General features: G+C 52.2%; 5 protein-coding genes across 9 annotated transcripts; all 5 read left to right on the top strand.

Annotated features, from left to right (window-relative positions):
* The first annotated feature begins 21446 nt into the window (after positions 1–21446).
* Positions 21447–55271, top strand: ATOSB (atos homolog B). Of its 3 annotated transcripts, XM_035100775.2 has the most exons (11): positions 21447–21567; positions 22080–22120; positions 37408–37530; positions 38705–38953; positions 41904–42994; positions 44994–45052; positions 45342–45450; positions 46784–46942; positions 49607–49675; positions 49913–50109; positions 52097–55271. In XM_035100775.2, the coding sequence occupies exons 5-11, from the start codon at positions 41999–42001 to the stop codon at positions 52248–52250; spliced, it is 1743 nt and encodes a 580-aa protein (XP_034956666.1). In that variant the 5' UTR covers positions 21447–21567; positions 22080–22120; positions 37408–37530; positions 38705–38953; positions 41904–41998; the 3' UTR covers positions 52251–55271. The 3 variants fall into 3 exon arrangements, with proteins under 3 accessions (XP_034956666.1, XP_034956667.1, XP_060136396.1); XM_035100776.2 differs by lacking the exons at positions 21447–21567; positions 22080–22120 and adding an exon at positions 29914–30106; XM_060280413.1 differs by lacking the exons at positions 21447–21567; positions 22080–22120 and adding an exon at positions 29915–29964.
* A 1529-nt stretch (positions 55272–56800) lies between these two features.
* STOML2 (stomatin like 2) lies at positions 56801–63994 on the top strand. 2 transcript variants are annotated; one of them, XM_060280412.1, is made up of 10 exons: positions 56801–56897; positions 58110–58257; positions 59476–59575; positions 60097–60155; positions 60476–60577; positions 61195–61329; positions 61727–61871; positions 62539–62618; positions 62906–63034; positions 63705–63994. In XM_060280412.1, exons 2-10 carry the CDS (start codon positions 58174–58176, stop codon positions 63852–63854), a joined length of 984 nt encoding a protein of 327 aa, XP_060136395.1. In that variant the 5' UTR covers positions 56801–56897; positions 58110–58173; the 3' UTR covers positions 63855–63994. The 2 variants fall into 2 exon arrangements, with proteins under 2 accessions (XP_060136395.1, XP_034956759.1); XM_035100868.2 differs by having other exon boundaries at positions 58105–58257; positions 63705–63993.
* A 2115-nt stretch (positions 63995–66109) lies between these two features.
* On the top strand, positions 66110–85340 carry PIGO (phosphatidylinositol glycan anchor biosynthesis class O). Its single transcript, XM_035100737.2, has 11 exons — positions 66110–66303; positions 67487–67977; positions 69292–69435; positions 70889–71012; positions 71779–71938; positions 72597–72770; positions 72885–74409; positions 75145–75348; positions 77112–77305; positions 77469–77539; positions 78735–85340. The coding sequence occupies exons 2-11, from the start codon at positions 67488–67490 to the stop codon at positions 78862–78864; spliced, it is 3216 nt and encodes a 1071-aa protein (XP_034956628.1). The 5' UTR covers positions 66110–66303; position 67487; the 3' UTR covers positions 78865–85340.
* A 97-nt stretch (positions 85341–85437) lies between these two features.
* FANCG (FA complementation group G) lies at positions 85438–97538 on the top strand. 2 transcript variants are annotated; one of them, XM_035100908.2, is made up of 14 exons: positions 85438–85529; positions 87543–87633; positions 88559–88690; positions 89226–89419; positions 90089–90242; positions 90976–91106; positions 91960–92106; positions 92360–92523; positions 93100–93166; positions 94078–94430; positions 95003–95043; positions 95438–95611; positions 95904–96027; positions 96320–97538. In XM_035100908.2, exons 1-14 carry the CDS (start codon positions 85458–85460, stop codon positions 96429–96431), a joined length of 1956 nt encoding a protein of 651 aa, XP_034956799.2. In that variant the 5' UTR covers positions 85438–85457; the 3' UTR covers positions 96432–97538. The 2 variants fall into 2 exon arrangements, with proteins under 2 accessions (XP_034956799.2, XP_060136394.1); XM_060280411.1 differs by lacking the exon at positions 95438–95611.
* A 1754-nt stretch (positions 97539–99292) lies between these two features.
* Positions 99293–120892, top strand: VCP (valosin containing protein). The gene is made up of 17 exons (XM_035100597.2): positions 99293–99445; positions 104543–104654; positions 105205–105377; positions 105783–105925; positions 107822–107952; positions 108905–109036; positions 110322–110424; positions 112542–112675; positions 113364–113499; positions 116269–116381; positions 116539–116703; positions 116805–116927; positions 117960–118172; positions 118305–118613; positions 119349–119504; positions 119615–119769; positions 120760–120892. Exons 1-17 carry the CDS (start codon positions 99429–99431, stop codon positions 120863–120865), a joined length of 2421 nt encoding a protein of 806 aa, XP_034956488.2. The 5' UTR covers positions 99293–99428; the 3' UTR covers positions 120866–120892.
* Positions 120893–121768: the final 876 nt, after the last annotated feature.

Below are 121768 nucleotides of genomic sequence, written 5' to 3'. Positions count from 1 at the left end.
AGGTGCTACTGAAGGAATTTTTTTATTTTCTTTTTTTATAAATGCTTTATTCATTTTCCAAGAAAAAACCATCTACACCAACAATCCATGATCGAAACAAGTAAAAATAATGAAAAATAGAAATAAAGACACACACACACAAAGAGGAAAAATAAAAAACACAAATATTTTTCCAATACACAAACTCATTTCAGGACTACAAACCATATTTTAAGTAATCTGTACACCAAGTTCCCGGAAAGAAGGAGCAGAAATAATGTGAAAAGTAGAAGTAAGAAGGTAAATTCTTTTCACTTTTCTCTTTCGCCTTGTTGCTGCTCATGCAGCCTTCCCTGGAAGGGAAGCAGGATGGAGTCGTCCCGTCCCCCCCCCATCTGTATCCGCTGGCAGGACAGCAGACTTTGGGGTGGGTCAGGAAAGTGAAAGGGAGACGGGAATAGTCGCTGGTATTTCTCTTCTAATTAGTGGGTGGGAGTGATCTCTGTTTATTATTTACCGTAGTTGAGGTTATGTGCTATTTATACAGTGGGTGTGTTATTTGTGACTTTGGGTTTCCATAAGTTTTAGGTATTATATGACAGTAGAAACGATCGCCCCTTTCCCCCTTATGGTGTTATGTGTGTGTGTTTGTGTGTGTGTATTTTTATATATATTCAAGTTGCTTGAGACTTTTGAGTGACAAGCAACTAAGAAGTTTTTAAAAAATCATTATTTTTATCATCATTATCTAATTTAATGTATTTTTAATCTCTTGCTGGAAGCCGCCCAGAGTGGCTGGGGAAACCCAGCCAGATGGGTGGGGTATAAGTAATAATAATTATAATTATAATTATAATTATCTATGGCCTTCTTAGTGCGTGTGTGGCCATCCTCCTTGGAGTGAAGCAGCCTGGGCCAGGACATTCAGTCGTGGGCTTCCCTCTTCTTTGGAGACCTTCTTTGGAGGTCTTTAAGCAGAGGCTTGACAGGCATATGTCAAGAATGCTTTGATGGTGTTTCCTGCTCGGCAGGAGGTTGGACAGGATGGCCCTTGCGGTCTCTTCCAACTCTACGATTCTATGATTCTTCACCTGGCCAGTCTCCGCCCGCTTCTAGGCTGCATCGCCTTTGCTTGAACAGGAGGGAGCTGCACACCTGTTCCTGTTTGCCCTGTCCCTGCCGTTTGCTTTGCGCCGCCTGTGCCTGGAAAGGCAAATAAGAGGCAGCCCAGTTAAACAACACCAGACGCAGAACAGATGACTCAGCCTTCAGCCGCTGCGTGTGTACCGTGTTTCTCATATTTTAAGGCATCCCTAAAAAATAAGGCATGGCAGGATTTTCAAGACCTTGCGAAATATAAGGCATACCCCAAAAATAAGACATGAGCAGGACCCGGCAAAGGCAGCAGTGCGCGCTTTGCCGAGCTCCAAGCCGGCGGCGGGCTGCTGCTGTCCCGCTCAATTTCCCTGCCCCCTCTCGCGAGACTCGCCGCCGGGTCCGCTCTCGCGCACATGGCCCGGTGAGAGGGAGCCTCCCCTGCGCGCGCGTCTGCGCTCACCCTCCCCCCTCCCTCCCCCTTTTCGGCCCAGCGCGCCGCCTTGCCTGTTCGTGTGCCGCGCGTGTGAGGCGAGCGGGAAGGCAGGAGACCCAGGAGAGCCTGGCGGCCGCCGAGAGCCCCGCCACCGCTCTTCCCGCCCAGGACGAGGGGCCCGGAGGAGGAGAGCCCGGCGGCGGCGGAGAAGGAGAAAGAGGCGGCAGCAGCAGCGGCGACTCAGAGGCCGAGCTGCTGGACGGGCCTTCCGCGGAGGAGCCTGTGGGGAAGAAGGAGCTGGAGCCCGAAAAAGGCGGCAGTGAGGAGAAGGAGGAGGAGGAGAAGCCGCGAAGCAGCAGCCCGCCGCCGGCTTGGAGCTCGAGCCGGCAAAGGTACCGTAGCAGCGGCGCTTTGCCGAGCTCCAACAGAGCGGGAGCTGGCAAAGGCAGCAGCGCGCACGTTGCCGAGCTCCAAGCCGGCGGCGGGCTGCTGCCTTTGCTGGTTCCCGCTCAGTCGTGGCTCGGCAAAAAATTAGACACCCCCGAAAATAAGCCATAGGCTTATTTTCTTCGAAAAAAAAAAAAATAAGACATGTCTTAAAATATGAGAAACACGGTACCTGGTGGGCAAGGGCGGCTGCCAAGGCACACACCACCTGGGGCTCACTCTGCCTCGCAGCCACCTTCCCAATGCCAAACAGAGCTCCAGAGGGTAAGAAGAAGCCACGTGAGACAAGCACCCCGACCTCTAACGGGGGGGGGGGGTGACACATGCCTGGGGGGAGCTGGGAAGTCAGAGACTCCTTTGCTGCTGCTCTTCAGCAACATCTTTCCCCTGGTCCTTAGGATGTCGCCTTCCTTCGGTTATCCTCCAAGCCCTGTCAACTTTGGATTTGGGTTACTGCGTTGTATTTGCAGGAGGGGGCTGCCTTGGAAAGCGGCCTGGAAACTTCTCTAAGGTTCAGAATAGTGAGCTCAGGGACTGGACAATGTGAGGACATCAAGACAGGGTTTCATTATCTCCATTGTCTTCTTCTCCTTTCCAGGCCCACTTCAAAGTCCTGGCCTGGACCTTGAAGGCCCTTCAGAGCTTGAGTCAGGCCACCTGAAGAATACCCGCCTCCCCATGGTTTCCTACCCTGACCTAGAGACCCTCCCCCAAGGCCCTTCTGCAGGTGTTTCCACAGGAGAAAAGGTCTCCTCCATGGTGGCCCCCTGGCTACGGAAGGTCCTTCCCAGAGAAGCTCACGGTGCCAAGCAAAGGCTCTTCCTGGAATTTTCTCAGCCTTTTCAATCTCATACCTGTAGTTGTTTTCTCACCGCCGCGTGGAGATTTCCTTCAGCCTCAAACGTTGATTTTTGCAACAATAGTGTCTAGCTCTGTTTTAGCCTTACGGTTTACTTTCCGGTATTGGTTTGGGGCTGTTGTATTTTTCACTGTTGTTTTTAAAAGTCTCTCAAAAGTGAAACTCGCCTTGGTTTATGTTGCAAGCAACCCAGTTGCCTTTTTGTTATGAAGTGGTTCATCAAGGCTGCAAGTAAATCGGCTCCTTCTGCTTCCCCCCCTACTCAGTTCCCCGTAAATACTTATTGGGGCATTTCTGATTCTTGGCTCCTGTGAACTCTGCCTGCCATCCTCTGCACATGGTGGCTGCTCTCTGGCTGGGCAGCCATTCCTCCTACACCTCTGAGATGGAGAGAGCCTTCTTTGCCCTGCCAGGGCCAGAACAAACTCAGCCTTAGTGAGAAGGACACGAGGCTGCTCTGGTGAAGATGCAGTAAGTGGCAGGTTTGGGGTGGTCTGCTGCTGGATGTGACACACTGTGCAGCATTTGCACTTGGCTAAGTAAAATAAAAAGAATTGCAATCCAGCTATCATTTCCTGAAGCACTTGATGGATTAGCCAGCTCACTGTGGCAAAATCTCACACCTATAAGGGCCCCAAAGACTTGTCGCCCGGTTAAGGGGATCCTTTGTCCCTGCAAAGGATCATAGAGTTGGAAGGGACCGCGAGAGTCATCTGGTCCAACCCCCTGCAATGCAAGAACCTTTTTTCCTCAATGTGGGACTCAAACCCACAACCCTGAGATTAAGAATCTCCTACTGTACTGACTAAAGAAGGCTGATCGCCGAAGAATTGATGCTTTTGAACTATGGTGCTGGAGGAGACTCTTGAGAGTCCCATGGACTGCTAGAAGATCAAACCTATCCATTCTTAAGGAAATCAGCCCTGAGTGCTCACTGGAAGGACAGATCCTGAAGCTGAGGCTCCAATACTTTGGCCACCTCATGAGAAGAGAAGAACCCTTGGAAAAGACCCTGATGTTGGGAAAGATTGAGGGCACTAGGAGAAGGGGACGACAGAGGACAAGATGGTTGGACAGTGTTCTCGAAGCTACGAACATGAGTTTGACCAAACTGCGGGAGGCAGTGCAAGACAGGAGTGCCTGGCGTGCTATGGTCCATGGGGTCACGAAGAGTCAGACATGACTAAACGACTAAACAACAACAACTGTACTGACTGAGCTATCCAGCCACATGTCTTTGAAAGCCCCTTTGAATGGGTGCAATAGCAAAACAGCTGAGTGGGCTTCTGCTCTCTGCGGGAGCCAGCAGATTATTGAATGGCGCCTTGCTTTGCGCTAGTGCTTCGGAGCCTGTGCAGCCTGGCAGGGGCTGCGACTTCCGGCAGATGCCCTGCTGGGAGAAGAGCCTGGCATTGTTTGGCCATTGCCTGGCAACAGGGTGCAGGCTGAGCTGCTCAGGTGCCATTGATGGCAGGCTGATGTCACCCCAGTCCGCAGCGACACACAATGTTTTCATAACGGGGCAATTCTGCAGACATGGCTCCTGTTCAGAGACTTGTTCTTAATTTTATTTAATTTAACACTTCGCCCTTCCAGTGTAAAACCAAAGCCCAGGGTGCTTTGTACAAAAAATTCAGAATTGCAAAAAACAAAACAAAAACAAAACACCAGGGAAATTTATAAAATATAAGTAGAAATGGAGGATCAACAAGAGCAATTAAAAGGTGTGGGAAAAGGAGACAACAGGGCAGATAAATAGTCTAAGCTGGGGAAAATATGGGAGAAACACACTTTGAAAATGTTGTCTATAAGAATAAAAGAAAAGTATTATAAATTAGTTTGGAGATGGTATTTAACACCAGTAAGATTAAATCAAATAAACAACGGATATTCGGTGTTATGTTGGAGGGGATGCCAGGAAACGGACTTTATTCACACATATGAACTTTTTTTTTTGCAAAAGGTATGTAAGGAGATAACAGAAATCACTAGGTTAAAGCTGACTGAAAATCCAGAGGTAGCATTATTATCAATTTACAATGGGGTGGAAGGTTCGCAGGACTTGCTCGCAAATGGATTGACAGCCGCATGAATTACGATAACTAGGAAGTGGAAGGGGCAAGCAGAATATAAAATGGAAGAATGGTATAAAGAGTGTGGGATATAGCTATTAATGCTAAATTAACATGTGTCATTAAGGTAAGACAGGGAATATGCAGGAGAAATGATTTTGAGGAGATACGGAAGGTGTTTGCAGAATTTGTACTGTTAAAACGGAAAGGGCTCAAACCATCGCAAGAGGTGTTGACATTTTGGGAGGCTGGATAGTTACAATGGAATGGTCTTGGGGGTGGAGTTTATTTATTTATTATTACTTTGTCAAAATAAAAATAAATGAATAAATAAAAATTCAAGTATACAGTACATCGTAAAAAATATATGCAAAAAAATCATTCTGAAATAGAACATCATCTCATGAAGCAATAAAAACTGAAAATGGATGTGGAAAATAGGAGCAACTAAGACAACCTAGCAGTTCGAAAGCATGTCAAAATGCAAGTAGATAAATAGGAACCGCTACAGCGGGAAGGTAAACGGCGTTTCCATGTGCTACTCTGGTTCGCCAGAAGCGGCTTTGTCATGCTGGCCACATGACCTGGAAGCTATACGCCGGCTCCCTCGGCCAATAATGCGAGATGAGCGTGCAACCCCAGAGTCGGTCACGACTGGACCTAATGGTCAGGGGTCCCTTTACCTTTTTAGGACAAGGGGTAGGGACACAGGTGGTGCTGTGGTCTAAACCACTGAGCCTAGGGCTTGCCAATCGGAAGGTTGGCAGTTCGAATCCCCGCGACGGGGGATTTGAGCTCCCGTTGCTCGGTCCCTGCTCCTGCCCACCTAGTCAAAGTGCAAGTAGATAAATAGGTACCGCTCTGGTGGGAAGGTAAACGGCGTTTCCGTGCGCTGCTCTGGTTTGCCAGAAGCGGCTTAGTCATGCTGGCCACATGACCTGGAAGCTGTACGCCGGCTCCCTCGGCCAATAACGCGAGATGAGCACGCAACCCCAGAGTTGTCCGTGACTGGACCTAACGGTCAGGGTTCCCTTTACCGAAGACCCACTGAAAGCCCACTGAAAAGTGCCAGCCAGCCAAATGCCCATGCAAGGAAGGGCCAAGGGCCAGATTTCTGGCATAAGCTGGCACTGGGAGTTTGGTTCAACCTGGCAGGTCTGAAAGTGGCAGTGATGCCCCAGCCCCACCAGGCAGGAAAGCCGACTCTGCCCAGACCTGGTGAGCTTCTGGAACTTCTGTCCTGCCAGAAGAAAAATCACGCAGGAGCAGGAGGCAATAGCCTGGGGTCATTCCTGTCCTCTGGCTACCTATGGACCCTGGAGTGAGTCTCACCAGACCAGTGGTGCTAGAGGAAGGGGCGGCTCTCTCCAGAGTCTCGGGGTGCAGACCCACAAGGCACATTTGCGTGTTTCTGCCTCTTGGCAGATGGATAGGATGGGCAGCTGAGAGTCTCCCTGGCACTGCCCTTCATTGTGCCCCTTCTGCTGTAAGGACCATTATTTAAAAGGGGGAAGGGCAGGAGTTCTGAGTCATGGCTCCCTCCCCGCAACAATGCCCAGCAAAGGAAATTTGGGGGCTGGGAATCCTTTAAGAATCCTTTGCCCTGTATGTAAGTGGCCCCCTTGATTTATCTATCAGCCCATATGAGACCAGCACGGGTGGAAGAGGAGTGCGGGGGGAGCGCACCGCCCCTGGCAGCGTGATTCCAGTGGGGTGCCATTGCGGCTGCTACCCCCCCCGCGCGCGCTGAGCGCCAGGCCCCCAGGACGCGCAAGACACCCCTGTGGGTGGTGCGCCATGCCCCCGGGACACACGCAAGCCCCCCCCGCTCTCCGCCCACCTGCTCTCCGCCCCCCCCCCCCACCAGTGCCGGAGCATGAAGCTCTGCCACTGGCTGGGCCTGGTGAACATTTAATATTCCTTACCCCTACGGTTGTGATTCATGGGTTCCCACTTAATTTTATTTTGATTTTAAATGTGATTTTGAACTGTATTTTAACAATTGTTTTTGTGTGTGTGTGTGTGTGTGTGTGTGTTTAATGTATTATATATTTGGTGTTAGCTGCCCTGAGCCGAGTCTTGGCCGGGGAGGGCAGGGTATAAATAATTTTTTTGATGATGATGATGATGATGATGACGGTAAGGGCCTCTGCTGTGCTCTGCTAGGGGAAGCTGGTTCCTGGAGAAATGAAGCTGTTGGGTTCGGCACGGGAGGCGGCGGTCTGTTTCCTGCTCTGTGTTTCTCATCATTCCGCTTGCATTGAAGATTTCCCAGCATAGCCAAGCATTCCTCCTGCTGAGCGGAAAGGAAGCCCGGATCCTGCAGCCACAGCAGCTGGGAAGGAGCCTTTGACCTGCTGGCCGATCGGCCAACCAAGATAGTCACCAGGGGAGCAGCAAAGAGGCCAGGCGAGCCCATCCAAGCCGGAAAGGCTGCTGCTGGTCCATCGTAAAGTCCAGGCACTTTGCTCTGACCCCTTTCCCTGCAGCAGTGAGAGGCCTGTTGCTGCCACCACCGGAGGGGCTTCTTTCCATTCTCTACCTAGACCCTCAAGGTCTCCTGCTCGTTTTCGTAAGCATGTCAGCCTTGAGAGCAAGGCTGCGGGGCTGCGTTCTCTCAAGCCACGCTGGATAAGTCTCCTTTTTTAAATAACACTGTCCACTTGGACACAGCTCTGTCAAGAAAGTCAAGCGAGCCCAGTAGGCCAGCTGGCGATTCTAGGGACAGAACACACTTTGGAAAGAAAAAAAGGGGGGGGGGAGATGAGGACACAAATAAGAACCTGTCAAGGAATAAATTGGATCCCTCTGCCATCTGCAGTTAAAGATTGGCATTGCAGCCTAGATTTAGGTCTGCATCCCATAGAAACAGAGCCTGTGATCATTCCAAGTTTTAGCATTCTTGTCTTGAAATATATTGGGGTTTTTTTTTATGTTAACCAAACTCCCAAGTTTTTTCAATTGTCAGCCTGCTGATTAACTGCAATTCTTCTTTTTTTGTCTGCATCCATTTTTTAAACAATAACCTTAAGTTTTATTTCGATTTATTTTAAACCCATATTTTCTTATTTCTTCCAACACCTCGGGTACACTTGACAGCAGTTCCTCTACTGACAACACTAAATCATCAGCAAAGGCCTTTAATTTATAGCTCTGTTGGCCCACCTGTATCCCTTTTAAATGACTAAACAACAACAACAACAACTCTGTGTATGCTATAGAAGCTGTGATATATTGCTGAGAGGGGCAGGAGAAGAGAAGAGGAAAGCAAGTTTTCAACCCCAATTATGCCTATGTCTCATCGAGAAAATATAGCCAGAGACATAATGGCAAATTTGAAAAATGCACCTGGACAGAAATTTTACCCCTGAAAAAGAGGACATGTCCCGGAACAAGAGGACACATGGCAACCCAATGATGGCTCTAACACAACCCTCAGATCCTTATTTTCTTTTTATTTTGTTTGGTGCCTAGAGAATTTACTTAATGAGGTCTCTTGTGAATATAAAACATAACTATGTCAGTAAATAAATAAATTCTGGGTCCTTCAGTGCTGCTATGGTTCGGCGCTTGGCAAATGGTTGCCTCTCCGCCCTCGTTTGCTCTGCACGTGGCTCCGAGACCTTCCTTGCCGCTTGCTTGAATTTGCCCTGCCCTCAGATTTCTGTTTTCTGCCGCAGAATATCCAGGCCGCAAGTTTTGATCTCTTTTTTCTGCTGCTTGATTTCTGGTCACTTGTGCTCAGCTTACATTCCTTGCTGCTACACTTCTGCTCTTTGCTCCTCCATCTCTGCTCCTTGCTGCTTGATTTCTGCTCCTTGCTGCTCGATCTCTGCTCCTTGCTGCTCGATCTCTGCTCCCTGCTGCTCGATCTCTGCTCCTTGCTGCTCGATCTCTGCTCCCTGCTGCTCGATCTCTGCTCCCTGCTGCTCGATCTCTGCTCCCTGCTGCTCGATCTCTGCTCCTTGCTGCTCGATCTCTGCTCCCTGCTGCTCGATCTCTGCTCCCTGCTGCTCGATCTCTGCTCCTTGCTGCTCGATCTCTGCTCCTTGCTGCTCGATCTCTGCTCCCTGTTGTTTGATATCTGCTCTTTGCTTCTCCATCTCTGCTTCCTGCTGCTCGATCTCTGTCCTCCACTTCCAACCAGCCCATCTTGACTGAGTGTGCCTCTCCCTTCCCCCTTTGTTGTGGGCCTTGTGCCTCTCGCTCCACTCTTCCCTCTGCCCACTTCCGAGGGCATCCATGAAGCTGCACTTACAGAGGATTCTTCAAGGTTGACATGGGACTCCATCCTGCCTGCCTGAAGCAGCTGCACTTTGGGGGTGCGGGCAGAGTCTGCTACTTGACTAACGCAACACTGGGTTTTTTCCCATTTCACAGTGACGGCTTCTCCTGCAAAGCTCATGGCACGCCAGCGATGTTGAGCTCTGATTTCCTCCGCATGCCGCTGGTCCTCATCAAGGCCAGGCCCCTGGTGGCCCTGTGGCAGGCTCTCCCCCATCTGCCTTACCTGGTCATGCAGCCAGATGTGAACCCCATGCTGTAGGCCCAGCTTCTTCTCCACGATGGAGCCAAGGAGGGACAGGTTCTTGTCAGTGTCCTTGTGGCGGCCCAAGGGGATGGTTTCTCCAGTGGGCAGGAACTGAGGTGAGCCGGCTTGCTCTCCTTTGCCTTCACTTCCGGGCTGGGTCTTCCGCAGAGTCCGGTCCCCATCAAGGACTTTTTGCTCTAGCGCCTGGCATGTCCTGCTTCCCTTGCCAACCTGGTGGGTGCAGGAGGCTGGGCATGATGCAGTATATTTGGCACATTCCTCGTGGGATGTTGGAGCCTCTTCTGTGTCGTACCAGCTCTCTGGGCTGCTGCTGCCGCTGCTGCTGCTGCTGCTGCATTCATCTGCTCCCTCTTTTCCACTCAAGGACCCTTCCCTGCTCTCCTGCTCCTCTTGTTGGATGTTCTCCTCCTCCTCGGCCTTTACCTGTTCGTCAAACTGTCCACGGCACCCCTGGGGGAAGGCCACGGCTCCTACGGACACCACCTGTTTCAGAGGGGGTTGTGGGGGCCTCTGTGTCCGAGGCCTGCCCCTCCCCACCTCGCCCAGAAGACCCGAAGGGGCAAAGATCTTCAAGGATTGCAGGACTCTCCTGGGAAGCCCCCACTGCCGCTGCAGCTTCATCTTCTGTAGGTGGAGCTCCAGGTGGTTACAGGTCGTCCCCGGGAGGAAGAGAAGCTCCTGCGGCAGGACAACCACTTGGACCATGGCCTTACGGCCAGCCGGCAGGAGGGGCAGGAGGGGAGAGCCTTGCATCAAGGCCCTCAGTGACCTCTGGATGAGAGCGGGCAACCCCCACTGGTGCTGCAGCCGCCTGCTCCTGATGCACAGCTCCAGGACGTCTCTGTCCGACTGGGCCAGGAATGGTGTCTGGGCCTCCAAAAACACCTGGCCCATCTGCTGGGGGGCGAGAGGCCGAGTGGGTGGCCCACAGAACACCCCCCGCAGCGCCTCCGTGTAGCGCACCCCCAGCCCCCAGAGGGAGGCCAGGTGGCTCCGGCTAATGGCTAGCTCAATCTGACCCACGTCCTCTGGGCGGGCGAAAGGAAGGAAGCTGCTGCTCCGAGGTCGAAGGGCACCTTGGCCGGGATGTATCAGCTGGGGGAGCAGAGGCCTTGTGGAGAGCGAGGCGAGGCGCCACGAGAGCTGGGCCACGGGAGGGAAGACCCCCAAGTGCACCTCCACGGACCTCTTTGCCACATGCTGCTCCATCTTCTCGTGGTACAAGACCACCAGGTGAACCTTCCAGGGAGTCGCCGTGACGCTAGCCAAAGCCCCCAGGTAGCCTCCTCTGTGGCGGTCCCCGGGGCTGCGTCCCTCAGGCAGAGCCAGGGGAGATCTAGGTGCTTCCCTCCTGGGGGGCTGGAGCCGCACCTCTGGAAACAGGAAGCGCAGGGATTCCAGTACCATCCTGGGCAGCCCCCACCGCTGGAGAACAACCCTTTTCCGCACATTCAGCTCCAGTTTATGCCGGGTTTCCTTGCGGAGGAACGAGGGCTTCTCCTGGAGGATGGTCACAGTCCCCTGCCCAAGCCTCTGGTGGCGCAGCTGGGGGGTGGCGAGAAGAAGGTTGCGGAGGGAGTGCTGGACCAGGCCAGGCAGCCCCCAGGTGTGCTGCACCTGCTTCCTCCTGACGTGCCACTCCAGCTCTCCCCGGACTTGGGTGCCAACAAAGAGGGTCTCGGTGGCAGCGAACCTGGCTGTGCTTGTGCCGGCCCTGGGCGAGAGGCGAGGGCTGGGGACCAGGATGGCCATGGACCTCCTGTAGCGGGTGGGCAGCCCCCAACGGTAGGTCAGCTGTTTCTGGATGAGGTTCAGCTCAATCAGCTGCAGTGCAGACTCGTCCAGGAAGGGGAAGGGCTGCGATCTCGGCCGGAGGGGTCTCAGCCCCCGCGGGAGGACCCTGGGGAGGGCCTCTCTGCCCGCTTGGCGGCTGAGCTCTTGGGACAGACGGACCACGGGCGAAAAGAGGCCCAGTTGCATCTCCAGGGCTTTCTTGGCCACTTGCCGCTGCAAGGCCTGATGCTTAGAGTCCCAGCGGTTCTCTGGGGCGGAGTCGGCACCCCTCTTTGACAGGGTGGGTAGCTTTTGGGGGGGAAGCTGCTTCGCTCCATGGGGCCAAGAGACCTTCTCCCTGTCCTTGTGCTTTCTTGTCGGCAGGGGAGAGGGGGGCTGGAAGTGCTGGAGGGATTCCAACACCCGCCTGGGGAGGCCCCAGCGCCTCTCTATCACCACTCTCTTGAGGTGGCTTTCCAGAAGCTTCTTGGTCTCTGGCGGGATGCAGGGCAGCTGCCCGATGGCAGGACGAACTTGCTGGAAGTCCCGTGGGACGAGGAGGCGGGTTGGCTTCCGGGGCGGAGGGACCGGGAGGAAGCGCTGCAGGGACCTCTGGAGGAGGCTGGGGAGGCCCCACTGGTGCTGGAGCCTCTTCCTGAGGGCGTGGGTCTCCAGGCCATCCAAGGCAGTGGAGGCCACAAACTCCAGAGCAGGGAGAGGTGGGGGGGCGGGAGGCTGCAGCCTGGGGGCTCCGGGTGCCACGTCAGCCAAGAACTGGCGAGGAGGGAGAGCCACCGGGAGGCGGGCCGGCTCAGGAGCAAACGCCACCCTCTCTGCTTCCGCCGGCGGGTGGAGATGGCTTGTTGGCTGCAGGTACCTCCAGCCCAGGGGGGGTGGCTTCAGCAGGGAGGCAGGCATCTTCTGGGCAGGCGGAGAGAGCTTTGCTGGAGAGGCGGCACCAGTGGGTCTGAAGCTCATGGCCCTGGCTTGCTGCTGTGCTCCTCCAGCCCCTGAACTCGCAAGCCCCCGGCCCTCACGCCGGAGCGCTTTTCGTGGTGCGGCTGGGTCCATGTGCCGCAGGGCCTCCCGCACCCTCTGTGGCAGCCCCCAGCGCTTGAGGCGCACCATCTTCTGCAGGTGCTTCTCGAGTCCTGCCCTGGAGTCCTCGCTCAGAAAGGAGGGAGCCTGAGGCTGGGTCACAGCCACAACACCCCCCGGGGCCTTTCGAGGGGCAGAACCTGGAGCAGGGGGCATGAAGGCCCGGAGAGACCGCAGGAGGGACTGGGGCAGCCCCAGGACATGCTGGGCTCGCTTCCATAGCACATGCCGCTCCAAGATTGCCCGGGTAGCCTCCTTCAGGAAGGGAGTGTCTGTAGGAGCAAACTCTGCACTCAGAAACCTCCTTTTCTTACCAAAAAACGGAGACCCTTTCTTCCTGGTGCGCCCTCGTCTCTTGGGACGCCCTCTGGAGGGGCTGGTCCTTGGGGATTTCCTCTTCCTGCCAATGGCTTCCTCCTCCACAGGCTCTGCCCATGCCCTAGAAGATGTGCTGCTCTCAATCCTCAGCGAACATTCAGAGACTTGCCGGAGGGTGACTTCGCAGGATGTCCTGGACTGAGCAGAAGAGGAGCTGTAGTCTGTCCTGGTCGTGAAGGAGATCTCCGAGAAGGAAAAGGTGGCGGTGCTGAGGACAGACTTTTCTTCCACCCAGTCGTCAGAGTGGCCCATGCATTCCTCCAGGCCCATGAGACCCTCCTGCTTAGCCTTCTTCGCTGCCCTCTGCTTCTTTGTGGGCCTGAGCTGATGAGGGCTTTTGCAGGACGCAGGAGGTGCTCCCGGAGTGAAAAGGGAGAGGTCAACCGCAGGACCAGGCTCGCTGTCGCTCTTGAGCAAAGTGACAGAAGCGGGTGGTTTGGACATGTCTAGGCAACTGGAGTACTCCAGGCGCAAGGTGTTGGGGTCCAACGGCGCTGGCGAAGGTGGAACGCCCCGTCCTCTGGGGTATGCCAGCCTTCTGGCCTGCACAGCCACTCTGTCGCAGAGGGTGCAGGCGGGGTTGGCACACAGCAGGTGGCGGATGGGATCCTGGCAAGGGGTCCTTGGCGAGGGGCCATCCCGCGCCTGCCCAGGCCGCTGTCCTTGGAGGTCTGCAGAGGAGAAGAAGGCGAGCTGTTGGGGTGAGAATGATAGCACAGGCTTCGATAGGGAACCGACATGCAAAGGCTGTAAAAGGGAGCGTGAAAGGATATTGTTGGGAGATGGAATTAAGAATGTGTCAAGGATGTTTGTGTGGGAAAAGCTCAGCCTTGAGCTATCCTGAGAGGCAGCAGGCACGCTCTTCTCTCACTGAATCAGACATCCAGCTCTGACAATGCCAGCATGCTTTTCCTTCTGAGAATGTGACTTGATTTTTCATACAGAGGCGAGGGAATGCCTCTGTATAAGCCTGTGTGATTTAGAGGCCTGGAGACTCTTGAGGGATTCCCAGCGGCCACTGCTGCTCTGACCAAATAAAGTCATCCCAACAAACATCACAGCTGTGTGCTTATTGAAGAAATCCACCGCACTGCTGCATTCTCTAATTAAAAGCAGGAGGCAGAACTCTGACCAGCAAGTTGCCTATCTCCCTTCCAGGGCATGCTATGGAACGTGTGAGTGAGATGGAGACCCACCTGGCTGAGAGCCTCTCTTCCTCCTCCTCCAAACCCTCACAAGCGCCCACTCCAGGGAACAGAGAGGAGAAAGGGCATTGGGGGAGGATAATTTTGGGGCATGCAGGAGTTGGGCCTTGGGGGCACCATTAGTAGCAGGATCTGGCCCGACTGCTGGTTGGGAAGGTTACAGGAAAGCCACAGCAGTTGTAGGAAGAGGAGCAGGAGAAGAGCTTGGCTGAGTTAAGGGGAGTTTGGATTTAGAAGCCCTGCTTCCAAAAGGGGTCCCTAACAGGGCCACCTGGTGGTGCTGATACCAATTTGGGGGAGCTGGAATCTCGGGGCGCCCCCAAGGCCACCCACCCTGCCTTACCTTTCGTCTTTTTTACAGTTGCCTGGGGCCGGTCTCTGCTTGTGGGATGAGCCTGTCAGGAGGAGATGAGGGAGAAGAGTTACTCAAAGGAAGGAAAAGAGCCTTTGTTAATTTTTAAATTTGATTTTCAAACATAAAGAAAGAAAATATAGAAAAGGAAAAGAAAGAGAAAGAATAAACTTACATCAAAAGATCATACATATTCCACATATTGAGATTACTCTGAATCTCCTGACTCCCCCTCCCATCCCATCCATGCGTCCTCTTAATTCTATTTTCAACTACATATCAATCCTTCTCCAATCTTTCGTCTTCCTAAGTTATCTATACATCCTATTGCATTACAAGTGTATATAGAATCCTGCTAATGTTTTAATGTGTTTACAATGGTTTTGTATATGCATTATAAACACGATGGCTCTGCTCTGCATCCACAGTTGGAGACAATACTCTTGAATCCCAGTTGCTGTGTTCAAATCCTGACCTTGGCCTGATCCAGCAGGCTCTTATGTTCTTATCAATCCCAGCCAGTGTGGCCATATGATGCTGAGGTTGACGGGAATTGTAGTCCAAAACAGCTGGAGGGCACCAGGTTGGGGAAAAGGAGGGATTCTCCGGAGAGCTAAACGTGGAAGCAGCTGCTCTCCATCTTCTCCCAAACCATCCTTCATTGAGCACCGCACCCAGACTGAGCAAATGGCACTTGAAGGAGCTTTTGCACCTACTACCAGGCTCATTAAGGAGCCACCAAAGCCTTGACCCTCCTTCTGCCCTTTCTGCGCATGCTCAGGTGCAGAACCAGAGTTCCTAAACCGGGTCAGTTCTTGCAAATGTGGCAATGGACCAGTGCCGTGTGCCTGTGTTGCATGAAAGTCCTGGCTGCATTTCGCCTCAGAGGCCAGATACCCACCCGTAGCGTCTTGGGCCAGGCATCTGCAGACAGGGGACAGGCTCTCCTCTCCGGAAGAAGGCTGCCCCGCAGGATCTTCCGGGAGAAGCAGACGAGGAGGGACAAGATGATGCTGCCGCCAAGGAGAAACCAGGGGACCAAGCAGCCGGAGAAGTGGCAGCTGAAGGAGTCGTGGGACACCTCCATCTTGGCTGCCCAGGCCTGTGGGCCCACAGCAACTAAGCCTCCCCCTGCTGCCTTTCTGGGCCACCTGAGGCCCATGGCAGGGTTCCAGGCCACCTCATAAAGGCACCGGGCATGTCATAGAGGGGCACCCTGCCCTGAGCCAAGACCATACCCTGGTCACCCTCAGGCACCCAATACAGTGAACCCCCAGAACATCCACCCCTTCTGTCCTACTGTGGACTCCCCTTCCTCATCATTCCAGCTGTACATTCTCTCTCTCTCTCTCTCTCTCTCTCTCTCTCTCTCTCCATGGGAAAGCAAAGCAAAGAGGCAACACGTGGGTCTCTCTCTCCTAAGTCCCACAAATCAATCTGCCAAGGAAACAGTTTGGTGGGCAGCTCCGCTTGCTGTAATCTCCTCTCCCCACTGATTTGGCTCTTGGCATTTGGTCAGGGATGTAGATTATGAATGTAGCCAGCGGAGGAGGTCCTCTCCCTGCTCTGATTCAGAAATATATGTGAAGAAATATATTCTCAGCACACACAAAAAGTATGTTTTAATTTAAAGCTTTACTGGCAGAAAGTTGGTTTAAATGTTACAAAAACAATAAACGATACATCGTCTCAGTTATACATTTCTGTTCTTACATACTGCTGTATATTGATCCCATGTTGTTCGGATGCCTGATGATCATCTTCCAAAGCAACTACTCCATTCCCAACATAAGAATGGAAAGCGAAATACTGGCGGACAACAAAAGAGTTTTAAAGACGCTCTCAAAGCAAATATTTAAAAAATGCATTATAAAAATCAATAACTGGGAAACACTGGCCTGCGAGGGCTCCAGTTGGAGAACAGCCTTTACCAAAGGTATCAGTCCTGGACTTTGAAGACACTCGGGATGAAAGGGACAAACGAGCTAAGAGGAAGGCATGCTTGGCAAACCCTCACCAGGATCCACTCCTGCCCGGAAACCTATGTCCCCACTCCCCACTGTGGAAGGGCGTGTGGATCCAGAACTGGCCTCCACAGTCATTTATGGGCTCACTGTTCATGGAAGACAATCTTACTCAGCTATGAGTGATCACCGAGAGAGAGAGAGAGAGAGAGAGAGAGAGAGAGAGAGAGAGAGTGTTTCCAGTACAAGACTCAAGAACACACCAACTCTGCCTCCATCTTTTCCAACTTGCTGCATTTTGGTCCATGCCAAGGGAGCTCTTTGTGTGCAAAAGCAACTCCTGGCTCTGAGCGATGGGGGCTGCTTCATTAACATTAGTGAGCCCTCGGAAAGGCTATCCTAAAACCTGTGACTCGGTCATAAAACTCAGCTCACCCCACCTGTGCAATGGAAAAATACAATTCTTCACAGTAACTTGAGCACAATTTTATGGACCCTTAAACCATTTCAATAATGGAGTAATGGAGGTGCAGAAGGAGAGGCAGATAGATCAACAGAGGGCCCCTGGTGCATCTGAAGAGTTCTCTTGCTTTGTTCTTTGAGACAATTCTGCCTGTCGGTCACTAGAGAGCATCAGCGTCCTTCCTTCCTTTGAAGTCTGGTTTAAAAACATGGAATTCTGCACAAGCCTTTCAAACGAACTGCAGCCAGTGCCTTCCTTGCCAAGCCTCCTTCCCCAAGCTTCTTCATTGCAGAGATCCTGTATTATGTCCAGTCAGCAGGAACAATTACTGTCCCCAGTCTGGTGAGTGACAACCTTCCTTGTTGTTAGGTACACTTCCAAGAAGGGACTCCAAATTTAAGTGGCACTTCCTTCGCTGTCAGCCTCAGACTGAGCTGGTCAGGGATAATACAAAGAATTTTCTGGGGCCAGAGCCACACCTTTCTTGTCTCAAACACTGCCTACCTAATATCTCTCTTTCTGCTTCTTCTTCTTCTTCTTCCTTGGCGATCCCTTGTAGCCGAGTAAGATTGTCTTCCATAAACACGGTTTTAACAATGAGTCTGTAAGTGACTGTGGAGGCCAATTCTGGATCCACACGTCCTTCCACAGTGGGGACATTGGTTTCCAGGTGGGAGTTTTTCCGGTACCTTGGGCTCAGTGCCTCTGAGCATGTGCAGATTTTCCTTCCCTCTCCCAAATGAAGCTATATAGATGTGTGTGTGATATATCACACAACTACCCTTAGGACAAAGTGTTCCTGAGCTTTTGTCAACAGCTTTTTTGTTTATGAGGGAAATGCTTTCTTGTCTGCGAAAGAACTACAGTGGTGGTGATAATAATAATAATAATAATAATAATAATAATAATAATAATAATAATTTCTTATTTATACCCCTCCCATCTGGCTGGGTTTCCCTAGCCACTCTGGACGGCTTCCAACAAAAGATTAAAAATATATTAAAGCACCAGTCATAAAAAACTTCCCTATACAGGGTTGCCTTCAGATGTCTTCTAAACATCAGATAGTTGTTTATTTATTTGACATCTGATGGGAGGGTGTTCCACAGGGTGGGCACCACTACTGAGAAGGCCCTCTGCCTGGTACCTTGGTTTTCGAACGTCTCCATTGATGAACATTTCGATTTTTGAACGCTGTAAACCCAGAAGTAAATGCTTCGGTTTTCGAACAAGTCTCAGAAGTTGAACACACCACGCGGCTTCCGTGTTGAGTTTTCCGTATAATAATAATAATAATAATAATAATAATAATAATAATAATAATATAATTTATTATTTATACCCCACCCATCTGGCCGGGTTCCCCCAGCCACTCTGGGCGGCTTCCAACAAAACACCAAAATACAGAAATCCATCAAATATTAAAAGCTTCCCTAAACAGGGCTGCCTTAAGATGCCTTCTAAAGGTCTGGTAATTGTTGTTCTCTTTGACCTCTGGTGGGAGGCTTCCATATTGAGTTTTCAGTTTTTGAACGTTTCAGAACTCGAATGGTCTTCTGGAATGAATGACGTTTGAAAACCGAAGTACCACTGTATTTGTGTGTGTGTGTGTCCTGGACTTTTGCTCTTGGTCTTGTCCGCCTTTCTGCCCGCAACAGCCAGGGCTGATTCTTAAGATGGTTGCTGCCCGGCCGGTCACTGCTTCAGCCTGGCTGGTTGGGAAGTCAAAACCCTCTGCCAAAGGAGCGCCCCTGCCCCTGCCTCTGCCCTTGCTGCCCGCGTGGGGCGCTGTGCTCCCTGCCTCCCTGAGGACCCTGAATGGGATAGGGCAGCTCCTGCAGCCACAGGTGCAGCAAGAAGGGCCTGGGAGGAGGAGGCATCTTCCTCTCCTTCTGTGGCTTTTGCATCGTCCAATTCCAGCAACCGTCCGAGAGGCCTGTCGTGTGTTGGTGAAGCGGTACGATTTCCTTTTTAATAAATAAATAAATAAATAAATAAATAATCTTTATTAGTTTTTTTGTACGTAAATGACATCAAACAAATTGAATACATTTTACTTTCCAGTTGTTTACTTATAACTCATTTGTTTACAAATTATGTCAAAACAAGTAAAGCACTGATGTTACATCTATACTTGTATTGTCTAATTTATACACCCTGAAAATAAGATATAACTCTTCCCCTTCCCCTCTTATTCCCCCCCCCCAATTAACTTCCCTTCTTCTTTCTTCTGTTTTCTTTAGTCTTCCTTATGGTTGCGTTATTCATTTCTGAAGCGGTACGATTTCCATGCAGCAGTTTCTGCTCTGCGACTTCCCTCCCCTCCTCTGGCTTTAGTGCAGGACGGGACCCAAGTGTCTGGGGTTCCAGCAGCTCGCTTGCTGCCATTGATTTACAACCATAGAATGGTAGAGTTGGAAGGGATCCCCAAGGGTCATCTAGTCCAACCCCCTGCAAGGCAGGAATCACAGCTGACAGGTGAATCTCTGACAGGTGGCCCTCCAACCAACGACGGAGAGTCTTCTGAGCGAGTCCGTTCCATGGTCAAACTGCTCTTAATGTCAGAAAGTTCTTCTTGATTTCTTAAAACTTTTACACTGCTTGACTGTAAAAACACACACGCCAAACAACTCAAAGCCGTTTACGGAAAAGGTAAAACAATTATCGACAAAAATATTAACAACTTTGTGTCCTTACATGCCGTCTTCCCCCGCTCTCAGGCAACCACCTGCTCAGAACATAAAAACAGCCTGCAGAATCAGGCCAACGGCATCCCATCCTCACAGCTGCCTGTGAGAATCCAGTAAGCAGGATCCGAGCCCCAGAGCCCTCTGCCCTCCTGAGGTTTCCAGCAACTGGCATTCAGAGGCAGAGTGTAGCAGACATGGCTAGCGGCCCTCAAGCCCTCCCCTCGGTTGCCCAATCTTCTCTGAAAGCCCCCTGGGTGGGTGGTCACCCCTGCCTCCTGCGGGAGGGAGTTCTGCGGTTTAACTGCAGGAAGGGCCTTCTTTTCTCTGTCCTGAATCTTCTAGCATTCAGCTTCATGGATGTCTCCCTGCTTCAAGGCAGTGGAGGGCTTAGCAGCAACTGCACATGCTCACTCACAGAAGAGAAAAGCAACAAAGCCAGGGCAACTCAGGACAGGAAGAGGTGACTCATTTCTTAATTTTACTTTTGCCCCTGGCTCTCTTTCCTCCTCTTGCCCTCCTTTTGCTGCCCTTTCTGTACCGCACAGCTGCAACCTCCTCTCAGTTGTCTGAGTCACCTCTTCTCTTGGGATGACACCTGGGTTTTCTAAAGGAATTTCAAAACACCCAAACATCTGCTGCGGTTTTGCTCTCGCCAAGTGAAACGTGCAGAGCAAATGGAAGCGGGCAGTCTTCCCCAACCTGGTGCCCTCTGGGTGTTCTGGATGACCATGCCTATCGACCCCAGCCAGCGCAGCTAAATAACGCTAAGGCTGATGGGAATTGTAGTGCACAACACCAGGTTGGGGGAAGCTGCTACAGAGGTCCATGGCGAATGCTTTTTCAGGCCCAAATATAATGAATAAAAGAGTTTTGGAGGTTAGCCAGCTGAGCTTGCTGCTCCTGAGACCCTTCCAGCCTCCCTGGATATCTCTGAATCAAGAAGTCCATTCTGAACGAAGCAAAGAACAAATAGGTAACTTTCCCTTAATAGCAACTTCTGCCCCTGAGAACATTGGCCAGTGTGATTTTTTAAATTTTTAAAGAAGAATATTGGAAAATACAGGTCAGGAGCTGAACATCTTTTCTGGGAAAGTGCTGGGAAACATTTCTGTATCTACATAACATTACAAAGCATTGGGTTTTGCTGAAGAAGGAAACAGCCGGATTCTGCAAAGGGAAGCCCTTCCAAACTAGCCTTTCAGAGCTCCTGGAGAATGTCAGTAATCCAGGGCTAGATTGAGGTTTGAAGGTAATGGGGCCCTTTATAGGCCTATGTCCAGCTGTCCTTTGTCAACAACAAATTGTGGCTGTTCTTTTTGTGTTGAATATATGCTATACGGTAATTTATGGACCTAATAGGTATCTCAAGCCATTTGCACATAACAAAATATCATGTATTTTATCAAAGTAATTGTGATATTTTAAGGAGCTGGCTAGCAGGCGGGGCCCATTACTTACATCATAGGAGCCTATACAACACAAAACACTGTTGCTGTATGCAGGTTTTATTTTATTTGTTTTTTATCTTATATTTTGGAAATGTACATCCAGGGTTTTTTCCTTTATTTTTTGGGGGGGGGGCAAGAGAGTGGGGCCCTAAGCTAGAGCTTGTTTAGCTTATACGTAAATATCCAGCACTGCGAGTAACCCCCTGGATTTGAGCGATCCACGGAGACTTTTCGCTCCAGAGCCGGCCTGAGTGGAACCTCCAGGCACAGGAGCAGTCCACCTCCCGAGTCCGGCTCCGGGGCGGGCAGGGGCCGAGTGGGCTGGGCAGCCGCCCACCTGCCGAGGATGCTGCGCTCCCGGCCGGGTCTCGCCGGGTCCCTCGCCGGGCGGCGGGGCTGGACTAAATGGCCTCGGATGGTCCCTCCCGCCGCCCCGCCGCCCAATCAGGCGCGCCCTCCTTCCTCCGCGTCCCCGCCCACCGCGCTGTCATCACAGACCTGCACGTGGAGGGGGCGGGACCGCCGCACGAACCGGGCCCTGCCATTGGCCTCTGGGCGCCGAGGTCTCCGGGGCTGGTCGCGGGCGGCCAATGAGCGCGGGCGGTGGGCGGGGCTCGGCGGCAGGGCCCGGAAGCTGCTGCTCCTGCGGGGCTGGCGAGGAGGAGGCGAGAGGAGGAAGGCAGGGAAGGGAGAGGCGATCGGGGGGCGTCCGCGGGACCCGGATCTCCGCCCCCCCTGCAGCCCGGACGAAGACAGGTGGGCCATGCAGACCCCGGGAAGGAGCGGGGTCCATTGCCCCGGAGCAAGCAGGGAGGAGGAGGAGCCTGATTTATGGGGCGGGGTTTTCTTTGGGGGGGGATCAGAGGCACCCCTTGCAGCCTTTGGGGGGATTCCGTTGCGGGGTGCGGAGGAGAGCTTCCCGAGGCTTTAAGGGCGTGGTGTGTGTGTGTGTGGCAATCTTAGCATTTGTCCCCCTAAGATTGCCTTGTGTCGCGACCCTTTTTCTAATCTTCTGCCCCCCACAAAAATAAATAAATGGGAAGATGGGGGGTTTGCAAGGAACCCGCAAAAGTGGAACTGGGTTGGGGTGTCAGCCCCTAGAGAAAGAAAAGGCTCTTTCTCTTTTGGGGGGGTCTTCAGCCTGTGCCCCCACCAAAAAGCCAAGGGGCTGCTTTGCATCCAAGCCCTGTGCGTGAATTTGGTGTTTTATTCTTTTCTCTCTCTTCCCTCCCCCCCCCCCTTCTTTGCTTTGTTCCTCCTCCTTAAAGGTTTGCTGCCGGCCTAGTTGCCAGACACTGGAGGCCTGCAGGTAAGAACCGGATCTGACTTGACTGGTGCTGAGCTCTTTTCTGCCTCTGCTCATGGGGCAACGATGCTCTTTCTTGCAAAGGCTGCTGCAGAAGGATCCCTTCCACCCAGCTCTGCTCAAGAGGCGCTGGAGCCTTTCGGGGGCTGCTTTGCACATTATTTTTCAGGGTGGGGGTGAGGGTTTTTACTTCCTTGTTTATTTTACTGCATTTCTATCCCACCTTTCCTCAAGGAGCTCAGGGTGGTGTACATGATTTTCTTGTTGATGTGGGATCGTAGAATTGTAGAGGCTCATCCAGTCCCACCCTGGCAATGCAGTGCCTTGTGCCCCAAAGTGGGACTTGAACCCATGTCCCTGAGATTAAGAGTCTCATGTTGTAGCAAAAGTCCCAGCCACATTCTTGCCTGGGTTCATGCACCTTCTTCTTTTTCTGTTGTTGTTTAGTCGTGTCCGACTCTTCGTGACCCCTTCTTTTTCTAGGCAACCCCAAACCTTCCATTTTCTGGCTGTGATTCTTGCTTTCTCATTAAGGAAAAATGTTTGGGCATTGTTTCTGAGCATAGTTGGAAACCTCCCCCCCCCCCCTGAAATATTGCTGCACAGGCTCTGCTCAGATGCTTCCAGCATTACCGGGCGAACTGGAAGCTTGGTTGCTCTGTTCTGTGTGCACTTTTAAAAAGCTGAATTAAAGCAATGGCCTAGCTTTACGGATTTTGCACCCGTAGCTCTGCTCCCTGTCTCAATATGCCTGAATTTTGGGTCTTTCTTTGACACTCTGTGCTGCAATCCCATGTGTACCGACCTGCAAGTAAGTCCAGCTGAACTTAGTGGACTTACTTCTGAGTAAGTGTTCATAGGCATCTTCTGCTCAGCAGATTGGAGCTTCTAATCTTTTCCCCAGGCTGTTCCTTTTGGAGGAGGGGAAGGCAGAGAGGTTGGGCCGCTTCTCTCACAGGGGGGTCAATATGTGGGCCCATCCGGAGGAGAAGGAAAGTCTGGGAAGAAGAAGAAGAGGAGCTGCTGCATGTTTGAGATGGCTCCATTTCAGTGTTTTGTTTGGATGAATATGTCTCCTCAAAAGGTGCCTAAAGTGTTATAAAGACACTTGGACAAGCATTAGAGCCAGTAAAATACAATAAATTTGAAAGAAAAATAGAGCCAACTTAGCTCCTGTGGCTACCAAGAGCTTTCGGGGAGCGTTGAGAAGAACATTTGAAAATACAATTAAAGAGGTCTCCCTGTTTATAGACTTCCTCCTTTTCCCCTTTCCCAATCTTGCTGAATTCTGGGCAGGTTACTCCCCACCTCCAGTTACCGGAATGTCTGTGGTGGGGCGGGTGGGGTGTCCGCGCTCTGGGTTTCCTTTCATAACCACAACTTCTGCCCTGTTCCCCGGCTGGCCCTTGCCTGGCACCCTCTGGCTTGCCCATCGCTGTCTGGCTTCAGTGCTGTGATGACTTCCTGTCATTTGTGTAGGGCTACCAGTCTGCCAGCCAGGGGCTATGCTGGGCAACAGGATGGCAAGCCCATGCCAGGACAGAGCTACCTTATTTAGACAGACAAAATGAGCAGCTGGTGGGAAGGTTGCAGAGGGGGTGGGGAAAGACGTCCCAGAAGAGGGAGGCATCCTGACCCGGTTCTTTTGAGCGCATGGCGGTTGGCACCCAGTGAGAGAACACCAGTGTTGTAGGGAGGAGTGGAACGCTTTTGGAGGGTGGCAGAGAGGGACATCTGAGCTTCAGGATTTTGAACCCTTCTTGTCACAGGAAGAATGCCCTGCCCCCAAACTGGGGCTTCCTTCTCATGCCATATTGCACCTTGAGCTTTCCCAGATGATTGTGTTGGCCTGCTTTGCACAGGACCCATCATTTGGCCCAGGACTGGACCTTGGTAATCTTTGGTGAGTGAGGCCAGCATATGGCGTCCCCGAATGGATCTTCTCAATTATGGATCTTCTCAATTTAGCAGCCCCTCGGCTCGGTGTCCTGTGCTGGGAAGCTGCCTGCCCTGTCCTAAATCTGGGGCTACTTGGTCCCTCCCTGAAGTCTCTTGGTGGCAGCTGCTGCTTCCTGTCAGTTTTTCTCTTTGCAGGCATGTCAGGCTCTGACCTGCCTGGGCTTGTGCCTCTTGTTAATCCAGAATAACTCCGTGGCATCCAGAGCGCGGTGTGGAGACACGCTGGAGGTGACCCCTCTCACGTCTCCTGCCTTGCTCATTTAGCCACGCTCTCCATTTGTTGCTGCAGCCAATCCTCTGACCTGTGCCTAGGATCATGGGGCTCTCGAGGTGGAAGGGACCCCAAGGGTCATCTAGTCTAACCCCCTGCAGTGCAGGAATCTCCTCTGCGCACATTGCAGCACCTGTGTACCTCCCGATTCCACCGTTGGCTGTGGGGCAGGGGGAGGGCCACCCCCCCCGAAGGACTTAGAAGCAGGTTATGTTGCATAAGCTCCATGGGGCAGAATTATGTGAATTTATGACGAAATAAAATAAAATTGACACGTTTGCTTGGGATGCTGAAGCCCCCGGTTCAGTCTCTGGTATCGCCAGGCAGGGCTGGGAATATCTCCTGCATGAAACCTTGAAGAGTCGCAGCTGCCACTCAGTGTAGACAATCCTGAGCTCAGTGGAACAATGGTCTGATTTGGTAGGAGGTCATTTCCATGTCCTGAAACCCTGTCTCCGTATTTTTGCCTGGGGCTTCTGAAATGGGCTGAGGCTGGAGCCCTGGGGAGCTGCTCTTGAGGGGGGGGGGTGTTCATATATGTCAAGCGGCCACCAAGACGGCCTTTGTACTGTCTTGGATGCCTCCTCCTTGGTGCAGTGTCTTTTCAACCCGGCATGTGGCCATCAGCTTATGTTTGTTTGTGGTGTGTCCGTGGGGTGGATTTATAAGTGTCTTTTATTCTCCTTACCATGTTGCAGTAGTCAATATATTCCAGAATCATTGTACTTACAGTAGTTGATTTGGACAGATTTTGGGGATTTGCCCCCACCACTTGGGGGAGGGGAATGCAATGAGAGTACTGTAGTTGACTTCTGAATACAAATCAATTAATTTTATTTCATAAAATGTATATGCTGCTTAACTGTAAGGAAAAATAACCCCTCAAAGCAATTTGCAAAAAGAACAAAACCATAAAAATGATCAGTTAAAAGCGGCCATTTAAAACATCCAAAGAGTAGTGAAAAGGAAAGATAAACTACAAACAGATTGTAGATATTCGGCTAGGCTTGCCTAAACAAAAACGTCTTTAGCGGGTGCCAAAAAGAGTTCGGTGAAGGTGCTTGAATGATGCCAATAGGCAGGGAGTTCCCAAGGACGGGTGCTGCCGTGCTAAAAGATGGGTTTCTTACAGACGTGAAATGGGTGTCGTGTGGCACATAGAACGGTGCCAGTTCTGTGGATCAGAGCAGTTGCGTGGGCATCTAGGCTGCAAACCGCAGGAGCGGAGGGTGCTCTTGGCTTGGGTCCTGCTCGTGGGTGTCTTGGAAGAGCATCTGATTGGGCACTGTAAAAATAAAAGGAGGCTGAACTAGATGGGCCACTGGCCTCATCCAGGAGGCTTATATTACATTCTTAGCTGGGGGAGCAGCAGGACACGTAGTTTTTGCTGAATCATGCAGACATACCAGCAAGGACCCATCCAACGTTTAAAGATATTTGCCTCTTTCTCCACACCCCTCTCCCAATGACCACAAAATTAAAGTAAATATTTGGAGCGTTTCCCCCAGGGCTTTGGGTGCCTGGGGTGGTTCTGCAGAAATGGCTGAATCCTAGACTACTGGCTGCAACCTGTGCCTTGTCAGTCCCTGTGAATGCTGGACAGCTGGTGTCTAACTTGGGTGGGAGCTCCCCTCCCCAATCTCCCAGTTTGATCCCAAGGGGAGCTGGTCCCCTCCTGAAGAGCTGGAGGCACGAGTGGCAAGAGACACTCTATGGCCCGGATTGCAAGTGCTGGATGAAGGCCCAGTCCTTTTTGCGGGAGAGCCAGCTTTGGGATCTGGGCCAGATTCCAGCTGGGGCAATTTAATCCTCCTCCTCCTCCTCTGACCTTGCTTCCATGAGGGATTCCACACCCCCTTGCTTCCTGCCCTCAGGGGTTGAGTAGGTGAAGCCACAACACCTCCCCCCCCCCCCGTGGCGGGTGGTGGCCCAGCTTGGAGGGCAGCGAAGCTCGTCCTGCTCTAGATCCAGCTGGTGGAAGGTGCTGCTCTGGCATTCCAGAATTGGCCCAGCCTGATGCCCAGTCTGGCTTGGTGTGCCCCAGTTGCACAACAGATGCCCGGGGATGGTGTCGGTGGTGGTGTCCAGGGCTGGGCAGCGTGAGGCCTGGGGAGGCAAGCAGGCAGGAGAGGGATGTGCCACCCACCGGAATGCCCTCCGGACCGCAGCTCCTCTGCATGGGATTCCCGGCCCCAAAGGGATTGTCTAAAAATAGCCATTGCTGTCTCCTTCGGTCTCCCAGCGCGTGAGTGTGTGATGGGGCTGTCCTGGAGGGGGGGGCAGCAGGCAGTAACGTGAGCCTTTATCTGCCATATTATGCCTCAGCTCTGGGCACCCAGAGTGGATCCTCTGCTGGGGAGGGTTGTGTGGTCCTGAGGGCCAGGAAGGAGACTGGAGAGGGAGAGGGCTGCTCTTGTGCTCGGATCCTGCTTGCTGGTTTCCCAGAAGAGGCATCTGATTGGCCCCTGTGAGAACAAGAGGCTGGACTAGATGGGCCTGATCCCTTTGGCCCGATCCACAGGTTCCTCTTGTGTTCTTACGCGGCACTGATGAGGAGCAGGCCTTTTGGAGCCAGTATGGTGCCCAGGGGAACAAGCTGCGTCTCTCCAGGGTGGTCTCAAGCAGGGTGTGAAGGTGGTGGTCTTGTGCCAAGGACCCAGCCTGCATTGGCTGGCAACTCTTTGGGCTTTGGGGCTTCTCCCTGCTCTCCCTCCCAGCAGAGAAAAGCCCTGGGGGGCTGGGCACAAGGGTTGCGTCCTTAGAGTCAGGTAACCCTATGCCTTGGTGCCTCCTTTGTGGCACAGTGGGGTCAGAAGAGGGCCGTGTACAACCTCCAGGATCGGGATGCGGGGGTAGCACATGCCTCTGAATAATGCTGATCTGCTTGGCCCCTGTGCTGCACTCGATGGCCCCCCTTTGGCCTGATGCAGCAGCCAGTCTGTTTTACTTCTTAATTAAATGATTGATTGACCGATTGATTGATAAATTGGCCTTTCCTCCCAAAGGAGGCCAGGGCTTAAGAGGGTTCCACCCACCTCCCGTTGGGGCAGAGACAAAGAGAGTGTCCTGGGCATGATTTGGTGCCCCTCGCCCAGGCCTGCCCACCCGCCCTAAGTGGCAGCAGAGCCTCTCCAGGTGCTGCAGCCAAAAGGGGCCTTCCCATCACCTGCTGCCTCTTCCTTTGCACAGTCAGGAGATGCCGTAAAGAAACCTTGCGCAAGCAAGCAGGGAGTTTGGTGCAGTTGACTAAATGGGCAGCAGAGCCCTAAAAAGTGGGGAGGCGACCCCAAAGAAAGTTAGCTCTGGAATGCCTTCTGAGCCCCAGGCCTTGGCCCCTGAGCATGTGGAGAGTTCCTTTCCTTGGCCACTGCCCCACTGCCCAGCCTCCCCTGGCAATTCTTTCAGGCAGCCCATTCCCCCTTGTTAGATCTATCCCTGGTCTTATCCCCTCTGCACTGGGGGACAAAGCAGAGAGAGGGAGAGCGGAGCCACGTGATGGATGGGAGAGTCACCATGGCAACGCTTGCAGGGACTGCTGCCTCTCCTGGAGGAGAACTGGGCTGTGGAAGGAGCTGCGGGGTCAGAAGTGGGGTCTTTGTGGCAGGGAAGCTGTGTCCCTCCATGCAAGGTCTCACCCCCTCCCAGCAGGACCCTCGGATGTTCCTGGATGGGGCAAGGGCTCTTCATCCCCCCCCTCCCTGCCCAGGCCTCCTTCAAGGGGATCAGTCTCTCCAGACCTAGCAAGCACACCTGGACTGAGCTCCCCGGGACCCACAGCCATCTCCTCCAAACGGCCCTGATCCGGATGCCCCTCTGCTAGCCTTTCTCCTCTGTGGCCGGGTCCTGGCACCTTGGCTAGTGAGGGAGGCAGGCAGCCCTGCTCAGCACAGAAATGGGGTCCTGGCTCAGGGTTAAGAATAACAAGAAGCTGCCTTGCGTTGAGTCAGGCCACTGGTTCACCTAGTTTAGTGCTGCTCACTCTGACGGGCAGCCTCTTTCTAGGGGCTCCCGCAGGGGGGTCTGTCCCCTCCCTACCTGGAAATGTCATGGGGGTGGGGAGGGGAGAGTTGAAGCTGGGACCTTCTGTTCACTTTTTTTTATTTATTTGTTCCATTTATCTCCCACCATCTCATTCAGCTCTCCCCCTCCTCATTTAACCCCCAACAACAACCCTGCGAGGTAGGTTAGGCAGAGAGAGCCAGTGACTAGCCCAAGTGAGTCTCATGGCACAGTGGGGATTTGAACCCGGGTTTCCCACATCCTAGTCCACCGCCCTAATCACTACACTCCTCATGGGAGTTGTAGTCCTGAACACCCAGAGGGTGCCAGGTTGGCAAAAGACCGCCAAATGGTCATGGAACCTCCTTTGTGGGGGGCGGGGAGCCTGCGCTGGCTTTGCACTGCTCTCTGCTGAGTGGTAGTTCTGCCTGTGTTCTGCTAATGATTAAATTGAACTGGAAATAAAAATTGTATCAGTAACAAGAAGAGAGCAAGGCAGCCTATAAAGGACAATCACTACAGGCAATGGCCAGCCAGGCTTATCTGGTATTAAAACATGTTGCCCCTTGCGGAATGACGCCTCTTCCACGGAAGTCACCCTGGAGGTTCATCTAGGTGGGTGTTGCCTGCACGGACTGGCAGCAGCTCTCCAGGTAGGAGGACGAGCCTCCCGTGGGTGGGCCTGGCGATGCCACTGGGAACTGAACTTGGGGCCTTCTGCAGCTCTCACCTCGGATCCAGATCTCTCCTGCCAAGTTAAAAGTATTCCAATGAAGCTTTACTCAGAGTAGAACCAATTGAAATTAATCTTAGAATTGGAGAGTTGGAAGGGACCCTAAGGGTCATCTAGCCCAACCCCCTGCGGTGCAGGAGTCTTTTGCCCAACTGGGGCTCGAGCCCTTGACGTTAAGAGTCTACCAACTGAGCTATCCATTGATTTCAATGGGTCTCCTCTGCGTAAAACTCCATCGACTGCCACCCACGTTTCTGAGGTTGCCCCAGAAGCACGAGAAGAGCCGGCCTTTCAGAGGGCGTTGAAGGGCTCGTAAAAAACCATCCCAAAAACGCACTTCCCACCCCCCGCCCTGTGTTTCTGGAAAGCGGCCAACCTGGCAGGGCCGCCCTTTGGAAACCTTTGGTAACATGGGGTGTCCCCGCCCCTACGCAATGGATCCTCTCCCTCGTGGATCTTCTCCGCGCTGCGCCCCGAGGGAGCGTCTCCTGCAGCGGAGCAGCTGCCGCCGAGGGATCCCTAGTCCGCCTCCTCCGCGCGGGGATCCCTCGGCCGCCGCCACGTCTCATTCCTCCGCCGGGGGCCCGCGGCGAGGATTCCCCCCGTCGGGCGGCGCCCCTGCGCAAAGAAGCTGCGCCCGGCGGAGGGCGAGCGAGGGCGGCCAAGAGTCGCTCGTGCGCCCCGGCTGCAGTTGTGCATCTGCGGGCGGCGCATCGGCAGGGACTGCGCCCGTCGGGGCTGCGCGGACTGGGGTTGGGGATGGCAGAGGGGGCGGGGCTTTGGGGCCGGGGAGGGCGGGGCCGGGGCTGAGGGGCAGGCGGGCCGTCCAATGGCGCGCCGGGGGAGGAGCGCGCCGGAGCAGCTGGTAGGAAATGGAGCCCGGCGGTGAGTCAGGCGGGAGGCCGGCGGCCAGGGGTTCCCGGGTCGTCGCCCCTTGCAGGGGGGCTGCTGTCCCAGGCCGGGAGGAGGAACAAGCTGCTGCCGCTGTCGCCGCCGCCCGAGGGGCTCGCCGGGAGGGGGCTGCCAGGTGAGCGCAGGCCGCCCGCCCGCCCCGAGGGGCTTCTCCCCCCGCCCCGTCCAAGACGCCCCCCAGCAAGGGCGCAGCCTTTGTACCCGTGGCGGGGAGGGGGCTTCCCCGGCCGGGCTTTGTGGCCCAGGGCTGCCTTCGTAGGGGAGGGCCCCTTCTCTCTTCCCCCGACGAACGTCGACATGGCATCTGGGGTGGGGGCTGTCCTTTGTATGGTTCCGTGTCCCTGCATCCCCCCTCCCCACTTGCAAGGCTCTGTGTCTGGGGGGGGGCTACCGGAGCCGCCCCCCCTAGATGGGGGCGGGGGAAGGCCCCGGGGCTGCCACAGATCTGGCAGGGTGTTTGGGGAGGGGGCGCAGGCGAGATGGGGGAGGGCTTTTAGCTGGACTTTCAGAGTGTTGCTTCTCCACCACCTATGGGAAGGACTGCAATCGCGCCTCCGTCGTTTTAGGGGGAAGGTTGAGGGGTGCTGTAAAGGGACAGTGCCCCCCATAAGGGTTGGTGCAGAGGGGCCTCTGGAAGGAGGCTGTGCCACAGCTCAGTCACTCAAGCTGGGTTGTTATTATTTATTAAATTTGTATACAGTACTGCCCTATACCCATAGATCTCAGGGCGATGCTCCCCTCCTCTTGTGGCTGCCCCCTTGAGGGCCCTGATTTAAGGGGCGGCACCCCTTTTGTCTCCAAACCCTTGCTCTATGACCCCTCTCCTGCCTGCCAAGGTTGCAGAACCGGGTCTGGCAGGGGGCGGCTCTGCTGCTCAGATCCTGTGCAGGTTTTGGGTTGGCACAGCCTCTGCCCAGGTGTGACCCAGTCCTACCCATTCCCTCCTGGATGGGATGAGACAAGTGTTTGCTCACAAGCCAGATGCCAGCTCCAGCTTCCCAAGAGCAGCCACCCAGATGTGACTCATTGTTCCCGGTTCCTAAGCTTTCTCAGCCCCCTTTGTTGCCAGGGTGGGCGGGGTTGGGGGGGGCAGCTGTGCTTGTGGCCTGGTGTTGGATTTTTTGGTCCCAGGGTCTGTCTGGGCAGGTGATTGGCAGTTGCAGCATATGTTGGTGCAGGGCCTTCACCCAGTGGCAGAAACAGGAAGGTCTCCGCCTCCAAAGAACTTACATTCTGAAATATCAAGAAATGGGGAGGGGTGAATGGGAGCAAGGGAGGGCTGTGAGGCAAGGCAGTTTCGGGGGCTTGGGCTTCAGAGGGGACTGTGAGAATCATGGAACCCTAGAGTTGGAATGGACCCAAAGGGTCATCAAATCCAAGCCCTGCAATTCAGGAAGCCATAGGCTTTCTGTGTTTTGAGGATTGCTCAGCATCATCCTGTGTTAACTGAGCTGCTTCCTTCCTTTTCTTTCCCCTCCGCTTTATGATCTCATTTTGCAGGCTCTCTGGGGCTGGGACCTTTTCCGTGTTGTTTTTCGGTAGTGCTGTGCTGCAAGAGGTCCAGAGGGCAGGAACATGAGGAGGGGTCTTTTCTGTGGTGGCTCCCCATTTGTGGCATGCTCTGCCCAGGGAAGCTTGCCTGGCACCTTCATTACAAATCTTTAGGTGCCAGGCGGATGTTTAGCATTCTATGGCAGCAGCATGAATTTAGGATGTTGGAGTGTTTGTTAAGGAAGCTCATGATGGGTAGCATTGTGGTGAGGCAGGGAGATTCTTTCCTCTGCCAAGCCCTAGAGTGGCTTCCTGGCCTCTTGGGCCTCCATGCAACCCTGGCAAAGGTCTGGGCTGGAGATCTCAGCTGGGCATGCCTCTCGCTTGCCTGGCACTGCCTCTCCTCTTGCCCCCTTTCAACCCCCAGGCTCAGCTAGCAGGGGCCTCGTTGTCCTCCTCCTCCTCCTCTCTCCTCCCCCTCCTCTCTCCTCCCCAGCTAGGCAGCCCAGGGGAAGGCGTGGGGCCTGCGTGGCAGGTGAGGCTGCCAGGGGGCATCTGAAGCAGCTGAGCTGGTAGGGCAAGCAGGCAGGCTTCCTTTGTGCCAGCTGGAAGGTGTCCTTATCTCCCAGTCTTGCTCTTACGTCTGGCGGGGCTCCAGGCCTCGGGGCCAGCTGCTTCAGTGGCACCAGCGCCCTTCCACCCCTGCAGCTTGTTCTGGAAGCTCTGGCGGGGCCCTTCCTGGCTGGATGCCACAGAGAAACTGTGGCATTTCTGGTGGCAGCCCAGCAGTAGGTGAGTCAGCCGGGAGAGAGGCGTCCTCCGGGGCTGACGCGAGCAGCCCTTGAGTCAGCAAGGAGGCCCAGCTGAGAAGTGGAGACAGGAAGCTGCTTCACCACTGTGGTTCCCTTCGCCCCGACTTCTGAGGCAGTGGGATCTCATGACCGCACTGCTCTCTGGCAGCGATCATGGGGGTGTGTGTGCTACACAAAGGCGTAATTTTATTTGTACGCCGCATTTCCACATTTCAAGGCATGTTCAAGGCGGCTTCCAGCATGAGAAAAAGGCAGAACTACAAAAGTAGTCATGAACAATGAAAAAACATTTAAATAAATGCACAACCAAAGTGAGTAGTTTCCACATAAATCACAAGAAGAGCTAAAATAAATATACCCCCAAAACCCAACAACACCCGGCAACAGCAGCAACAATCTGCCCCCGACAACAAACCCCAAATAACACCCCAGCCTAAGAGTCTGCTCAGCAGCTTTCGTAGTTGGAGTCAGTCCAGCCGCTGCACTTCCAGGCAGCGTTAGAAGCGGAATGCCTAGTTTTCTATTTTGGGGACAGACGAGCCCGAAAGTTGTGTTTTCCAATGCGACTTTTGGGTTCCTGACATTCATTCCGATTCTGCAGATAAAATATAGCAGATGGAATTGTGCAGGATGTGTTGCTAGGAGGTGAGAACAGTCAAGATTCGAGGATCCCCAGGGATGTGCCTCCAGGTGGGGGAGATGTCAGGTGCCATCCTGGCATGCGGGCATTTTCACCACAAGTGGCCAAAATGTGCCTGGCACATTTTGAAAGCTGCTTCCAGGCTAGGTGGAAAGAGGCCTGCAAGGGCTCACAGCTGAGCTGGTCTCTGGCCTCTTCTGCAGCCTCAGCTCTTGCAGCTGGAATCAGCCGCGCCGCGCCCTGGACCTGGCCAAAGGGGGCTCACCTATTCCAGCCTCCTGTCCCCACAATGATCAACCAGGTGCCCCAATGGGAAGCCCGTGTTGCCACAGCAACTCTCTGCTCCTGTGTTTCCCAGAAACGGGGATTCAGAAGCACGGCTGCCTCCGACTGTGGAGACAGAGTAGAGCAAATCGTCTTCCAATAGCCCTCTCCTCCAGGCATTTGTCTGGTCCTTTTTAAAGGCCACACTTTAACTCTGCGTTGAGTTCCACAGTTTAGCTGTGCTCTCAGGAAACTTTCTGTTCTCTGTCCTGCATCTTCCAATGCACAGCTCCCAAGGGTGCTCCTGAGCTCCTGCATCCCAAGATGGGGAGAGAAGCCTCAGGTGCTTTGTAGGGACAGCTGCCTTCTCATGGATCAGCCCAGCGTCTCAATGGGGTCCAAAGGTTTCTGCAACCACCGCCGTGCTTTTCTGGATTTTGTTGTGGAGCGCAGAGTTGCTCTCTGAATCCGGGAAGCTCAAGCTCCTCCCCTTTGCTTGGTTGATATTTTTATTTTATTTATTAAAAAATTTATAAGCCGCTTTTTCATTTTTTAAAAATTGAAGCAGTTTACAACAAAAGCACATGCCCTTATGGGTTGTTGGCTGCTTTGAGAAGTTTGTTCTTGCAAGTCTCGCCTGCTCCCCTCGTGTGTTGGAAAACAGCTTGCGGGTTTGTGTGCGGCTGATGGCTTGGCCACCTTCCCTTCTCAGTCTGGCCCAGGATAAAGCAAGGTGGGCTCTCTTGTACCCAAAAGCCTCTGCTCCCTTCCTGCCCACGGGCTCTGAATGCAAGTTGCTGGGAATCCTGAGCAGGCGATGCTGAGAGTGTCTTCATGTCCTCCTCCAGGACTTCCCAGAAGAGGCGTTTTCTTGGCCTCTGCGAGAACAGGATGCTGGGCTACATGGGCCTCATCCAGAAGCCTCTTGTGTTCTTATGCCCAATATGCAAAGTTTTGGAGAGGGCAAAGAATAAAACTTTGGAACAGATTTGCTCTTTCAGCAGAATAATCATCAGTGAAATGGTTAATTGCTGTGTAATTGAGTCACCCAGCGGGCTGTTCCTTCCAGAGCCTCCCCCCTCGCTCTACAAACATGTTTTGTCTGCTTCTGCATGATAAGGTTGGAAACTCTAAACTTCCTAAACCCAGGCAAAATGCTCTGTTATTTTTAAAATCGATTCCAGGGCGATCTATATTGTCCCCCCCCCCATCCTATCTTTGCAGCAGAAGTAAATTTACTGTGAAGTGAATCCACCTGAGAGACAGTAGCCACCAAGTGAGTTTTGCGGCTGAGTGGGAATTTCAAAGCGGGAATTTAAAATAATATAAGCTGATTCTTTGTTTGCCAAAATATTATTCTCGGTATTTGTGGTCCCCCACCCCAATTTGGCAGCTGCCAAAGGATAAAAATGAAAATGCCGTGTGTCCTGTGGGTTCGGGCATGTGGCTCCCTTTGCCTCTCACCCTGGCTGGTCTCTTTGTCAGTGTAGATTGAGTAAAAACCACGGAAAATGCCCGTAACCTTCCTTTCACTTTGCAGAAACGCCCCAAGCAGCCCTCCTTCTTTACATGCCAATTGCAAACCAGGTTGTGCATTACACATTTCGTGTTGTTAAAGTTGTTAGGGAAACTTTGGCTTCCATGTGTCAGCAAGCTTCCTCCAGGCCTTGCCAAGCCACCCTGGGCCCCTCCCTGCCCTCTCTCTGGCACCTGCTCCCCCATCGCCAACTGCCTCTCCTCTATTTCCTGGGGTAGATTTACCCAGGCTTGACACCAGCCGGTTCTTAGCCTGGCGCTGTCCTTTCCTAGAGCTCGTGTGGGTGTCCTGGATCAAGGGCTAGAGGGATGGGCTTGGAGCGAGTTCAAATTCTCCTCTCTCCATTTCTCTTCCTCATCTGCAACGTGGGAATAGCAGCAGCAGCCTACCTTGCAGGGCTGTTGTCGAAAGCTCACAGGGCTAAGTCTGTAAAGCCCTTTGCCTGTAAAATGCAGCATCGACTGGCAAGTAATAAGACGCCTTCCATATTATAGGGGACTGGGCAGCGAGGGGAGGCTGTATGGGCATCTCTCTCTGTGCCAACGTGCGTGGCAGAGAAGGGCGTGGCTGTGGGGCGGAGAAGCGACCCACAGCTGTTCCTGTGGCTGCCCCTCAGGGTCTTATCTGTCAGAAGCAGCCAGGGGAACTGCGTCTCTGCTCTGTGTGTGACAAGAGAGAGAGAAGGACAGAGGACAAGCTTTGCTTAGGTGTGGCTGAAGTAGGTGCTGCAGCTAGGGGGAACATAACTGTATCTGCCAGGGACGCTTTAGCTGTGGCTCCTGCATTTCGAGGGGTTGGACTGGATGGCCTTTGGGGGTCCCTTCCAACTCTACCGTTCTATATTCCCCCTGCCCCCCAGCTGTAGCTGGGGAAGGGGAAAGACCTGTCTTGTTGATCCAAGAAGTAGGGAGAGGGCTTCCAGGCCTGGCTGTCAGCCCCCGAGTCCCCCTGGCTGCTTGAAGAGACTGCTTGAGAGGCCCTGCAGCATAGTGGTTAGAGCGTTGGCCTAGGACCCGTGGAGTCCAGGACTCAAATCCCCACTCGGCCCGGTAGCTCCCTGGGTGAGCTTGGGAGCCAGTCACCCTGCCCCTCAGCCTGGCATCCCTCACAGGGTTGTCGTGGGGATTAAATGATGACCAAGAATGCCACCTTCAGCTCCTTGGAGAGAGAGGTGAGGTAGAGCAATCGGTCAGTGTTGGCACCCTGGCATTGGCTATTTGGGCTCATCCGGGCGGAGTCTCCAGGGGTAGCAGGGCTGGAGGAAGGGACTGGCAGGAGACCCTCCCTTGCCCCCCACTCCAATGCCCCCTGACCCCCCCTTTTGTTGTTTGGCTTTCTTGGCTGATTTACATACTGTGCTCCCATTGGCTGGCTCAGCCACCACCATGGTGACAGCTGACTGAATGGGGGGGGTCTGTCCAGGGGAGGTGAATTGGGAGGGGGGCAGGCAGCAGAGCCAGACCCAGGACCCTGGGAACTCCCTTTGCATAACCGACAAGTTTGGGTCTCTCCCCTGCCTTTACCCACCTGGCACTTGTGCCAGCGTGGGCAGAGGCACCCCTCTCCGGCTGTTGGGGGGTCTCCGGGTGCCTCTGCAGGAAGATAAAGGTAAAGACTTGCTTTGGAAGGAACTTCCTGCCTAAAAGTGGCTGAGGACTTTGTACTCCGCAGGCCTTCCCCTTGGGATGTGGCTTGGCTCACTTGCTCGAGCCCTCTAGCACTGATTAGATGTGGGGGTGGATCTGTGGGGGGAGCTGGGGGGGGCTATCAGGATGGAGAGCAGCCCCACCCCGATGGCAGGGAGCTGTCGGATTCAGCCTTTGCCAACTTGGCGCCCTGCCGATGGTCTGGACTACCAATCCCATGATCCAAAACATAGAATCATATATTTTTCTAGAGTTGGAAGGGATCCTGAGGATCATCTAGTCCAACCCGTCTGGCAAGCAACTGGTTGGCAAAGGCTGAATTGGACCATCTGGTCTGTGGTCCCTTGAGATGAATGGCATGGCCTCTCCCCCATGTAGATTCTGCCTGGGTGCTTACAGCCCAGAGAGGCATGAGGAAGGGGTGGGGGGGCAGTTCTGGACCACCCTCGTGGGCGGTGGCGCTTCCTTCTACTCCAGCGCTGGCCTTTGGGGGCATTTCCTGTCCCTGATCTCTGGTTTCGTGCTTTAATTCCAACCCCCTTTAAATACAGTCATACCTTGGAAGTCGAACAGAATCTGTTCTGAAAGTCCGTTTGACTTCCAAAACGTTCGGAAACCAAAACGCGGCTTCTGATTGGCTACAGGAAGCTCCTGCAGCCAATCGGAAGCAGCAGAAGCCCCATCAGGTGTACATTGTTTATTGCTTTTATTTTATGGATCAATGGTCTTGTTAGATAGTAAAATTCATGTTACATTGCTGTTTTGGGGTTTGTTTTTAAAAGTCTGGGGTGGATTAAAACATTTTGCCTTACTTTCTATGGGAAAGCGCGCCTTGGTTTTGGAACGCTTTGGTTTTGGAACGGATTAAGTTTGAGAACCAAGGTACGACTGTACTGGCAAGCCAGCTGTCTCCCACCTTAACTAATAGATATTATTTGGTACTTGAGAGAATTTGATGATTACATAATTAAGCATTCTTTTTGTGCCTCTCTCACCTGCTGGTCCTCTGCGTGTGTCTCCTCCCAGGTCTTGAAGAAGGTGCTCTGCCGGAATTCGAGGGCTTCTGGGGTCTCTGCCACTGGCGGAGGGCCATGGGAGAGGGCCCCTGCTGCCATTGCCGCTCTCCGTTTGAAAGGTCCTGTGGAACTGGTGAGTTAGCGAGAGAATGGCCTGCGGTTGCAGCATGATGGCTGGTTGCAGGGTGGGGCTCTGCTGTGCTTCCCACCGATCAGGGACTGGGGACCTATGGCCCTTCCACGCACCGCAGCAACCAGCCAGTGGCCAGGGGGTGGGAGGTGTCATTCAGCAGTGCCTGGAGGGCAACAGGGCAGCCCCCCTGCCCCCCTAGAAGAGACGAGCTTACAGTCCTAAGCGGTGCTAGAAATTCCCCAGGCACCAGGTGTGTTTCACACCTGGTGCAGGTCCAATTGCAACCATGTGGAAATCTCTGGATGCCAGGTTGGTGACTGACATCTCCGTCTGGCTGGCCTCTCCAGCTTTTTTAAGCAGGTCAGCAGAAGAGCTTATTTCTTGCATATAAAGGTAAAGGTAAAGGGCCCCCTGACCATCAGGTCCAGTCGTGTCCGACTCTGGGGTTGCGGCGCTCATCTCGCTCTATAGGCCGAGGGAGCCAGCATTTGTCCGCAGGCAGCTTCCGGGCCATATGGCCAGCATGACAAAGGTGCTTCTGGCGAACCAGATCAGTGCACGGAAACGCCGTTTACCTTCCCGCCGGAGCGGTACCTATTTATCTACTTGCATTTTGATGTGCTTTCGAACTGCTAGGTGGGCAGGAGCTGGGGCCGAGCAACGGGAGCTCACCCCATTGCAGGGATTCAAACCACTGACCTTCTGATCAGCAAGCCCTAGGCTCAGTGGTTTAACCCACAGCGCCACCTGGGTCCCTTATTTCTTGCATATATGACCCACCTTTTTCTACAAGGGGTCCATGGTTCACCCCCTCCTCAGTTAATCTCTACAATGTCCCTGCAAGGTAGGTGAAGAGGCTGCGACTGACTCCAAGGTCACCCCATGAACTTCATAAAGGAGTGGGTCTTAGGTCTTAGTCTGACACTCTGGCTTCCTGGAATCCTTCTGCTGTGGGGCAGCTCTGTAAATTAAGTAGGTAAATAAATGGGGGGGGAGCAAAATGTCCCTTGGAGAAGCATCTGAAATATTTTCCTTGAAGTTTGAATTTGTTTTCTTCTGGATCGTTTTGTTTTAATGTGTTGTAAACCACTTTGATCCCCCCTCTTCAGAATATAAAGCGGTATAGACATGAAATGATTAATGATGGTGATTCTGCGCTTGTTTCTCTCTGCAGCCCCACTGCTGCTGCTACTGCTGCTGCCGAGTCGCCCTGTTTGCCTGCGAGGACTTTGAGGAGGCCGGGAGGCAGAACTCGAGCCGCAGCCCGTGATGGTGGGAGCCATTCCCAGGCAGCCACGCCGCTTCTGGGGAGTGCCAGGGTGGAAGATCTCGCCTGCCGGCTACGCCAGCCACCGCCTGCTGCTGGAGGGGGAGCCTAGGACGCCCGGGTGGAGGAAGAGGACGAGGGACCCTTTGCAGAGGGGTGAGTGAGTTCCCAGCTGCTTTGAGGCAGGCTTCCCTCCTCCCCTGCCCTGGAGAGCTGAAGAGTTTGTCTCTTCCTGGCCAGGTTTGGTAAGGGCTGGAGTATTGGAAAATAATATATATAATAAGAATAATATAGGAGATAACTGGGTATTGAAACTTGCTTAATCTAAATCATATATCCCAGTTTCCAGCGGCCCTTTAAAGTACGCTTCACGCAGAGTATACGCAGTCAGAAGTTGACCTGGCTAAGAAAACACCACCAAGAACATAGGGTATTATTTCCCTTATATGAAACCCCTTACTAGCTGCACACTTGTAAAAGTATGCAGATGAAAATACAAACGGTTGGGTTTCTTTAACTGAAAAACAAACTGAATCTAAAGAGACTTTAAACTAAAGATAAATGCTTTCTCCCACATTCCAAACCTCCCACATAACTCCCATTAAACTACCCGTGAATTAACAGCAAACTAGCATTATAACTAAGCAATCATACTAAGATTCAACTAAGGAATCTCTTAAACTGAAAACAACTGAGAGAGTGATCTACTACGAGATGAATCAAACTGAAAGATCTAACTAAGAGATACAGAAGGCTTTCTGGCAGAGCCTTATATACAAGGAGCAGAGCCCACGCCTGTGAGCAATTAACAGAAACACCGGCACCTGTTTCAATTAAACAGACAGTATTTACATTAGACCAGCTCTAAAGTAACGTGACTATTCAAAAAATCCAACATGGAGGAGGAGGAGGAGGAGGAGACATTATCACCTGTCCTGCAGAAGTTGCCCCCTCCTAAGTGGAGGCTGATGCCAGACTCGGCGGGATGGTGTGTGTGTGTGTGTGTCGCTTGGCTGCTCTTGCTGTTTTGTTGTTGGGATCAGTCTGACTCGAGAGACAATGGGGTGCTCCTCCAGGGGTGAAGCCAAACTGCTGGATTAGCAGCACCAAAGTGACCTCCCGGGGGGGGGGGGGCAAGCCTGGGCAGTATGGAAGGAGGTTCTGGGCTGCCCAGACGACAAGTCCCCCCCCTTTCTTGGCTTCGCCCAAAGGAAAGCAGAGCAAGATGTTTGGCACTAGCTTGGATGCAGGAGTTGCTGGAAGGAAGCGTGCAAGGCGTACACGGGGGTTGTTTAAATGGCCCACGAGCCGCCCCCAAACTGAGCCGCCCGCTCGGCGAGTCCCTGTGTGCTGCACTAAACCAGCGCAGCGCGGAGCGGGGACTCGCTTTCGCGGCGCCGGAAATCACGTCTGTGCATACGGTCCAGTCCACGGAGGGATCTCCGTGGGAGTGAACCGGCCCAGGCGAGGTAAACCTTGCCAAGCCCTGATCTTAAGGACTCCACTCCGGATTTGTGTTGGGTTTCCTCCTTAGCCTAGTCTTCTCCCAAAGACATCCTGCAAAGCAGTGAACATTTAGGACCAGAGTTTTCCTTCTCCTGGAGTTTTCCTTCCCAGCTGGACAAGCCCTTGCCCCCTCACTTGCCTCTACAGCCTTCTTGGCCATTGGACTCAGAGCCATTTGGCAGTGGAACAGACAAGCTCCAAAGGTGATGGGCTCTCCTTCACTGGAAGCATTTAAGCAGAGGAAAGATGGATCAGTTGTGATTCCTGCATTGGAGAGGGTTGGACCAGGCGGCTCCAAAGGTTCCCTTTCCAACGCTGCCCTGGAAGAGAGAGCAAGCCTTCGAATGTTGTGCTGGCTGTTAGAAAGGAAGGGTGGTTGTTCCTGAGGAGATACTCAGCTGTGCTCCTGGCCTGACCATTTCATGTTCATGCTGCCTGTAAAGGTAAAGGGACCCCTGACCATTAGGTCCGGTCGTGACCGACTCTGGGGTTGCAGCGCTCATCTCGCATTATTGGCCGAGGGAGCCGGTGTACAGCTTCCAGGTCATGTGGCCAGCATGACTAAGCCGCTTCTGGCGAACCAGAGCAGCGCACGGAAACGCCGTTTACCTTCCCGCTGGAGCGGTATCTATTTATCTACTTGCACTTTGACGTGCTTTCGAACTGCTAGGTGGGCAGGAGCTGGGACCGAGCAACGGGAGCTCACCCCGTTGCGGGGATTCAAACCGCCAGCCATGCCCAAAGAGCGTAGACCAGCCCTCGCCAACTTAGTGCCCTCCCAGTGTTTTGGAATACAACTATAAACACATCAGGTCAGTGAAGGCTGGCCTATAGGGGACATCAGAATGCTAGAAGAGCCTGCTGGATCAGGCCCAAAAGGGCCCATCTAGGACAGCCTCCTGTTCTCACAGTGGCCAACCCGGTGCCCGCGAGGGAAAAACCCATAAGCAGGATCCGAGCACATGAGCAACCCTCCCTCCTGAGGTTTCCAGCAACTGGTCTTCAGAAGCCTTGCTTCCTCCAGCTGGGGAGGCAGAGCAGGGCCCTCATGGCTCTGCATGAATTTGTCCAGTCGTCTTTTAAAGCCTCCTGCGGCAGTGAGTTCCACAGGTTAACTAGGCACTGCGTGAAGAAGGACCTGCTCTTGCCTTTGTCCCAAGTCTCTCAACTTTCTTTTTTTTCTTTTTTTATATAAATTTTATTTTCAGTTTTCATCATTAGCATCATTCAAGCTTAAACTCAACAATGTTTATACAATTGAACCCCTGGACTTCCCTCCTCCCCCTTCTGGTTTCCACAGATACATTTTTTTTAACTGCATCTAATTACATATATCCAACTTTAATCAAATCCTTATTTAGCCCTTTGCCTATTAAAAAATTACAAGTGCTTTATCAATCCTGCTAACGTCTTTAAACCTTTAAATTTATAGAGTACATTAAGGAACAATGTATACCATTCTTTTGAGTCTCCCAACTTTCAGCTTCGAGGGACGGCCAGGAGTCCAAGCTTTCCTCTCTCCGCTTTCTTGAGGCTGCACATGGGTTTATGAGCCCTTTTTTTTGTGCTGCCCCTCAATAGCCTTCTCCTCTCGTTCCAGATGCAGCCATGAAGCACACTTCATAGCAGGGGCTTTCTCCAGGCTCCCAACCCCCCCGCGGCACTTTAGCCCCCTTCCCTGCCCCATCGCACCCCATGCGGCACATCAATGCAGAGTCGGCCCTCCCCCAGGAGCGCAGTGCAGGCACCAGCCGGGAGGAGGACCAGGAGGAGGAAGAAGAGGAGACGGAGGAGGGGCCCCTGCCCTGGCGCAGCCACCACGGGGTCCTGATGGGCTGCGGCCCCCCGGAGCTCGCCTGCCAGAAGGTCTACCAGGTCTCCATCTTCTCCCCGCTGGCCGGCTCCTCCCCCCCTCCGGAGCAGAGGGCCCCCGGAAGGCAGCCCGTCAAGCGCCCCTGCCCAGAGCCCCAGCGGGGGACGGAGGGGGCCGAGTGGGACGCCAAGAGGGGCCGCTGGGAGGAGAGGGACGACGACATTGAGGATGGGCTGCTGGTGGACGAGCTCTCCCTGGGGGGCGCCGGCCAGCACTTCTCCCACAGCGGCCTGCGGGTGGTGGAGCACCGCCCTGAGAGCAGCCCCCCCAGGGCACGAGGGGGCGCCCCAGCACAGGCCCCGCACACCCCTTGCGACACTTTGCACACGGCGAAGAGAGGCAGCTGCGCCCCCGCCTCACCGGACCCTGGCCCCGCCGGGGGGCAGGAGGAGAATGGGGGCCCCAGGGACCAGGGGGCCCCTGGCCCCAACCGCCTCCTGGGCCCTGGTTTGCATAACCTTGCACATCAGCCCCAGCTGGGGGACACGCTCCTGGCGGCACCCGGAGGGCACCTAGAGCTTGGCACTCCGCCGGCGGCTCAAGGCTCGGATGCCAATGGGCTGGGCTCTGCCGAAAAGACTCCACACCCCGGGGGCTGCAGGCTCCTTGGAGGAGGGGCTGGCTGCTGCCCAGCGAAGCGGAAGTTGCTGCCCTCGGCGGAGGGGGCGGCTGAGGCAGGGGGCTCTGAGGATGAGAGGCGCCCCCCTGCCCGGAAAAGGAAGAAGAGGGCCCCGCCCTGCCCCCCTGTGCCAGCCTCCTGCCGCAGCACCGACGCCAAGGGCGCCCCTTTCTGGAACCACCTGCTGCCTGTGGCCAAGGTGAGCTTGAGCTGTGCTTTGCTGAGGGCTGGGGGGGGGGACACAGGTTGGGTGTGAGCTCCCCACTTTGTGGGGGTCGGGGGAGGAAGGTTGCAGCATTTTGGAAAAGGACTGGGCTTCTTAGTTATTATTTATTTCATATATTTATTTTATATATTTCATATACAGTCGTGCCTTGGTTCTCGGACAGAATACGTTCCTGAAGTCTGTCCGACTTCCAAGAACAATCGAAAACCAAGGCACAGCTTCCTGCAGCCAATCAGAACCCGTGGAACCCTCGTCGGACGCTTGGGTTCCAAAGAACCTTCGCAAACCGGAACACTCACTTCTGGGTTTGCTGCGTTCGGGAGCCAAAACGTTTGAGTTGCAAGGCATTCGTGAACCAAGCTACAATTGTATTTATTTTATACGCCACTCAGTCATAGGAAGAAACCTCAAAGCGGTTTACGGAAATGATAGAACAATGAAAGGATCGCTGGGAAGATTTACAACCGCGATTTGAAGCATGTGAAAAGTTAAATCCAGGATAGAATAGAGTAAAAAGATAGAAACATACAAGATGTCACCAAGGAAATGTTGCAGGCAATAGTTTGTCTCCCAGTAAAGAGCAGAGCCCCGTTTGGTCATCTCTCAGTCTCTGCAAAGGATCTTCTCCAGCCCTTGCCTGTTATTCCAGTTGCTAAGACTGGAGACCTCGGTGGCCACCTAGAAATGTTAACGCTGGTCCTAAGGCGTCTTGTATTTGCAGCCTTTGGTATAAGTGAGTTTGGCCTTGCTGGTCAAGTAAATTCAGTGTCTGCCCATGTGAGGCCGGAGGGAACAGAGAGAGAACACTGCTTCACCCCAAAAGCCTAGACGAAGACAGGCTTCCTTTAACCTGCAAGCCTGTCTTGGGGGGCTCCTTCCTTGCTTGAGGGGTTGAGGAGGCCATTGTCGTGGTTGTGGGGCCCGTGCTAAGGAGGGCAGGATGACGGGGGTGGGGGGCTGTGGTGGCCAAGTCCTGCAAGAGAGGAGACCCCCAGATGTGTGGAGGGAGGGAAGGGCAGTGCAGGTGCTCAGACGAAGCTTCTCCTCCATCTCCCTCCCCGCATGTCAAGGCTTGAGCCAATGGCTGTGCCATGGGGCGTGAAGCTCTTTGGCACAAGGGATGCCTTGTGATGCCTCGGCCTCCGAAGGAGAGCGGCTGGCCCCCGGCCCCGGCCCGGCCCTTTCCCCCTCTCTCTCTGTGCCAGGGAGGTCACTGCCTGGTCACTGAGCATGTGACCCGCTGCCCTCTCTCTGGAAGAGCCTAGCTGCCGGCCAGCTCTGCAGGAGCAGGCGGGCATCCTGCCTGCCCCCTGGGCACTGGGTCCCCAGCTGGCATCTGCCCACCCCCAGGCTTTGCTTCCCCCTCCCAGCCACGGGTGCCCACCTCCTCCATAGGACCCTCTCATGGGACACTTCCAGGGGGCTTCTCCCCCTGAGAGAAGAGCAGGCAGGAAGGCTGGGCTGTTGCTGCAGGGTTGGGGGAACGGAAACCCACTGAAGGGGGTCCTTTTGGGCTTGGTGGGCAGGCTTATGGGGCCCGGGTGACTGTCGCTTTGTGGGGCCACCTGTGGGACCTGCTTTTCGAGAGTTTGGTGCGGCTGCATCTCACATGGGGGTTCGGTCCCAAGCCTCGCGAAAAGGCATCTTCCCTGCCTGAGCATCTCTAGCCTTCTGGAGCCAGTGTTGTGCACCCCCCACCCCCCACCCCCCACCCCCCACCCCACACACAAGGCAGAGGTTTCCTCAGCACAAACAGAGCCTCCAGGCTCTCCGCTCTGCTTGCGGTTTAACCTGTGGAATTCCAACCTGTTGGCCTGCAAAGGCGGAGCTGCTCTTGCACGAGTCAAATGTGCGTCAGATGCCGTTGCTTTCCAGTTCAGACCACGAGGCTCCTTCGCTGCCTTTGGGGGTCCAGCCTCTAACCTCCCGCTTCCCCCTTTGTGTCTCCTCGCCCCCCACCCCAACCCCCCAGGGCTCGGCCACCAGCGGTTCTGCCGGCTGCCAGCTGAAGGCTGGGCTGCGCCTCAAACAGTAAGTGTGTCCCCCCCCCCTGTTTTCCCTCTCTGCTCCTCCCACAGTCAGTGACCCCCCTGGTCGCCACCTAGAGTTGCTGGACTGGGGGGGGGTCTTTTGGGCCTTCCCTGGGCTGGCAGCATTGCCCTCTTGCCCTTGGCTGTCTCCCTGGCAGAGGGAGGGGTTGCCCCCCCCCCCGGTTCTCTGGAGAGGCTGCCTGGGAGCCTTGCTCTGGCAGGTCTCCAGGGTGGGCAGGGTGTGGGGGACCTCTGCTCCAACTGACCCCCCGACCTTCTGCCCCCAACAGGAGACACCTCCGCAGCAGCCTGCCCAGGAGCCCCGCGGGCTGCAGGCCCCCCTGCGCCACCCCCTGGGCCAGCACCTCCACCAGCCGCGCCCTGCTGGGGAACTTTGAGGTAACAAGCAGGGCTGGGGGGCTCTGGGTGCGAGGGAGTGCTTCCTCTGGGGCGCCCAGGAAGCCCCTCTGGGTGGAGCAACTAAGGAGGGTGGAGAGGCACCTCTTCCACAGGGAGACCGGCTCCATCTGCCCTGGGGGGTGGGGCTGGAGGGGCAGCGGATGTTGCCTCCGGCCCTTTATCTAGCCCTGGGATAGCTTGAGTCCTGGGCATACATGGAAACATAGAATCATAGAGTTGAGAGGTACCAAAGGGTCATCTAGTGCAGCGTTTCTCAACCGGTGTTCCGCGGCACACTACTGTGCCGCGAGACGCTGGCTGGTGTGCCGCGACGAGAAGGGCGATTTGCATTGTCACGTCGCTGACCCGCCGGAAAGTGGGTCAGTGATGTTGATTGGCGGCCGCCAGGCACGTGATAATGCAAATCGCCCTTCTCGTCGCCGCACGTCGCGGCAAAATTTAGAGTCGGCATCCAGCCGGAGGCCAGAGAGGGCGCCGCCGCCGCCGCCTGGGGAGGAGGAGGCAGGCGGGGAAGGCTGCGCAGGGCTTCCCTTCGCCGGGCCAGAGTGGCAGCGGCTGCCTGGGGCGGCTGGGAGGGAGGCGGTGGCAGCTGCGCGCCCGTGTCTGCCCGCCTGGGGTCTAACGTGTCCCCGCTCGCTCCGCAGGCTCTGCGCCTGGTGGGTCCGCCTGGCTACCGCGCAGCAGTTCTTTAGTGGCATGCTTTACGTCTCCCCTCCAAACTAAACTAAATATAGGGCGGCACAGAGTTGGTGTGCCGCGGGATTTTTTTTCATAGAACAAGTGTGCCGTGGCCCAAAAAAGGTTGAGAAACACTGATCTAGTGCAACCCCCTTCAATCCATGAATCTCAGCTGAAGCATCCAGGACAGAGGGCCACCCAGGACATGTCCCTGCCCCTGCCCGTGTAAAGAGGTTTCAGCATGCCCAGCATGGCCCCTCTTGCCCACTGTGATGGCCAGGCAAAGGGCTCCTAGACCCTTTTCTGTCTTAATTGTGGATGCTGTCAAGAACAGCTGTGCAATCTAGTCAGATGCTTGGGGTATTATTATTATTATTATTATTATTATTATTATTATTATTATTATCATCATCATGCAATTTCCTGAGCTGCTCTTGCTGTTTGCAGTGGGGAGGGAAAGGTTAAAGAGCCCTTTGCCCGCATGGCTGAGTTGCATGATAAAATGGGGGGGGGGTGTTGTTGTTGTAGGTTAGGTGGGAGGCCCCTTTGTGTGTTGGGAGCCCTGCGTGTGCAGAGGGGGGCCCATCCTGTCCTCTGGAGGCTGCCACGCCCACCGTCTTTCCTCCCTGCACAGGAGTCCATCCTGAAGGGGCGCTTTCCGCCGGCCGGCCGGATCGAGGGTTTCACTGCGGAGATCGGGGCCAGCGGCTCCTACTGCCCGCAGCACGCCACCCTCCCTGTGGAAGTCACCTATTTTGACATAGCGGAGCACAGCGCCCCTTCGCCCTTCCTGGTAGGCGCCCTGCACCGCAGGGGGGTTGGACAAGGAAGCCCTGGAGGTTGGGGGGCTGGGTGGGGAGGAGGCTTTGGGAAGGGGGGGCACAGCAGGGGTTAACTTCAGTGGAGAGACCCACTCGGGGCAATGGGGTGGCATTGGCCGTCCCTGGTTGGTCATGAATGAACCTGGCTGGTAAAGGGCTTGGATAAATCCCATACATTTTATTTTTATTTTTATTTGTTTAATTTTTTAGTATATTTTTCATTTTTATCATGTTGACATTTCAAACCATCGAAACAAAACAAAACACATTTTCCAAAAATTATCCCCTCCCCCCGCAACTTCCCTCAACTTCCTCTTCTGGTTTTATACACATTGACTTCTCCTCCTTGTTTTGTTATATCTTCATATAAGTTCTTTATATTAATTATTGTTATCATTTTAACACCATCTTTACAAATTCTGTATTAAATCCCATACATTCAAGAAGACAAGACAAAACAATGGGTACACCTGGAGAGAGACATACTCGAATATACCCCCCTACACACACACACAGCACACCCATTCCTCCCAAACAAACTAAGGAAAATCCCCACAACACTAAACAGGTTCACAAAGACAACACTTAAAGCATGGAAGGAAGAAGCAGTGAAACTGTCCCCAACCCCCTCCCCACTAATCCCCCTGGCTTACAACCCATTATTCCACCACGCAGCACAAAACCTCCAGATAAAAACCTGGCAGGGCAAAGGCTTATACCAGGGGTCCCCAAACTACGGCCCAGGGGCCGGATGCAGCCCAATTAGCCTGCCAATCCGGCCCGCGACGACCCCTGCCGCCCGCCGCCCGCTCTTACGGCGCGCAGCGCGGCAGCGCTCTTCCGGGTCGGGGAAAAAAGCGCCGAAAATCCTTTGTGCGCATGCGTATGGGCCTCTCCCGACCCGGAAGAGGTCATTTCTGGTGCACTTCCGGGTCGGGGGAGGCCCATACGCATGCGCACAAAGGATTTTCGGCGCTTTTTCCACCCTGGAAGCGCGCTGCCGCGCCACTCCCCCGCCCGCCGGCCCGCACAGGCGCGCGCTCCCCGTCCTCCGGCCCGCCGCGCGATCAGCGCGGTGGGAACCGGCCCAAACGTCGGTAAGTCTGGGGACCCCTGGCTTATACTGTCCAGCAGACTTCTACAAAAATAACAAACCCACTTTGACATAAGGAATACAAGACAAACTAGAAGACACCCAAATGCCCTTGCTAACACAGCACCAACTACATGCCCTCATAAACAACCCAGTAGTAAAATCAGCAGCAACCAGGCCCCTGACAACCTTCAAAAACCTCCTCCAAACAACAAAGGGACACGGCAAAGGGATGGTATCCACAATATACAAAATACCGCTCCAAAATCCCACAACCCCCCATGACGCTATCAAAAAAACAATGGGAGGATGACACAGGCTATGAAATTAACCTCACCCAAGGGTCTAAACCTCCCTTGGAATCCATCTCAGCTAAAAGAAAAGAACTCGCCCTGAAACTCACTTACATATGGTACCTAACAGCACGGGAACTAGCACTAATACGCCCAGGAACCTCACCAAAATGCTGGAGATGGTGCACCTCCACAGGCACATACCTTCACATGTGGTGGGAATGTCCCAAAATCCAACTCTTCTGGACCACCAATCATACAAGAAATATGCAAAATAACTAAGCAAGTATTAGAAGTCACCCCAGAACTGGCCTTACTCAGCATCGTCCAAGATAATAGTGCCCACTCACACCACAAAGAGCTCGTAACCCACCTACTCTCAGCAGCTAGAAGCATCATAACCAGACACTGGAAAGACCTGTCAGGAGTAAGCATAGGCCAATGATATCAAAGAGTATGGGACACAGCCTTATTAGAAAAACTAACCAACAAACTGAAACTGGCACAGGGACAAATAGAAGATGCCTTCACCCCGATATGGTTCCCCTTCATCACATACACAGCCCAACAAGACAATGACAAAAACCCACCAACAGCATATGAATCAATCTGGCTAACCTGATCTCAACCCCCCCCCCCAAACCGTCCCCACTCACACATGGAAACAAATCTCACTACAGCCAACCAAAGACAACCAACGTCCCCCTAGGCCACCCCCAACCTCTCTCACCACCAGGGAAATACAACAATCAAATAGTAAGAGAACCCACAAAAGTGACGCTGACACAAACCCTCACACATACACTAAGTAGAAGAATGGAAGCATTGCCCCCCCCCTCGACCCCACCCCACTCACCATTCCCCTCTCTCCTTTTCCTCCTAACCTAATACTGGATGCAACACTAATGTCTCGCAGCAAATGAAACTGATCTGTAGAAGACACAACTTGAATAAAGAGACAATGCACATATTTTTGTAAACTAAGAAATCTTTAATCTATCTATCTATGGAAAGGTCTGAGCTAGTCCAGCGTTTCTGCTGTGGTTCAAGTGGCCACAAAATGCTCTGCCCTGGCTGCTGCCCAGTGGAACTGCCCTTTCCATCGGCCACAGCACCCCTCCCAGGGCTTGTGGCTCCCTAGTCTACAAAGTGAGGGTGATTCCACTGCCCTAACCTGGGTGCCCCGTCCCTGCCCCTTCCACCGTCCTCTGAGCCCCCCCTGAGCCCCTAATCTTCTCTCTCTGCTCCAGGGAGTCATTGATTTGGAATCTTTGGGGAAGAAGGGCTACAGCATCCCCAAAACGGGCACCATCCAAGTGGTGAGTTGCAGAGGCTGGCAGGTGGGCAGCTTGGCTCCTGAGCTGCGCATGCCAAGAGAGAGGGGAGCAGGGAGGCGTGAGGGCCGTGCTGGCCTAAGGTTAGTGGGTGGGGAGCCCAGAGACCCCTTGCAATGCCTTCCTCTGTTGGGCAGCTGCTCTCCTCCTCCTCCTCCTCCTCCTCCTCCTCCTCCTCCTCCTCCTCCTCCTCCTCCGTCGTGACGGCCTCCCCTCTTGCAGACCTTATTCAACCCCAACAAGACGGTGGTGAAGATGTTCCTGGTGACCTATGACTTCCATGACATGCCCGCCAGCCACATCACCTTCCTGCGCCATCGCATCTTCCTGGTTCCCGTTGGCGAGGAGGTGGAGCAAGGCCCCAGCCCAGCCCAGAGCGAGGGGCCCAGGAGGGTCCTCTGCTACCTGATGCACCTGAGGTGAGGGTGGCGCAAGGAAGGAAGGAGGGGGAGGAAGAGCTGGCACTGGCCCTCCGGGGTCCCTGGGTCCTGCCCTGGCAGGACTATCTATTTACATGCCCAAACACGAGATCCGCTTAGGGCTTTTGCTTCTGGGCCCAAGCATAGCATCCTAGAAGCGTAGCGTTGGGAGGGGCCCCGAGGGTCATCCAGGCCAACCCCCAGCAGTGCAGGAATCCCAACTAGAAGGTTGAAGGTGATTTCTGGAAGTCCTACACAAAAAATAAAGCGAATGCAATGTGAGTGTTTTTGGAGTCCTGGCTTTATCTGGGGCTGCTGCCACCTCCATATTTGCATGGGGCTGTTTCCCCCAGTTGCCTTGGAGGTGGGGAGGCTGCTCCTCACATCCCCACCCCACCCCAGACATGGCAGTCAAGCGGTGCCTGGTCGGCAATTTTTTTTAGCCACAGGCCGGTCCATTTTTTTAGTCTCAAGACCTTGTGGTGGGCCGGAGAAGCAGCATGGGGGGGGGGGCCAGTCGCTGTGCTTACCTTCCCAGGGGTGCGATCCGTAGTGCATTTCATTTCAGTGGACTTGAGCAGTTCTTCAGGCGCTGAACAAGTGGCCTTGAAACAATTGCGGCTTACTTGCGAGTAAGTGTGTCTTTAGGGCTCGTAGTGTCCGTGCATCCAACGGCAGGGCAGGGTACAGCTACGCACCAAGACGCGGCGTCTTCTGGCGGTGCAGGGAAGGGAAAGCGGCCTTCCGGAGGTGGCGAGGTGGGAGGAGCCAATCTCTGCCAATCAAACGCCGCTGAGGTAAACCAGGTGCGGCGATTGAGTGGCAGAGCTGCCTCCGCTCGGCCTCTTCCTCCCATCACCATCGCCAGGAGTCGCGGCTTCGTGGCGGGTTCTGGCTTTGCGGCACGGGGCAGATTTACGACCCAGGTAGGCCTGATCCAGCCTGCGGGCCTTAGCTTGCCAACCCCTGCTCTAGGGGACAGCTGTCTTGGGCAGTGACATTTTTGTGCCCCGTTTTCCTTAAAAGATCACAAGAAATTGCATTTCAAATATGTATGGCCACTTTAAGAAGAGTGACAGGTCCACTCCTCTAGCCCAGCCTCCTGTTCTCACAATGGCCAGCCAGGTGCCCTAATGGGAAAAGGGCAAGCAGGATTAGAGCACAAGGGATCCCACCCTTACTGCGGTTTCCAGAAACTGGAATTCAGAAGAATCACTGCCTGCAGCCATCGAGACGAAGTGTAGTCATCATGGCAAGTAGCCATTCCAATCCTCTTTTTAAGGCTATCCAAGTTGGTGGCCATCACTGCTGCTTCCTGTGGGAGGGAGTTCCACAGTTTAACTCTGCAGTGCATACAGAAATTCTTTCTTGTATCCGTCCTGAATATTCCCACATGTCGCCTCATTGGAGACTCTCATTCTGTCATGTCTTTTGTGTAGGGATACTTAGTGTGGGAGCCAAGTGATCTCTCCTCTGCCTCCCTTTTCAGGAGGTTTGCCCCAGCAGGTCGAAGCTTAGCGCACCCTCCAGGCTGGGCCCAAGCACCTTTAAGTGCTGGATCTGGCCCTTCTCCTCCAGGCCACTTCCCCACCCCCTCACCCCCAATCAAAGCTGGTCCACTCGAGTGGATCGAATGCCGTCTTCCTAAATTAGCTCCTCCCCTCCCTGCCAACGTTTTACCCCACTTGGGCTATAGTGCCTTTGTTCCCCAAGCTAAGCAGACTGCCCCCCCCTTCAGATTCATAGGGGAGAGGGCTTTGGATGCCTACAGGCCAGGATGGCTTGGCTCTGCCTCCGCAGCTGGAGGCAGCCATGCTTCTGAATCCCAGTTGCTGCAAATCCCAGGAGTTGCTCTTGTGATCAGATTCTGCTTATGGCTTTCTCCTTGAGGAATCTGGTGATGCCGGACTAGATGGGCCCCTGGCCTGATCCAGCTGCAGGCTCTCCGGATTCCTAATCTTTGAAACGTGCCTCCTCCGCTTCCCAGGTTCCACAGCTCCAAGTCGGGGAAGATTTACCTGCACGACAACATCCGCCTGCTCTTTTCCCGCAAGTCGATTGAGATTGATTCGGGGATCCCCTACGAGCTGAAGTCCTTCACCGAACTCCCGCGCAACCCCTGCTACTCCCCCCGAGCCTGAGGGAGGACGGACGGACGGACGTGGGGAGAACCCCACCCGGAGCCAACAGGGCTTTGGCAGATGGAGAAGGAAGAGGAAGGGTCCTGAGTGCGAAAGATGGACTGGGCTCATAGTTTTTTGTCTGCCTCAAGAGAGAGGCCTGCGCCCAGCCTGGATCTCAAATGCAGTGCTTCTCAGGCTCTAGTTCCGGTGCCCTGTGTGGTTTGGCAGGGGGTGGGGTGGGGCCTGGATGAAGGAGGGGCAGGGTGGCATTGAAATGGGGTGGGGTGGGGAGAGACAAAGGCTCTGACATTAAGATTTGGGCCCATCTGAGTGGAGGGCAGGGTGAGACAAATGTGTGTGTGTGTGTGTGTTGGAAGTACGAAGCACTGAAAGGGTCATTGGGGGGGGGAAGGGAAGGAAGACTGAAGATGCAGCCTTGACCATCCAGGCAGAGGCCTTCACTTTGCATTTTTACCTGCAAATAGCAGCTGTGGGGTGGGGGGAGAGAGCAAGCCGTCCTTTGCACCCCACAGGGCTTGTTTCGCGTTCCGGTATTCCTTCCTCCTGGGTGCCAGGTTCCCTGCCCTTTCTCTATGGCATCAGCCCCCTCCCCCCTCCCCGCTCTCCCCTGCCTTTTGCCAGGTGCACAAGACTTGGCAGCCCTCGGATCTTGCCCAGCTGGCCGAGGGCTTGGCACAGGCAGGAGACCCCGAAAGGGACCGGCTCCTGGCATCCCTACGCCTGGTCTGCCTGTGGGGTTTTCCAAGAGGCAGGATGCCGGAGGGGCGTCTTGGGAGAAGCTGTGTTTGGAGGGTAGGGAGACTTCTTGAACGGCTCAGGGAGTGTCGCTGGCTGCTGTGTCTCCATGAGCCGAGACCCCCTCCTTCCCTCCCCATTCCATGCCCACCTCAGGTTGAAGACGTAAATGGTGCCAAACTCGAGGACGTTGCCATGGGTGGGTGGGGTGTAGAGGAGCCGAGTTGAGGTTGTTTGGGGACTCCTGCATGGCGGTTTCCCTGTATTGGGGTTTTTTGGAAGTGGGGGGGTGGTGGTAAAAAATGCTGCCTTTGCATTCACCTTGAGGCCCCTGCCAATGGGGTGGGAGGGGGGTGACACATGACACAGGGGCGATTTGCACCATTTCGCAAAGAAGAAAGGAAGCCTTGCTTCTGTGAAGGATTTTGGCCTGGCTACTGCAGCCTTTGAGGAGGAGCAGCAGAAGGAGGAGGGGGCAACTTTGCTTCCCCCTCCGAACTGCCCCCTTCTCCCCGTTCCTTCCTTGTTTGAGTTGCATCTCCTCCCATGTCCTGCTCCCGAGATGAAGCAGAAAGGAGGAGAGGAGAGGGGCAACCATTGTAGACACTTGAAAATATTTATATTGAAGAAGAAAAAAAGATAGAAAGGACTGTACCAGATAATTACTCTCTCTCTTTAAAAAAAAAGAAAATTCTATAAATGTGTGTTTGGAAATGGGAGTGTGTCTTCATTTTGTGCTTGCAATACTCTCTGGCCTCCGTTTAATGCCAAGAGGACCCTTCTCACAAGACCCCAAAGAGCTGCCTGGAGCCTGGGCAGCAGCCTGCATCTCGGTAATCCCAGCAGTTGCAGCTGAATGGAACTTGCCCAAGATGAATCTTGTAGGGCAGTTCTTCCCACCTGCGCCAGGAGAAAGCTTCTCTTTCACTCCTTTTCTGTTGGAGCCTTAGCGCAGCCCTGCTGGATCTTGGCTTCCTGTTTCCTGCACTGGTCAATCTTCATCATCAACCACCACCTGCTTCTTCCGAGAAGCCTCACAAGCAGCCAAGGACCCTCCCCTGCTTGGTTGTAACCGGTATTCAGAGGTAGAGTGCCTCTGCCCAAGGAGGCCCATCTAGCTATCCTAGCTATTAGCCATAGCTAGCGCTCTCTCTCTCTGCATTTCCCCTCTTGTACTCATAGAATCATAGAGCTGGAAGAGACCACAAGGGCCATCCAGTCCAACCCCCTGCCAAGCAGGAAACACCATCAAAGCATTCTTGACATATGCCTGTCAAGCCTCTGCTTAAAGACCTCCAAAGAAGGAGACTCCACCACACTCCTTGGCAGCAAATTCCAGTGCCGAACGGCTCTTACTGTCAGGAAGTTCTTCCTAATGTTTAGGTGGAATCTTCTTTCTTGTAGTTTGAAACCACGTAGAAAGGAACGGCTCTACTTTCTTTCTTCCCTTGGCAGAAATCCCTTCTTTGCAGGTCTGAGGGAGCAGTAGGAACCTCCTTTGACTTCAGCCTGGCTTTCTGTAGATGGTGTATTATACCCCCTCACAAATCACTTGGAGTAAAATGGGTTAAAAACGCCCTTCTGCCACAATTAATGGGAAACTCTAACGGGAGACACTGAGGTTCCGTGTTGTTCAACATTTTAAATAATAATAATAATAATAATAATAATAATAATAATAATAATAATAATAATAATATTTTTATTTATGCCCTGTCCATCTAGCTGGGTTGCCCCAGCCACTCTGGGCAGCTTCCAACATGTATAAAAGCATGATAAAACATGCGCAAACAACTTCCCAATACAGGGCAATGTCTTTGAATTAAGAAAAATGAACAATAGCAGATTCGGTTTACAAATGGCCTTGACATACCATTAAGGGAAGGTGGCCTCTCCTTCCTTGGAAGTTCCTAAGGAGAGGTTGGATGGCTATCTGTCAGGGATGCCTTAGTTGCGATTCCTGCATTGCAGGGGGGTGGACTAGAGGATCTTTGGGGTCCCTTCCAACTATACTATTCTGTAATTTTATTTCCAGCAAATACTCCTCAGGACAAAATCCTACCAAAGCAGCATGTTTCAAAATCATCACCCACACTGTGTTACACAACAGGTGATGTTCCGCTTAAGTTTTGCTCCATAGCAGACCTCCTTTGAACGCTGGACGTGACTTTTGGGTCCATGAATTTCAGTAGGTCTTGTGTGCAACGAACTTCGTGGAACACCCCCCAGTACAGCAGACTGATGCAGCAATAGGTTCGTTTATAAAACAATACTTGCATAATGTCCCTTCGTAAAACACCAGGGGACAACATCAAGGGCGGGCGGGGGGGGGGGGAGACATTTAAAAAAGGATCTGCGGAACCCGAATGGGAAGGACTGGTTCCTCCAGAGCCTGTTGAGCCAAGTGGGTCGGGCTTGTCTGCCGGAGGTGGTCTTCTCCCACTGCAGGGCGGCCGAGGCAGGAGGGAGGGGGTCAAGAGGAGCCCCGATGGGTCCCCCGTCGGACTCCGACTGTTGGAGGGCTCCGGCGCCAGGCCTGGGGATCTTGTTGGGTCCCCTATTCGGACCTGAGCTGTCTTTGACAGAGAATCAATAATAGACCGAGACATGGGGATCCAATGAACACACCTTTATTCAGCACATAGCTGCCAAGTTTTCCCTTTTCTCGCGAGGAAGCCTATTCAGCATAATGGAAAATCCCTTTAAAAAAGGGATAACTTGGCAGCTATGATTCAGCAGAGCAAAGAGAGGGCAAGCACATCCAGACAAAGGAATGGAAATGCCCTGCTGAGAATTCCCCCCCTTTCATTATAAGTCTCCCCCCTCCCTTTCCCCCTCCCTGGCTGTAATTAGATCAGCCTGACTTGGAGACCTTGGGTAGTCTTTTCTAGGCACAGGAGACAAACGCCTTCACGCCTATTCTAACAGAGGCCTTTTCTCTTTTACATTCCTTGGCTAGAACAAAGCTGATAACGACAGTTAGGCTGATTAATGGGCTTTCACAGGAAACAAAGCATAGTCTAGGCTACTTCAAAGAGCAGTTAGCAGCGTTGGGGGCCATAATCTATTGACAGATTCACTTGCAAGAGCCAAGACAGAAACCAGCCGCCTTTTAAAACAGGCATAGGCAAACTCGGCCCTCCAGATGTTTTGGGACTACAACTCCCATCATCCCTAGCTAACAGGCCCAGTGGTCAGGGATGATGCATGTGAGTTGTAGTCCCAAAACATCTGGAGGGCCGAGTTTGCCTAATCCTGTTTTAAACGCACACAGGATTATTTCAGCAAGCAATTTCTACAGAAGCAAGACGGCGTTAGTCATGCCCTATACAAAACAGGATAAAGAAACATATATGAGACCCCACAATCTAGCCACCGCCCGCCTCCTCCGTGAAAGTGCCCGGCCTCCCGTGGCAGGGAGTTCCGCAAGTGAACTGCTTCGATCACGTGGCTTTTCTCCTCCCCGCGCAGCCGTAGCGGCCGACACGGCGAGGGAATCAACGTCCGGTTCCCGTTCGCAGGAGGCGCGGCGCCGCCGCCGCCATGTGCGGGGCGAGAGCGACGGATGGGGGACGGAGGCGGAGACGGCGCAGGCCGGGGCACCACCTGGCCCCGTTTCTACTTCCCCCGCAAAGATGCTGCCTCTCTCCTGGAGGGACGAGCCAGAGGCCGCGCCGAGGTCGCCCCGTCCCCCGCGCGCGAGGTGCCGCCGGAGTCGCACGGGAGCCGGCGCTGCGCGTTGGTGGCTCCTCTCTCCCGGGCCGGGCGGAAGGCTTTCGGGGACGGACCGGCTTCCGGCGGCGGCGCGTGCGCAGAGCGGGGCAGGCGAGGCAGCGCGGCGAGGGAGAGATGCTGGCGCTGCGGGCGGCGCGGGGGGTCGCCGTCGCGCGGGGGCTCCTCCTCCGGGAGGTGGGCGACGGGGGAAGGGGGTGGGAGGGGAAAGGGGTTGGGGGCCCCCTGGGAAAGGGGGGCACCGCTGCTCCTGCCTCTGCTGCTTCTGCGGGGCAGAGACCTTGCCCTCCATCGAGGGGCCCCAGGGGCCCCTGCAACCCTAGCCAGGGGGGGGGTCATTCCCTTCATTTTATGCCTCTGTTTCGAAAACATATTCTTCGCCTCAGGGATCTCCATGGATCTATTCCAGGCTTCCTCAACCTCGGCCCTCCAGATGTTTTGAGACTACAATTCCCACCATCCCTGACCACTGGTCCTGCTAGCTAGGGATCATGGGAGTTGTAGGCCCAAAACATCTGTTTGAATTTGAGGAAGCCTGGTCTATTCACTGGAGTTGGGCTGAAGGATCCTAAGGGTCTCAAATAAAAGCACCCGGGAGAGGCGTTGGAGGAGATGTTTAGGAAAGGCTGCAGGTGGGAGGGTGGGCTGGGGCAAGTGGGGCTGCAGGCCTCCTTCTCTGGAGCCGGTGGGAGTGGGGCAGCCAGAGGGGGCAAAGGTGGAGGTTCCTCATTCCTCCTGCAACTGGGCGCCTCCTTGCTCTCCTTGAGGGAGGCATAGAGCAATGGCAGGGCGGGGGGAGGGGGCTAAGAAGGTGGTAAGTCTTAGGGGAAGGGTCCTGGGCGGTGTTGCTTTTCTAGACCCACTTTTTGTTGTTTGTTGTAATAGTTAGTGCCGGACTTACTAATTGATGTAATAGTTAGTGCCGGACTGTGGCCTGGCAAAGGTTCACATCGCCCTCACTCGGCCATTAAGACCTCTGGGGTGACCTCGGGGCTCGGCCACTTCCTCTCAGCCTAACCTACCACACAGGGTTGTAGTGGGCAGTAAACGGGGAGGCGGAGAATCACATATATGGCACCCTGAGCCCCTTGGAGAAAAAGGTGGGATAGAAATGCAGAAATATGACCCACCCTTCACCTTAAGGTCCCAGGGTGGGTTGCCGCATTAAAGCACAGTATTAAAAGCAATTTGAAGCAACCCTAAAAAAAATAAGGTGGGTCCTAAAATGGGGCAACTCGTGCCAATACTTGCCTGAAGCTTTGGGGTGGGCCCATGCACATACCTCTGCTCACTTGCCTGCGTGCTCCTTGGTGTTTTCCCCCCAACAGCTGGTGGAGTCTTCTCTCTGCACACTCTCAGACTTTTCCTCCAAATGTCTTTGCAGAGCAGCAGGCGGCCGGTGCCCACAGTGTGGCTGGCCAGAGTGCCACAGAGATGTTCCTCCAATCTCCCTATGAACACGTTGATCCTCTTTGTGCCCCAGCAGGAAGCCTGGGTGGTGGAGCGGATGGGCAAGTTCCATCGCATCCTGGAGCCAGTAAGGACCAGTCCTGCTTTCAGCAATCGGGGTGTGGGGTGGATCTGCAAAGGGCAACTTTTAAGGAACCAGTGGGGTGCCAGCTGGGTTTAAACTGCAGCCCGGCTTACAGGTTTTTAGAGTTAGGGTGTCCTTGGATTTCCTATGTAGAGAAATGGACAAAAAACCCACAAGAGTGCCAAAATGGAGGTCCCTCTTCTGAAGGAGGGAAAGGAAGCAAAACGGAAGCAGAGTGTGTTGCCTGGCATTGGATGAAAGTAGAAAGTGCAGGTTGGGCTGGTAGCGGAGATTGAGGTCATTGTTAACTGAAATAAAGGGTCCTGTAGCACCTTTAAAGACAAACAAATGCTGACACTAGATTAGACGACAGGGTTACATGTTTACCATGTGATGGTTTCTCCCAGACATTAAAAAGAAATAGTAGCAAGTGCCAGTTCCAGGGACAGTGTCTTGTACTGAAGTTCACCCTTCCCTCCAGTGCTATTTTCCTGTCAAAAATACCCCCTGAAGTTCAGTCTCGAAATAGCACCTTCAAAGGGGCGGTTTTTAACAGGAAACGTACGTGGGATTGATCAGTTGCATCCATGTGAATAACTGGATATCTTTTGGGAAAGTAAACAAGTAAAACAATTCCAAGCAAAAGCAGCACAGGATCAACTAAACAAAACTGAAGAGGGGTGTCTCACAAAAATATTGTGTCAAAAGGTAACATAAAGAGGTTTCTTTGGCATGTGGAAAAAGTTCTATGACAGATCTTAGATGCAGCACTGTGATGAGGGAATTCTACAACTGAGGGACTGCCACAGAGAAAGCCTCTTCCCAGGTCACCATTCGTTGCACTTTTGAGGGTGATGGAACTACCATGAGAAGTCCCTTTGCAGCACTTAACACCTGAGAAGGCTGGTAGGGATGGAGGCAACCTTTCAGGTATTTGGCACCTATGTCATTCAGGACTTTAAACTCCAGCGTGAGCATCTTAAATTAATCCTGGGAACCAAACGGGCAAACAGTGAGGCTGTTTTAAAACGGGAGGCATAGGAGCCTGGCCCCAGGGATTGGTGGTAGCTCAAGTCAGGCAAGAAGTGTAGGCCCACAGGGTCTGCACCCCCCTGGTTTACAGCAGTGTGAAATGTAAGCTCAGCTTTCAGGTAATTCAGCAATCTGGAATAACTAGTTGTATGGAGAAACACTTTCCCCTTTGCTAACCCTTTTTGCCAGGGGCTGAACTTCCTCATCCCGCTTCTCGACCGCATCCGCTACGTGCAAAGCCTCAAGGAAATCGTCATCAATGTGCCAGAGCAGTCGGCTGTTTCCCTTGGTGAGAAGATTTGGCTGGGGAGGAAAGGAGTGGAAGGGCCAGGCAGGGATGAGTTGGGGGCCGGCCCTGGAGTGGGTCAGGGAATGGGTAATTTGTGGGGTGGTCCATCTCTGTCTAGGCCAGCAAACCCAGGTTCTTTAGTTTCCCTTTGCATAGTTACATGTGTGAGCAGAGAGCTTTGTCTGTCCGTGTTCATCCAAGGCCTCTGCAAATTGAATTGGTCTACCTCAAAAAGTATTGATCAGATGTCTGTAGAGCATTTGCCTGGTTCTTAACCCTTCTCCGAGCAAGGGGAGGCCTAGATCTTTATGCAGTTTTCTTTTCTCCCTCACTTTCTGTTCTCTATGTTGGAAGGACCTTCGCTATTTGGTTGGGAAAACTTGCTTGTACAGTACCTGCACTTGCTTGAGCCTATGTCTTTGCTGACTCGTTTCCCTGCTGCTGGGCCTTCTCTGTATCTTTCTCGCGGGCGGTGGACCCTCTGCCTTGTTCTCATGAAATTGCTCCTTGTTTCCTTGCAGATAATGTCACCCTCCAGATCGATGGCGTCCTCTACTTGCGAGTCATGGACCCCTACAAGGTACTACCTCCCATGGCAGGCAGGGGCTGGAAACGGACTGTCACCCAATCAAGCCAGGAGCCCTTCTGGGGCACATAAAAGGATTCTACCACCACCCCATCCTGTCGGCTCTTGTAATCCTTGTGCATGTTTGGGGGTATGCAGCTGAGAGGGCAAGAAGGGTCTGGGGGGGGATGGCTGCTGAGCTTTCTGCCATCTTCTGGGGCCAGGAGGGGGGTGAGGCCTTTCCCTTGGCCCTTGATACCCAGGCCCTGGGAGTGTCAGGCAGCCAGGGCTGCCTCCCTGTTCCATCCCTTTGCCTCCTTCTTTCCCCCCTCTAGGCCAGTTATGGAGTGGAGGACCCTGAATACGCCGTCACCCAGCTTGCCCAGACCACCATGAGGTCTGAGCTGGGCAAGCTCACCCTCGATAAAGTCTTTCGGGTGAGCCACGGGATGGGAGGTGCAGCGGGGGGTGGGGGTGGCTAGTGAGGTCTGGGGTGTGCATCTGGCACTGGAGGGTGGTAGGGGGCGGGCAGGAGCTCTGTGGAAGACCAGGGCTGTATAACAGGAGGGGCGGCGGCATGGGGTGCGCAGGAGGAAGACTGGGTTTCTGGGGGAGCTGCAGAGAAAGAGCTTGCAGGGTGTGGATACTGCATGATACAAGGAGGTTCAGGCGTGCCCCGTGTGCCACGTGTGCCACGGCTTGGGTGAAGTTGGGGTGCTCGCCTGCTTTGCGGAATCTCCAGGTCCTCTGGCTGATGAGAGCACCCAGGCAGCAAGGGCTGGAGAACAGCCAGGCTTGTGAAAGAATCCACAGCTCGGAGGCTAAGCTCATACTTTGCCTGCAGGAGGTCCTGGGTTCAGGCACCAGCATCTCCCGTTGAAAAGGGTCCGGGGTGGAGAGGAAGGCCCTTCCCTGCCCAGGACTCCGGAGAGGCATTGCTGCCAGTCAGAGCAGGCGGTGGCTGGCCTGGGGCAAAGCAGGCAGCTTCCTTTGCTCTTCCTAAGGCTCAAGGCCCTCTGGGTCCCCCTCACTGGCACCCCATTTCCCCACTCAGGAGCGTGAAAACCTCAACGCCAGCATCGTGGACGCCATCAACCAGGCTTCAGACTACTGGGGCATCCGGTGCCTGCGCTATGAGATCAAGGACATCCACGTGCCTCCTCGCGTCAAGGAGTCCATGCAGATGCAGGTCAGCCTGGCACGAGGCCAGGGGGTGGGGTGGGGGCAGACTGCCATTCCCTCTGCCTCCTCCGTCCGTGGTCCAGCTTGCTTCCTCTTACCTGGCTGGCGACTGGAAACGTGATTCCGCGGTCTGTCCTGGCGGTGCCTCTCAGCTCAGCTCAGCAGAATGCCAGAGCTGCTTTTCTCTCTTCCTGGCGTGGGTCCCATCCTCGCAGGGTCTGGAACGCAGGACTTTTTTTACCTATGACGTGGGAGCCATTTTCCAGGGAGGATCCTGGAAGTGATGATCTCTGCTCTGCACCCGCACCCTCTGTGCGCCTTGGGGCTCCTCGTCTCTTTTGGGCCGCACGGCTTTTCTTCCATGAGGCTGGCCGGTCTCTCACAAACAGCGCTTTCCCTTCCAGGTGGAGGCTGAGAGGCGCAAGCGGGCAACCGTGCTGGAGTCAGAAGGGACCCGGGAGTCGGCCATCAATGTGGCGGAGGGGAAGAAGCAAGCTCAGATCCTGGCCTCTGAGGGGGAGAAGGCGGAGCAGATCAACCAGGCTTCCGGTAACCTCGGGAGGCCTCTCCTGGCTAAAGGCCTCTGCAGAGAAGGGCAGGGAGGCCTCTGAGGCTGTCAGCCGAGGTCACTGGCTGTGTCCCTCCTCCTCTGCCCCATAACCCGGAGCCTCTAGTGCTGGTGCTTGTGGGATGAATGGATGAGGGGGCAGGAGGTGAAACATGAGCAGGCGGACATGTGCAAAAGATAATTGTGCAGTGGGAAACAGCCAGGAGTCTCAGCCAAGGAATAAGGAGCTGTCATGTGGAGCAGGCCTGGCAATTTACCCCTGAAGGAGGATATCTGACTTGAGATCTAGATACCTTGAGATCTAGAACCTACCAAAGATGACATTGTTTCCCCTGGTCCAGCAGAACCCTGACGCATAGGAGGTGCCCTTTTCTCCTATTTCTGCTTGGATATCATCCACCCCTTGGGAATCGGGGCTTCTTTCCAGGTGGTTTGGGGAGGGGCATCCCAGGTTGCCTCATTTTCTTCCTAGCTCCTATACCCGGGGGAGCATCTGGGGCCCAGGGGGTGTCTGGAGTAATTGGGGAAGGGAAAGGAAGTCACCGCACTGCTGGTGCTGTGAGCTGAGCCCATTTTTTACTTGGGGGGGGGTTCATGTTCTTGGGGACTCCCCTGAACCTGCCTGACACCCTTTGCTTCCTTTCCCAGGGGAGGCCAGCGCCATTCTGGTGAAGGCTCAAGCCAAAGCAGAAGCGATCCGAGTCGTGGCATCTGCTCTGGCACAGCAGGTGATTGGGGGGAGGGGTCCTCAAGGGAAGCACCTGCCTGGGGAGACCCCTTGGGAGGGAGTTTCCCAGCATGCACTTGGCGTCAGGTTGGAGTGGCTCTTCTAAGGCCTTGCAGCAGCCGACCTCTGGCTAAGTTGCCACCCTGGGCTCCTTTGGAGGAAGGAGATGTGATGTGCCAAACGCCTCCTTTTTGTCTTTCGTCTGGGCAAGAGGAGATGGAAGTGCTTGGCTTGCAAAGCAAACTTTGTACCATCTCGCTTCCTCTCCTTTTTCTCCCTCCCTCCCAGAATGGCAACAGTGCAGCATCTCTCTCTGTGGCTGAGCAGTACGTGGCTGCCTTCTCCAAGCTGGCAAAAGAGTCCAACACCATTCTTCTGCCCTCCAGCACGGGAGACATCTCCAGCATGGTTGGCCAGGTGAGCTTGGTGTGCCTGGAGGCAGGCGGGCGCCTTGGGACCTGCTGGCACCAGTTTAGGGCAGGAGCTTGCAGGGGTGCAGGTCCAAGAAGGAAGGAGATTTGGGTCAAACTTTGCAAGAGCAAAAGATGCTTGCATACAGATGCTACTTAGGCTTCTGAGGTTACAAGAATCCAGCAGTTTCCTTGTTGGCCAGGGGTTGGGGAGGTAGGCAGACAGGAAGTACCTGGTGGAGAGAAGCCTCACCTCAGGCCAGGAGCCTCCATTAGGCATCCCATCAGAGCTGGGCGCTTCTCACACCATTGAAGCTGGTGCCCTTCAGGAGCCCAAACTCTGCCTAGGATCTGGCTGTTTAGTGGAGCAGGGGCCTTGCAGTGCGGGAAAGCAACAATTGACTTTGGACCTGCAAGTTGAGGCTGCTTCGGATCTGACCCCCGACATAACCCGTGTGTTGCCATCCACTCCTAGGCTCCGTTCCCCCATGGGGGTTGGCGTGGGGGGCCTGGTAGGGTGAGGTCCTCTTGCAGAATGCGAAACAGCCTGAACTCTGGGTTGCTGGGCAGAGTGAGGGCAGATCCTTCCAGCTACTTCTGTGTTGTGTGATCCATGCCATGTGCTATATTGTGGGGCTGTGACCTTTCCTCCCTCCCTCCCTTTTCTCTCTCTCCAGGCAATGGGAATCTATGGCTCCCTGAGCAAACCCCAGCCCACCAAGGCGGCCTCCGTGGAAGCTGCAGCTCCCCCCGCCCTCCAGGCCCCTCCTCCGCCTCCACCCCCAAGCATAGAGTACACTGAGCAGGAGCAGCCAAGCGCCAGCTAACGGAGAAGCCCCCCCCCCTTGGACTCTTGTCCTTCCCCTCTTTGGATTATTTTCTAATTTGGATTTAATCATGTAATAAAAGGAGATGGCCAGGAACCAGCGTCTCCCCTTGTCCTGCTCTTGGACTGACGATGAAGGCCCTAGGCTCATTGGCCCAAAATCCTGTGGAGGGAGCAAAGAACCTGTAGAGGAATTTGGCAGGAAACTGTCCCTGCCCCATTGTGCCTAAGAAGGGTTGGGGGTGCCGTGAGGCTGGGGGCAGGTCCACTCTCCACCCCAGCGGTTTTGGGACAAAGGCTCTTGGTTACTGTTCGTCTGCCTGCCCCTTTCGTCCCTCCCCACCTCTTGCCCTCGTTCTGCCATCTCCTGTGCAGCCTCGGGGGCGAGCTCTGCATGGCAGCTGGAGCTCCTCATCGCACCATGACCAGATCCGGGCAGGGCTCGGTCTGCTTGGGGAAGAGGCCTGTTGCTCAGTGGCAATCCTGCTGTGCCTTTCTCTCTTCAGTGAGACACATCCTGAGTGCCCTCTGCTATAGGATCTGCCATCCGTTCCCACCCAGGTTTTCTAGCTGTGGTGTGGAATATCTGTTGGTGTGAGCTAGCCTTGAGCTCAAGGTTGGAGTGGACAAGAAACACCCAGTGAGAGTGTTGGGGGCTCTCGATGCACCATCACAAAAGGAAAACGGGCTCAGCCAGAGGTGAAGGGAGAGGTTCAGGGACACAATAACTTTGCTGTTCTTGGGACATCCTTTTGACTTCGGTATCTCTGAGCCCCTCTCCTGCACTACCTTTCCATCCTACTAGGAAATTTAAAAACGCCACACCACAAACAGCCACTAAAGCAATCAAGAAAAAAAGTGAAATGCAAGCTCTATCGTTGAACCCAGTGTCAATACATGGGTAGAATAAGGTGGACCTTTGATGAGCTCCAGGTGGCAAAACATCCTTGCTGCAATTGTGCTTGTCCGAAACTGCCCACTGCAGAAGCAGAAGATCTCTGGTCACTCAGAGGGATCCCAGGTCCTGGGTAAAGAGCAGCTTCCGGGATATGAACAAGGAGGACCAACATGACACAAACCTGCTGTTATCTGTTTATTTGTTTACTGCATCTATATCTCACCTCTCCCCCCCCCGGTTGCTCAGATTGGCCCACAGACTTCTCCCCCTTTTATCCTCACAACAACCACCTGGGGGAAGATACTGCAGAGTTGCAAAAGGTGCAGAAAAGGGCGAGTGAGAGGCTGGAGTGCCCCCTTAATGTGGGAGAGCTTAAAAAGGTGTGCCTGTTTTTTAACTCTCCCACATAGAGTGAGTCAGGCAGAAGTGTGTGAAATTACGCAAGGGATGGAGGACTTGGGCAGGGAGAAGTCTTCCCCTTCCTCTCGTAGAGCCCAGTGGGAGAGTCACTCAGGGGAGCTGAATGTTGGAAGATGCAGGAGGCATAAAAGAAAGTCCATCATGCAGTGCAGAGTTAAACTGTGGAACTCCCTCCCACAAGAGGCTGTGATAGCCACCAACTTGGGTGGCTTTAAAGAGGATTGGAAAAATTCACGGAGGAGGAGAGGGCTATGGATGGCCACTAGCCAGGATAGCTCTGCTCTGCCCCCACGGTCTGAGGCAGCCATGCTTCTGAATGCCATTTGCTAGAAACTGCAGGAGAGAAGATTGCTCGTGCTTGAGTCCTGTTTGTGTGGTTCTCCCAGAAGAGGCGTCAAGTTGGCCACTGTTAGAGCAGCATGCTGCGGCCCTTTGGCCTCACCCAGCAGCCAGACTCTGGCTAATGCTCTTATACAGAGACACTGGGATTAAGTCAAGCACACTACGCGGTGGACCCAATTGATGGAGTGCTGCCATTCATTCATTTGATCAAATTTATACATTGCTTGATTGTAGAAACTAACTAACCTCGACATGGTTTACTTATTATTACAATAGTTATTTAAACCTGCCTTTCCCCTCTGACAGGGATTCAAGGGGGCTTACACAGGTAGAAACAGGAACAGCTAAAACGGGAATAATATCATTGAAGGGAAACATAAACGTTTATGGAATTATGAAGACATGTTTTTTACAGCGATCGTTTTTAAGGCAGAAAAGAAAGGTCCAAGCAGGAGAACCGGGGGTGGGGTGTGAGCCTCGGCCTCCAGTCGCAGGAGCAGTCTACCCGGCTAGGAAGCGAGCCTCGCTCTTCCCGGCCGCGCAGTGGCGCGCTCGCGCCGCTCTGGCCCTCCTCTCGCTCGCCTCCGCTTCCGCCCGGAAGGGCCTCCCTGGATCTCCCTCCGCCGCTCTTCCCACGCGCCCCTGGCCGCCAGGTGGGGCCGCCGCCTCAGCCCCCCCCCCCAACGGGCTCCGGGGGTCCAGACGGACGAGGAAAAGGAAGAGGAAGAGGAGGGGCGGGCCGAGGAAGGTCACAGCGCGGGCAGCGGAGTCTGCCCCCCTCAGCAGGCAGGTGCGGGTCCCCTCACTTCCTCTTTCCTTCCGTGGGTCCTGGCCTCCCTCCCTCCCCTCCTTCCGTGGGTCCTGGCCTGTTCTGGGGGTGGGGAGTGGGCTGACCCCCCGCCCTCCCCCAAAGGCCACCCCCCCCCGGGCCAAGGGCTGCCTGTCGGTGTCCCTTGGCCAAAGGCGTCTGACGGTCAAGATTCCCGCGGGGCCCCTTCTCGCGTGTTTCTCCCGCCCTGGCCTTCCTCCAAGGGGGGGGGGGCGTCGTCTGGCCGGGGAGGGTTTTTCCCTGACAGCGACACCCTCAGCCCTGCAGAGGAGGCAGCTGGGAGGGGCAGCCCAAGGTCACCCCGGCCGGCCAAGGGAGGGATAGAGCCCCGGTCCCTCGCCCGCCACGAACCCCTTAAGCCAGGCACCCCCAAACTCCTCCTTCCAGATGTTTTGGGACTATAATTCCCATCATCCCTGACCACTGGTCCTGTTAGCTTGGGTGATGGGAGTTAGAGGGCCAAGTTTGGGGGTGCCTGCCTTTAGTTGACATGGTAGAGCAGGCAGCTCCAACTCTCTAGAGACTGCAATCTACTCCCAGTATAATAAAATGGGCAGTGATCTACCCATTGTCATTGCCCATATTTGCTGAGCTTTTTTTAAGCAGGTGAGAGCAGAGTTGTTGAGCTTTTTTTTAGGAACAATTGCCAAGAGGTGTGAACTCAGTTCTTCAGTTTTTTGGGGGAGGGATTGAACGGAGCAGTTGAGTTTTTTTGGCAAAGGATTCCATAAAAATGATCACCCTGCAGTTCACAGCCCTAAGAGCTACCACCCCTATGCCACCAATGCAGGGGAAATGAGCTTTCACAGCAGCGCCAGCAGAGGGAATGGGACATAGCACCAGGTGCAGGGCGCGCGGTGCAAGCAGCTGGCCAATCACTTCCTTAACTCCAGTGATCGACCTGGAGCACCCCAGTGATCTGCATCTCAATTGCGGTTGACCAGTTGGACATTGCTAACGTAGAACAATGCATCGTTTATCTCATGTTTCGCCCAGGCGATGATTTGTGTTATATTACGTCTTACGCAGGTCATGCTGCTTGTTCCTACGAAAACACCAGTGGGACCGGTAGACGTTGAGCACCCAAGGGGTGTGAGGGGCACCCGCTGCTCACCAGACCTTTCTCCTTTCTCCCTCCCTGCAGGATGCAGAGAGTACCAGTGCTGCTCTTCCTCGCCTGGACCTGCTTCCTCTTCTTCTCGGCCATCGGACTCTTCACCAGCGGCTTCCTGCTCATGCGTGTGGAACTGGCTAACCGCAGCAGCTGTTCGGACCCCCTGGCCACCTCCCTGCCAGGGACCAGGGCCCCCCTTGGCTCCTGCTGGCTGCCAAGGCGCTTCCCCAAAGCTGTGCTCATCATCATTGATGCCCTCAAGTTTGAGTTTGCCCAGTACGACCCCTCCAGGCGGGAGCCGCGGCCTTACGAGAACAAGCTGGGGTTCCTGCACCAGCTGGCCAGCCTGCAGCCCCGACATGCCCGCCTGTTCCGCTTCCGGGCCGACCCTCCCACCACCACCATGCAGCGCATCAAGGGCATCACCACCGGCTCCCTGCCCACCTTCATTGACGCAGGCAGCAACTTCGCCTCCTACGCCATCCAGGAGGACAACTTGGTCTGGCAGCTGGCGCAGAACGGTGGGTGCCTCCAGAAGGGGGCGGTGAGGGCAGGCTCTTTGCAGAATGCCTTGCCTCTCTTATTCTAGCTGTTTTGGACTAAGAGAAGTGCTTTCTTCCTCTTCATTTCTTTTTTCCTTTTCCTCAGATGCCTTCTTCTCCCTGCTCTTTCGTTTTTCTCTCGGGACGTGCTAGTGACAAAATGGTTCCTTTTATGTTTCTGGTGTAGACTTGCATCATGTGCTACTTCCTTGTAGGATATGACTCTGGAGTTGAGAGCGGGCAGATTTATGTTTGAGGTTGGGAAGAAGCCTCTGGCGAGTTCAGATTGGCTCCACTTCGGATAGGGTTGCTTTGACATGCGGAACATGACAGCCAGGGCCCTCTCATGTGGTGTATATTGTGGTTTGGAGGCAGTAGCTAGACCTGGCGGTAGGCCAGCCATCCTTCTAGGCTGGGCATATGACTTCATGGCATGTCATCCCGGCGTCTCAATTGTCACTTGCCTGGCTGCTTGTGGTGAGGGGAAATGGCCTCTAAAGCGACTAGGCGGTGAAGTTGTATAAAGGTTTGTTCCCTGTTATGTTTCCGACTGACAGTTTACTCTGAAAAGACTACTGCAGAAATACATGGGGAAATAAATTAGTACAAAACTGACAGTGAGCTAATTCTTGATGTGGTCTTATATATTCTGGGGACTTTTACCTTTGTGGTTTGGTGATGCAGGGACCTCTTTTGTGGCTACATACACTGAGCACCAGCTCAAATCAGCAGGGAGAACTCAAGAGGTGGCGGGGTCTCTTTGTGCTGCATTTGCTACCAAGGCAGAATGTGGGCATGGAATGTGTGGAATGGTGTGGGTCCTGGTTGATCGTTTGTTTAGCACATTTATAAATGGCTTAATATTTTTAAAAGAAATTTCTTAAGTGACATACAATGTAGAAACTATAAACAATATCCTTGCTGAAGCTGCCTCAACACCTCAAGGAAAGCAGACTGTGGCTTTCAGTTCTTACCATATACTGTATATATTTTTTAGAAAACCCAAACTTTTGTCAGGTGGAAACGGCACCGCTGTGTTATCGGCTCAAAGGGGCTGATCTGTAGTGACTCTGTGACGCTGTTCCCCTGAGCTGTGTTCATATCCCTCCTGGGCCTTGAAGGTTCTGGTTGAGTGGCTCTGAGGATGAATTTCCTGAGCTCTCTAGAAAGGAACCAAGAGAAACAGAACCTGGAGGTCCTGGGCTCCACTGACAAGGTTTTGGCTCCCTAACTTGGTGACCTGCTCATTGCTGTGCTCTAAAACCCCCTCTCTCATTTCCCCCTCCCTTGCAGGGAAAAGAGTTGTATTCATGGGGGACGACACCTGGGACGGGCTCTTCCCCCAGGCCTTCTACCGTTCGTACTTCTTCCCTTCTTTCAACGTGAAGGATCTTCACACTGTTGATGATGGAATCCTGCAGCATTTGTATGAGACAGGTGAGCCGCTGTCTCGGGCCGGAGTTCTTGGCTCCCTTTTCATGCCAGGCTGCTGGAGGAAACTTCAGGTGGAGCAGGCAGGGCCGCTTTGCTGCCAGGCGAGAGGCCTGTTGGGGGTGGCCTGCCCTCTGTCTGCCCTACAAAAAGGCAAGAATGTGACTGACAGGTTCTCTGTCCATAACCTTGAAGGATTATGTGGCCTTGAAGGCTCCAGGCTCTGGTGTGGCTCGAGTCCCCTTGCGCCAGCCAGAACCCTTGAGGGAGATAAATTCTAAAGTAAATTGTTAAAGATTTCTTCAAAATTGCTTTTTGAAGTCTGTTTTGAATGGGAAAACCTTGTTTCAAAATTCTAAAGTAAATTGTTAAAGATTTCTTCAAAATTGCTTTTTTTGCAAAAGGGGGAACATTGAACAATTAAAAGTCTGTTTTGAATGGGAAAACCTTGTTTCAAAATGGATTGCCCTAGCTTGAGGGAGATAAATTCTAAAGTAAATTGTTAAAGATTTCTTCAAAATTGCTTTTTTGCAAAAGGGGGAACATTGAACAATTAAAAGTCTGTGTTGAATGGGAAAACCTTGTTTCAAAATAGATTGCCTTAGCTTGAATTTATGTCAGCTTTAGAAAGGGAAGTAGGCTGCCTCCTCGAATTTTGTTTTTGAAATGACTTGTTTTGCACTAAGCAGGGCTCTGCAAATTGCATGAATGGAATTTCTTCACCCACAATGAAATCCTTTCTGTGTGGATGTTTTTTCAATGAGAAGCCACTCATCCTCCGCCAGCCCTTGTCACCCCCTGCAGGGGAGGGGGGAGTCTCGCCAGTCTGAAAAGTCTACTGGCTTTTTGCCTGCCCCTCATTGCCTCCTCCCTGTGTCTTCAAGGCCTGGCCCTGAGCACATCTGAAGGCAGGGGTCCCCAGACTTACCGGCGTTTGGGCCGGTTTCCACCGCGCCGATTGCGCGGTGGGCCGGAGGGCGGGGGAGTGCGCGGCGCGCTTCCAGGGTGGAAAAAGCGCCGAAAAGCCATTGTGCGCATGCGTATGGGCCTCCCCCGACCCGGAAGTGCACCAGAAATGACCTCTTCCGGGTCGGGAGAGGCCCATACGCATGCGCACAAAGGATTTTCGGTGTTTTTTCCCCGACCCGGAAGAGTGTTGCCGCGCTGCGCGCCGTAAGAGCAGGTGGTGGCGGCGGGCGGCGGCGCGGGCCGGATTGGCAGGCCAATTGGGCCGCATCCGGCCCCCGGGCCGTAGTCTGGGGACCCCTGTCTGAAGGTGTGCTGAGCTGCTGCATTGAAGGGTGAGGGGGAGAAATCTGCTCCTGCTCTTCCTCTCAGCCCTCAGTAAAGTGCACCAGAGAAGGAAAAAACATTGGCTGCCTCTCAGAGTGGAAGGGGCAAATCTTCACGCTTCTCTCCCTTTCTCTCCCTTTCTCTCCCTTTCTCTGTGGTGGCACAGTGGATGGTGGCGAGTGGGAGTTGCTGATTGCCCACTTCCTGGGCGTTGATCACTGTGGCCATAAGCATGGACCAGACCATTCCGAAATGGCCAAGAAGCTCTCACAGATGAACGACATGCTCAGGTGAGTTGGTTTCTCGGGTTATGGGGCGCTCCTGCGTTCTCAGCACCAGCCCATTGTGTGCCAAAGATTGAAGCAGGATGGAACACTGAACAGCAGCTGGGCCTTCCAGAGGAATGTGGAGTGTCCTGGCCAGCACTGGGAGGGGCAAAAGTGAGAGTTCTCCTGCTTGTTTTATTCTCCCTCCTCTGCTTTTGGCTCCAGCTGCTTGGGGACCTCAAAGTTGCAGCTGACCGGGTCTTTGGATGTTTGCATCATGTTAGGGCCCCCTTTTCCAACCTGGTGCCCACTAGACGTTTTGAAGTGCGTCAGGCCCTGCCAGCATGACTCTGGTGGGAGTTGTAGTTCATAGCACCTGGAGGGCACCATGTGTCCTGGACAGCTGTGTCAATGTCCCTTTAAACGTGAGCTTTTGAGCTCCATATAGAGAAGCTCTTGGATGAGCCTCTGATGCAGACTCTGAGGGACCCCCTGGAGGCAACTGGAGCCAACCAGGATTTGAGCCTTGGCCCTCCCTGGAAGGGAAGCAGCTGGCCTTGAGCCCCCAGGACCTGCACCCTGGAAGTTAAGCCCCAGAGTTGGTTTGCTGCAGGAGAGCATCTCAGGCCGTGAGTCAGAAAGTCCCCCATCAAGCCTGCACTTCCCCCTTTGGGCTCAGGCGCCCCTGAAGGTCCTGCCTAAACAACATGGCTGGTGCCCACTCACTTTGCTGTGGGGGGCATCTGGTGGCACAGGAAGGTGGCTGAAGTCCCGTGTTATTGATGGACAGGTCACTGGTTGACCACCTGGCGAATGACACGCTGCTCCTGGTAGCAGGGGACCACGGCATGACGGGGACTGGGGACCACGGAGGAGACAGCGAAGAGGAGGTCAACGCAGCCCTCTTTGTGTACAGCAAAGCCCAGCTGTTCCAGAGCCACCCGCCTCAGGTAAGCCAGGTGGAGGCAGGCTCAGGATCTCTCCCTCTCTCTGTTGCCCTTCAACAGCTTTTGCATCTGGTCAGCCACTGTGAGAAAGGAGGTGGACTAGATGGGCCATCAGCCGGACCCAGCAGGCTCTAAATTACGTTCTTAGGTGGCGGAGAGCTTGTTGCAACTGGTGCAAATAACCCCTTGGCCAATTGCGCTTGGGAAAGGAGTTTGGTGCTGGGTGGGGCCCTCTCTCTCCCCCCCCCCCCCGTGCTCTTTTTCAGGCTTGTTACCTTTTAGAGCTGAAGAGTGCGGTCATGGCTGCCTGCCAGCTTCTTTCTGGCCGGGTGGGGAGAAGGTGGGAGGCTTTTGAGAAGGCAAAAAGCTTGTGCCTCCATGGCCTGGCTTCCGTCTTGGATGCAGAAGGCGCCAGGTTCAATCCCCGATGGCCCCTCCAGGCCGGGATGGGAGAGTCATTGCTGCCAGTCAGTGCAGACGTCACCGACCCAGATGGAGCCAGTGGTGTGATTCTGTACCAGGCAGCTTCCTGTGCTCCTGGTGCTGCTTGCCTGCTGTGGGTGGGTGGGGTACTGGGGGTCCCCACGGGGTGCTGTACTCCCTGCCACCTGCCACAGGAGCCCTTCAGCAGCCAGACCCCTTGCTTCCTCCCTCCCTCCAGGAGCCAGAGACCGTCCCGCAGGTGAACCTGGTCCCCACGCTGGCCCTGCTGCTGGGGGTGCCGGTGCCGTACAGCAACATCGGGGAAGTGATGGGTGAGCTGTTTGGCGCAGAGGGAGACGCTGCCTCCTCGCTCCTCGCCCAGCTGGCGGCGTACAGCATCAACGCCCGGCAGGTAAGAGGAGCTCAGCGGCCAGATCTTGAGGCGAAAGGCTCTTTAGAGTCCAGCCTATCCTCCCCCTCCCTTGAGTGTTCCTGCGCTCAGTGATGGAAACCCTTGGCTTTGCAGGTCGACCGCTTCCTGCGCTCCTACTCGCGGGCAGCCCAGGACATATCGGCGGAGAAGCTGCAGCAGCTCCAGGACCTCTTCTCTGCTGCCATGAAAGAGCATGAGCAGCTCTCTGCCCAGCCTGGGGGCCCTGCTCTGCCTCACCTGGAGCACCTCCGGGGCCGCTTCCGGCGCTATCTGCAGGAGGCAAGAGCTGTCTGCGCTGAATCCTGGGCCCGGTTCCACCCGGCCCGCATGCTGGCTGGCTGCGCCCTGCTAACGTCTTCCTGCGTGCTGTGCTACGTTGCCTCCAGAGTGGCCTCGGGCCTGAGCTTCTCCTACCGCCGCCTCCTCCTCTACCCCGTCCTCTGGGGTGTGGTGGGGGTCGCCCTGCCAGCCCTGGCTCACCTCCTGGGCTGGGCCGCTGTGGACCTTGTCCTGCTCTCCTCCTGGGGAGCAGCAGCCTCCCAGTGCGGCTTCTTTTGGCACTGCTGGGCCAAGCGGCTGTGCAGGAGCCATGCAGCCAGTGCTTGTTCTCCCTCTGCGGGCACCAGCCTGAGGCAGAAGCTGCGGGCATCGGGGCTGGGCCTGCCCGGAGGCATCCTACTGGCTCGCTGCGGCGCCATGCTCTCCGACAGCTTCGTGGTGGCCGAGGCGCAGGTGGCGCCCTTCCTGCTGGCCTCACTGGTGCTGCTGCTGGTTCTGCGCCTGCACTGGGAGGGGCGGCTGGAGGGTGGCTCCCCCTCGGCCCTGCGGCTGCTGGGGCTGCTGGGCGTGGTCCTTGCCTGTGCCCGCCTCTCGGCGCTCTTCCGGCAGTGCCGCGAGGAGACCCCCTGCTGCCGCTCCTCGACACTCCTGGCCCCGCTCTCCAGCCTGCAGGACCCGGGGGCCAAGAACTCGTGCTACCTCCTCTGCCTGGCCGTGCTGGCCTGCCTGGCCTGGGGCGTGCGCCGCTGGCTGCGCCACTACGGCAACCTCAACAGCCCCAGTGCCCCGGTGCTCTTTGTGCGCTGGGGCTTCCCGCTGCTGGCCATCTGCATCGGGGGCTACTGGGCCATCACCTCCGGGGCCGAGGAGGCCCTGGTCAAGCTGCACGCCTGGGTGCAGCTGGCCCTGGTGGCCTTCCCCCAGGGGATCTTTGGCCTGGTGCTGGTGGGGCTCCTGCTGGTCCTCTGGGACCCCGTGACCGTCTTCGTGCGCGACAGCCAGGAGCCGGCCGAGGCACCCATCGTCTCGCCCAGCTCCCAGGCGGAGCTCCTGCACGTCATCCCCCAGCTCTACCGGCGGATGCAGCAGTCCCTGAAGAGCCGCCTGGACCAGGCCAAGTCGGGCAGCAGGGCCACGGTGGCCGCCTACGGGCTGGGCAGCGTCTACTCGGCTGCGCTCCTCATCTGCCTGGCCCTGCTGGGCTTTCTCTTCATGACGCTGCATAGCGAGCGGCTCAGCCTGGCCTTCCTGCTGCTCTTCCTGGAGGCCTTTGCACTGCTCTGGATGCACGCCTGCGCCGTGGCTCTCTCCTCCTCCTCCTCCTCCTCCTCGCAGGCTGGTGAGTAAGGGCACCGCCCTGGATCTCCGCTCCTGAGTCAGAAATGGCAAAAGCTAAAAATGGCCCAGCTGTTAACTGCTAAGGCCTAATGGTGCCCTAGAAATCTGCAGGGTAGGTCCCAGGGAAGAGGGGAGCAGAAGGAGGCCACAGAAACTGCAAAGCAAGCAGTGTAGTGCAGGGGTTAGAGCAGGCACCCCCAAACTGTGGCCCTCCATATGTTTTGGCCTACAACTCCCATGATCCCTAGCTAAGAGGACCAGTGGTCAGGGATGATGGGAATTGTAGTCTCAAAACATCTGGAGGGCCGAAGTTTGGGGATGCCTGGGTTAGAGTGACAGACTAGGACATGGGAGGCCAGGGATTTCTGCTTGTGCAATGGGATGTTCCCCACCTCTCCATTGGATTTTGCATAAATGTGCAATTTATTATTGGAGTTTTGAATTTTATTGTGTTGTTACCTTCTTCAGTGTAGCATGCAAACTGCTATTCTGAGTAACTCTTTTTAAAAGGTGGGGTAGGGGGGCACTAGGGATGAGTTTATGGAACTGAGGGGAGGGCGGTGGCCCCCAAATACTTGGGAACCTCTGGCAGGGGAGGGGGGAGTCCCGCCAGGCAAGTGGAAATCCTTGCACTGATGGGGTAGGTTAGTTGAACGTAATTCTGGTTCCCACCGTAGAAGCTCTGCCGCGTCGTGTTCCTTGCTGGCGCTGACGGTTCTCATCCTTCCACCCCCAGATCCCTTCGTGGTGCCCTGGTACGCCCTCATCGGCTGGGCTCTCGCGGCTGCCCAGTTCTTCTATGCCACAGGCCACCAGCCAGTCTTCCCGGCCATCCACTGGAACGCAGCCTTTGTCGGCTTCCAGCAGGGGCATGAAACCAACCTGCTGCCGGCGCTCCTGGTCGGGGCCAACACCTTCGCCTCCCACATCCTCTTTGCCGGTGAGTCTGCTGCCTCCAGGAAAGGCCCCAAGGCTGTTTCTCCGAACTGCAGTGCTCTATGCTCGCAACAGGCAGAGCATGAATGGGGCTTCCTTTGACCCCCAGGTAAGAGAAGCAGTGACTGCGGAGGGCGACTAGGCAGAGGCTGCCTGCTTAGCACTAAGACTCAGGATTGGGTAGCAAATGAAGACTTGGCATCCACACCAGGGGCAGGGAGCCTGTGGACACCAAGGCGTTGCTGGACTCCAATTCCCAAGCGTGGCCACTTGTCAGGGGTGCTGGGAGTCGAGGTGCAGCTGCACCCGGAGAGACATGGCCGCCCCACTCCTCATCTAGAGGCCCACAGTGGCTCCTGGAATATCGCCAGCATCTTGGCATGGGTGATAGGTGTGTGTGTGGGGGGGCTTCTGTTTATGGGGAAGAGAAGACTGGGATGCCCCCCACCCGGCATCTGCTAACATAGTTTGGCTTTTGCTTTTCAAACGCTTCTCCCTAGCTTTGCCGCGGATGGGAACTGATATGAGGCAAGCACCCACACGTGGTTTTAGGCACTTGCTTAAAACATCTTTATTTCAGAAAACCTACCCAGAATTGTGCTTGTTTTGCATATTTACTTATTTCATCTGCATTTTATTGATAATAATAATAATAATAATAATTTTTATTTATACCCCGCCCTTCCCAGTCAAGACCGGGCTCAGGGCGGCTAACAACAAATAATATCAACACAAATATAAAAGAAACATTTCAGTTAAAACAACAGAATAATACAATGTTAAAATTCAATTTTAAAATTAAAAATCTACGAATAAGATAAAACCATTATAAATAAAACCTTAGGGGAGGGTAACCGTGGGGTCAGACTGCGTCAGTCCGAAGGCCAAACGAAACAGCTCTGTCTTGCAGGCCCTACGAAAAGATGACAAATCCCGCAGGGCCCTAGTCTCCTGGGACAGAGCGTTCCACCAGGTCGGGGCCAGTACTGAGAAGGCCCTGGTCCTGGTCGAGGCCAGCCTAGCCACCTTGTGACTCGGGATCTCCAATATGTTATTATTTGTGGACCGTAATGTCCTCTGTGGGTCATACCGGGAGAGGCGGTCCCGTAGGTACGAGGGTCCTAAGCCGCAGTCATCAAAACAGCACATGGAGAATTTTCTGATTAAGTGGTCTGGTTTTTTTTTCTAAATAAACCAAAATAGGGAGTGCCTCCAACTTCCTCTGCAGGGTGGAGTCTGCTGGGACCTGGATCCTGGTAGTCTTTTTGGCTGAAGTGGGGGGGGGGCATAATCCCCCCATGGATTGCTTAGCACAGTGGTTTCCAAAGTGGGTGGTACTGGCAGGGGCGCTGGGGTTTCTTAAGCGGGGAGGCAAAGAGGTGTAACTGGCTACCAGGCTTCAAAAAGCTGATATCCTTGGATCAAGCTCATCAGTTTCATTGAATTTATTAAACTGAATAGTTTTACTTGGATTCTGAATAAATTTGCCATTAATTGTTACTGTTTTGAATTGTATTGTGTTATTTTCTTCCTTAGTGGGCTGTGCAAAACACTATTCTGAATAATGTTTTTTATAGGGTAGGGTAGTAGGTGCTGGGGATGCGTTTATGGAACCAAGCGGGTGGGCCCCCGAAACAGTTTGGGAAGCACTGATTTAGAGGGATTTATCTTCTCTCCTCTTTCTTTCCTCTGGGTTCCATCAGCTGGTGGTCCCTGGCATTCTCTCCAGTGACCCCCCCTATCTTCTTCCTCCTTTCCTCGAGGTAGCCGGCTGCCCTTTGCTTCTGCTTTGGCCATTCGTATGTGAAATGCCCTCCACCTCCAAGGGCAAGAAGTCGAAGGCAGAACCTCCAGACAGGGAGGAGCAGATGATGGAGATGAGGCTCCGGGAAGTCCCAGAGAAGTTTTCAGCAGCGCTTCTGCAGCTGGGGCTCAAGTACCTGCTTGTTCTGGGGGTTCAGGTACGTGCCTGGAAGCAAACACTGGGGGAGGCCTTTTTCTGCAAGCCAGAGAGAGGGAGGGAGAGGCGGCAATGGGGTCTGGTGGGGGTGTGCATGTGAGGATACAGTGGATGAAGGCCAGGAGGTTTACCTGCAGCCTGACCTCCTTTTCTTTTCCCAATAGATTCTGGCTTGTGTCTTGGCAGCGATCATCCTCAGAAGGCACCTTATGGTCTGGAAGGTGTTTGCCCCCAAGTAAGTTGGGCAAGTGTCCTGTGGCTCTGGAGCTCAGTCCCCTCCGTGTGCTGGCAGGGAAAGGGTTGGGTGTTTCAGAGCCTAGGTTCTGCTGGGCGGAGTTGCAAGGCTGGTCTGGGTGGTCTGAGTTAGAGTTCTGTCAGCTGTAGGCTGCTCTCACTCTCTTTTTTTAGTTTAATTTTTTAATTTCAAATATACGAATAAATACATAGATAACAGACATATGCATTAATAACCACTACATAAATCAAATAATATCAGATTTAATAACCTTACATCTCTACATATAAAAAAAGAAACAAACAGAAGAAAAGGAAAAAGACAAAACAAAGACAGTGACAAAAACAATGTAAGATTCTTCCATTCAATACTATTCAGTGTGATCCAGTCCTATAGTAGTATTTCTCATATATGATAGGCTGCTCTCACTCTTGATGTGCCTGCTTGGCACAATCCAGGCTGCTTTCTCTAGCCAAGGGGTGGTGGGTTCAGAGAGGAGCTCAGTAAAGCCGTGAAGGTCCCCTTTATGCTGCCTCTGGCTTCTGAGAGCTTAGCAGATGCCGTCCCTCCACCTTCATGGTCAACCTCCTGCTTGCTCTGCTTGTGAAGGGTGATTAATCACACCCACCGACTCGCAGGGCTGGGCGATGCCTGGTCTTCAACATTGCGATAAATCGCCAGCTAAACTTTGTGCTATGCTGATGTATCACCATGTCTGAAATAAGGATGGAGCTCCGTGGAGACATTGGCTGGCTTCACGGTTTTTCCTGCATTGGGATTTTTGCCAGCACCTGCCCTTGAGATTCGCTGCACGAGAAAGAGAAGCGCTGAGCCAGCAGTTAACAGGGACTGCAGGAATCAAGAGACGCATTGGCAGGCTTCACAGTTTTTCCCACATTGTGATTTTTGCATAGCACATGATTCTCAATATATTGCCAGGTCAACAATTATGAAACTGGTCTCGTGATATGGACTTCAAAGCGGTTTTGGACCATATATCGCCTAGCCCTACCACCCAGCACATAAATGAGTAGTTGACTTGCTCCTGAGTTAGGCCAGTTGCCCCTGTAGTGTCTTCACTAGCTGCCCCCCCTCCCCAGTGTGCCCCTCTTCCCTTAAGTGTTAAATTTGGGGCCTCTCGCATGTGGAGCCTTTGCGGTACTTTCCTCACCTGGGGCTTCTGTTCCGCTTCCAGGTTCCTCTTTGAAGCGCTGGGCTTCATGGTGAGCAGTGTCTTCCTCCTGCTGGGCATCGGCCTGGTGATGCGCGTGGACTGTGCCGTCAGCCAGTGGTTCAAGCAGCTCATCCTTGCTCAGTCCAGGTAGCACGAGAGGAAGAGGGACCTTCTGGCAAAGTGCTCCCCCCTCGCAGCTGCAGAGAGAGCCTTTGGGAGATTCTTGCGCTGCCCAGAACTCAGTGGGCCAAGCCATTGTTTTCTCTGTCTCCCCCACCTGGGTTTGTCAGTGATGGAGTCGGGGGGGCGGTGCACGAAAGATGAGTCTTCAGCTTGGTGGCGGTTGCCGGGTCTTTTGTTTTGCAGGAAGAGCCTTCCCATGCCACAAAGAGACGCCGCGATCTCACTTGCCACTCACAGCTTGTGGGTAGCCAGTGAATCACTGGGGAATGGCCCTTTTGGTCTCTGAGTGGGGGGCGGGAGAAATACATAGGGAGCTGCCCCTTGTTTCCAAAGAGAACACTTGCGGGCCTGTGCGGCTTAGATCCAGATCCTTGGGCATCTCTCTTGCGGGTGACTTTCTTGCTTCTCCTTGGTTCCTTCGCGAGTCTGGAGTCTGAGCAGCTGCACGTGGGGGGGGGGGAGGCTGTGGGCACCTCTTGGGAATGGCAGAAAGGGCAATCCATGCCCAGAGCTGGAGAGGCCAGATTCTGGACCAGGAAAAAGCACCCTCCGAGCTGACTGCCAGTCAGAGGAAAGTCTTGCTTGGACAGCTCTTTGAGGACTAAATGGCACTGCTGTTTCTAACTGCTGGGCTTGATCGGTCTGTGGTTTTTGCTCAAAGCCCTGTCGGTGCAGAAAAGTTTCTTCTCCTTCAAGAACCGAGACTCCAGCAGGAAAAACACCCTTCTAATGAGTTGCAGGCACTTGGATGGCCCCCAGCAGTGGTCAGAAGTTCTTTCGGGGCCCAACATTTTGGAAGAACCTCAAATTTTTGGTGCTGAAGCCTAAGTCTCATTTCGTCGCTGAGTCTTTGTTGTGTTTTGAGTTCCCGATTTCTGGATCTGGCCTTTTGAAGAAGAAAAATTGGAGTTCTAGTTCTCCACAAGGTGAAATTTGGCATGGCTGCTTGGCAGCCTCTGTCTGGGTGTGCTGGTAGTTTCCTGTGCTGGGTTTGCAACAACGGAATCTGCTCAGTCCACCCAAGGCTGTGTCGTCTGCTCAGACAGACACGCTTTCCATGGCCTCAGGTAGATCATCCTTCCTCATCACTTCTGCCCGAGTCTGCTACCTGAAGATCCCACACCACCTGCAGGCGAAGCATGTGCCTGTCCCACTGAGCCATGGCCTGCCTCCCCGCCCCTGCTTTTATGCCTGCAGTCATGTTCTGTGTGGCTCAGCACCACTTCCGCATGGTTCTCCTCCTCCTTTGGGGACAGACCCCTTGTTCTGACCCTCATTGGCTGCTGCAGAGCATCGAGCCCAAAGGTCGCTTCCTTGAAGGGAAAGGCCTGGGAAAAGCCATTTCCAGCCACGATTAGCCTGAACCTGCTGTGTGCCCAGAAGGAGGACGCAAGAGAGGCCCTCTTTATCCTCGGCTACCTCTCTTCCTCCTGGGCTTGTTAGCAAAGGAGTCATCAAGTGAATCTGTTCCGACTTTGTGCTCTTTTAATCCGCTTTCTGTTTGTTGCTTCAGAATCCATGTTCTGCCAAGGACTTGGCAGGCTGGATTCCTGCTCTGCCGCTTTGTCTCCCTTGGGGAAGGTTGTTTGTTGGGTCTTGCCTTGGCTAAAACAGAGATGGGTTGCCTGTCAAAGACTTGGGTTGCTGGGGCTGCTTTCAGAGGATCTGCATGGGAAGAGGAGAGTTGCTCCTGGAGTCCCATTTTGAGTTTTCTGCAATGCCTTCAATGAGTCTGCTTTGCATTGAGCCTGTGAGGCTGCTCTGGTGGGGACCACATGGCCTGCTGGATGCTGCTTCCTTAGGGTGGATGGATGGATGGATGGATGGATGGATGGATGGATGGATGGATGGATGGATGGATGGTGGAGCAGTAGCCTCAGCCAAGGGAACCCGTCACAGTGGATGTGGAATTGACAGGTGCCTGAAAGTAGCCGAGCAGCTGTACCACTGAATGCTGCAAGATTTGGTTGTGCTAAGACATCCCTGATCTTGGTTTTGCTCTGACTTACAGTCCCTCAGAAAACGGAGGATGCAACTCACAGTGTCAACACCTTCCTCTGATGTTTGTTTTCATTGCGGGCGTTGCAAAGGCTTGTGCTTGTGGTTGACATTCTTTATGTTGGGGCTGCTGCAGACAAACAGGTGGGGCTGGTGGGGGGGCCTGACCTCAAACGCTATGCATTCTCTCTGGCTTTTCTTGCCCAGTAAAGCAATGCTTGCGAGACTTTCAGCCTTGCCTGCCAGCCCAGCAGCGTTGGCTGCTTCTCCCTCTCTACACAGAATTGGTGCCTTAAAAATCCTCATTAGTTGAAGCTTCCCTGAGACCCTGGTCCTGAGAACCTGAGAGGCCAAGCCAGTACATTTTTCTGGCCCAAACTTGGCACAATCCGAGAGGTTTCTTCCTGGCATCTCTTGTTGTTTTGCAGATGTTTGGGGCTTAGCTTCAAATTGCACACGCCTGCTTCCTTGCAATCCTTGATCACTTAAGTGTCCCCTAAATAGCCCCAGCCGCCCAGTTTGTCTGTTCCGAGCACTTGCTCTGAAGTTTAGTACCCACCATTTCCATGCAGGGGCAGATCCAGGCTCATTAAACATGATTTGCTGCTCTCGTCAGCATCCTTCTGCATCCATGATTTCACAGCTGTTTGGTTTAAAATTACTCAAGGTTAGCACTGTTGGCTTTTGCTTAAAAAGAACAGAAGTCATACAAAGAGTTCCAGTGGTTACTCATTACGATACACTACCTCCAGGATTGGGGCAGTAAATGCCTCTGAAGACCACTTGCTGGGGCATCCCAATAGGCAAGGGCTCTAGGTGGGCCCCCTTTGGCCCAATCTGGCAATCAGGTTTTCCTTACATCGCACTGAAAGAGCCAGAATTTCTACAGGTGACAGCCTGCTTCATCTACTGGTAGAGGGAACTGTGAGCTGCAAGTTGGAGGAACCAGCTGATGAGATCTTGACACCCAGTCTCCTAAGGGACAGTTGCTTTTACTATGAAGTATTATGTCAGAAAATCTGGGCTTCAAAATCAGAAGTGCTGCTTTTCAAATGGGAAGGAATTACGTTCAGACATTTGAAAGCATCAGTCAGGGGCTGTGTTCTTTCTTGGGTTATAAAAGCAAAAGAGAAATACTTCTGTCTTTTTATACCCTGCCTTTTCTGATGTTTGTTTCATAGTATGTAGATAATTCTCCCTTAGAGGACCTGGGGACTTTCTACCTGCAATTCTGCTGCCACAATACTTGTTCCTTCTTTGTAAAATGCTCTGGTGTACTCTAGTGTTAAGGAAGCACCCACAAAGAGCCAGCCCAGTGGATTCTGTCCTCCCCACAGGTCACACTTAGCAGGTTGCCAGGAGCCTCTGTGGCTCAGACCAGGGACATCTTCAGTTCTGAGCTGGAGGTGGGCTTATTCCTGCACATGGTCACTTTAGTTATAGATTCCTAGCAGGTGCCATCCATATTAGAGTTCTCAGATCTAGAAGGTAGCAGAAGACCGAGAGTAGTTATAAACCCTCCAGTGCCTTTATTTGGCCTGCTCCTGCCTCTGAGGGAGACCAGACCATGGTCTGTAGTCTCTCTCCGCTGGAACCATGATTGCCTTGGGCAAGTGTTTTCACCTTATGTGCCTCTGTATCCTGATGTGCAAAACTGGGTATACCCTGGCCTACCTCTTAGGGTATGTTTTATGGGAAGACCAAGGAAAGGAGTGGCTTTGCAACTTATTTTTTGTTTCTGCAATATGAAACCAAAACCCATGAGCAAGTAGTTCTGAGTTGGTCCTTTTATGCTGAATAGTCATCCTGTTCACTTCCTTTGGGGAGGGTCAAAAGTAGGTGTTGGAAGGGTTTTTTATTTAAGAAAAGGGTTTTTGGTGCACACGGTTGAAAGAGGAGACGTTTGCCAGAGCTGGCTCTAAAACTGCTGTAAATAAAATGTCTGATCCCAAACGATGGAAAATTGCCTCTTTGTTGAAGTAAGCAAAGATCTGTACCTGGGTGGGTGGGGAGGAAGGAAGCTTGGAAGGTTGGTTGGTTGTGTGCAAATTCTAGTGATGAAAAAGGGGCCGATGAAAGCGGGGGGTGGCTGCAAGTGAGCCTGAGACTAAACTGTTAGAGGGTGGGGTGCGCAGGGGCCAAAGGAAGGAACTGTTAAAGATTTGTAGGCTGTCTGTAAATGCCAACTACACCAGTTGGACTTCAGCAGAGTAAGCGCCGCGCACAGCGGAAACTCCTTGGTCACAGTTGAAGGCAAGTAGCTTGACACAGGAACTCACTGCCACTAGTACTGAGTAACTATATACAGGTTTATTTACAAGAAAACAACAAACAGTACATAGATCAGTAATCCTAATTCTCTCTCTAGCATAACCTCTCACACCATCCAACATCTCCACTAACTCTCCACAACTTTCTACACAGAGCACATGTCTTTATTGTTCTCTTCACCAATCAACTGGCTTTTGCTACGTAGGTTACTATCTCTGGGCAGAATTTCAACTATGTGCAAAGCTGAGTCATTCACCAGGTGCTTAATTGATGTGTTGAGCTGCATGTTCACACAGAGAGGCCAAATCTCTAGCAAGTGAGCCTGAGACTAAACTGTTGGAGGGTGGGGTGCGCAGGGGCCAAAGGAAGGAACCTGCTGGGATGGAAAAGTTAGTAAGTTTTATTTGCCCCTGGAGTTTGCAACAGCTGTCTTATTACTTGTAAGTCAAGGCACCTCTCAAAGTGGGCAGTGCCATCTTCTGCCAGCATTCCCTTTTTTGCAACCAGCTCTGAACCTTGTTGCTCCTGCAGTCCTTACTTTAAAGTGGGTTGGGGGACCTGCGGTGGCCCCCCCTTGCTAGCCAGTAGCTGGGCTCCAGCTCCTACCATCTTCTAATTGTTGTCAATGCTGGATGCTGGGAGCCCCAAAACGGGAAGGCCACGCTTGCCACCCCTGCTGTGGGCAGTGTGTGGTGCTGCAGGTGCTGGCCACATCAAGAGTGGGGTGGATCCCTACCAAACCTAGGCCTGAAATATCTGAAAGATCACCTCCTTCTCTGCAGACACCCTCTTGGGCGTTCAGATGAGCCAAGAGGGCTACCTTGGCAGTTCCACTGTCCTCGGGAGTTCAGGGAGTGGCAGCTTCTAAGCTGCAGGATCCCCACAGGGGTCCATCTTGCACCTTCATTGTATGGTTTCTGTTGCCTCTTCAGCCTGGCCTTGACACCTGCACATATAGATATCTCAACCTATTCCATTGACTAATTGCTTTGATCGGATTTCATCTGTTTCTATATTGCTGCAACCAGCCCTGGGACTTCATGGTGGGTAAGAAATATGTTCTTGGTGTGTGTGTAAAACTGTAGAGGCTGGGGAAACCAGATATGTGGGGTATAAATAATAAAAATGGTAATAATATAATAGTAATAAAAATAAAGGGAAAGCCCTGCTTCCTCAGAAAAAAGCAACAAGTAGGGAGAGCTCCACTGCTGCATACCACGCCCTGTTAGTGAGATTCCCATAATGGGCATTTGGTTGGCTGCTGAAAGAAGAGGTTCTGGGCTAAGTGGGCTCCCTTTGGACGGATTCTGCTTCAGGGTTCTTCTGATGTTCTCACAGCAGATCTAGGACATCGGAAAAGGCCTGAAGCTGCATCAGGCCAAAGGGAGCCCGCTTAGCCCAAGAATCCTGTTCTCAGAGTTTCTCCCAGCTTCTATGTGAGGATCTTTCTGCGCTGTTTAATTTGAGCTGGGACTCGTCAACAGGATATTTCTTAGAAAGGTGGAGGAGTTTTGCCGCTGCTGATCTCTCATCCCTCTGCTCCCCATCCTGCGTCTGAGTTTCTGGCTTAGAACCTCCACCTACGGTAGAGCAGCTGCATTTCACTGCTATCCGTTCAGCACCTGGACTGGCAGCAGGGGTCCTGCAAGCTGAGGTGCGCGTGTCGGACTGCTGGGACCCGGGAGGCCAGGGTTCAAAAAAAATCCTGACACTTGGCCATGGCGCTCATTGGGTGAACTTGGGTCAGCCACTGCCTCAGCCCACGGGGCAGTTTTGGGGGTTAAAGGGGGAGGTTGGAGAACCATGCGCACCACTTTGAGCTTTTTGGGAGAAAAGGGGATATAATGAAAATGACAGGAGGTCTCCGGTACTGGAGCTGCAGGGGATCGAACCGGCGGCGCCTGGCAGGACAAAGCCGTCCAGGCTCTCCCAGTCCCCCGCCCCCCGCGGTTCAGGTCCCGCCCCTTATTGTCGAGCTCTGCCAAGCCAGGCGCTAGGGATTGGCTTGGCTTCGTGGGCGGGGCCTCGGTAGGCGCGCAACGAAACGGCGGGAGCCTTAGTTCGGATCGTCCCGCTCTTCGAGAGCTTTCTGGGCCGTCTCGGGTGCCGTAGCCGTCCCGCCGGCCCTGCTCAATTTTGCCGCCTGCGCTTGAGCGTCATGGCAACCCGTCCGCTCGCCCAATGGGAGCCTCCAGTGCGCTGAGCGCGGCCAATAGAAAAAGTGGGGGTGGGACCGGTTTCCGTGGCGGCGTCGGCGAGGGGCCTTGCTCCGGGCTTGGTCGGGAGGCTTCCATGGCGGGCGGCGAGAGCTGCCTGGACCTCTGGCGGAGCGAGAACGACGGGCTGGCGCGGCGCTGGCGGACGGTACATCTTCCCGGCGGCCTCCCCTGAGCGACGCCCGACCGAGGGCGAAGGAAAAACGGCTGCTCAGCTACTGCAGCCGGGGGCTCCTCAGGAGCCTGGGACTACAATTCCCATCAGGCCCCGCGAGCGCAGCCTCAGCCCCGCACCATAGACCTCCTGGCCGGGGCTGATGGGAGTTGTAGTCCAATAACACCTGGAACCCCCCGTCCGCGGGCCGAGGGAGCGAGCCACTCTCCGCTGCTGGGCACGAGCAGGGGCCCCTCCTGGACTCGGGGCCACAAGCCCTTTGGGGGGGGGGTGGCAAGGGCCCCTTCAACCCCGCCGCCTCAATCCCTTCTCTGTGTTTTGATCATAATATTGGATGTTACTGAAACACTCCAAACTCTTAAGTTGATTGTTGTTATTACTGAAACTTTTTTTTTTAAAAAAGAAATGTTTACATTTAATTTATTGTATTATTATTATTTTCATTTTTAATACTCTTATTAAAAAGATTCCTGCATTGCAGGAGGTTGGACCAGATGACCCTTGGGTCCCTCCCAAGTCTACGTTCTATTAATTTTGCATATAGTTTAGAAAACAATGAAACAAACACAATGGAAGAGAGCCGTGTTGGTCTGCTGTAGTCAAAACAAAATTTAAAAATTCATTCCAGGAGCACCTTAGAGACCAACTACGGTAAGTTTGTCAGCTCATACCAGACAAACTTAGCTGGTCTCTAAGGTGCTACTGGAAGGAATTTTTTACAATGGAAGAGAAATTGAGAAATATAGCATTAGCTTATAAAACTGAATATTTTATCAGTAAGCAAGCATCAAGTCCCCGTCAGGAAAAAGGGTGGCGTATATATAACTAAATGATAATGATAATAATAAGCCTCAAGGTGGTTTGTAACCACACAGTTACCGTAAAATGTATGAGGAGTGTGCCCAGTGGTCATTTAGGAAAATGGCTTTTGTAGATTCATGCCAACCTGCATGCAAAGTCCACCCTGTTACTCCCACCCCCATTTTAAACTACGGTACATTATTTTATGTTACCCAGTTGGAACATTCCATCAGCAATGACATTCCTATGGAAGTCTGCCACAGGCGTGAGAACATACGGTGGATAATGAGGTTTGTGGCGGTGATGTTAGGCTGCCTTGCCTGCAATTAGGGCCTCAGATCCAAGCTCTGTCTTTAAAGCATTTTTACCCCACGGTTGTGCCAAAAAGACTCCCTGGGTGGAGTAGTATCAGTAATAATAGTCAGACAGCCCATGGGCTTACAGAAGAAAAGGTGCCTGGTGCAGTGTCTCTCTAGTGGTCCAGCTAGTTCTGTGTGAGATCTTACAAGTACAGTCGTACCTCGGCTCCCAAATGCCTTGGGAGTCAAACTAGCGGCTCCCAAACGATCGAAAACTAGAAGTGAGTGCTCCGGTTTTTGATTTTTTTTTTTTGGAAGCCAAACGTCTGGCTTGGCTTCTGCTATTGTTTCTGGCGTGCCTGCACAATCAGAAACCAATCAGAAGCAGTGTCTTGGTTTCCAAACATTTTGGAAGTCAAACGGACTTCCGGAACGGATTCTGTTAGACTTCCAAAGTACAACTGTACAGTGGTGTCTCGCTCGACGAATTTAATTCGTTCCATGGGTCTTTTCTTATAACGAAAAGTTCGTCTAGCGAATCCCATAGGAATGCATTTAATTTTTTTTTAATTTTTTTTTGCCCATAGGAACGCATTCATTGAATTTCAATGCATTCCTATGGGAAACCGCGATTCGCTAGACGAATTTTTCATAAAACAAATTTGTCTAGCGAGGCAACCTCCGCTAGAAAAAACCTTTCGTTAAGCAGAAATTTCGTTAAGCAGGGCATTTGTTAAGCGAGGCACCACTGTACTACCATACTTTTGATTGTTGTGAGAGCCCCATCTTCCTGTAAAGTATCTTTGCTCCTGTCCTAGAATCTGTTCATGGCCGTTGTTTCTGACCTCCTCTGGACCCTTCAAGCTCCCTCCTCTTTTCTTGGCAGGTAACAAGTTCTTCAGGTCCTGACAGTTCAGTGACGCAAACAGCTCACGAGTGCCAGCTCGCCTTCACCAAACTGCTGCAGAAGATCCAAGGTAGCAGTTCAGGGGGTGGAGGGGGGACTTTATTGGTAGGCCAGAAAATAGTCAGTAGCCAGGCCCCCTCTGTGGCACAAGTGTGCGGCAGCTCATGGTGAAGTTCTGGGCTGACTTTTCCCTGATGAAACCGAAGCCAGCAGGGCTTTGCGGCCATATGGGGTTAAGCCTGGTTTCCTTCTGCATGTTTTATTTATTGATTCAAATTATATCCTGCACCTTCCTCTAAAGGACCCCAAGGCAATTCTAAAACAATACAATTAAAACTTCTAAAAAATACAACCCAATGAAAAGCAGTGTTCTAGAAAACCATTTAAAAAGCAACCACCTACTCCCAAACCAATAATTTCAGAGTAGCCAGGGATAGAACTTTAAGCCATCAAGCCATTAAGGTGGTGAACAATCTCCCCCTCCACAAGTTCAGCTGAAAAATGGCTGGGGTAGCAGAGATTGCTTTTGTTTCAGTCTGGCTGGATTGGTTCCCCACAATCTCAGTTCTCAAGACAGGGACCCCCCCCCCAGGTGACGGCAACAGGAAAAGTATGACTTGCTTATTTAGCCCTTTATCTCTTGCTTTTCTTCCACCTTGAGAATCAAGGCAGTTCCCAGGTGGTCTCCTGTCCAAGCACTGGCCAGGCCCAGACCTGCTTAGCTTCAGCAAAAAGAGCTGCATCATTTGCTCCAGAGTGGAATGGGCTAGCTTCTCACTCCCTGAACTCTGGCTGGCCATCCTTCCTTAACATCACTGCTGCCAAGTCAAACCTGAAAGTGCCTGCCTGCCCTTCCTGAGTTTGGATGCTCAGATCCTGCAAACCCCTTGGGTGCTGACCCCCAACGACCATTGACATGGGGCCACCTGGTGAGTTCTGCAGGTGGATGGAAGGGTTCATCTTTGAATTCTCTCTCCCTCCCTCTTGTTTTGCAGGGCTTCCAGCTGCCCTCCCAGCTCTGCCTCTGGAGCTGGCTATCCTCTACAATTCCCTGGTGTTTGATATCTGTCTCTCCAGCAACTCTGGCGAGAAACTATTGGGAGTAATAGATCATGGGCTGAGCAGGGGTAAGAGAAATGTCTGCACGTGCTCTCCAAATGATGGGTGGTAGAATCAAAGTCATGAATAAATACATGTGGAACGCCCTCCTATCAGATGTCAAGGAAATAAACAACTATATGACATTTAGAAGACATCTGAAGGCAGCCCTGTTTAGGGAAGTTTTTAATGACTGATGTTTTAATGTATTTTTAATCTTTTGTTGGAAGCTGCCCAGAGTGGCTGGGGAAACCCAGCCAGATGGGTGGGGTACAAATAAATTATTATTATTACTACTACTACTACTACTACTACTACTACTACTACTACTATTATTATTCCTGGATTGTTTTGCTGCTGGCCCTGTTTTTTTGAGGAAGTGGGATGCAGGAGTTGAAGGGGATTCTTCCTTTCCCCCCAGGCTGCAAATCCACCTGTAACTCTAGATGGAGCCTGGTCTTTCTCTATGTGCAAAGAATCCTATGATGCAGCAGTTCTCTCCCCAACCCCACCTTTGATTGAAAGTTATATCCATGCAGCTTTTCCTCTGTCTGTCTCTGCTAGTTCTAGAGGTCTGTGCAGTGTCTGGCCAAGGACTTGGCTCAGAGGGCCGCTGGCAGAGGGTGCTCCAGGAGGATACCCCTGAAGAACTGCAGGCCCCTCTGCATCGACTGGCTGCCCTGCAGGGGGTGCTGTGGCTTGCAGCAAATCGCCTTGCAACCGCGGAAGGCCTCTTTCAGCTTCTGAAAAGCACCAAGGTACTGTAGCTAACAGCAGCCTGGGGCTGCATAGCATCTGTATTGAGGCATTGCTCGCCCTTCCCTCCTAAGTGAAAGCTTTCCCCACCCTTTGCAAATGGGATGGCGGCTTACGGTGCTGCAGCAGGTAGTTGGGCCTCTCATCAACCTCTACATGACCATTCAACTTAAATTGTGGGACTGCAATTTCTGCAAGGAGCTCTGATGAAAGACTGTGCATTGGCCCTGGTTGAATTACACACCAGTAGCCAGCCTGAGGGGCCGTGGGCTAAGAAAAGGAGCAGCAAAAGAACAGGTGGACGCCTGCAGTTCTGCCTGGTAAGCCCAGTTGCCTGCCTATAGTTTGAAGTAGGCATTGCCCTTTGCCTCCAGCCTCTCCGATGACTCCCTGCTGCCAGCCTAGCTGGCATGGAGATAATGGCACCCCGTCCAGTCCTGGAGGCCAGATGCCTCTGAGGACCAGTTACAAGGGAGCACAGACGGGGGGAGTCCTGCTTTTGGGCTTTCCAGAAGCGTCATCCAGTTGGCCATGACAGTCACAGGATGCTGGACTAGGTGTGCCCCCCTTGGGTCTGATCCAGCAGAGTTGCACTTCTGTTCTTCCAAGAAGTTCGCTAGTGTTTAAAGCGCCGCAGGACTCTTGACCGTGAACCATTATTCCTTTTTCAGAGCCTGAGGCCTCCTTGCCATGGTCATCAGAATGAGTTCCTTTCCCTGCTCCAGATGTGGCAGCCACCTGACGTGGCAGAGTCTGACCCCCTCCTTGTGCAGAGTATCCGAGAGTTGAAGGGCATCCTGTGGACTTCAGCTGCCTTTCTGCAAGGTGGGGGCTGTGATTTCCCACTCTCCGCATGCCTGCTGCTTCTGTACGCCTTCTCTCTTTTGACCCGCACCTGGGCAGCTACTGTTGCTTCTGCCAGGAAGCCACTTGCTAGGGAGGCAAAATCAGTCCGTCTGTAGGGCACTTGAGTCAAGGAATGAGTGTGCCAAGGCAGATTAAATGCTGAAAAAGAGGAGGAGGAGGTGGTTTTGGATTATAACAAAGCTATAGCACTCCCAGTTGCTCTTCTGGCTCAGAAGTTTGATAGACTTGCTTTAATTGCTTTCCACTCTGTCTCAGGAGCAAAGTCTGGATAATAGAATTGTATAATGGGGGGGTGGGTCTTGTAGGCAATCTAGACCAACCCCTTTCTCAGAGGGGGGGGGGGAAACCCTGAGATCTAGAGCACCCTGTCGCCAACCAACAGATAGCTTTTCAGCCTCCAGTGAGGGAGAGCCCAGCATCCTCCAAGATAATTGATTCTGTTGTTTAAATGTTCTTCCTGTTGAGCTTCTGCTAATGTTCAGTAACTAATAGCAACTTTAAGACATATTTTTTAAAACCCTACAGCACAAAATACTTCTCTGTGTAACCCTAGTTATCACATACAAGTCCAAACAAAAGATGGGGGACCACACTCTGTTCTACTTTGGTCATGCAGCTCCTGGAGTTCTGTGTCAAATTCTACTCAGCAGGTGGGAACAGGGCTAGCTTGAGGTTTCCCTCTCTGTTCCAGGAGTTCAGGAACTGGAAGCCGGTGATCTCCCTGCCGCTGTTGCCCTTCTCCAAACAGCTGCTACGGGGCTGTGTTCTAGGCGACGCCTTGCCCAGATCTTCACCTTAATGGGATGCTGCAACCTGAAAATGGTATGGGTGCATTGAGGGGGGAGAGGGTAACAAGGTGGAAGGGTGACACAGCTTGTGAATGCAGCACATGGAAGGAAAGGGGGAAAGTGTTGCCTTAACCCTCAACCTGTGATCAGGTGCATGCTCTAGTTATCTCCCGCTTGGACTACTGCCATGCACTCTACATGGGGCTACCTTTGAAGGTGACCTGGAAACTACAACTAATCCAGAATGTGGCAGCTAGACTGGTGACTGGGAGCAGCTGAGACCATATAACACCGGCTCCCAGTACATTTCCGAGAACAATTCAAAGTGTTGGTGCTGACCTTGAAAGCCCTAAACGGCCTCGGCCCAGTATACCTGAAGGAGCGTCTCCACCCCCATCGTTCGGCCCAGACACTGAAGTCCAGCTCTGAGGGCCTTATGGTAGTTCCCTCACTGCGAGCAGCAAAGCTACAGGGAACCAGGCAGAGTGCCTTCTCGGTAGTGGCACCCGCCCTGTGGAACGCCCTCCTATCAGATGTCAAAGAGATAAACAACTACCTGACATTTAGAAGACATCTGAAGGCAGCCCTGTTTAGGGAAGTTTTTAATGTGTGACATTTTAATGTATTTTTAATCTTTGTTGGAAGCCGTCCAGAGTGGCTAGGGAGACCCAGCCAGATGGGCGGGGTACAAATAATAAATTGTTGTTGTTGTTGTTGTCAGAAACCAGCTTTTCACAGATTTGTATAACAACAAATGCACAAGCAGAGAATCATGGGAGTTCTGCTACGCACCTTTGTTTATTGGAAGGTTGTTTTATGCCCCAGGTTACAGCAAAGCTCCTTTGGATCTCGACGCTTCATATTGCATCTGCTCCTCTGTGTTCCAGGACAAGCCACAGAAGGCAATTCAGTACCTGAAACGAGCCCTGCAGGTTGATTTCACGTTCCTCCCTGCCCTGTACCAAGCATCCCTGTTGTACCACCAACTGGGGCTTCTAGAGGCTGAGCTGGAGGTCCTGGTGCTGCTGTCTCAGGTGTGTCTAAGGTTTTCCTATCCCTGCATGCTGCAGCTGCTCTGCCTGAGAAGAACTGACTGCGCTTCTTCTGACTTAACTCCTGGTCCCCTCCCTACTTGACAGCTGAGGGAGCCAACTAGCCGGGAGGTCTGTCCAGGCTGTAGATACCTGCCTGCCCTTGGTCCAGGCAGAGCAGCCATTGTCTTTGGACCCGATGCAGAGCAGAGTTGAATCACCAGTGTTCCTGTTTCCTCCGCTCTCCCTGCCCCAGGCTCTGGATGGTCCTGCACGGGTAATGGCAGAGCTTGCCAGTCCATGTTTCCTGATCCAAATGGAGCTGCTCACCTGCGCATCCAAACTGAGTAGCTTCTTTGTCAAGAACTGTCTGTCAGACGTGAAATATTTGCTGGCACAAAGGAACCTCCAGGCGGGGAGGTGAGTGCCCCCCCTCCTGTTACGTCAGTCTCCCTTGTTCCTCACTTGAGTTGGGGATGGAATTGTTGGCTTCAGTTTTCTCTAGGGAGAACTTTCCTTAGCCATCTCAAATTACTAACAGGAGACTCCTCTGCTGGAAGGGAATTGTCCACCAGCTCATGAGCTCACTTTGAATGAGGGCAGGGAGCTGTCTTTAGGAGGCCCATGGGATGTCCTTGTAGGCCCTTGAAGCTCCTGTTGTTTATTCTTATTTTAGTTATCACATTTCTTATCCACCACTAGGGCCCAGGGAAAGTTACAACCATACAGTCTTCAATTATAAAAACAGATGAAACAATCACAATGATAAAAGCAAGTAAAACCATTCCAGAGCAGTATAAATACAGCAAAAAAAACCCCAACAACCCCAAAGAAAAAGAAAAACACCTTAACTGCCAAATGCCAAGCTAAAGCCGGGGGGGGGGGGAGGATAGTTCAGATATTGGGGGGGGGCGGCTATGTTGTTTAAGGCTTTAAATACTAATGTGAACACGTTGGATTAGGCATGGAAGCAAACTGTTTTCTTTTCTCCTGCAGGGTGAGTGAGGCAGTGGAGCACTACCTGGACCTCTTGGCTCTGTTACAGGAAGGGCCTCTTCACCAGGTTGGCACCTTGCAGCTATTTAATCTTCATGCCATCTGCTGGTTTTTGTTTGAAGGAATGTGTAAGCCTCCCACTCTCAACAATAGCAGAGAATGGGCTAGCAATAAATCAAATAACAAGTGTAGCAAGTAGCATGAATGTCTACTTAAACAGCTCCATAAAGAAACAAAATTAATGCAATTATCCCCTGAATCCTGACATAAATGTATCCAACTGGAGCTTGACAGACTGTTTTACATTTGCTTTTTGAATTGTGCTTCCTAATCTGCAAGGGCTTGGTAATGCTCCTTGCTCTTCCAACGTGTTGCATGTGTGCAGTTGTTGAGAGGAAGGTTTTAGTTGCTGGGGCAGAGGGTGGTGGTGGTATTCTGCCTTCTGAAGGTCAGCAGCAGCATCTTGAACAGTCTCTCGAAGTTAACAGGAAGCCAGTGCCAGAGGCGTCCCAGGGAGATGAGTGCGATGCTTTGCAGTCTTCAAGGGCACGTGGAGGTCATGGTGGCCATTCAGCCTTGAGGTGATGCTTCTCCTTGTGTGCAGATGACTTTGAAGACTTAATCTCGTGTCCTTTCACAGTAACCCTCTAAGTAAGCCAGTGCTGACTTGCCCAAATACACCCAGTGACCCCAGCATCTTTCTGGGGCAGCCATAGCCAAGGAGGACATTTGTCAGCAATGATAAAGAAGTGAGGGATTCCCCCCCCCACCAGTGTTTCTCATGTATCGGTTGCTATCCTGGCTACCATGTTGGCTTGAGCAGCCGATAGTGGCCTGAGACATTTGCACCCGAGCCTGCCCAATTTCTTTAGCACTCTTGGCTCTCAAGCAGTGTTTGCTCTACTGCCTGTGCTGTGTTCCTTGTTGTGGACACAGCCCCTTCTGATCCCAAGGTGGGGCCCTCCTCCTCCTTTGCAGGTGTCTCTGTGTGGTGAGCTGGCCTTGCCCAGGATCCCCGAGGTCTTCTTAGAGGCTGCCTCTGCCCTGGAAGAGCTTGCCAGGCATCAAGATGCCATTGCTGTGTGCAAAGAGGTGGCAACCCGAATGAATGGACTGATCCCCGAGAGGCTGCAAATTGAGCTGGACTTGTGGACTGCAGAGGACTTCCCGGGGCCTGCTGGGTCCTCACTGACAAATTCTCCTGGCAACCTCATGAAGCAGAAGAGGGAGAGCCTGCTCTGCATCCTTTGGCGAGCAGCTGCGTATTTGATCCAGGGCTTGGCATGGGCTGGGCTAGGAGAAGCCAAGGAAGCCATAAGCCACTTGAGCAGGTAATTGGGCTCCCAGTTTGTGATCCAGGGAAGATGGTTCTGAGTGCCTCGGTCCTGTTCGTCCCTTAATTGGATGCTAGGATAGCATTCTCTTGCAGCTGTTCGAAGAGAACTGGCCTTGTGAGACAGGATGGCACATTAGATGCAGCCCTCATCCTTTTTGTCCAGGGACTTTCCCCTAGATATTCAGGGATGTGTCCCATTAAGGAAGGCCGTACATACCTTGGTACTTAAAACATCCGTGTTCTGCCCCAGGACCCCAGGTTCCGCAGCTCAAAGGAAGAACCGCATGCCTCCTTGTTTGGTTCTGCTTGCCAAGGAGTCTGCTAAGGAGCTGCAAAGTGTTGAAAATCCTGCTTCCACCCCGAGTTTCTCTTTGCAGCCTTGAAATGAGAAGCCGGCACCAGGGTCGTTTCTATGCTTGTGTGGTCTGGTTGCATGTAGGCCGAAACCCACCAGCATGCCCATAAGTGCTTGTCCCCCCTTCTGTCAGGATAGCCCCTCAAATTCTCTTGATTCTGGCTTTCATCTGAGAGCACTAAGATGTTTGTGCTTTGCTCCTTCCCCAACAGGTGTCTTAATGATCTCCTGAGAGTTCATTTTGTGACCACAGGTATGGATCAGGATGCTTTCCACTAGCTTCTGTTTACCTTTCTCTGGGCTGGAGTGATTTCTGGGGATGGGGAAAGCCCTTTTGTAGGGCTAGAGTTAACCTACTCTGCCCAAGGTGGAAATGGCTTAGGAGAGTCCTCACCTCTCGTTTAATCATGTCATGAGTCCAGACTGGTGCTTTTGTGACATCACAAGTTAAAGTCCAGCCACTTTACATTTGAAAGGTTTCTGCTTCCATTTTCTTTCTCTTGATACCCCCCCCCCCCACTGCATGTGGGAGCAAGAGTAGGCTCTGCAGAAAGGACAGCCAGAGAATTGGCTTTGTTTCTGTTGACCTCTCTGGCTCATGGCTGGGAGAGCAAAGCCCAACGGCAACCGTCTTCTTTCTCTGCTAGGCAGCAGCAATAGCAGCACTGGAAAGGAGACAGAGCAGATGGGGCTCTCAGAAGCAAAGGTGCTTCCCCAAATCAGGCAGCTGGCCCTGATTGGACGAGGGATCCAGTTCCTGCAGCTGGGGCAGAATAAAGAGGCTTTGGTGGATTTCCAACACAGCTTGCTTGTCTGTCCAGGTACCCACAGCCAGGAATCCTTTGCCTGTAGGAGGGCCTGGCCTCCAGTCAGTCCAGTGGTTAAAGGAGGGGGAGGCTCAAGTACTTTTCACAGCATGCAAAATAAATTATGCAGAGGAAGTATTTAGATGTATGCTTAGTTAACTTCTGTAAAATAGGAGACAGAATTTGGAGGTGGGGCCACTCAGCAACAGCCAGTGTGGGGAGGGCAGGGGCATGTTGGGATTTCTCCTGGGGTCCCCAGCAGCACTGAGGCCAGCTCTGGTCATGCCGCTTCCTTTGTGCTTTACAGACAGGCCCTCTGCTAACTTTTACCTTATGCACACCCTCTGGAAGCTGGACCGAAGGCAGGAGGCAGCTGTCCACTGGCAGAAGCTCCACATGAACGCTGCAGGCTTGGAGGAAGAGGCAGAAAGGTGTGTGCATGCTGCTGAATCCTGTCCCTCCCCCCTGAACAGAGGATGAGGGAGTGCAGTATTGGATGTGGGAGGAGGCCACCCATACATACACCTGACCAACGATGCTCCGGCTGCAGGGAGGGCCTTGGTCTCTTGGCTGCTTGCAACACTTTGGGCATCTCTTCCCTCTTGCCCTCAGCACTGGTCACCATAGAACATGCTCTCCTACCCTCCTCGGTCATTGTAACCTGCCCACCTCTGCTTTAGCAACCACTGACACCAATTTCCCCGCTCCTTCCTTATGTTTCAGATCCTTCCTGATATACCTGCAACCATGCATGAGGCAGATGAAGTTTCCTCACACAGAATCCCTCGCCAAGAATGTGGGAAGCTTCCTTGCGGGGAGCAACCAGGGACTCTAGAGCTGCTGCTGCTGCTGCCACTCCTCTCCTCTGCCCTTGCCCAGCCCTTCTTCCAGACAGCTTCCTCAGCAGCTTTTCCAGGGCTCCGCTTTGCCTTTGGGAAGGGGAATGTTTCAGTTGCAGTCACCGAAGACAAGTGATGACAGTGACCCTCATCCTAGTGGAAAGGGTGTGGGGTTTTTGCAGAAGCTCCACATGTCTTTGCTCCTGTATGATTCAATTATTTTTGAGATTATGTCCTTATGGAAGCAAGGAAGCAAAGAGGGTGACTCTGGTCCAGGTACTTTCCTGTTCATCTGATTCTGGGTAGCTTCTCTTTCCAAGCTGTATTGGGGCAGCCCAAAATATGTTGGGTGACACAGAGGTTTGCTTCCCCCCCAGCTCCCCTTTTGAAAGACGTGTTGGATAAGTTATTTTCTTCCATTTGCATGATCATCATACTTAAGAATTTATAAAGCCTGTATTTCTTTTTAATGACTCATCTCTTTATTATCAAAATGTCTCTTGTGAAATCTTTGGTTCTAAATTATTTGAAGAGAGCCATGGAGGGGATGAAGTCTGAAGCAATGCCTGCTGTGAGTGGTATTAAGCAAAGTAGTACTCTGAGTAAATGGACCAAATTTAAGTCTTTTTCATTAATCTCACTGAGTCTATTTTTGAGTAAAATTTAGTTGAATACTATCCTGTGTTTTTCATCTAATGAGGGAATAGTGTGGCCCTAGGAGTCCTGGAAAGATAGCTGTTGGGTCAGTCGAACTGAAAGTACCAACTCTCCCTTTCATGAGTAGTGACTATCTACCTGCTAACTGGAGGGACCAAACAGCAGTTGGCCCTGGCACTGTGACTGCAGAAAAGGGCCTCACTCTTCCCACATCTCTCTGCTAAGTTGCAGAAGTTATGTAGCAGCCTTAATATGGAGGAATGGTTGGAAGCAGAGCTGTTATGTTTTATTAGAAAAAATTGTTGACATTGTTAATAATAATCAGATAACCCCTTTTAGACTTTTTGTATGGAAACGAAAATTTGAAACATTTCATAGAATCATAGAACTGTAGAATTGGAAGGGACCTCAAGGGTCATCCAGTCCAACCCGCTGCAATGCAGGAATGTGGGTCTGAAGAAATAATTGCTTAGCAGAAGGTAGAACAGCTGGATGTCATCTTAGGGTGAATGTTTTTTATAAAAAAAATCCTTCCAGTAGCACCTTAGAGACCAACTAAGTTTGTCATTGGTATGAGCTTTCGTGCGCATGCACACTTCTTCAGTTACACTGAAACAGAAGTCACCAGACCCTTATATATGCTTTTTATGTAACTGATAGACGGAAAATCAAAGTCTTTTTTATCCCCTTTCCCTATACTCCCCCCTCTTTTTATATTCCCTCTTCTCTTTTTTCCCTTTTGTTTTGTATGGTGTCATAATAATAATAATTTTTTATTTATACCCCGCCCTTCCTGGTTTAGAAACTGGGCTCAGGGCGGCTAACAACAAATATAAAACATTGATGTTGTTGTTTAGTCGTTTAGTTGTGTCCGACTCTTCGTGACCCCATTGATTAAAATGACTTAAAAAACCAGCCTAAAATACAACATCAACGTAGCATCGTCAGGGCTAACTGGCCAAATTAGTCCTGCTAAGGGACATTATTGGAATTATGCACACATGAAGGTGATGGTTGGTTAGTGAAGGACCCTGAGAGGCAGGGAAGGGAAGAAGTCACAGAGTGGGAGGCTGGGAGAAGAAAGGGAAGTTCCCAGGTGAGATCTGGAAGGGTCCACCCCTTCTGCGTTCAGAACTATATTTAAGAAGGACTCTGCATTTTCTTTTCTCTGTTTTTATTTAGGTTAGTTTTTTTTAGTATAGTCTATTACGAAAATGCCTGAATAAAATTTTATGGGGGAAACAACAACAACGGTGGTACGGGCTCCCTCTGAAGGTGGGGGGCATTTTTAAAGCAGAGGTTGGACAGCCACCTGTCAGAGATGCCTTAGCTGGGATTCCTGCATTGCAGGGGGTTGGACCAGATAACCCTCTGCGACCCTGTAGTTCTAGGACCCCGTGCAGAACAGAACATGGGGTGGGGGAGATGCCGCGTCGCTGTGGCTGCAGCAGGTGAGCGCGCGAGAGATCCTCTCGGCTTCTCTGGTGTAGCTCAGAGCCTCCCGCATGGCATGTGCGATGCCCGCCACGTGGCCTCCCCTTCTGGCCGGCACCGCTCCTTCGGATTCCTCCCTGCCCCACAGCAGCCGCGTCTCTCCCTGCGACGCGCTCTGCACATTCTCAGAAGCCCAATCCTGCCTTTCCCTTTATGTCAGAAGCCCAATCCCGCCTTTCCCTTTATGACGTCACGCGTCCCAGAAAGCCGAGGGCGGGAAATCCCCTTCCGGGGCCGAGTCCTGCGCTCGGCGCTTCCACGCAGTGCGCATTGCCCCGCAGCTCCGCACCGAGCCTGCGCAGAGTGTCTGCGGCGCGCGCGCTCTTCCATTGGTTGCCCTGCCACGCCAATCATCTACTTGTCACGTTGGGACTGGCTGCAGGGCGCCCGTCGCTCTCGGGGCTCCACCCAATCCACGCTGCGTTGCCAGGCAGAAAAGGAATCCGGGCGGTGCTCCCCCCCCCCGCCATAGACGCCTTTATTCCCCCCTCCCTTTCGCATTGAGGGATTTTTCCGATTGGTTCGCTTATCCCTGACGGAACGCGCTACCCGGATGACCCCCTCTTCCTCAAACCGCCGGGGCCGGCAGCTTTGCGGCTTTTTTCCCGCCCCTCCTCCGGATTGGCCGAGCGGGGCCGGTTTCCTTTTTTCCTATTGGTCGCCGCGGCACCTGTTGCTAGGCAGAGCGCGGCCTAGCACGCCGGGCGGAGCGTCACTCCCGATGAGTCGGCGTTGATCTGTGAGGGGAAAGCGAGCGAGCAGAGAGTGAGCAGAGAGCGGAGAGAGCGCGGCGCCCAGGCCGAGCCACCTTTCGACACCGCTGCAGCCGAGCCTTGCCCGCCATGGCCTCGGGAGCCGAGTGAGTCTGGCGGGGGGGGCGAGGGAGGAGAGGAGACCCGCCTGACAGGAGGACCCCCCCCGTGTCCCTCCTTCCCTCGGGGCCGCCGCCAGAGGAAGGCCTCGCCGCCTCCTTCGCTCCCCCCCCGTCATACGAGGCCTGAAACGGGGGGGGGGCGGCGGATTGAGGAGACAGAAAATGTCTCCCCGTTTCCCCCTCCCTCAGGCGCCGCGATTTCTCTTGCGCCCCCCCCCCCAGCCGTCGCGTCTTCCCCCAAAGCGCGTCTGGGGGTCTTTTACACGGTTTCCTTGAGGGGAGGGGGCGCGCCATCATTTCCTTGAGGGGAGGGGTGGCCTGGGCTCCCCCCCCGGCTTGGGCCTCCTCCCCCAGCGGGGCTCTTTCAGTGGGAGAGACCGGGGGGGTTCGGGGGGGGCGTGATGGCGCGGCTGCTGCCCCTGGGCGCCGGGGGGGGGAAGGAGCCGGGGGGAGGCGGCGCTTCCTTCTTCGCGAGGCCACTTCCTGCGAGGCCAGTTCTGCCGAGTCACCCGCCGCCTCCTGGGCCGGCGGTGGGAGGGGAGAGAGGTGGGCCGGGGGGCTACCGGGCTCCCCCGGCGATGCCTGCCCTTTTCCTCTTGCCTCCCTCGCCGGCGGATCCAGCGCCGCCTCCCCCCGCCGAGGCGCCTCCAGGGCTGCGGCGGAAGGAGGGCCGGCCTGGCTGGATCTGCCGGTTCAGGGGGCGTCGCCGGGCAGCTTCTGAACGTGGCTCCCGAAGGGTTGCTGAATCACGGAGGAGGAAAGGGGCAGGAAGGGGTCCTCCCCAGAAAGGAGAATATTAACAGCAAAGAGCCTTTGGGGTTCCAATGATCTTTCGTTTCAGAACACATAACAAGCCTCTTTAATAAGAAACGAGGTCCTTTAGATTCGCATTTGTCAGATATTTGGGGGGGGGGGTCTCTTCTCCAACATGCTGTCAAGTTGCAGGCCAGATAGATGCCTCTGTGGTTCTTGATGGATCCTCAAGCCATACTGGCGAGAATGGTTCGCCCGCTGGGCTCTGAGGCTCTTGTGCAGCTGCTCCCTTTCTCTCGCCTCTTTCCTTGCCTCCCCAGTGCATAGCAGCTGGGTAACGGGCGTACTTTCAAGCCAGATCCCCCCCCCCACATGTGGCTGGCTCAGTAGAGTATATGCTCAAGTTGGTCATCACCTCCCATTGTTCCGAGGGAGAATTGTGGTTGCTAAACCTGCACCTGCTCTGCTTAGCAAAACACACTGCCTCGTGGGATTTTCAAGCTAGTAAGCAAGGTAGCATGCTGGTGTGCTTCAGTAGGAATCCTTAGCTGTGGCAGCCATCTTGTCATATGGAAGCCACAAAGCATTGATCATGTGATACCAGCTAGAGAAGGACTCCTTAGGATCATCACTTCCTAGTCTAACTCTCAAGTGAACAAGGAATGGAAATACAGTGGTACCTTGGTTTACAAACAGTCCCGTTTACGAACACCTCCATTTACGAATGCCGCGGACCCAGAAGTGTTTACATCCGGGTTCCACAGTGTTGGATGCGCAGACGCGATTTGTGCAGCTCGCGCATGCGCAGAAGCACTCTATCGGCGCTTCGCACAGAAGCGTGCCTTCGGGGAGCGAATGCCTTTGTTTACAAACGCCTCCGTGGAACGGATCGCGTTCGTAAACCAAGGTTCCACTGTAAAACCAATTTGCACATCACTTGCTGATTAGGCTCTTCCATTTTGGCTTGAGCTCCACTGGCTAACAGAGAGCAACTTGTTTGGGTTTTCAAGCTGGTCTTATGCTGTTGGTAGAGTAAATGCCTAGGGAAAATTTTCAAATTGCTGTCTTAAAGGGCTCTCCACAGATATGCTGGGAGAGGTGAGAAACAGTCATGGTTAAGTGACAACAGAAACAGCATTTCACAAAACATTGTCTCCTTGCAAAAATGCACTGTCCCTTTTTTTGGGGGGGGGTAGATTTCCTGCAATATGAATAACAATTGCCAATCAACAGTAAGGTCTGGAAGCATTGTTTTCTTATTTGGCATGATATCGCAACAACTAATTGACCTTGTGGCGTTGGTATCCTGCTGTGAGCAAACTGCTTCATGCCCTCACTCTGATTTGGCTTTCTGATGTTATGCAGCAAAAAAACCTCATACCCTTTTAAAAAGAGAAACAGCAATATTGAAGCAGCCCGCTGTGAAGTTGGGTGGTGGGACAGGCCAACAATAGCCAAAGTTGTTTCTTACTATTGGCCAATCTAGCTCAGTACTGTATTGAGCTGACTGGCAGCAGCTCTTTAGGCTTTCAAGTATGAAGTCTTCTCAGCCTTACCTGGAGATGTCAGGGATTGAATCTGGGTATTTTGTGCTCCTATGAACTATGGTCCCTTTTCACATCCTGAAAAAACACTTGTATGAAAACAGCACTCTCTTTAAAAAGTGATAACAGTAGAAGTCTTGTTCCTGCTTCTTCTATTTCTACTACATTAAAAAAAATCTGATGGCCGAAATAGATAAGTTTGGGGGCATGGAGTTCACAAGAACTCCTTAACTAATCAGTATTGGAATTAATTTTGCATCACTGGGTGCTTCTCAACTTTGCAAACATTGTGAGGTTAAAAGAACCTAGCCAGCAACTTCCTTTTTAAAACCTTGTAAAGTAAGTCTGGATGACTTTGCATGAGAGCAGGAAGATAATTGGCAGGTAGGTAGACTCGAGTATTTTCTTCTCTTCACTATAAATGTGATATGTCCTGTGGAATTCCCTGGTTTCCAGTCAAAAGTACAAGTATTGGTTCATCTACTTAAACATACAGGCTTCAAAATTAATGAAGTTTTTAGCTTTTTTCTTAACAAATAGTAAACAGACAGCTGAACCCTTTCCTACTAGCTTTGTTGCCTAGAAAAATTCCTGAAACTTCACAAATTATTATTTGCAAATCTGGGCTTCATCTTCCTTTTGTTGGCTGAAGCTGATTTGTTTTTCTTTTAACCTGGTTCTCAGGTGACATGGCTAAGGCAAGACCAACTGCTTGAAATTCACAGGTGTCATTGCTGAGATCCTTCTATTTTTAATGCAGTTACAGCAGCTTGGAAGAACCATCTTTCTGGTTAGCTGTGAAACAACAGATCTCTTCCTCCATAATCTGCTTGCAGTTACAATTCCAAATGAAGTGTCTTCTGTGGTAGAGCTAATTGGTCCCTTGGCTTTCCAGTATTTCCTCTAGCCAAGTATATTCTTCCTGAAGATCTGTAGGAAATCTTGATGGACTGGTTCTAAGAAAGTAGTAGTCACCATGCTGTGTTATTTGAAACTTCATTGCCGCAATGCTTGCCTATTCACCTTCGTGTTTTCTTCTGTTTCCAATTTTTTGGATGTTCTGTTGGGGGACCATCTTCCACTGGAAGTGACCTAGATTGGTACATCCAATTGTGGATCTGGAGGCTTTTGTCCTTTGTCAATATTTCTATTCATCATATGACTGACAATTTTATGAAACAACTTGTGTCTAATAATGGCACGTTCCCCGCCAAAGTATGATGGTGGAGAAAATCCCCACATTGCATTACTTGACTGCATCACACTTGAGCACATTAAGTTGCCTGAACAATACCTGGCTCTTCTCTTGTTCTGGAGAGTTGGTCCCAGGTGCTGTATCTCACCCTCCTCCAAGTTTGGGTTTGCTGGTACCATAACAGTTGTGCTTCATCTTAGTTGTCAGCCTTAACTGGTGTACACACATCTGTATTTCCTCAATTGCTGCATATTATTGAAGGCAGATTTAGGAGGGTTGGCTTGGTATCCCTATTTGGCATCCTGCAACGCATCTACCAGTCACTTCCAGTAGGCTCACTCATTTCACACTACCCTGACATGAGTTTCTTAGGGGTTTTCTTCTTTCAATCGTTGCCTGTAAGCATATCTGCCAGGGAACAAAATGGAGAACTCCCATTTTCATACCATTCATGTATTTTCTGCTTGAACTTTGCAAAAGAAATGGTCAGTTTCACTTTTGTTTTTGGTAATGTAAAGCTATGACGTGTCAGTTTTCAACTTAAGGGTGAAACTGATGAGCTAATGAAACTATTATCTAGGCCTTATTCAGTTCAACACATGCTCAGACATGTGTTGAAGTTCTTGCTTAGGTTTTTTTAAAAAAACAAAACAAAAAAAAACCCTTGGACAATTTGGACTGCAAACTGGATATTGTAAGAGACTCTTCAGTGATTCTGCCTCTTCCTAGTGGAAGTGTTTGGGATAGGGCTGCTCTTCATCTTAGAACCTTTGCTGTGTGATCCTTCAGGGCTTCAGATTATCAAGTTTTTGATATTGCTCTGTATCTGGCCAGGGCGGTTGCCTGCAGGTGATGGTAAAGGGGGGCAGTTTTGACTGACAGCGTTTGTGACCCACCAAGGCTTAATCGATGGGGTCCACCTTCCCTGACTTGGCATCCTTGAAATGTTCATGGGACCCTTTCTGTGCCTGTACTTCAGAGTTGTTAGGGAGCTTGATGCAGTAGTGTTACTGCTGCAGCAGCACTTCCAGAGCAGAAGTCAGGTGCTGGTTTTAGCTCATAGAACCTTAAATGGTTTGAGCAATTAATCTGTGTTGAATTTTGACCTCCATGTGGGAAATGAAAATGTTGAGGGCTTGCAGAAGGACTCTGGCTATTGTGCACCCTTTAATTCCTCCCCTCTCTCAGTGCTCTGATGTAGACTAAGCTTGGGCATCTTCTGGGAAGTGTACACAAACATTTTGACAGAATAAGTGTCAAAATTTGCCTAGGGACTATCACTTAATTGGGGGGGGGTCTCTTTGTATGTGGATTGTTTGCCACACTGCTTTCTTTCTTTTTCTCAACGGTAAGTGGTTTCTGAATGTTTCTGATCTATAACTGCTCAGTAGAAAACAGAGTAGAGGGCACCTTGCACTCTCATGTTTGTTTGTTTGTTTTGAATTTTGCTGCATAGAATGTTGTACTTGCCTTTCAACTAAGGTTTGCCTAAGAGAAAATGTAACAGAGATGCATAGAATGAAAATGGTCGAACATGGGTGTGGCTCCGTCTCCTACTCTCCCAACAATTCTTGTCTTCTCTTATTACAGTTCCAAAGCTGATGACTTGTCAACTGCAATTCTCAAGCAGAAGAACAGGCCTAATCGGCTAATTGTTGATGAAGCAATCAACGAAGACAACAGTGTTGTGTCACTGTCACAGGTGTGTTCAACATATCAATAGAGAGCTATATCGCTGATATGTGCAATTTGTTGGTGACTCTTTGACTGACACAGAACAGAGGAAGCCATCTCTGAACAGGCTGTTTGTATTGCCTATTCTGACTGTTAGTGGCTCAGTGGGTTTTCAGAAAGGCTTTACATCAGGCATCCCCAAACTTCGGCCCTCCAGATGTTTTGGACTACAATTCCCATCATCCCTGACCACTGGTCCTGTTAGCTAGGGATCATGGGAGTTGTAGGCCAAAACATCTGGAGGGCCGCAGTTTGGGGATGCCTGCTTTACATCATTTCTAACACCCCCACACAGTTACAATCAGGTACCTAAGGGTTTCCCCAACAGGACACTCCTACATTTTGCCTTTTTTTTGCCTTGTATCCCTTCTGCTGATTAATATTTTGTTCTTAACTGGATGCTTTTATCAAACTAGTACATTACCAGTTGTAGTCAATTTCAGATCGGCAGAATTAATATACTGATTTGTTTTTAAAATTCAGTTGGGGACCTGCTTTCTCATACTTACTGTTTTCAGGCCAAAATGGATGAATTGCAGCTGTTCAGGGGAGATACAGTCCTGCTGAAAGGGAAGAAGAGGAGAGAGGCAGTGTGCATCGTCCTGTCTGATGACACCTGCTCTGATGAGAAAATCCGCATGAACAGGGTTGTTCGCAACAATCTGAGGGTGCGCCTTGGAGATGTGATCAGGTGAGGTCTGCATGTCCTGTTAAACACACAGTTAATTAGGTCAGTAAGCCTGTGGCTAATGTATGGAAAGAGTTTTTCCAAGCATGCTACCTTGTGTTGGTTATTGTTGCCTGTTTGTAAAGGGCAACATTACTAGCATTGGTGTTGACTTGTTTATGAAGGTATTGATGGGTTAAATTAATAACTTAATCAAGGAGAGCTTGATTAATAGCTTAATCTGACACAGTTGTTACCTAGAATAAACAGAGCTGAACAGGAAAACTGCCAAGAAGTCTGAAGGAAGTGAAAAGGTAGCTGACTGCCCTGTCCTTTTCATTGAGACTGGGAAGTTGTTTCTTGTACATGTTTCTGGTTCGCAAATTGGGGGCCACTTGAGGGTCACAAAGGCACATTCTTTCTTTTCAGCATCCAGCCTTGTCCAGATGTGAAGTACGGCAAGCGCATCCATGTGCTGCCCATTGATGACACAGTGGAAGGGATCACAGGGAACCTGTTTGAGGTGTACCTGAAGCCATACTTCCTGGAAGCATACAGGCCCATCAGAAAAGGTAAGGGCACCTGGCACTAAACCAGGAGAGAAGCTGCTGTGGAGAATACTTTAGACAGGCTTTCTTCAACCGGCTGTCATCCAGATACATGTTTATTGTTACAGTGGTGCCTCGCTAGACGAATTTAATTCGTTCCACGGGTCAATTCGTGTAACAAATTTTTTGTCTAGCGAGTCGCGGTTTCCCATAGGAATGCATTGAAACTTAATCAATGCGTTCCTATGGGCCCTGGGGGACTGGCGGCGGAGCTTGCTCTCTTGGCTCGGGGAAGGCAGGCAGGCGCTTGCTCTCTTGCCTGCCTGCCTTCCCCAAGCCAAGAGAGCAAGCGCCGCCGCCAGTCCCCGGGCCAAAGCACGCCGGTGCGGGGACTTTTCGCCGGCTGCCTTCCCCTTGGCTTGGGGAAGGCAGCCGGTGAAAAGCTCCGCTTTCTCCCGCTCGCCTCAGCGGCGGCGCTAAAGCAGCCAATCCCAGGTCGGGGCGAGCGGGAGAAAGCGGCACTTTTCCCAGGTTGCCTTCCCCAAGCCAAGGGGAAGGAAGCCGGCGAAAAGTCCCCACATCAGCGCGCTTCGGCTCCGAGGAACAGAGCCGAAGCGGGCCGGTGTGGGGGTGTTTCGCCGGCTGCCTTCCCCTTGGCTTGGGGAAGGCAGCCTGCGAAACACCCCCACACCGGCCAGCTTCGGCTCCAGGGAACGGATACAGCGGGGGTGGGACGGGGCTTGAGAAGCCTCGTCCTATCCCCGCCGTATGACAGGCAGCGGGGGGGGGGGGAGCGGAGGAAAGATCCTGCGCTTTCTCCCCACCCCGCCTGTCACACAGCTGGTACCCCTTTGTGTTCCGCTGGTCTCTACCGGTTGCCCCTCACCGCTCGCGGCAACCGGCAGAGACCAGCGGAACACAAAGGGGAACGAGCTGTAGCGCGGAAAGAAGGCAAAGGAAGATCAGCTGACAGTGCCTCTCGGCTGATCTTCCTTTGCCTTCATCCCGCGCTACAGCTGGTTCCCCTTTCGCTAGACAAATGCCTTTTGCAAATAGGTTTTGTGATCGGAGGTTTTTATGGCCAAGCGGCGGCCATAGAAAACCTCATCGTCTTGCGAGGCAACCTCCAATCGCAAAACCTATTCGTATAGCGAAAAATTCGTCTAACAGGGCATTCGTCTAGCGAGGCACCACTGTATATTAATTGTATTTTTATGCCACTCTTCAACTGAAATTTTTAGGTGGTAAAGCATGGTCAGGGATGATGAGAGCTGGAGTCCAAAACATCTGAACAGTTTTAGTCCAAGACTATAAACTTTTCTTTGGGTTGCTAGTGAGCTAGCTTCTTTGACTAAATTTTCCCCAGTTCTGATTATTTTGCCCCAAATGAAAGTCTGTGGCTTCCTGCCATGTGGAGTGAACAGTGGTGTTGCAGAAACTGCCTCTAGACCACTACTTGCTGTTCTAAGCAGCTGTCAGTGTCTTAGCTGTAAGTCTAGAGGGTCTTTTGATTGTGAAGCATTGAGAAGTAGCCAAGAGCAAAGGGGCCTTGTTTTGAGCTTCTCTGGTGTGTAGCCAACTTTACAATTCTGTAGGCCCTATTCAGTCAAGTGAGGAGAGAGCATGCAATTCTGCCCCCCCTCCCCCCTGGTAGTAGTGGTCAGGCTGGCTTGCCATTTCTCCTAGTAGTAACATCTGCCATTCCTGTTCCCTTTGGGGAAGTTCCCAGAGCTACTAGTGCCATTGTGACTTTGTCCTAAACTGTGAGCCTATAGTAAAGGAAGCATCTCCTCTGGAAACCTGCAGCTGCTCCCTCAGTTCTGAGATTTCTCAAGTAGAGGGATGTGGAACCGTTACAACTCTTGAGAGTACTTGTTCTGGAGGTGGGTGGTGTCTTGACCCTCATGCTGATAATTTCAGGGGACATCTTCCTTGTGCGCGGAGGGATGCGTGCAGTCGAGTTCAAAGTGGTGGAGACAGACCCCAGCCCATACTGCATAGTAGCTCCAGACACCGTGATTCACTGTGAGGGAGAGCCTATCAAGCGAGAGGTGAGTTGAGCAGGCCTCTTCCAAGGCTCTCATTCTGTGACTTGGAGTGGGCCGTAAGCGGTGTGGTGGGGAAACAAAGTTGAGGATTAAAAGCACTGTCTGCTATTTGGTTCTTGGGGGAAAGTCCCCCTCTGGGAAGGAAGGCAGGAGCTGTTGAATACCAAAGCTGCCATGTGCTATGTTCCTGTCACAGGAATTTCCCAGTCCCAGCTAAAGTGGTTATTGTAGCTTTGGCACATGTTCCTATGACAGATGAACTGGACAAGGCTGTAGACTGAGAAGATCACTTCCTTGGGTGCTGCTATACCACCCAAGTGGGTATCTGGAACAGTGACCGGCTGATTTTTAACATATTGTCTGTTAGGAAAAGAAAACGTTTGATAACATAGGATAAGGGGCATGTTGGAAAATATTGTTATTATTTGTATACCACCATTCGTCTGAAGATCCCATGGCAGTTAACAACAGCAAAGTATAAAATGAGAATAAAAAATACATAAAATACAAATACACCCTCCCCTTGCACAAACCCATTGAAAAAGCCATAAAAGGTTAATCAGGCCAGCACCTGTTGAAGAGAGAGGCTTTTGCCTGGTGCCTAAAGATATGTAATGAAGGCACCAGGCAAACCTCCCTGGGGAGAGCCTTCCACAAATGGGGAGCCACCACAGAAAAGGCCGTTCTCATGTTGCCACCCTCTGGGCCTCTCGTGGAGGAGGCACATGAAGAAGGGCCTCCAGTGATGATTGCAGGGTCCGAGTTCATATGTAGAGAAGCAGTCCTTAAGGTATTGTGGTCCTGAGCCACAAATAAGCATTCATCCAACTTGACTGGATCTTGGTCCTTAAGTCCTTTTATGAGCTACGGTAGCTCATAAAAATATAGTATGCTTGGGACTTTTGACCTTGAGGTCCTCAGTGCATTTATTCTCTTTCCCTTGAAAACATGCCAGGATGAAGAGGAGTCCCTGAATGAAGTGGGCTATGATGACATTGGAGGCTGTCGAAAGCAGTTGGCTCAGATCAAGGAAATGGTTGAGCTGCCTCTCAGGCACCCTGCTCTCTTTAAGGCTATTGGTGTGAAGGTGAGTATCTGACCCCACGCATGGCTGGGGTTGGACTCTGTGTGGGTAGCAAACATGTCCTGCAGGTGCTTCTTCTGCTCAGGTGTTCATGTACTAATGAATGCTAGAGCCCTGCTTCAAGAGTGCTCTGATATCATGTGCTAGTGTATTTATATATTTAATAAAATCTGTAAAATCTGATTGTAAAAAATCTCTAAAGTACTTTACGAATAGAATAGAATAACAAAAATATTAGTAAAAGCAGCTATTTAAAGCTTTCAAATTGTCATTAAAATCAGTAATAACCTAAAGACAGGTTAAAATGCATGTAAATATTCTACATATGTTGGTAGGCTTGTCCAAACAAAAATGTTTTTAGCAAGCTCTGGAAGAACACAATGAAGGTGAAAATTGAGGCAGCATGTTAATTGCCACCCTCCCACCCAGGCAAATAAGGGTGCCACCTTCCATCACTGTATACGACTGGGAGATCAGGGCCGCACATAGTAAATTAAGGCCTGGGTGTATGCACATCTCACACTGTCAGAAGGAAGATTATAAATCCGCTCCAACTCTTCTCCCCCTGCCGCTCACTTCCCCTCAACCAGGCTCTCACCCTGGGAGAGGGATGCAGGACTATCTTCCAGAATGACTTGCCTACAATTCTATATCATGGGTATGGGGGCATTCACCTGTCTCTGTGACTCCTGAAGTGGTGGTGAGACCCTTTGGCATCATCCCCTGCCACCCTTGGCAGGCCCTGCCCCACTCCCCTGCCTGTATTCATCCAGCCAGCAATCAAGCAGTGCCCCGTGCTACAGTCAGCACAGACACACTTAACCATGCAGGTCAAACAAAGTGCTGCAGTGAAAACCCACACGCTCTTGCTGACTGGGAGAGCAGACCAGGCACGGACCAGGATGGTGCAAACCAACCCGTCCTTGCTTAGTCCTCTGTGGTGGACATAGGTGCCGAGTGTGCAGGGTTGTGGGAGCTCCAGCCCCCACAACACTCCCCATGACAGGACTGGCTACAATTGTTTGTGCTGGGAGGCATGCGGCCTGACAGCACGCTTGCTGATAGCACATGTGACGTCAGGTGCACACTCTGGTGGGCATGCCGACATCAGACTCATGCGTGCCAGTGGCGTGCATGGCCTCAGGCACCCACGGTCGGTGGGCCTGGTGTGTTTGATGGTACTGGTTGATCCCAGACTGCACAGATACTTTCTGGATAGCACTACTGGTCTTTACCAGAATTTGGATTTAACCCTCAAATGCTAAGCATCGTATCCGCCTTTCTGTAGCCTCCCCGTGGAATCCTGCTGTATGGTCCACCAGGTACTGGGAAGACCTTGATTGCCCGAGCAGTGGCTAATGAGACTGGAGCTTTCTTCTTCCTCATCAACGGTGAGTGCCTGGGAGCAGCTTAATGGCTTTTGTTTTATTTATCAAAGTTTATATAGTGTTTGATTGGAATAAAGCCTCAAATTGGTTTTCAAAAAACCCCATTGAAATTATCAATAAAAGACATTTAAAATGGGTATTTAATTAAAATCAACAGTAAGCTAAAACAGGTTAAAGCACATGTAGCTTCTGCATGCCTGTATAGGTTTTCCTTTGGGTTATATATCAAAATGCACCACTTTAACAGAGAACGTAGTACTAAACTCTTGGAAACAGCTGCCCATTTTCAGTTATAAGATCTCAACTCAGCCTTGCTTCAGGGGAGGATCCTTATTCTTCCCTTGGGTGCTGGGTGTTTATGAAAGGCTTTGCCAAACTCAGTTGTCAATAGAGAACTTGTCTCCTTGGAAACCTCACTTGCCCCTTGAGGAAACTAAAGGAAGTACTTTGATCTATGCAGTACAATTTCAGGTGAATAGAAAGTGGTGAGTCTACTCTCTATTTTTGAATCAAAAATAGCTGCATCAGTCTGCAGAGGTTCATTGGCTCAGTTCACACACAACCTTCAGCCAATCCATGACTTGGCATGTGTGTGCAGGCTCCCAGAGAGGAGATGGCAGCCACTTTGTCCCTCTGGTCTACTGCTGCATTTTTGTGAGTTGAACCATGGCTTGACAAACCATAGCAGTAAAAGAGGAATAGACCTTGGTTACACCTTAGGGAGTGTCTGGAGTGAGACAAACTGAGCGTAGGTTTACAGAACATGTCAATGCAATCCATGGCTTAGCTCACAGCAGGGTGGCACCAGCAGCATGACTGGAAGAGGAGCTAAGCAGCCATGGTCTTCCCTCCAGGAACCTACATTCTTGCACATTCACACTAAGCCATAGTTGCATGTTAATGGAATCATTGAAAGGTGGAGAGGAGAAATGGAAAGCCAGGATATGGAGCAGGTGGAGTAGTTCTCAGACTGGCAGTTTGGGGCTGCCACTGTTGATCGGCTCAGGTGTTGGGTTGGAAAGGAGTTTGAGTGCCACGTGGGCAGTGTTACAGACAAACTGTCCAACTGGGGTGACGAGCCAAATAATATCACACCACAGGTGAAAAAAGAAAAGGTTTATTCAGACTGCAGTCAGAAGATACAGGGGAAATCCAGTTCCAAATCACGTACAAAGGTTACACGACAGAGATCACACAGATCTATACATTTCAAATGCATTGGTTCCAACTTGGTCACCTGGCTAAGGGGGTGATGGCATGTTTGGGGATTTCTCTAGCTTGTTCTGCTGATTATTCACTTGGTCATTTCCACGGTTAGAAACTGAGATATGAAAGCTAGGAGCTAAAGGGCACCTTAAACCCAGGTTATGGGCGTGACAACAGAATGTCTAGGCGCCCTTTTTTTTTAACAAGAATGCAAAGCTGAAAATGAATGAACTGCAGTTAAGATACTATGTTCATTTTTGACATGGTCTAGCCCTTCCCCTGCCCACCCCCCTAATATTCTTAAGCGGGTCTTCTCCAGTCTTCGAAGAGTAGCTGGCAGTGGGGAGGCAGAAAAAGGTCCTCCTTTCCTTCCACTCTGCAGTTTTAATCTGAAATCGTAGGCCCAGTATTGCACCCAGAGCTGAGAATCTGCTCACACTAATGAAATTCCCTGTTGCAAAATGCACCTAGAACAATGGGAGTGCCGAACGCAGGTCAGTACTATTTTTAGGGAAGAGAAAAGGACATGGTCACGAGATAGGGGAGTTTGGTGCCAGTAGCCTTCTGAAAGCTTTTGCTGACCACTGCAATGTAGTGCTTACAGGATATTAGTCAGAAGGGTGAAAAAGTTACAGACAAATCAAAAGTTTTGGCTCTTCCCATTCAAGCTGGGTTAATAGGTTACTGGGAAGGCCAAAACTAATAATTTCTGAGGCCAAAGCTAAAGTCCACTGTATGTAGAAAGACGGGGTCTCTTGCCTGATATATGAGATGAAGCTGGGGTCTCTTTGGCTTTCCTCTTCTCAGGTTCCTACCAGCAGCGCTGCTTTAAACAGGGCTGTGACTTGGGTTTGTCACTTGCAACTGCTGTCACCTTCTCCCTCTTTAAGTAACATACTGCCATTTTCCCACAGGGCCTGAGATTATGAGCAAGTTGGCGGGTGAGTCGGAGAGCAACCTGCGGAAGGCCTTTGAGGAAGCGGAAAAGAATGCTCCGGCAATCATCTTCATTGATGAGCTGGATGCCATTGCTCCAAAAAGAGAGAAGGTGAGTCTTCTGCCGGTCCGTTGATGGAGCTTAGTTCTGTGGCTGCAGCACTTTGAGAAGGGATGCTTGAGCAAGTGGTGAGTGATAGGCTGGAGCGCAGGTGGCGCTTGGCAAACCCAAGGCATGTTGAAGGCCCTCAGTCTGGACTTAGGCGTTCTGTCTCCTGCAATCGGGTATTGTAAGGAAGCTTAGCGTTCTTATGAGTTGCATGGCAGAGGAGCTATACTTCATTGCTGGGCCTAGTTAGGTTTACTGCTTTGTAAATGGACCTTCTGAGAGGAGGGCTGGGCAGCACACCTACCCATTCTGGGTGATGGTGGTGATGATAGGAATTCTTGCCACAGTAGTAGTAGTAATAGTAGTAATTTATTACTTGTTCCCTTCTCATCTGACTGGGTTTCCCAGCCACTTTGGGCAGCTTGCAACAGAAATAAGTTGGTGCTGGGTTGCCAGCATCTTCCTCCAGTTTCCATTATGCATTTCGTAGGTCCTGAACTGAAGCCTGCATTTGATCCCATATTTGCCCTAGAATTACTACTTGGGCTAGATTATCTTACTACTTGGTTTTTAAGCTTCCTTTTTTGGTGGCCCTGGGAAAGGGTGGATTGCGATGAAGCTCTAGCCCCACTTGTGCCTTGGGATCGGGCGCTTTCCTAGCAGATCTTCACACTATCTGTTTTCTCCACAGACACATGGCGAAGTAGAACGGCGCATCGTGTCTCAGTTGCTTACACTTATGGATGGCCTGAAGCAGCGAGCACATGTGATTGTAATGGCTGCTACCAACAGACCCAACAGCATTGATCCAGCACTCCGGCGATTCGGTAACTAGGCTTGTTCTGTTCTGAGGGTGTTACAGTGTGGTAGATGTTGGCGCAATACTTGCAATAGTCTGTGGGTAACTTAAGTACTAGAGCAGACCTGCACAAAGAATGGATGTGGTGCAGTCTCATTTATTAGTATTTTTAGCCCCTGGGAGAAATTTCAGGTTTGCACAGGTAGTAAACTCCCAGTGCCACTTAAAAACGGAAAGCTGTGCACTGTACATGTGCAAATCGCAGTGCTCCTTTGCTTAGGCTTTCACATGATAGTGAGGGTACAGACTTGGTGACAGGAGAGGAATCGTAGCATTGTAGAATTGTCAAGTTGGAAGGTACCCTGAGGGTCATCTAGTCCAACCCCCTGCAATGCAGGAATATGCAGCTGTCCCATGTGGGGATTGAACCTGCAACCTTGGTGTTATCAGCACCATGCTCTAACCAAGAGAGAGAGAGAGAGCGCTTCCTGGTGGGCACCTTTCAAACAGACATTGCTTGATAGCAGAGAGCTGAATGGCCCACCATCCAACTGAGACTCTTGCCTAGTTCGTATATGCAGCAGAAATGAATTTTTAAAAAACCCATTTCCTGGATTGTACCACTTCCAGCTGCACCTGGGGATTTTCATGTGTGGATGCTGCTATGTAGAAAAACAGAAATACAACAGCGTAACCGGCCGATATTCTCAATCACCAATTTATAAACATATAACACCAAGTGACAAAATCATACACACAAGAATATGTAACATTCAAACATCATAGAAAAACGTATGACAAGATTCAGTCCAAATATCAGTCCAAAAAGTATCAAGTCTTAAATACAGCTCATATAGGGCATCCATACGGCATATGAAAAGGTTCCAAGATGTTTTCAAGTACAGTGGAACCTCGGTTTATGAACACCTCGGTTTACGAATTTTCGGTTTACGAACGTGGCGGACCCATCTGGAACGGATTAATTCACTTTCCATTACTTTCAATGGGAAAGTTCGCTTCAGTTTATGAACATCTTCCGGAACCAATTACACCCATGCTTTGGGTTAAGTACGCTTCAGGTTGAGTACTCCACGGACCCGTCTGGAACGGATTAATCCACTTTCCATTACTTTCAATGGGAAACTTCGCTTCAGTTTATGAACGCTTCAGTTTAAGTACTCCGCGGACCGTCTGGAACAGATTAATCCACTTTCCATTACTTTCAATGGGAAACTTTGCTTCAGTTTATGAACGCTTCAGTTTAAGTACTCCGCGGACCGTCTGGAACAGATTAATCCACTTTCCATTACTTTCAATGGGAAACTTCGCTTCAGTTTATGAACAGACTTCTGGAACCAATTGTGTTCATAAACCGAGGTACCACTGTAGATGAATAAGGATCTAGGTAACAACGGAGCATCCAAATGTGGTAACAAATGATGGTGGCAATGGAGTATCCAAATGAAAATGAGAAGCAACCATGGATGGTGACACAAAAGATGAGACAAGGTTACCCAGGTTATATACCTTGTTTCGCTGGGACTGGCTTCTTCAGTGAGTAGAATGCTGTCTATTATAAAGGAATATGTAATCAGTTCTTATACAATTAAAAAAAGGACAACAATGCACTTACAAAAACATACTTACATCGCATTCATAGATAACATACTAACTGGAACTCCAAGTGTTGACTCCAAGTTTTAATGCAAATACTAGGTTAAACTTCAATATATAAAGGTCTGGAAGCAAACAAACTACAGGTGTGACCAATCAAGTTAATACAGGCAATTCTTACAGAGACTTCCCGAATTGATGCTTAAAAACATATGAAAATAACCATACAAACAAAAATCAAGACTGGAAAATAAATCATGCAGCAACAACTTAATACATACAGAAGAATTACAGGAAACAATTATAATCAACATACCTAGATCCTTATTCATCTACTTGAAAACATCTTGGAACCTTTTCATATGCCGTATGGATCTTGGAACCTTTTCATATGCCGTATGGATGCCCTATATGAGCTGTATTTACGACTTGATACTTTTTGGACTGATATTTGGACTGAATCTTGTCATACGTTTTTCTATGATGTTTGAATGTTGCATATTCTTGTGTGTATGATTTTGTCATTTGGTGTTATATGTTTATAAATTGGTGACTGAGAATATCGGCCGGTTATGCTGTTGTATTTCTGAATTTGCCATTCGTAACCTGGGTTCTTGTTGTATGTTTGCTATGTAGAAAAACAGCATGTTAAGGAAGACTAAACTTGACCCTTAAAAAACAAACAAACCCAAAACTAGCCTTCCTCTGATATATATGAGAGAATAGGGAAGGCAGGATAAGTAACACTGGCCCCATTAACCTTCTCTTTAAAATGTATGTAATTATGTTTGGGACAGTGTGTCTCTGAACTGTTAATGGCAGCTAATTTAACAAGCTGGATCAAATAACTTGCCTTTTCTTTCTTTTTTACTGAAAGAGATCTCTTTTCTTACCTTGGTCTTAAGATACATGTTCTCTTTTGGAGTTTCTTTTCAGGTCAATATTCACACAAAAACAGCCTGAAAGCCCACTGCTGAGATAAAGCTTCTTCACTTGTTAAGCATCATCTTGTTACCCTGTGGGGAATGTCCATTAACTGTCATGTTTCCCTGAGGTCTTTTGAACACCCAGTGCTACGTTTTGCTATTCTGCGGCATGTGGGCTTGGCCTTGGTGGCCTTTGTGCATGGGGGAGTGACGTAGGCACAGAAGCAAATGTCAGTGTTACTTTTGGTGTCCCTCAGGCCGCTTTGACAGGGAGGTGGACATTGGCATTCCTGATGCTACTGGCCGCCTGGAGATCTTGCAGATCCACACCAAGAACATGAAGCTGGCTGATGATGTTGATCTGGAACAGGTTTGTTTGTTTCTTTTATTGCCCTTATGTGATAAGGGTCACAAGCGTCATGCTCTTTGGGGATCTTCTTGAGTGATGGAGCAGCTGGGTTCCTTTTCCTCAAGGAACGGCGGCTTGGAGCACCTGCTTACTCATGCTTCTCCTTACCTTGCTTCAGGTGGCTAATGAGACCCATGGCCATGTGGGTGCAGACTTGGCTGCTTTGTGCTCAGAGGCAGCTCTTCAGGCTATCCGGAAGAAGATGGATCTCATTGACCTTGAGGATGAGACCATTGATGCTGAAGTGATGAACTCGTTGGCTGTGACCATGGATGACTTCAGGGTAAGGGGGATGTGTCTGTGTCCTCTCAACTCTGGGCATGGGGGGTCATGCTGGCAAATTGTGCATGTGTCAATGAACCACCTCTTTCCACCTCCTTGCAGTGGGCCCTGAGCCAGAGCAACCCCTCAGCCCTGCGCGAGACGGTGGTAGAAGTGCCACAAGTTACTTGGCAAGACATTGGAGGCTTGGAAGACGTCAAGCGAGAACTGCAGGAGCTCGTACAGGTGAAGGCTGTTGATGTCAGACTCCCAGTTACCGTCATTAGACTAAGCTAAGGGCCTAGTCATAGGCAGCAGCATTGGTTATCATTCACTCTTTTGCACAGGAAAATAGAAACCGTTCTTTAAATATTAGTTGATGCTGCATTGGCAGGATCTGTGGGGGGAAGCCAGGTAACCAGATGTTCTTTGAACTTCTACTGTTTCTTGGTTAAAAGTGTAGGAGGTAGTCCTGACTAAGGGCTGCACATAACTCTTGCACACCCTTCCAGTTACTGAACAAGGAGGCCCCACTGGTGCATAAGCCTTCTCTGTTCTCTTGGCTGTTTAAGTGTATCTTGCTTGAATGGTTCTGTTTCTAATGCCTGCCAAGTCTTCTTACAAAACTCACAGCCCTGTAATGAGACCTGCAGGTATAGGGTCACATACTTGCCAAGGAACATGGCTTACGCACTTTCTCTGCATTTATAAACGCAGCTGGCTATGTGCCTTTAGGATCCGGGGGGGGGGGGTAGTGCTCTCATGGCTGACTTAAGAACAGAATATCTCACTTTCTCTGAGCTTTTAAGCTGGATTGTTTTCAGTCACAGCATTACTTGGATGTCATTTATGTTTGGCACCATATGGCTGCTCCAACAGTTATATAATTTTGGGTTGTTTGTTTTTGGTGAGATTAACGACCATGACGCCATAAAATCCTCAATCTATCGACTCCAGGCCTTTTTACCAGGGTCACCAGCTTGTGCTCATTCAGTAAGTGAGGGGATGCTGGCTTATACTCCAGGGCTATTCTATAAGAAGAAGCAGCAGCAGAAGAGCTGGGGCATGTGTGAGGAAAGAACAGACGTCCAACTCTGAGCGGATGTTGCACCTCTGCCTCTCTGTGGCTCAACGAAGCACTTCTTGCTACTACAGAGCCCTTCCCAAGTGCTCCACGGCCACAAACAGCTCAGTGTTGTGGGGCCCTGAGCTCAGGGTGTTCTCTCCTCCCTTCCCTTTAACCTTATGGGGCTGATACTGATCTTCTTCCTTCCACAGTATCCAGTAGAGCATCCTGACAAATTCCTTAAGTTTGGCATGACCCCCTCCAAAGGGGTGTTGTTCTATGGGCCTCCTGGCTGTGGGAAGACCCTGCTGGCCAAAGCCATTGCCAACGAATGCCAGGCCAACTTCATCTCTATCAAGGGTCCAGAACTGCTCACCATGTGGTTTGGAGAGTCCGAGGCCAACGTGCGGGAGATCTTTGACAAGGTACAGCTCTCCCTGCTGGATTTTCCCAGGGCGGCCCCGTTTCACACTGGCATTTCCATGCTAGGTCTGGTGAATTGGTTTCCTAGCCCTTGCCTGTTTTGAGGTATGACTGAGCATCCTTCCTCCCCGCAGGCCCGCCAAGCAGCTCCCTGTGTGCTGTTCTTTGATGAGCTGGACTCCATTGCAAAGGCCCGTGGTGGGAACATTGGGGATGGTGGCGGCGCTGCAGACAGAGTAATCAACCAGATCCTAACAGAGATGGACGGCATGTCAACCAAAAAGAACGTTTTCATCATTGGCGCCACTAACCGGCCGGACATCATTGATCCCGCCATCCTGCGCCCTGGGCGCCTGGACCAGCTGATCTATATCCCACTGCCTGATGAGAAGTCTCGTGTAGCCATTCTCAAGGCCAACCTGAGGAAATCACCTGTTGCCAAGGCAGGTTTGGGGCTGACAGGAATGCTGTGGGGGGTGGGGTACAAATAAATGTCACTTTTTGCGTCTGCTTAGGAGTCCTGTAGAGATCAGAGGTCATGACTTGGACCATGACACAATATTTATCTTTCTGAGGCCCCGCCAGTTTTTAATCAAGATGCATTGAAATATTTGCTTACCAATTTTTCATGGTGGGAAAAGAAAATTTACTTGCATTAGAGCAGGCATCCCCAAACTGCGGCCCTCCATATGTTTTGGCCTACAACTCCCATGATCCCTAGCTAACAGGACCAGTGGTCGGGGAAGATGGGAATTGTAGTCCAAAACATCTGGAGGGCCGAAGTTTGGGGATGCCTGCATTAGAGTGAAGGATGGGATATCATTCTAAAAATAAATGATTTCCCCCCCCCCCCCACCTTCTCACAGTTCATAGAATCTTCGAGTTGGAAGGGACCCCAGGGTAATCTAGTCCAACCCCCTGCCTGACAACTGATTAAAGCTACTTGTCTTACTAGGCAGTTGATTTGTGTTTTCTGTAGTAAACCTCATTTTAAAATGTTTTTTTTTAAATCTGCTGCGCCTGCTTTTTTGTTGCTGCTTTATGCAGTTTTATTTCTTTTTATGCGGTGCTTTTGTTTTTCCTTGATGTCATACACTGCCCTGCATGATGGAAATGCATTGGAAGGGCAGGAGATAAGTTGGCTTAATAAATGAATGTGGGACCTCGTGTTTTCTCAGGACGTGGACCTGGATTTTCTGGCCAAGATGACCAATGGCTTTTCAGGAGCCGATTTAACCGAAATTTGCCAGCGGGCCTGTAAGCTGGCCATCCGGGAGTCGATTGAGAATGAGATCAGGCGGGAGAGGGAGAGGCAGACCAACCCTTCTGCCATGGTGAGTGTCTTTGGACTTGTGGTGGATATTAACTCTTGGGGTGGGAAGGGGGGGTTGACGGTGGCGGTTGGTGGCACCTTGTGCTCATAACTGTGACTTTGCCGGTTTAGGAAGTGGAGGAGGATGACCCAGTCCCTGAGATCCGGCGTGATCACTTTGAGGAGGCCATGCGCTTCGCCCGCCGCTCAGTCAGCGACAACGATATCCGCAAATATGAGATGTTTGCACAGACCCTTCAGCAAAGCCGCGGCTTCGGTAGCTTCAGGTGAGCAGAGCATCTTAGCATGCATTTTGTGTCCTCTTTCTCAGTAGCTCTCCTTAGTACATGGGACTTCATTTATGACCCTGGGTTTTTGGAGGGGTCCAAAATCTGTGGCTGGTGTAAAAAATGTGCAACTTGTGCTTCTGTGGTGTACAGAGCTGCTTTTCCTACTGGACCTTGAAAAGTGCTGTCCACATTCCAAAACCTATCTTGCCTTGAGAGCTTACAGCTCCCATTAGACAGGACAAGGAATGCAGTGATTGCCATCTCTACGCCTGTTTCCCCAGTACGAGGTTTTGGGTCCCCCCACCACCACCTTTTATCAATATGGTATTGCAGCTTTTGGCAGAGTATGTTTATGGGAATCTGTGAATTAAATTTTTTTTGTTACCAAAACAGCATGACTGTTGTGCAGGTGTAAGCTGCTTGGTGCTTAGAATTTAGTGAGAGGGAACTGGATCTGTTTCTAGATCTCTTCCCTCTGCTGCTGTATCCCCTCCCCTCCCTGTAACTACCCAGGGTCTCTGTCATCCTGAGGTGTCCCTTGTAGCTCTGTGCCTTCATGACAGAGTGAAGGGCCTGCATGGAGTTGAGCAGAGGGAACCCATTTGTTTGTGTAGCTCCTCCTTCCACAGCAAGGTGTAAAATGGGATGAAGCATACAGGACATGGGATGTCTTGATGCTTGGCCCAGAGGGCTCTGAGATGGCACTTTGAGGTAGGGTGTCTGCCATGCATTTCTGTGCCACAGCAAAGGTGGGGAACTGGATCTGGCCAGAGGGCCAGACCCAGAAGTGGCCAGCTGTCTGAGGGCCACTTTGACAGGTCAGGAAATTTGAGACTCTTGAGCCACAGCTGCCAAGGGAGAACTGGAAGTGCACAGAAGAGGGTCATGGGGAAGAAGGTGGCTGTGCCTCACCCCCAAGCAGCCTTGATGGCCTCCTGCTCCATGGAAGGTATTCAACAGCTGCTCTTCTCTGCCTGTTCCTTGCAGATTCCCATCAGGTAACCAGGGTGGTGCCGGACCCAGCCAGGGCACCGGAGGCGCCGGTGGTGGGAACGTATACAGTGAAGACAACGATGATGACCTCTATGGTTAAAGTGCTGCCAGAGCGGACCAAACTGCAGAGCAGGCCGTGTTGTACAGGGCGATTCCAATGGTCAGTGGACTCCTGGCTTCTTCATTCCTTGGTCAGACCCGTGTAGCTGCGTGCCAGACTCATATCAGCAGGAGTCTGTTGCTGCTGCTGCTGCTGCAAATGCAATGTTGTTGGTTGGGAGGCAGGTGGGCGGGCAGTTGAGGAACTGACTACACTTCTGGGAAATTTCTGTTCTAGTTTTATGGCAGAATCAGCAGCTTTAGCAACGGGTACAATAGCCTGTAAAAACAAAAAGTTTAAAAGTTTAAAACCCACAAAAATAAATTAAAAAAACCCCATAAGTTCAAGTTGGCATTGGTCTTTCTTCGTTCTTCGTTGTCGTTTTTCTGCTACTTTGGCCATCCGGGCTCTTTGCAAAGCTGCAAAGAGACTCCTAGTGCTTTTAAGAGTCCTTTAACAGGATTCCTTCAGTAGAAAATATTTAAAGTGGCTTGCCGGGAGTGGGGGCTCATGCCTGATAATGGTGTTTCTGTAAGCAGAGGTGGTACTTTAGGGTCACAAGAGGAAGGGGATGTGCCTGAAGAAAAAGGCTTTGCTCACCTGTGGGAGGGAGGGGTTAGTGCCACGCTGAAGGTCAGGCATTTGTGCCCCAACCGGGGTTTACTCCATGGACTTCATCTCTGCAGCTTGTGTCATCTTCTTGGCTGCAGGGTTTATGGTCTCCATTAGGACTTAATAGTGTTACAAACTGTGGTTTGCACACAAGTCTACAGTTTTCACATGGAATCTGTCCGTTCTAGGGATCTTGTGATGTTAAGACTCGGGTGCATCCCGGAATTTTGCACCCCAATAGTTGACAAAGAAAGATGAAGCAAAAAAGGGACTTTGTAGCTATAAACGGCA

The sequence above is a fragment of the Zootoca vivipara genome, chromosome 11, assembly GCF_963506605.1.
Source record: "Zootoca vivipara chromosome 11, rZooViv1.1, whole genome shotgun sequence".
NCBI lineage: Eukaryota > Metazoa > Chordata > Lepidosauria > Squamata > Lacertidae > Zootoca > Zootoca vivipara.
This window is presented reverse-complemented; position numbering and strand designations above follow the sequence as displayed.

What these genes read in the sequence shown, in the direction of transcription:
- ATOSB (XM_035100775.2), top strand. Translation starts at nt 41,999, where the DNA reads ATGCGGCACATCAATGCAGAGTCGGCCCTCCCCCAGGAGCGCAGTGCA. An exon ending in AAACGGGCACCATCCAAGTG is followed by an intron (nt 49,676 to 49,912) that starts GTGAGTTGCAGA and finishes CCCCTCTTGCAG; the next exon opens with ACCTTATTCAACCCCAACAA. An exon ending in TGCTACCTGATGCACCTGAG is followed by an intron (nt 50,110 to 52,096) that starts GTGAGGGTGGCG and finishes TCCGCTTCCCAG; the next exon opens with GTTCCACAGCTCCAAGTCGG.
- STOML2 (XM_035100868.2), top strand. Translation starts at nt 56,838, where the DNA reads ATGCTGGCGCTGCGGGCGGCGCGGGGGGTCGCCGTCGCGCGGGGGCTC. An exon ending in GCAGTCGGCTGTTTCCCTTG is followed by an intron (nt 59,576 to 60,096) that starts GTGAGAAGATTT and finishes GTTTCCTTGCAG; the next exon opens with ATAATGTCACCCTCCAGATC. An exon ending in GAGTCATGGACCCCTACAAG is followed by an intron (nt 60,156 to 60,475) that starts GTACTACCTCCC and finishes TCCCCCCTCTAG; the next exon opens with GCCAGTTATGGAGTGGAGGA.
- FANCG (XM_035100908.2), top strand. Translation starts at nt 85,458, where the DNA reads ATGGCGGGCGGCGAGAGCTGCCTGGACCTCTGGCGGAGCGAGAACGAC. An exon ending in ACTGCTGCAGAAGATCCAAG is followed by an intron (nt 87,634 to 88,558) that starts GTAGCAGTTCAG and finishes CTTGTTTTGCAG; the next exon opens with GGCTTCCAGCTGCCCTCCCA. An exon ending in AGATCATGGGCTGAGCAGGG is followed by an intron (nt 88,691 to 89,225) that starts GTAAGAGAAATG and finishes TGTCTCTGCTAG; the next exon opens with TTCTAGAGGTCTGTGCAGTG.
- PIGO (XM_035100737.2), top strand. Translation starts at nt 67,488, where the DNA reads ATGCAGAGAGTACCAGTGCTGCTCTTCCTCGCCTGGACCTGCTTCCTC. An exon ending in CTCCCACATCCTCTTTGCCG is followed by an intron (nt 75,349 to 77,111) that starts GTGAGTCTGCTG and finishes TCCTCGAGGTAG; the next exon opens with CCGGCTGCCCTTTGCTTCTG. An exon ending in TGGAAGGTGTTTGCCCCCAA is followed by an intron (nt 77,540 to 78,734) that starts GTAAGTTGGGCA and finishes TTCCGCTTCCAG; the next exon opens with GTTCCTCTTTGAAGCGCTGG.
- VCP (XM_035100597.2), top strand. An exon ending in CGCCTTGGAGATGTGATCAG is followed by an intron (nt 105,378 to 105,782) that starts GTGAGGTCTGCA and finishes CTTTCTTTTCAG; the next exon opens with CATCCAGCCTTGTCCAGATG. An exon ending in TGACCATGGATGACTTCAGG is followed by an intron (nt 116,704 to 116,804) that starts GTAAGGGGGATG and finishes ACCTCCTTGCAG; the next exon opens with TGGGCCCTGAGCCAGAGCAA.